The sequence below is a fragment of the Bombus flavifrons genome, chromosome 10, assembly GCF_040668555.2.
Source record: "Bombus flavifrons isolate JBK064 chromosome 10, iyBomFlav1_principal, whole genome shotgun sequence".
Lineage (NCBI taxonomy): Eukaryota > Metazoa > Arthropoda > Insecta > Hymenoptera > Apidae > Bombus > Bombus flavifrons.
In genome coordinates this window covers 6,400,789-6,538,744 of record NC_138451.1, presented here as the reverse complement: position 1 = coordinate 6,538,744, position 137,956 = coordinate 6,400,789, and the positions used below count along the sequence as shown (strand labels likewise).

Below are 137,956 nucleotides of genomic sequence, written 5' to 3'. Positions count from 1 at the left end.
GCCATTCATGCCGTTAAGCTATGAAATAAGCTACACCGTTAATGGTCCATTTACGTTCATGATGCGATAAACGTTGCTTGAAATAGTTTCACGCATTACCGTGAACGAAGATCTGATTTCTTGCGTGTTAGATGAGACACGGGGCTATTTAATAATATCATTTAATGAATCGTTTTGAATCTTCGTCGATGTCTTTTTGTTCTCAAGATTGGGTTCCAGGGCTATTAGGATAATGATAGTAATAACAGGTACATTCTTATCGTAACACGGTTATATTAGATCCTACAAAGACATCATTGTAACGTGATCGAAACCTAAGGCTACATATTATTACAACGATAATCTAGATTATCATCTTCTGTGAATTATTTCGCAGGTTAACATTTATTATGAAGAACTTTCTATTACTTTTACTTCAGATTCAGATTGCTAATTTTAATTTGAAATACTCCTTTCAATCCTTATAAATAATGTTTTCTAACAGATTTCATCCTGTTATTATCCACTACTTATACACATTAAGTACATACTTCATAAGGATTATGAAGTTATTATTGCAGTATAGGAGTCTATATAAAGAGAAAGTCAAACAGGCCGAGTAAATTGCAATAATAATTTATTAAATAAAGAGTATAGAGGAAAGGTGGAAGACAGGTATTTTACAAAAGTCGCGACAGTAAACAAGATGTACAGGTGAGTGTTTTACGATTGCGCGTGTCCAGAATACGCGAGGTTTTGCGCGAACGACGCCAATGGCTGTTCGTCGTCTTGGAAGGATCTATATTGAGCTTGGTACTCCCACGGTCCGTGAGCGGTCAATGGAGCTGCATGACCGTCAGCGGCAATTTTCTTGCACAGCTGGAAGATCGCCATACCGACGGAGACGATGAAGCTGAAGAATGAAAGTTGAAGAGCGTTCCAGGCTTTAAGACCAAGGACACCGATGGCTAGGGGGATGAGAGTCATGGCCTTGAGCAAGACGAACACCAGGATGGGGATGACAACCTTCTTCAACTTGGACTTGCGAGCCTCTTCGACGGCACGACCCTGGCCAAACTTGACGTTGAAGGTGAGCTGATCGTCGTCAATGTCCCTCGCGCTCACCTTCACAGACGAGTCCATAGGCAGCTTAAAGGTCACGTCGTGAGAGGTCAGGTAGGTCTGCACATTGTCCAGGAAAGAGCCCTCGCTGCGAGCGGATACTTCTTCGACGGGGTACGAGTTGCGAGTCACCTCCACGGTTTCAGAGACCTGCGACCGACAAAGAGGAAAGTGAATCTACTTTCGTGAGCATTGGGTTCAAACCGGGTTAAACGGAATCATGCAACGCCATTTCACTCTCTAAAACTACCAAACCGTAAAAGTGATTCGGTCACAACCACTGTGGTAACTGGTTGTGGATAAGGTGATAAAAGTAAAGCGAGAATGGAAAGATGGTTGCTTGCATAACCAGGTTGGAACGAGTTAGCAGACACTTGCCTTGAAGCTGTCTTTGCGGAAGATCTGGTCCAGGAGATTTAAGACCTTGAATTTCATGCAGGAAACCTCGTCGTTCTTTTGAGAGCACTCGATTTTCGTCTGATCAACCATCTGGTCTATACCACTACCCTTCCAGAGGTCGTTCTTCGCGGGTTGAGCGGCCGCCAGGGCCAACATGGCGCACAACACAAACAGCTTCATGATTTTCCTAATGTGGAGACGAGAACTCGTGGTACCCTGAAGAAGGTCTTGAGGACGATTGCACGACGACTGATGCCAATGGGTTGGGCATCAGGCTATTTATACGGAGCCCCCGTCGTCGAATCGTCGGACGTTCGTCGCGTAGCGGAGCATCCGACATACACGACGCCCCCACTTTCATCCGGCCACGAATTTTCTTTTCGTTCAGTATGGTGTTCGATTATCGAGGCCTCGACGTGATCGTGACGGGAATATGGGATTGTGCAAGATCAGCAAAGCCGAAAGAAAGCTTCGCCGCGACCGATATCTGTCAAGAGGGTCGCGTGCTACGTTAAAGACACGCGATTATGCTACACGATAACGGCAAGTGTTACGTTGATTCCCACCAGGAAGAATTTTGTTATCTATTAGCTGTACGTGTTCTGTGCACTATTTTGTAATCTACTCTCGATTGTGAGATCAAGTTTAATATTGATTTAGTATAAATTACATTTGGTATTTATATCTTAGGGTTAAAATGGAAAATAAGACATGAAAAAGGTAACTTTACCATATTGCGGTTTCGGTTAATAAGTATTGTATCTATGATTAGTTTTTAAAACTTCTGCTATTGACATAGAAGTTGTACAGTTGACATTACTCTATGTCAGAATTGAGGGTTCGCTTGACATTCATACCAAATTGATCAAAATATCTATCATTTCATTAACCTCGATCATGTATTCATAAAAAAATCCACTCACGCATTAAGCTGGGCGAAACTTTCGAATATTTGGCCTGCTATCATACAGCATCGTTTTAGCTAGCAAAGCGGAAGTGGCGTGCGCAAGCTAGTAAGAACAGAAGACCCTTCATCCTTGGCACCAATGCCACCGTAACATTGGCATTGAATCGATCGTTCATTCATACCACGAACACGGTACTTTCCACACGTCTGTTTCATCAACACTTGAGTGCTCCCCACCCCGTTTCGAATGACGACAAGATATCTACCCTTTGAATCAATCTTTGAAAATTAGGCATACCTGAACGATACAATTTTCATTTTATTACATATTAATCTTTATTTCATATAGAATAACCTTATAAAGTTTTCAATTTTATCACAATTTATAAAATCAACGAAATATCTTAAATATAATAAAAAATGGGATTTACGAATAATATTTATAGACGCAAATTTTCTTCGCTTCGTTTATTTTCTGAAACTAGCTTTTGAGAAGTATATTTATTTGATTTATTTGGATTATGATGTTTAATGAAGTTTAATGAAGCAATCTTCAATCTACCAATGTGCGTACATTTTACTCTTTAATGTCTCAATTAAACCACGTGTACTATCAGATTTGATAAAGGAGTTGTTCTAATCACATTAGAGATGCGCGTTGCGTGCGAGTTTCTCGTGCGAGAATGTGCGCGTGGGGTTGTGACAAGACACTTTTGTCCGCCTTGCCGACTTCCTTCTGCTCGTAACAATGAACCGGTAATTGGAATTTTGGGTCGAGTTTGCATAAGCATTCAGGACGTTGTAGTGCCATCGATGTCACCTTTCCGACTCTTCGACCACTCTAATTTTTCCTTCGTGAATTTCCACGCTCACGACCTGTATTTTCCCCGTTTACGACCTGTATTTTCCCCGTTTACGACCTGTATTTTCCCCGTTTACGTTCCCTTTTGGCTTCTTGTCCACGCAAAGCCGTGGTCGATATGGAATCATAGAACACGGGTTTATTGTAATGAAATGCACTCTGAAATTCGCGGAACTATTTAGAACGGAAATGAAGAATTAATTCTACTTAGCTTCATACATCGATTTTGGCAAGAACAATATCTACTTTTACTATGTCATGAACAATCTCAGACTTTGCTGTTCGAGTCGATCGATTTAATTACTCCCACGATACTCGATTTCCAGCGGATCTACCTGAACGACCACTGAATGCCAAAGTAACTTTTTCCACTTTCTCGGTCATTAAATACCCACTTTGATCGATTCTCATCGCGTAGGCAAATGATAAAAAGGAAAGTGATCAAATTCGCCCATTTCTTTTTTTCTTTGATGATTAGGGTGAGAATGACAGATGGAGACAAGATATGATGAGACCATGTAAGAAATTTTATTTATAAATAAGTCAGAGTCGCGCGTGAATAAATAATAAATAGAACGATTCTAGGGGGAGGAAATTGAGGTTCTTCGTCAGCCTATTTTCTGTACCCCCTGTAGGGACCATGAGCTGCCGTTTCCCAGTGTGGTGGGTGCTCTACTGGTGGGTGTCCATAGTGCACGACCTCGTAGGCGACCTTGGGTTTCGTCAGCTTGAAGATCATCATCGCTCCACTGAGCACCATCGAGAGGAGACCTAGGGTGAGAGCTTTCCAGGTCTTCAGAGCAATCAAGGCAAGAGCGAGCGGCACCAGAGCGGTAGCTTTGAACTTCAGACCCAGCAGGAACGGTATCATAACCTTCTTAACGAATCCACGGCCTATAAATATCATCCAGATAAGTGTATTAGATCAGTTGTATTTTATTTCTTCCTCTTTATAAAATAAATTTTGTTACCTTGACCGTTCGAGGAGTCAGACAAAGGAACAGTCAAGCTTCTGGGCATGGTATCCACTAAGGCTCTCGGTACAATATTGGAGCCAACGATAGCCTCAGGCAGCTTAGCCTCCAGCTGGTGACTCGACAGGTACGCGTCTAGTTTTTCCAACATCAAAGACCTAAGAAGTTCTTTCCTTGCAGGATCTACTGAGTCGTACTGCGGAGGGTAGTATTCTTCATTGCTTTCTTCGGCCATGTTTCGAGATTTAACTATTGCTAAGTCGTCCGTAATGGCTAGTCTGTCTTCTTTCACAGCTTGGCTAAGGTAGGCCAGAACTTTGGGTTTCACGCATGATAACATGGACTCGTTGTCGATGCATCTGCAAGATGAAATTAATTATTGATCGATAAAACCAGAGCATAATTTTATTATCTTTGTTACTTTTAAAATATATTGCAATAATTTCATTTTTTTAATGAATAAATGTTTTGTTTTCATCTTCGTGCTCACCTGTAATAAATGTTTTGAAGAGCGTCAGCTGTTGTTTCAGTCCTCTGCGCAGCGGTGAGGGCGGCCAGAAGGGCGACAGACGAGACGATCGTTGTGAACTTCATGACGGTACCCACCGATTTGCGAGTCTAAGCACCGAATGCCGGCTCGAACGAAGACAACGCGGTTTTATAGTCGATGGAAGCCACGTACGGCCGATGAATTTTGATCAGGGACGTGTGCCCGGCTGAAAAGAAAGAAGAAAGCCTCATTATCTAGGGTGCCGATGTTTTCACGGCACCGTATCCTTTCCCTATGGGACCATTTTGGTTTCGACATTCACTATTTCCGGCCCATTTTAGCTCTACATATGACCCGAAACTATATAGAGGAAATTTCTCGTTTCTAGCTGTCGTGGCGCTCGCGAAATAACACGATTATGGACGATTCGGGAAGACAGCGTGTAGAAAAGAAGGCAGAGCATGATAGCTACTTCGAGCAAAGGAAAACTAACGACGACGAAGTGAAATTGTACGAGGGTCGATCGTGAGAGGAGAATAGATGAAAGTAAAAACTGTTTATGTGTGAGGAGTAATGAGGGCTAGTGGAAACTGGTAGAAAGTAATTTTATACGAGGATTTGGCTCGCGCTTACGTAAGATTCGTGTGAATGGGTGGCGCACTGTTTGTTTTCTTAAATAAGATACGAATCACAAGCGTAAATTGATCTTACCGTAGTAGAACTTCAGCTCTGCACAGTGAAAGATAGATGACTGTCGATATATTAATTAAATGAATTTGTCATTTCATTCTTCTAATAATTACGATAGAAATGTGTTCGTTGAATGCTTTCAAATAATAAATTTATAACATCAAGGTTTCGATGAGCATTGCATTATATTATACTGGTTTTGGTAATATAAAGTATGATACAATAATAGTTGTTCTTTTTACATAGTTTATTACGAACGAAACAATAATATACGTTACAACTTCGAGGTAGTGTAATCGAAGTATTAGTTTATCTTTGTACAATACATAACTTACAGAGCATACATAACCTAGTTGTTAACGCGTACAATAAATAATAGTTGGGTATGGCACCCGAGAAGGTAATAATAAATAATCATATCTAAAAATAAATAAATCATTGGATGTAGTATTAAGATTCCCGTATTCGATCCATTCGCACGTATAATGTATCGACTTACATTTGAATTAAATTATTTATAAATTACACATACATAAATTACCACTTTCTCGTGACTACACAACGATATCGTACTGGGTAAAATGTCACAGAGAAAATATTTTTAATTGCATAAAATATGTGAGAAAATCTACTATTGAACAGTAGTACTTGGAGAAACGTGAAACTATCATAATCACGCAATCCAGTGCATGATCGAAGATTGTTATCTAAGAGTTACATTTCTGTTACTTTCCTGACAAAGTGTCAAAGGAACGAAGTTTGACATTTCATCAGAAAATTTCATTCTGCTTCAGATAGTACCGAAGATTGAACAAGTGCTTAAGAAACTCCTCGTAACAAAAACTCCAAAAAGATCTTGTATTTACATTCCTAATAGAAAGTATTTAATGAAATCGAATAGAAAGCTCGTTTCTTCTCGATTTAGTATTCGTCCCATCACAAATTCCACGTAACGCTATCATGAGTGCAAGCACTAAGCTTCACAAGGAACAATCGAAGTACTTTTACATATTACAAAAAGTGTCCCTATTATCATAAAATACTTTAATAAATTGGACGTAAAATTATCTGACATCTTCTACCCAAATAATCAATTCATGGCCTTGACACTAACTAATAGCCTACAGCCGTGTCCGTGGCCGCCTTGATAACGCCTAGCGGAACAGACCCACCAGTCGTACTCATGTCGGAGACTTCAACGCGTGGCGATGTGATGCCAGAAGTTGGTGACTTCAACATATGTTCTTGTCCCCACGACAATTCTTCATTACTTAGTAACAAAAATTCACACCGAGTTTATTCGGTATTTATGTGACATGGATACGTTCTCAAGCAATCTCCACCATCTTGACCCAATCTAGCCGCGTTGAAATATCTGTGGAACTTCTTGCTGGACGAGCTTTCGGTCCCCGTACGTTTCAACTCCTGTGGATCTCTGAAATAGAAAAGAAAAATTAAAATCAAGTTGTTAATGTACTCCTGACACCTTTTCACATCGAAATCAGTCGATAATCATGTTATAACATAAACCCTGACCCTGTTTTCCTTACCAACGCTTGCATCTAGTCGACACGCGTGATACTTTCGCCATTTAGCGGCTCTAAGTTCGCTAACAAGATAATTTCTCTTTAATAAACGAACTACGGAAGAATTTGCCAAGAGATTGCATTACTTCCTGCTGGAACTAATGATTCTTTTGTGAGCCGCGTTTATTGTTGTCAGAGAACAGTCAACGGAAAGAGCGTAAGAAGAAAAAGAGTCGAATCCGCATGGAACGTGATTCGACGTTCCGATTCGAGCGATTCGGAGCAGTGGCCACCTTTCTCTTTATGATTGACGCCCGAAGTGATCGAATTCGAACGTGGTACACAGGTGAATGAATAATTAATAGCACGATGATCGATACGACAACGATCGAATTTTTGCATAATTTATACATTAAAAGAAATTAGTTTTAGAAGAACTCCAACGTTAGTGGAAGCTATTCTTCGTATTTGTCTACCGGTAGACGAAACTACATAAATTCGTTCTCTTTTCCACGCTTTCCAATACGTTCATAAATTAAATCAACTTCCTCCAGATAATAATAACAAACGATGGATTTAGTTGACCGTACGATTCATCTTTTGCTCTTACCTGGACAGTTCGTTCGAAACGAGGTTGCTGTGCGGCGTATACACAGCCGGATTCTTGTACATACTGCACACTAGCCTCTCTTTGCAACTTTCTTCGACGAATCTAAGTTGCTTAAATATATCTTCAAGTCTGTTAATTATCGGTCCATAATATTCATCGTCGTATCCTGATCGTTGCGTAACCACTGTTGCTTTAGAATCTATCTGACTGCTCTTCGCTGAAACTTGTCTCGCATTTTGCTGTCCAAACGCAATGTACGAATTCTTTATATTTGTTGCAGTTGGCAACATCGTTGACGGCAGATTTGCAGGATTTAAAGGGACATTGACGACAGTTGGCGAAGCTGGTTGAACAACTGTTCTACGATTACTATCAACGTATGCTGAGTAGGCCAGATTATGAGCAGATGTCAGTGGACGTTTTTCTAAATACGGAGAAGCTATTGGCTGCGCGTTCGGCGCATACTGAGGAATACCATACGTTCCAGAGTAAGTGGGCGCTGGGAATGGCGCCGGCAGCACTCCTGGTGGAGGTCGAGCTGGCACCGTGCCAGCTCCTACAGGCTCGGTTTGAACTTCGTAAGGCTCTTCGTAAGGTTCGATGCCCCATTCCTTCAATTCCTCGATGTCTTTTCGATATTGAATATGAGGATGAGCATAATCGTAGCCATCGAATTCATCGTCGTGATGGTGGTGGTGATGGTTGTAGTAAGTTGGAACTGGTACTGGAACTGGTACGTGGTGATGGTGATGCGCTACCTGAAATAGTAATGGAATATTAATGGTAATATTCGAGAGATCAGCCCTTATTGACATCAAAGTGTCGTTAGAGTGATGTAATAATCACCTGATGATGATGGTGGTGGTACTTTGTACTGTGTGCAGAATAGTAGCTGGAGCATAGCTTAAAAACATGCGCAAATGCTGGGATAAAGAAAAGTAGCAATTTCAGGAAGAGCTTCTTCGCTGTGCCCACGCCGAACAGGAACGGTATCACGAACATGAACTTCAATTTGATTAGCTTGATGATGAGCAACAGGGCTAACAAGCTTGTCATCAGCTTGTTCTGTATAAATTTTCCTGAAATAGGAAGGGTCGATTAAATCCTTCAGAATGTTTAACTCGCTAGAAAGATATTGATATGTATTATCACAAATTAAATAATTATTCATCGTACTAATTTTCTTGAAGATTCTTCCTTGGCTTTCTAAGCCTTGCTGACCGAAGTCTACTCTAACCAGAGCGCCATTTTCATCAATCTCACGAGGACTTATTCGAATCGTGGCTCCTTCGAAGAAAAAATCGGGTAACTGAATCTGATAATCCCTGGTCGCGAGAAATTTTATCGCCCTCTTCCGCAGCGCGTTAGTCACTTCCTCCAAAGGTGACTGCTCCTCGCCGAACTGTCGACCTCTTTCCTCCCCCTTCTCCTCTTCACTTTCCTCTTCGTCGCAATTATCCTTACTGGACCTTTCTACCAGATTCTCATCCATGGAATCATCTTGATCACTCTTCGTGCGACACGTTCCATAATCCAAATTATTTTTCGTCATAGTCAAACCCTCAAACACCGTGATATTGTCTCTCTCCACGAAAACATTGTCTAGGTACGTGTAAGCATTTTTCTGTATGCAGGAGAACGTTACGGATCGATCACAGTCCCTGATCAATCCTTTCCACAACTCATTCTCAGTCTGGTTTAGCGACAAACCACCGAAGTTAAATATCTTTGCGTAATTCTTCAAATTCTTAACATCGAAGAACAGGCAGTTTGCATGCACCACGCACAAATATACGATCACGATCACGAATCTTAAATGCATCCTTGACGAAGACTAGATTTCACCGGATAAGTATTTCTCAAATATTTAAATAGAACTTCCCCTGTATCTGATTGAACAAGATTTAGCACAATCAAAGATATAGATAGTTGAAGCGTGTATAGACCAGAAATCAGAACGACGATTAATACACTTTTGATTTCGTCACATCGATATTACCCTATCCACGTGCACCTTTTATCACTTCCGTTGCCCCCTCCAATGATCACGACCTCGATATCAATCTGAATGGATCACACCTCCTTCAAACGTTTTAGGGATCGGCGATTCCTTCCTTCAATTTCAAGCAATCCAATCGCATCGTAAATTGTTTATCGATTCGTTCGACATGTCCGTGTCATCTAGCCGGCATGTCACATCATCTTCGCCCAACTTGTTCGCCTTCTCCGTTCCTTCTCGCGAGACGCGTTCCGTTCGATCTCCCGCTCAAAACTAACCACAAGCTTCTCGGTTCTCGGTTACAATTCACCTGAGCGTCAAGTGTGTCAAAGACCCTCCTACTCCGTCTACGGCCGCTCCGTGGAAGGTCATTATCGTCTCCTCTCCGACTGCAACCGGCCACGCGTCTAGCTACACGCGCGCGCGTGTTAAAAGGCGTTGACGAGGATTTCGGACTTTGTATGCACCGTCAATCCAAGCTCCTTGGCAATGCGCACGGTGAAAGCGGCTGGGAAACCTGTCAACTTCTCTTCGCAACGTTTTCAGTCGAGTTGAACCGTGTGAATCGCATTATGGTCACCGAGGCATTTTGGTCACGTGCGACGGCACTCGACGCTGATATGAAAATTACAAGTTATACCAAATATTGGAACCTCTTTGATTCAGTTTGTTACTGCTATTATGAATATTACGGGTATATAAACTCATTGAGCATTAACTTAAAGCTTACTTGCATTTAATGACAGGATTATGAATAGCGCTAGATATTATTAACTCGTTTTATTGTTGTATCTGAGAGGACTCGAGCCTAACAATTATTTTAGAAATTAAAAAGCTACTGCAACGGTATTAGATAAACAATCTTCTATGTAATATATTAAACCGTTAACAAGTATCCATTGTAACTGTCGTGACAGACAAAAAGAATTCGCAAACTTGCGACAAATGTCGTCGTTTCTCGTTAAACTTCTTCTATGGATTCAACAGAAACTGCAAATCGTTGGACCGTTGCAGATTGCTGTTTATGTGCCATCAGACCGGTCTGGTGCGAGTTCGCAAGTGATCCCGTTTCGATTATGTCTCGATTATAGCCGCGGGACGTCTAGGATTGCTTCTTGCGGTCGTCATCGGCTACCAAAGAATCACTGTATATTCGAATAAATGCAAAACACAACACAAAAGTAAAAAAGTGGAACGCGAGAGTGAAATTCAGAGCGTTCCGTGAAAAACGAAGCGCTAAATGAAGAAGTCCACTGTGTGGAATATTAAGTAATACTATCTGTTCGTTACTTTTCATATCGAGGTTAACTATCGTGGAAGATCGCAGCAAAATTAGAGATTTGACTCGGTTAGGAAGAGGAAGTAATTACTACACAGCAATCTGGAGCAAAATCCAAGATGATCGCCGGGTCTTTCCAATCAGTGTTTGTCGCTGTGTTCATATTTTTGTTTAAATAGCGTCGTCATGTACTTGGAGGATACTTTAATTGCATTGCGTTTCTCCTTTAATTAGTCGTGATTAGATTTTTAGTAAGCTTTTGCAAAGGAACAAGTGTTGTTAGTTGTTCTACTTGTTAGAATAAATTCGTTACATCATTCTGGAGTTATCTACAAACTTCATCTGCAAATAATAATTCTTTAGTTCTTGTTGATGAATGTAATAGCTTTATCATGGACATCACACTGTTACGAATTCTCGGCCAGGCTCCACACTGGAGTTTTCACTAATAGATTGTTGGTGAAGGTGTTCCCATTATCGGGATCGACGACTCCAGCGTCACTTCGACAACCTACATTCGAGAAGAACGGTCGATAAGCGTATCATCGCGTGGCTACAGGCACAATTTTCATCGATCAATGTTTTTGTCAAGGAAAAATGATTTCAGTGTCGTTTCTTCTCAGCTAGGAAAATGCGACCTTGAAACGGGAAACCGGAAACGTGGCAACAACATATTTCACAGCACGCTTGAAACACCTTCTAGATTACGGATAATTATAGAAGTAAGTGAGTTATGCATAGTTACAGAATGTGGCTATGAAAGAGGGCAATTTCACTGGTACTCTACTTCCTCCAATTCTTCTTTTAAATCTTATTCTTCTTACGTAAAATGTTCAATATCAATTAATTCACAGTGAAGAGAAAGAAACTTTAATACAAAATCAATCAACATTATAGAAACTGATGAGTACTACTATTACACCTCATTTACATCATTTATTACTTCCGCTTGAACTCAGAAAAATGTTGCATCCTGAGAACTATCTGAAGTATTATACCTTACACAATCTATACATCTTGCTACGAAACACATGACGTATCGAGTAACGTTATTGCACCTTGCTGAGTTATGTTGGGTTCCAAGATCGTAAAGAGGATCGGGTGGGTCAATACTGGCGAACGTGGTCCGGCCGAATGAATTTCATTGACCTACTATTGATCTGGCCGGTAGGTAGGTAGGTTGAGCGACGACCGGCTTGGTCGCTCAATGACCGCCGAAAAGCGATCTTGTAGAGCGTACACGGCATTCACGGAAACGAACGCTCGTACGCGCAACTTCTGCCTCTTTTTTTCCAGCGGCCCTCAATACTCATGGAGGAAGAACGGGTACGTTTCAACCAGCCTAGATATTAGTACCAATGCGTAGAATTCCTTAACAGTGGTTTCACATCGTACACACTCTACCATCTAATTAGTCAGGAGGATATTCATAACAGTGGATCGCTTTAACCCTCCAATCGCCATTGCTCAGATTACGAACTTGTTGATTTTATCAAATTTTGTTCATTTCTACCTCTATTGAAATATTGATACAAAACATCAGGCATAATAAAAAATGGACGAAATCAAACATAGTGCCAGCAGTATTATAAATTAATATATCAAATCCGATAGTAGACTAAAACGTAAACTAAAACACATTGGAAACTATCAAGTTATTTATGTTGTTGAATAAATGAAAACTGGTATCTGCAGGTATCTACGGAAATCGGAGAATGAAATCTTTTTTTACTACAATTCTTAGGGAGATACGAATCAACAGAACTCAATTAGATTGGAATTTTCTGGTTGCTTGTTTTATGTAAATTTCATTAACGATTTCATGAGATTCTAAAAACCGATAATGAATAGGGGTTAGACAGACATGGATGGACTTGAAAAACGACTAGATGTGGCGGGTAAACAAAAAAGAGAAACTCAAGTGTCGAAGTAGGCTGAAAGAACTGTGTCGCCATGTACTATAGGAAATTCCCCAAAACGCGCGAATCGCGCAAGCTGCTTCGAATCGTAAGCCTATGCGCGTTCTCAAGTGAGAAACGCAGGCCGCGTCGCGTCGGCCGGCTGAAAGTATTTGCACAGACATGGTGCATCGGAACTGGTTTGCATGTGCTTGAAGTGAACCAAGCAACTGGGACACGTTACATATATTGGGTGGACAGAAAAATTTCGTGCGTGCATGGCACTCCTGTTCGACGTCACGTACACAATCGAAAATTAAGATCGAGAGTTTAATACGTATTATTAATCATGTTCTGTGATAACTTCGAATATTTGAAATAACACGGGATGATTAATGTCGGAATGGAAAAAACGGTGGGAGGAATGTCGAAATGATGAATTTAAGAATTCAGAAACATGTATGCTGTCAAGAGTCCTAAATTTATGATTTATGTTTCTATATGTATAGGCAAGATTGACCTACGAAAGTCCAAAAATTGCCATCTGTATATTTGATTTATTAATTTTATGGAATAAAAAATAGCATGAAGCCATTTGATACTTTGTGTTTAACACCCCGTATACAGCAGCAAACGACTAAGTGGTCGGTGAACTATAATCGTTTCCATTGAAGCTTGCGTAACGTTAATAGCGTATTCAAAGTAATTAATAAAGGCCTTCACCGAAATAGAAGGTCAAGAAAGTTTGTGTACTGAGAAAAAATGAACGGGACATGACATACATTTGTAATACGGAAGAAGAGTAAAATATAAAACGAGGCTTTTACCAGGATTCATCGGAATCATCACCATGTGCGTTGAAAACATACAAACATCGTGTACATGTGAAAACAGATATAATTTCTGTACTCTTTAATTTATCATCCGCGATTTATGTCGTCATGGGAAATGACTAGATTACAATAAAATCGTTTCACATTTGTGTTCATTTTACTCTCAGGTTGCTTCTTCGTGCGGGTAATTTCTGTTACGTCAACGAAGGATCGGGCAAAGATTCATCGCAAGACACGTGCTGCGCGCGTAGGAAAGTGAACCGATCCGCGAACTCTTGGCGTGACACGTTCTACCTATTTCTGGCGTGGTAGCAGTCCCGTCTGGACTCCTACACTGTAACTTTCACCGATTTTCCAATTCTTTGGTTTCTGTTATTCTCTTGTCGATCGATGACTTAATACTCTTTCCATTAAATAATTAAACCCTTCACTTTACGTTTTTATCGTCTAAATCTCTCAATTGAGAGTTCAGTACTTTCTGTATTTACGTTACTGATTATGTGTGTTTGAATTATCGATTCTATGAAAGTTTTCAAACGTGTCGTAAATTTAATTTAAAATACTTCAAACTTAAGTGAAGATAGTTTGCATAATTAATGTAACTTAATAATTCGAAGTGATCTTTGTGGAGAACAACCTAACACTCCGATTAAATAAAAATTCATTTGAATTCGTAATAGTTTCGAGATATTTGAATCTTTCTACGAGAGAAGAACGTTTCTTTGAAGTTATTGACGACGAAGAAGCAGTTGAAATCGTCAAGCGTCGTAGCTGAAAAATCCGTTATACCTTTCAAATCAGATCGCGTTGTCTCCAAAAATGCTACGTGTTATGAGTATAAAGTGGCTAAACTCGTGGACCAATGTGGGTCAGTTATTGTGCAGGGTCGATTCTAAGACGAGCTCGTCAGCACATTCTTATGTACAGCATCGAGACACGCATTTCGATGTGCGGTTCAATTCCGCGACGTACAGTTATCGCTCAATTAATGTGTGTACGAGTCATTTCTATGCGTACCGGTTGTGTACATTATGGAATCATCGATCTGTTACGTTGCTCAAGGTACTCGTTCCATGTGGGTTACCTAGATGGTAGCTAATTCGAGATTCGCACGCTGCATACTACTATCATCTAATATAAAATATCTAATGTAAACATCAGACATGTAATATGAAATCGCGATTTGCATAGAATTTGATGCTATAAACTTACGATATTTCGATAGAGAAGGATTAAATAGAACAGAAAAAGAAAATTGAATAGATTAAATGGAGGGAGATTTTAAAAAGTTTCCTTGATAATTTTGCAATTTAAGATCGTTGAACGAGTAATCCAGATTTCGCGCTAAGAAAGATGCCTATAAATTATAAACAGACCTGATACTGGATCGTAAATTCCACTTCCTTATGATTACAAACCACTGGAGAAGGAAGAAAGGAACGTAGAAAAAAGTTTAATGAATATCAATTATACAGTCTTAGAAGACATCGCTGTATCGTCACAAATAAGTTAAAAGGTGTACGACTTTCTGAAGATAACTCGCACATTGTACGCATTTTGTAAACACAGCTATACTGTATATATTATTATTGTATACATATTATTTGAACTATTCTGAACTTCATAGTGGAAGTCGGCCGATGGCTTTGGACACCTAGTGATAGTGTTCTTCAACTTGTAACATCTTACTCAGTCGATACCGCGCTAACCTGTAGTCACAGACAAAAGATAAAATCTATTCAGAGATCAGCTGAGAACCATAGCACTTTTTTACCATATATGTAGGCAGATATCTTCTTGATTTCTTATTATCATATTTAGATATTTATGTAGGTAGGTGGTTTCCCTCAAAGCTTCTTCTCTTGTTCATTTCTTATAACAATCGAAAGATCAAACATTTTGCAAAACTTATTTAAAAATGTGAAATTTATGTGGAATTGGTAACGTTAGAAATTGTTCAATCATTAAAGTGCTAAAAGTGCTTTAGAGTGTTGAAACGTACATGGGACGGTAAGTCTATCTTGTACCTCGCCTGCATTTATGCTTCCTCTTTGCTTCAATGCTACGAGGAATACACCTAGCGAAAACAGGTAAAACTCTCACCTGTGAAGAGCCTTAGTCAATTGTTCGAAAGATTGCGCCACCGCCTTGCGACCAGTGATACCAAGTTTGAAATCACGGTCACTTACACATGAAATTATTTATTGGTTTCAAGCCACTTTCACAGACAAAATACTAAACTTTCAACATTAAATTTATTTCCAAACGATACATTTAATGTACATACATTTAAATACATTTAAATTGACAATTTCTCTAGGATTATATTACATTCACCATACAGAAGAATTTTCAATGTTCGAACTCTCACTTTCTCAAATTCTGCTCAAATTTGATGAGAACTTTTCCTACGTGGGTTGCCATTCGTCATTATATGCCGAATGCATTACACTCGTATCATGATTGCTCGCTACATGATTTGTCAAAATGACATGACCACTATTGTCCAAATAGTTCGGCTTCGAATCTGTCACATAGTCTCTCGAATCACCTATCGAATCATCAACCTGATACGTTTCAATGTCGTAATTATCGGATTCTGAGCGCGATGATGGTTCCATTTTATCGCTGTTTACCACATTAGCGACGTTGTTAGTCAAATATTGGTATTTCTGTGGTTCTACGGTATTGCTGGAGTTCCAGTTCAAGTATGTAATATTGGCAATGACAGAAGGATGTCCATAATCCTGATAGGCAATAGAGTCTGTCCTTGATACAAGTTGTTCTGTTTTAAGGGACGAATCTTTCGATTCTGTTGCATATCCTGTTTTCCCAAGATTGCTTGTTATAAACCGCCTTCCGAAGCTGCGGCCCCAACCACCATAACCACCACCACCACCGCCACCGCCACCGCCTGACGGTGCACCATAGCTCGAAGGCGGTGGAGCACCATAATCGCCTCCACCACCACCACCATAACCTCCTCCACCTCCACCACCGTAACCTCCGCCGCCTCCACCACCATAACCTCCTCCTCCTCCTCCTCCGCCTCCACTAGATTTTGTTAGAAGTACGATTTCTTTGTACTGACCTGAAAATATTAAAGTAATATCGCATTTAATTCATATCGTAATAAAGTTGGAAATTTACAGCAATTCATGATAATGTTCGTAATTTGTGGCATTACCTCCTCCTCCTCCTCCACCGCCATTGCCTCCTCCTTTCATATACTTTTGCATCAGCATTGCCATGGATATCATTAGGGACATCCCAGCCATCATCATGCCCTTCATCGTCGCTACTCCTGATATTTACAAATTTGATTAGGTATTTTAGAATGTCGTAAAGAAATAGAGAGCTACAATTTATGCGTTACCCATGAATTTCATTTTGAGCATCATAAGACCAGCCATCATCATTGTCTTACATTTGCCACCTTTGTCTTTGCCGCCTTTGCCTCCTCCTTTGCCTCGCCCTAAAGGAGAGCGTATGTTTTAATCCATTAAGAATCAATTAAGATAGCACTTATAATAATGTTAGAAGTACTAAAATTATTTTTGAATTTTGTAAAATTGTAAAATCTTGTGTAGAAGAAGCAGTGATGCAAAAATTATTAAACGAATCCTTCGTATTTCCTTCCATAGTTAATATAGCATTTAATTGTCACTCGTACATCAAGTATTTTGAAATGTTACAAACCCTCGGAAACAGGAGTTTCGTCAAACATAACATCTATCTGATTCTTTTCTCGGTTCCCATTCCACCTGGGTAGTGTAATTCTTAAAGCAAACGTATCGAAGAAGTCATTGATACTTCGTTCTATAGTGTTATTGCTATCATTCACGGATCTATGGTCGTTAATCACTCTGGTTTTCACCAGTTTAACATCTTGACCCATTAAATAAATCTCGTTTAAGTCCCTAATAGAGTCCAGGAATCGGCCGAGACGTTTCTTCGCGCAGATTAGCGAGAAATCGATGACACAGCGGCCTATGTCTGTCGTTGGGAAGTCTGGGAAGTCATCGTCTTTCGCAGAATCGTTTTTCAGTGACGGTACCACTCGAATATCCACTCTAAAGCCGTTCCTTCGGAAATCGAGCACTTGTCGACCAGCGCTACTAAAAATTTTAATACAAATATCAAAATTGAATTAACCATCATTTTATTTAATAATTCAACGAAGATTTTATTTCTTTGACTATCGTAGTTATTTCTTTAATTATTTCACTCATCAGAGACTATTGCACTCAAGTTGAATTAACCATCATTTTATTTAATAATTCAACGAAAATTTCATTTCCTCCACCGTTGTAGTTAATTCTTTAATTATTCCACTTAGCAAAAGCTACATAACACTCAATAATGAAATGGGAGCAACGATTACAAAATAAATTTCACAGTACTATTGACGTCCGCTGGTCCCAATAATGTACGGATCCACGATAACGTTGCCATCCGTGTGTGTTCCATTGTTTACTTGATTTCGAACTTGCTTTACGATCGAAAGCACTACAATCACGACGAATATGGATCTGTGTACTACGTAAATAATCTTCAGCGTTGACATCGCTCGAAATCCGATGATCGATCTCGTACTTTACCGTCAGCAAAGACTGAGTTCCGTCAGATCGTAATCGCTTAAATACAATAGGATTTATGTCATTCGTCAGATTTTTTCAATGCCTTGTCACGATTGCCATTTACTAGGCCGCTAGGAAAATAACATAATAATACGTCTGCCTCGTAGTTTGGTCTTACCGCGGTTCCTAACCTGCGAAACAAGATCCCGCCTTTCGAGATTTCAGTGGCAACTCGATGACTTCCTGCGTGAAGAATAACGAGGGCTCAAGATCTAGTCTATAGAACTGAAATATTTTTTTGTCGGCTATTCGAAAGTTGTTAGCGTCCGCTGAGTGATGGTTGAAAGAATCTAGAATGTTTAGAGGAAGTGGTATGTACGTTGCTGTTCAAAAGTTTTAGGATAATTTAATTCATTTTTTATAAAAATGTAGTGTATTTGATGCATATTATGAATTTTAAATTATATGTATTTTTTAATAGTATCGTTAATTGATTAGCTACTTTCTTTGTCGTATAAAGTATGTTGATTATAATTTTTAGTTCACTTTTTCTTTAGTTTCGAAATAAATAATAATTAAATCGTGAATGTTTGCACATATTTGAATCAAATTGGGATATCTGAAGAAAACCAAAAGAAATGAAAGATCTCTATCCTTCGAAACGAGGTGACTCACTTGTGTATGTTAAAAAATTCCTTTCTATTCCTTCTCAATAAGGAACGTTCGAATCCGATTACATTTGTTGGCTGCACCTGAGAAATTATGACCGTGCGCACCTCGATGACCAGAGAATGTCTAGATAGCCTAACGTACGCGCCTAGAAGCGGACGACCTTGTTTCGCATCAATTTAATTGAGTAACCATTCGTCTCGTAATTACGATGCGACACATATAATTTTCTTTGCAGCAGACCGAGCAAAGAGCTGTCTTTATTTTGCGCAAACTGCTACTTGATTCCAGCCACCTTTTCTTCCACTATAATCTATCATATAGTAAATCAAACAGAAAAAAGATTCGTCATAAATCTTCAGAAACCATAGTTGGTTCCTTTCGTAAAACGTAATACGATCTTATAAAAACGACAGGGCCAGGAAGCTTCTTAAAAACGTGATTTATTAAAACTTTACACTGCGCATAAATACATATAAATAACAAGAAGGAGAAATCATGTACATGATACAAAAATGGTCCATGTGCAACGACGACCAGCTCGAGCCGTGTGACCGTGGGGAGTAGAGGTACGTGGGAGCATGCTTGGCAAATAAATACCTACGAATCTACGAATATAAATTGGTGATGGTGGTGATGGTGATGGTGGAGAGACGGGGCGATGAAATGAGACCAGGCGATGTGACTGAAGTGACGGACAGAGGCGCGAGCAACAAGAAAGCGAAACGAAGTTAAAGATGGGAGAGACGTGAAGAAGGAGTAGGAGAAATATAGTTGATGGCAGTGGAGAGCGTGATGAAGAGGTGGAGGTGGAGTAGGAGCTAGATACAGATTGAAAGGAACCGTGAAGTGTGAAAAGAGGATAAACGGAAACAAAGTGGACTCGGTGAGGTAGAGACGTGCTACTAGATCTCTCGCGTGCCACCAGCTGCTCCTCGCTGGCGGCTCCTCCGATCACGAGTTCGTTAATTTTGCCGGAATAGCGATCGACGATCCCGCGCGTTGCCATATTTCAGAACGGCCTGCTGGACGCTGTCGTGGATCGTGTCCAAGGATCTCCCGTATCCGGAATGTCCATAGCCGTGGCCGTGGTGCTCCTCGGAGCTGTGAGTATGTGAACTCGAGTATACGGGTTTACTGACAATCTCGTAGGTAGTCTTCTTTTCGCCACCACCGGCCAAAGATTTCAAACCAACGATGGCTGATAACATAAGGGCCATTAAGCCGGTCATCAGAGCTTTTCCGGCGAGTAGGGCGAGGGCACCGAAACCGATAGCGCCGAGGGTACCCTTCATCATCATCAGACCAGCAAATAAACCATTCATACCGCCCTTCTCCTTCTTACGTCCTATATGATGACCAATGAAATCGTTATCATGTGTTTTCATTCACGATAATCTTAATCTCTCTCTAAGGAGAGTAATTCCTTACCAGTTCCGACACTTTGTCCACCGCCAAGGCCAAGTTGAGCCAACGTTTCCTCGTTAAAATTCCTAGCAGCCTCGAAGGTCCTGGGATCGAACAATTTGATGGATATCGAGTGGCTGTTCAGGTAGCTTCCGACCTTGTGAACCAGATACGCGTCCAGTCTCTTCTCCACATCGTTAGGGAAATCCCTAGCCAGATTGGCGACAACCTCGGAAGCTGGCATACTGGCAGAACTATTTTCTTTGATCACCGACACTCCCGGTAGGATATTGATGTCCTCCTGTTCAGATAATCTATCCAGGAAGGACACCACGTCTAATTTCAGGCAAGTGGCACTGTAGGACTTGCCACAATCCTTGCTCAGAGTAGAGGCTAGAGTCTCCGGGGATTCCTCGACCATTTGTTTCGAGGTACGTCTCTCAATTTCGCCGACAACAGAGCCGACGAGAAAAAGAGGAAGCAGCAGCAGCAACAGGGCCTGCTGACGATGGACCGACGACTGACCGAATACCGCAAATCCCTTCATCGTGCTGTGCGAATTATGCGACGTTTCTGAACCCGGACGCGACAAACTCTGATCTTAAAGAGATCCTGCTGGAGAAGGTCCGGCGGTTGGGATAAACGGCGTAAAACGGACTTGTTGCACGTGGTTAGGATTCGATCTGCTGACTGAAGCTGACGGACGAGACGCGTACCGTGCACTGGACATACCCTCGGATAGTTGCAGTATATATAGAGCGAGTCACCGGGTAGTCCTTTTTCCTTTTTGCCTTTCGGCCGTTCCATACATTCTCCTAAGTCGAGAGCAACGCGCCGGCGACGGCGTGCTCTCTTCTTTCACGGTGGTCCAAGAGAGGAGGCGAGGGGCTCTCTCGCGTCCACCACCGCCGCTGCCTTGTTCGTACGCGGCGAGAGGGAGCGTCAAATAGAGCGGAGAATTCGAATCTCTGTCGAATTTGCGGAAAAAAAAAGGATACCGGAGACGTTCTAATGAGAGCGAAGCCTCGTGATCTTGGACTTCCATTCAATTGTCGCCACGGAATCATTTCAGTGAATTCGCTCGGTGGTCGTTGTGGATGCTGCTCGGCCAAACTTTCTTCGATATCGATTCCGTTTGCTCTAGAAATCGTTACACTCGCAATCTGGATTCAGAAAGTACTCGTATCGCGCTTCGTACGCTGATCACAGGGAATTATAGACAGCTGTTAAAAGATGGAGTGGATTCTTCCTGCATCGATAATTCCGTCAATTTTAATTATATTTATGAAGTAAATCAACATCTGTATCACTAGTTGTTAAAGTTTAATTCATAGTTTTATTGGAGAAAAGTATCTCCTGTATCTATGGACATATTTCAGCTCATTTGATCGATTGAATATTGCTAGCAGTGATTTTTTTCGTACTCAAACGTACAGATCAATCGAATAAGCTAGGATCGCAGATCGTCTGTGGCCGATGGCGACAGTGACGACCCGACATGAACCACTTTCGATCTCGACGACGAAATCGAGGCGGTCGATGGTCGGACAAAATCGAGCCTCCGTATCCGGCTATGCGAAGAGCATCTGAATATTTAAGAAAACTACAAAGGGAGAGGGAAATCACGGAGTATTATTTCCCTCGACTGAGCGAAACGAGACGGAGCAGGCCTACTTTAAATTAGCCCAGTTAACTCGCGGGAGATCGGATTTTCGCGCGCCACGCTCGAACGACAGCGCAACAGACGGATCTGACGGCGAGAAAGTGCGCGGTCAATTTTCACAGGATCCACGCGCGAGAGATGCATCCAACGTTTACTACGCTTTGGAAATCGCGTAGCCACTTACGCGTTCGAGGAACTTGCATGACTTTAGACTCGATATAATCTGTTCGATTTTATCGAACTTTTGTGGGTCAATCGCGTGATGATGGTTAGGAATATTGGTTTCTTGAATGATTTCGAAGAAAAGAAATTGAAAATAACAAAAAAGATACAGTACGAAGAATACAATAAAATAACATAATATTTCTAATATTGCGCATTAATTTTTTTATGATCGATATAATCTTTTTTATGATCGATATAATCCTGAATATAATCTTGATTGAGTAAAGGTATCTCTTCCAAGTAATGGATAATTGAAGGAAGTAGAAGTTTGGATAAATCGATTTCTATTTTGAAAATAAAGAAGAATCATCGCTCCGAGCTACTGAAAATAAATTCCGATAAAAGTCAGAGATACGTATTTGATCAAGTTTCACCAAACATTGAGAGCTTCTCATCGTCGCATTCGAACTAAAGTGTTACATTTACGCGGCCACACGCGAACTCGAGAAAAATTCCAGGCTGCGCATTCCGTTGAAATTATTTATCGTCAATAGGGCGTGCAGTTTCGAGCGTGGTGAATTCGCGGCGTGAACACCGCGTAAGGCGTTCATGGACGTTTCGTACGGCCGAAACGATGCGCTCGCATGCTCGGCCAGCAGGTGTGTCGGAAAGGAGAGGATTAGCCTTCTTTTCCAGGTATCTATTTCGCTACTTGTTACTTCCTTTTACCGCAACGCCTTCCTTTCGTTAATAATCGCGCGATCTCCGGTGAGCTACTCTTGTTTCGATCCGGCGCAGAGTCGGCCAGTCGCTCTGTCCTTTGCGACCGTTGTCTATCGAATCGTATAAGTTCCCACAACATATCATATTCTTTCAAATTTACAGTAAAACTCTATTTTAGGCAGCTGGCTGAAAAGTGAAACTCCGTTTTAAACAGTTGAGACAATTGGCGCGAAATTTGTTTAAGAGCTTGCAAAAGTTTAAACGTATAATGCCGATATTGGTAGAATTAATGGAAAATGTCGTGTTACAATGTTACGGTTTGCCGATTAGATTTGATACTTGATTTTCATCGATCGATCCTGGTCATGCCTTTCCAATCACCGGCAAGTACCGAACGTACGCGAACTGTGCCGCAAGTGAAACGTGAATGGGCGCTCCTTCTGTTTCCCATAACTGTTCCTGATATACTGTTACTATCCTTTTAATACATTTAATACGTAACTCGAACGAGTATATCGAACATCGGCCGAATTTCCTCGACGGTGTCGATCGCGCATTATTAAATCTTTCTGTCCTCGACAACCTTCTGTTGGAGAGTCACGCTAAACAAAAAGTTATAACAAATAGAAACGGCATTTCCTACTCTACTTTCCAGAATCCGCGAAAGCGAAAATTAAAACCATTTGACGATTTTACGATCGATTTGCAATTTCATAAGCGTCCTTAATTCTCTGGCCAAGTTTCTACAACCATCATCCGAATGATATAACAGAATTTGCCAGCTTTCGACCGCTTGAATTATCGAAATATCGTTCGACAAGTGTGAAATAAGTTGGACGAATTAATCGATGGAAAACAACCGGAGTTAATAAGTGGAAAGTTTTCAACTTCGTAATAATTAACATGGAAATCAGAGAAAACAACTGGTTAAACCAATCGAGTTGTCCATTCAGTCGATAGCTGTTCGATTTTACTCCACTGTCCCTGTCAATGCCACAATTGGGACAGATCTTGTTTCTGATTTTTTCATACGATTCTGTTTTGTACGTGTTTAGTCGCTGGATTCGATTCAACGCGTTGTACATTGGAAACGGTGAACGTAATTGCATAGCATTTGCCGATTGATCGCGCTCGGTTAGCCCATTTTCGTTTCGAAAATCGAGATGGACGTTGAGAAAGTCGCTATTAGTCGCTAATGCACATGGACCACGAGAATTCCCGTAAGATCCACTGGAGATCCTCGAAGGAAACGGCCCGATCGTTTCCCGACCAGGATCGCCGGTGAACGGCGCGTTATTTGGAAAACCGTGTCGCTTGGAACGAAGAGCGACCGCGTGTCTGACCAAGACGGATCGCTTTATTGTTCCGCTCGGAATTGGGTAATTTGCGATTTGCATAGTCCTTATGGATTTGGAACTTTCAATCCTCTGCATGCAGGAGAACGTGCTGATAGTACTTTTTGTAATATCGCTTTTGTTGATATTTTTTGTTTTTTCCTTCGTTCCAAGCTTTTACTTGAGATACGAAACTTTCATAGAGACGTATTTGCAGTGTTGCAAATTTGTAATTTTCAAAACATACAGGAGCTCCGATTTATCTGAAAGCATTCGATGTTCGACATTTGTACGTTGAAGAGCAATTCAGGCTTGAAAACTGTTTACAGTATAAAAAGCCTGCAATATTTTGGACATTTCTAATTCCGAAAGCTTGCAATTGATCAAATTTGCTTCACCAGAATAACATTCCAAAGTAGAATATGGATTAGGTGAAACTATCCTTTAATCCACCTTTATTTTATATTAATATGCTCTCATTGTGATTTACACAAATATCGTGTAGTTTCTTTAAACCGTACACCTTCTCGGGCTGTTCATGCGCACGTGCATTCGGTTAGTTTAATGTTCTCAAGTTTGTTGAGCGCATTTGCGTTATCGAACCGTGGGTCAGACAGTACAAAAAAAGTCCGAGGTACATCGACAGCGACTGATGCCGGTTGCCGGCCGAGTGGCTGCGTAGACCTCATTAATTCGACACAGAGCACCCGTTATGCGCTCAAAATGCATCGTGCGCCATCATACTTTCGCATTTTTTCAAAGTCAATTTGTAAACGTTATGAGTTTCCCGTTTATATCTAGCCATTGTCCGAGCGATCGTTCTGGTACCTACATTTTAAATTTCAGCAATGAAAGCATTGAAAGATCGAGTTTATCGAAATCTCTTGAAGGTTATGAGGATTTAGCCTGAAACTATTTTTATGATAGTTCGTAGAATGATGCGAAGTGTGTTAATTGAAAGGACTTCGATATAGGATACTTTAAATCGTTTGCTCACTTTACTTATCAGAGAAAATCTTGCTTTTTTGAGAGGTATATACATGACTAGTGTGTTTTAAATACAACTTTTAACGAATTAAAAAATCACGGTTAATAAACTTTTTATCGTCTTCGGAAATCAACAAAGAGCATTCAGAAATATTTCAATCAACTTCTAAACTCGACAAAGGAAGAGAAGCAAACTCACTCTTGAACCAAGACATTTATAACAAAACCAATCTTCGATAAAAATGAAACAACAACTTCATTAAATTAACCCTTTCCTACTGAAGATAGAGAAGAGAAGATTTAAGAGAGAGGAGACTTTGTAAAATACTCCAAGTATGTATTCTTATCGATTTCCCGAAATACTCCCAAAAAACTTTAAAATGCCCGGTGGTAATCAAATTTATCAACAAAACCGTAACCCAGCATTCGACTCATTAACTTCTTTTCGCCTCGAGTTCTCCATTCTCTTGACAGTGCTGTCCTCTCGATCGGCTTGTATATACCCAAGGTTTCTGCCCTCTCCACGCAACCTAATCACAACTGATACCGTTACTCGCCATCTCTCCACTGAATGGGGGGAGGCAATGATCGCTCGACGAAGAGGGGAGAACGGAAGGTGGGAGTCCACGTGGAGGTAATGACCCAGTGCCCTTGATCCTGAGAATTCACCCGGGGGAAGCAGAAATGGCCAATCACCGGCTCGGCCACTTTTCCCACCTTTCCTGTCACAGTGACCCCGATTCCTTCCTGTTCCTACTCCCCTACCTCTTCCTTTCTCCCCACCTGTCGTTCTCTCTCCACCGAGCGCGTCGCACGACTCCTATTTGGGTCGTTAGCCTTCCCCTTCGCCGTGATAACCTGCTTTACCTCGGCGGTTATAGATTTCCAATTATTTATTTAATTATTTTAGCTGTCAATGGCTGCCCGCTCCAGCGGAGAGAGGAAAGTGCACCGATGTGTTCGATGGTTGACGTATTCGAACACTCGTGGAAAATTCGAGGAATGAGAATAGCGAAAAACACGAAAATTAGGAAGGGTGGAAATTAAAAGAAAGCGCAAGATCGTAGAAAAGAAAGGACGCGATGTCTTTATTTAACACAATGGGAGTAATAGAGAGGAGATAATAAATAAAATGAAGGGATGAGAAGATGAATCTTAACTTGAAGACCGAATTTAAGGGATGTCTTGGTAGGGATACTGCTCAGGCCCGAATTCCGGGGCCCACCCTCTGTACGGTTGATTCACTTCTTCCTGTGACCTGTGCCAATGTTCGTGGTGAACTTCAGGTTTTACTATTCCGTACGAGACCCTGGTGGGATAGGAGGGTGGTGGTGGTGTTAGTAGAGCCTTGAGAGCGACCGCCCCGGAAAGAAGAAGGGACAGTAGACCTGCACCGAGTCCCTTGATGCCTATCAGACCGATCAGAGTGATGGCAATAGGAAGGACGATCATGGCTTTGAGTTTGAGAGCCAGTAGTAACGGCAACACGATCTTCTTCAGCTTGGTTCGGGCTGGAACGAAAGCGAAACGATGCAAAATCTAAAATCTACGTAATCCTCGTACATTATTTTTATCGTAGATACTCCGTAGATCTTATATAGATCTTATATATTCTTATAATAAGAAGAAATTGAACAAAAAAGAACAAAAGTGTTCATTGATGCGTATCGACGAATTTGATGGATCCAATGAATCGTCAAGTGAAATTCATCAAGCTGATCAGACTGCGAATCTGGAAGGGGTATCTAGAAGCCTCTAATGGCCATTTATCGGCTATCTACTTTCTTCGACATGTGGCACTCTCGTTCAAGGTCCTCGTTCGTCGTGTTCTTCAGGCAGCTGTCCCAGAAACCCGGAATCCCATCGATGGCCCACTTTATCTCGATCCCTGCCACAGTAACGTTTTCGCGGATGCAGAGGAAGTGGGACGCGTCTTCGTGGCTTTCTATGTTCGACGCACTGCTACTTTCCTCCCTCCATTCTTCATCGCGTTCCAAGCGTTTATTCCTTGCGTGGGGAACGCAGGATGCATCCCGACGACTCAGTTCGGGGAGAAGAAAAAATTTGTGAAAACTTCGAGGCGCGTAAAAGAGGCCGAGAAAAAGAGCAGCAGGCAGAGGCGTTGGTTTGTCGACAAAGCCAATCGGAAACATCGTCATCTGAAGTCCCACTTTACGACCAATCGTTCCTCGTCTTCGTGGCTTACTTCCATCGTATTGGAGAGAGTTTAGAAAGGCGAGGTACTATAAGTTCGTGGCCGTGGTCCAGTCGATTCACAGCAGCGATTCGACGCGACGAAGATCCACTTGTCTTGACGTTGAAGTATAAAAGTGTCTCCTGGAATTTAGTTCCTCCTCGAGATCACTCTGGGAAATCATGAATATTTCCCCTTTCTTTCAGTGTTTTACGCTTTGGTAGTCGAGAGAGTGAGTCTCGAATGCTGAAGATGTTAATGTAGGCTAAAGGAGAGATCGAAGGAATACTTGTAATAGAAAGTTCCTTCGATCTTTCTCCGTGATAGATTCTTACTTCTGTTGTCTGTTTTTGATTGGTTCTTTTTCGAGCAAAAGCTTCGTACCTCTTACACGATTTAAGTGAATTTTCGTTTTCTTCTTGGGACATAGTCTCCCTTTCTCTATAGATTTTTCAATGATTAAAAGAGATTGAAAAAAAGCTGTAGAATTTAGCGCATCGTAAACAATCGATCGAAATGATCTAAATCTTTATGATCGAAATCTTTAAAATTACAATCAAGATTGATGTTCATCGCGACTGCAAAAGTTGATTACCAATATTCAAAGAGTTATATAATTAGAATTTCGCCTAGAAAGTAATCAAATACTTCTAATAACCTTTATACCAGTACTGAAAAAGTTTCATACAATCAAAATTATGCTTAAACCTCACCGTTTTGAAGCAAAATGACGTTTGGAAACGTTAAATTTCTTCAACCGACTTAAAAATCTTCTAACATATTTTCTAGAAAATTAATTTTACCTTCAGAAGCTCCTGTAGTCAGACCTCTAAGGCCAATCTCCATGTCCTTCTGTCCCATAGCTCTGCCAAACATGTCGGCAGAAGATCCATCGCTTGGTAGATGTACATGAATTTTCCTGTTCCTCAAGAACTGTTCGATCTTGCTCACTAGAGGGTCCTGACTAGCTCTTGCAGCCTCTTCATCTTCCACAATGTCTACCTTCTCCAAAGTGATCATATCACCGTAAATCTTGATGGTGTCCCTTTTATTCAGTTCGTCCATCGTCTTGGTTAGGCTGATCTCCACGCTTCTGGCGTCTTCAGCCGCGACGATGGCGATCGAAAACAACGCCAATGTCGCGATCAATGATTTCATCATGATGATCGATTGAACTGGACGGACACGAGGATTTTGACTGTTTGTCTCGAGGGCAATTTTTCTTTTATACTTCGACTTGTGATCGATGGTGGGGTCGGTTTGAACCATTTGGCAAGCGACGTGCAAGGGCTGTGGTGTCAAGAATTTTAATTTCGGCGTCTCACCGGCTAGCCAGTGCACAACGCGTACATTTTCGTGACGTATCGTCTATCGATAGAAATTAATTTTCCTTTTCAGCGAGATCACTTTCGAGCGATCTATCAACTTCGTCTATGATCTGTGTTTAAATTAGACTTTAATCAACTGAAAGTAAAAATCGATGGAATACTAATTTTATTACTTCTACGAGTGATACAAGTTTGACAGTTATTGTACTGAAGCCGTCGAATACCAATTTTATTAAATTTTAATAACCACTTTTTGCGTTTGAATTAAATTTTAATCGACTGATAAAGGAATCGATGAATTACAGATTTTACTACTTGTTGGAGTGGTAAAAATTCAACAACAGTACTGTTCATTTTTAAAGTGCAAGAAATATAAACGTGAAACACAGGTTTGTAGAAACCTTGAGGATAAATAGCTGTTAACTAGCATGGACTGTCTTTAGAATGATTGAAACCTGGAAAAAGTTGAAGGTTTGTCGAAGGTGCGACTGATTTGTTTTGGAGGAAAGTAGGAAGTTTTCTTTCAAGCATTTCATTTACCAAAGAGAAAAGTTGGAAATTACAAGCGTGATTTATTCGAGAAGTGGGACCAATCCGTGGAACTGTTGTTCCTCGTTCAAACTGTAAAACTCTCTCTAAATTCTGTCCACGAAGCGGTAAGGGACAGAAGACAGTATCGTACTTCAGCGTACAATGGAACGTCTCGTTCCTGGAGTTTGAAGAATAAAAGGGAGGCGCCGAAACGAGCGTTCCTTTGTCGAGCTGACACAATGGCGTGTTTCCACGACCAGAATCCGCTCTTTCAATCGTGGCTTCGACAATGACAGAGCCACTCCCGCGTGTTTCTCGCGGTACATCATATTCACGTGACAGTTGGTAATAAGTTCTTCGGTGAAAATTAGATTTCCGTGTCTGTTCGCGCGTGTGACACGGAACGGCATGCAGAACCGACCGTCGTGTCCCGAATCTGTTTTCGGTCGGAAGTGGGAGAAGGAGAGAGAAAGAAGGAGAGAAAGGAATGGAAGGATAAGCGAAGAAAGGGGAAAGAGAAGGCGCGAAAATAGGGTACAACCGCGGTGGGAGTGCAAACGAAATGGTATGTCCGATCGGAATCGCATATGAGCCAGACCGATTGTCGGCTCGATTCACGATCATGTCGATATTTCGCGCGCAGGGCAAACACTAATCACGTACATACCGTTTTCTATGCACCTTCTCGCCTTGCGTCGCTCGCACATGCATAAATAATCTCTTCAAATTAGAAATCGTCTCTCCTTTCGATCTAACACTCGATCCCAGCTGGTTAACGAGATGAAAACTGATAAACGAACCTCTCAGAAGACAAAATGACCAACACCACCTTTGTAAGTGTCACAGTTTGATTGTTCAGCTACACGATTAATCGTCGATTCTCAAGAAACGATTGACTTACTTTCGCTTGTTGTATTCTATTTAGCTATTCGCATATGACATAAATGATAGCAAATTCCAAGATGAATTTTCAAAAACGATGCTTGTAACGTTATTACTTTTCTCTACTTTCCAATTCTGAAATCGGTTATATCGAACTATTGAAATTTTGCAGCTTTCTCAGTGACTTTCAAGTGATTCAAATACACGACAAGTATGTGATAGACAATCTGCAATAGTACAAATAATTTATTAATACAAAGGATTATTAATAATTTACTCGGTCCATAAGTTATTCGCTTAAATATTAATCTAACAGTCGAGAACGAGTCTGGCGAGTATTACACGCACTAGATTCGAGAGATATGGCCCCCAGGTAGCCTGGAGTCTTTCGTTCCTCATAAACGTAGACTCAGGATCGTCGTTTCAGTTGGTTTCGTTCGTGATCGGCGCTTGCGCAGAGTATGCCATCGAATGGGCGTCTATTTTTCCATTTTCAGCGTCGAAACTTCTCTTGTAGTAGCCCTGAGGTTGAACACCTGCTGCAACATTGGCTGCCCAGCCTTGGTTGGCGTTGTCAAACCATCCAGTCGATGGTTGAGGGTTCTTGCTGAAGAAACTAGTAGCTCCAGAGTTGCTGTTGCCGAATAATCTCTGGAAAGCCAACACTCCAGCTAGCAGAAGGGCTATCTTGCCCACGAAAAGGGCTTTCATGACCAAGAGACCAAGACCTCCGAGGAGAATTGGGATTAGGGCAAACAATTTTATTCCTGCGGCTGCGATCAGAGGAAGTGCTATTTTCTTTATTTTGGCGCGACCTGGAAACAAGTGTTACGGAGTGAAAATTAATTTCGGTAGCGGAGATATCTCTAATTTAAAAGAAGTGAAATGGACATTTCGAAACTTTGCTTTAGTAAATAAATTTTAAGTTGAAACATCAAATTTAGAAAACAATGAATAATCGTAGAAAAGTAGATTTGGAAGTTTTATACTAAATTAGAATTATTTTAATGCGAAAATCTAAAAGAGAAAATTTTAAGCAATTTTATCTGAATAGAAAGATTGAAATGCGTATATTCTCAATGTAGGAGTTGCTAAACGATCTAAAAGTAATGATATCACCTTTCTTTAAAAAATTGCGAATATATTCCCTGTATATTTCATATGTTTTGCTTAAAAATCGAATACCACGGTACTAAAAATGAAACTTCACTTCCCCAAAATTTAATCTGTAAACGGAACATTGAAGAATAAGAAGACACGAAAGACAACATAACAAATGAAGCATATTTGCTCACGTCACTTAGCTACCCGATCCTAAGTGTCGCTAATTAATAGCCTGCGTGTTATCAAGCGCAGTGAGCCCCTTTTTTTCTCTCTCTGGAGGCGATGTATAATTTCAGAAGGAAAGCGAATGGAGGAGGTAGTGCGCGAGGAACGGGTTTATCCGGAACAGGTTACCGCGGCGCGTATAGATATCACGAAGGTGAAAGGCGCGGTGAACAGTTTATTCGTTCATACCGGTGACGCGTCGGGGCGTCATCAAGGTGGGAAAGATTACGTAATAGAAGCATCTCTATCATAGCGCAAGATAGAAAGTTACCTTCATCCAGAGCGCGGGATATCGAGCCCTCCTCGGGCATGCTCAGCTTCAAACTATGGGACTTCATAAACGACAGGGCTGATTCTACCAGCATAGTGGCGAGCTTGATGGCCCTGTCCGACATGTCTCTTGGTAATTCATTCATAATATCGACCTCCGTCTTCAAATCTTTTCCGCTGCGTTCCACTAAGAAGAAGAATGACGTATAAAACTTCAAGGAACTCAACGATGTTTGTTTGAATGTCAAAATTTGCAAATCGTAAAATAGATTAGATACGATTTATGTGACACTATCAAGGAATTAAACTTCCAAGAACCAAGTACCTACAAATTTAAACAACTCTGCGAAGGACTTAAAAAATGTTAGACAGAATTGAACTTAAACTTACTCGGTGTTTCCCTCACGAACTTCACACCATCGATGATCTCGATGTCGCTAGACCTGGCGGCTCTATCCAGCGCGCTGACGGTCTTGACGAACATGCAGCTAAACAGCGCGTTTTCTTGTTCGAAGCAATCGAGATTCCTGTTGAGCTCAATGTTGTTAAGTTCCGGCGTGGGCACAGCCACGGCGGATGTAGCGAAAAGACACAGTATCACTATTTTGTTCATCTTTTGTGTCTGATCCAACGTGTTAACCGATAATTGCAAAGAAAACGTATTGAAGAGGATCGAGCACGTCCCACGGAAAATTTTCGGAGCAAAGTGTGATCTGACCCTCCGTAGCTTCTATCTTTATAGGTCTTCACCAGCTGGGACCCTCCCCAATATCCCCACTCTAACCGATGACGCATGTGACGACGACAAACGACTAAGACACACAAGGCGTCATCGCTGGTACATGTCGTTGCCCACCTCTCCGTCAGAAGAAACTTTCTTCAACAATTTTTTAAACAAACGACCGACCACTTCCATGGATCAGCGGAGTAGTTGAAACTGGGCGGACCTTAGCATCGGCGATCCCTGATATTAGTGGCCCAACAAGATTCTAAGAATTGGGTTAGTAGGGGAGACGATGACGTTATAGACGAAGGGATTTCGATGGTCCATCGATGCACCTCGAAATGAATTATATTAATACCATGGTATAAACGAAGAGAAGCTGAATTCTTCGAGAGAAAATCATTGTTTTAATAATTATAGCAAAAATTAGGCAAAAATTAATAGTTTTAGTAATTATTGGAAAGATAATACAAGAGGTTCCTATTTTGTATATCCAAATAATTCTAACAACCTTTCTTGAACTTATCCACCTCTGAGAAATTAAGTTGCATCGGTATTACTCTTTAAATTTTGTGATATGTGTATATTGTATATTGTATATTATCAATATAAATTGCAAAGACGTCAGGCGGTTATAGTGTACCCATCGATAAGTTACCGTCTTTAACGTTGAGAACACGTTTAATCGAGGTTCTGCGCATATAATTCACCTTAATCTTCTCAGGCATTCAGTAAATTCTATTCTCTAAATATTCCTACAACTGGAAAATCTTCCATGATCGAGACCGATCTCTTCAAATATTTCCACGTGCAGCAAGCAGCTCGCCTTGACCCATAGACACGGCCATCGGTCATGCCAAGCTACAAATTGCATCGTGGACATATTTTCTGATATAAGACCCACTCTATACAGTTTCCCTCTTGTGAATACCGGTGTCATTCTCTGTGACTTCTGCGTATTTTATTCAGATAATCGTCTCCTCTCGGTGTAAACTGTTAAGTACAATGTTTACAAAGTATGTTTTCGTGGGGGATGGAATTTTTTGTGCTTTTAAGGTTGTACCATTCGCAGATCGTCGAAGAAAATTGTACTTTCTCCGACATTGTTTGCTCTGTCAATAGCCGGTATGCTAAAGTGTGGCTCAATGGGACAGAGTAAAAATTACGATAAGCGAATTTCTTGTCAGTGCTTCAACAGTTGCATTGGTAATTATTCTCGATATTCCTTTTCGATTGCTTTCTTAAATAGTGCATAATAACAATTATTAATTAGATATTATACCTAAGCACTTGGATAACTGTTCTCTTTTTAATAAGGATTTAACGCGAATTCCTGATTCGATAATGGGCGCGAAGTAGTCCAGCCGATGTCATTCGTACAGCAAACAATGTCCAGCAATGCGTACATCTCATCGGGACCGTTTCTTTTTTTCGAATGGCGCATGCCTCGGAATGGCAACTGCCTTATTCGCGGGCGCTGCTCCATTGTCTCGTTCCGGGTCTCTTTAAATATTTAACAGTCGCGCGGAACTTCGTCATCTTGGCGTTAACGGTATCCCTTCGATGGATTTTCACGATTAATTTTCTAGGTTACGTCCGTTCATGAAGTCGGTGACTTCCGATTGTTACAACGAACCATTGTGCTTTCCACCAATTCCATAGAACCTCATCACGTTCATTTGCATGGTTAACGCAATAGAATCATTTATAGTAGCGATCTTGCAATTATTTCTGGTAGCGTAAATTTTGTACAGTTATGGAGAACAGAAAAGAATACATCGAGAAAAGTAGAATGAAGATGCTGAATTGGTATATCGGATGTTAAACGGAGAAATTTCTTCGCGACTGCTCACTTTGCTTTCAACGATGATTCAATTTCTTCTGTTGCGTCTGAATGACTTTCTTCTGATCGTCGTCTCATCTGATTTCGACTTTCAACCAGCACGGTTTATCTAAACGTGTGATTAATAAGTATTTCGAGGTTTGAAAGGTATGTAATATTAGGAATCATTGGAAGGTAGTGAACAAAAGTTTGGCGAATCGGATTACCTTTCCTTAATTTTAAAGCACAGTGGAAGGTTGTAGGTTTTAAGGTCGACGACTTGTCCTATTTAACAGTAGCTCATTCCTTTCTTATCTTTATCATTTCCTGGGTTTCTTAGATGGTTGTGGTATCTTCCGTGGTTAATCTTTTTGTCTATTCTCAACAACGACGATTTCACAGTTTTATAAATAATAATCTCCAACTTAGAAAATATCTGTCAAAGTTCATACTTCTTCCTTCTTTAACCGTGCTACGGTCTTGAAACTTTTTATTTCTCGATACCGCTTTAGTTTCAACCAAGAAGACTTTTAATGTTTTAAAACGATCTTTATGATACAGTTGGAACAAAAAATTATGCGTATTACGATAAATGTTCTTTCATATTTCCTTCAAATTTAGCAATCTTTGTAACGATATTAACCTGAAGTGAATAAATTAAATGAAAAATACGATTCGGTCGAAAATGATCTAAAAGACGCAGGTTAATTATTCACAATTTAGTGAAAGAAGATTTACGAGTCATTTTTAAAATAAGGTATAAAATACTTAAAATAATTATGAAAATTTAACAATGGAAATGTCGATTTGTCGATAAGGTTTATCAGTCGCGATGCTTGCCACACGAGTTTATAATTCTGGCAATTCGAGATGAACTTTCACTTGGCGTACCAGCGGTGCAATTACGTAATCACAATCATGACAGGTTAGAGCAATTAATTATACGCATTGTATGGAATTATATGCACTGTATAGAATTATACGCATCGTTTCCAAGGAATCGAGCATCCCTTACTGCAAGCACGATTTGATTTGCAAGCGTAAAATGATGATTCGCTACCGTTCGAAAACACTTTCTATGGTTCACTTCGTTTTCCGTTTATTAACTTCTCGGCTTTTTCCTGTTGCATTACGGAATAATTAGCAAGTTTCGTTTGCGTCAGTTTGAACGAGGAAAGTTTTATCAGCTTTAAGCTTGTTTGACAGAACAGGCAATGGATTCTCTGCGTATAGTTAAGTCACGGAATAAAATTAATATTTGATTTTCTATCGACCGACGAATTATAAAATACATAGGGGTCGAGGGTGAAATGAACAAAACGTTTCAACATTTTCAATAATAATGAGTATTTACTTTTTCCTGTGGCGTTCCCTATAAAATTTGTAAGGTTCAGTGTCCATCGTGTCATCGCCCTCGAAAAAGTCCTGTCTCTTGTATTTATTCACGGGCATATTCACCACCTCGTAGCTTGTGGAGTGAGCTTGAGCGACCTTCTTCAATCCTACGATAGCTGCCAGAATTAGACTCATCAAACTTAGAACCACTGCCTTCCCACTTAATATAGCCAATGTTTTCAACGCTATAGGCAGAAGAATCGATTTGATTAATATAACTCCTACAATCAAGGGGAGGATGTATTTGTTCAGCTTGTGTCTCTTCTTCTTACGAGCTGTAACAAAATGAATGATATGTGTATTATAAACTAATTTCCGATTCTAGTGAAAAAGAAATATGATAATTGTAGTCAGAAAAAAATTCGAATTTAGATTTGATTATTTCATGATATTTGGTCATTTAATGCTTCATATATTATCGATCGCTATAAAATCGGGTACCGTTTCTATGTCATCGGAGATGCACCAGAAAACGCAGGTCATCGGAAGCAAAAAGGAAGCACTTCTTATTAGTCACGTTCATGAAATATACAAGGTAATAAGGTGAACTGGAGTGGAAAGCATTTATGGCTCTTGTGTTAACCGACCACGCACTATGAACAACCGAGCTTCACATTATGATACACATTAGACATCGCTAACTAGCTGGTGTGACGTTTCTTTGTTACATAGAACCAGTCGATTAACGCATCAACGTAATGCCCTCCAAGCTATCGATCACACGAATTTCTTACATTCACATTCTTAACTTCACGAAAAATACTCGATTTTTGACAACTAAATCCACTAAATCAGATTACAGTTGTTAGTACTAATGGATTATTATTAACTGAGAGTAGAAGCTCAATTAAATCAAATTACAATTATTAATAGTAACGAGTCACTAATAACTAGTAGTTAAGGATCCCTAGTATCTAATAGTAGAAAGATAAATAAAGGACCATTGAGAATCTATAGTCTAGTCCGTATACCTTCGAAAGAAGAACGTGTCACAGGAAGAACATCGTCCACAGTGTTCAGAATGCTATCACTGATCCAGTCCGCAGGAGTCGTCGAATTTTCCAATTGAGGCTTCCAACTCTCCTGCATCATCGTGGGCTGCGTGGTTTCGGTCGCCGTTAACAAAGGCAGAAGAAACAGCGGGTATACCATCAGCATTCTTCTGTCTCATCTGAGAATTTCCTTCACCAATAGTTAATATTCTACGGAGAATCGAGAAGCAGCGCGGCACACACTTCGTGAGAAATAAAAAGATTCAATTTATCTCACTAAAATTCACAAAAAGAATGGATGCCACCTGAAGGCTGTAGTAAACTATGATTCACGATCATCGAAAGATCTGACGATGAAAAAAGTATGACGGCACAAGATGATGACAGGCGAACTGTCCAGCTGGCAAATGAAATGTTAACTGACATTCGCCCTAGGCCGGACCATTAGTTTATATAGGTGAAACGTGAAAAGCCCAGAGAAGGAGACCGCCATCTAACTTGGTACTGACGCGTGACGAAGGATTCACTGTCCATTCACGTCCACCTCCGTCTCTGTTCTCTCTGATCATTGGACGACGTCGAAGACGATGGGTCTTCGTAACATTTTCAGCGGTGGAAGAATCTGTCGATCGTCGACGACGATGAGACGATGCGAGATTGTGTCCCGTTCTCGATCGTTAATCGAGGTTCGTTTCACACTCGAGTAATTGATCTGGATTGTTCAAGCGTGGTCTGTTTACAGGGCGGTGTCTTAGCAAAGTGGAAGCTGGCAATATAACTTATATGACGACGCGACGTAAAACGAAAACGATCACATCGCGAAAGGAAACTCGGATTTTGAGGAAAATTGTTGGTTAATTCGTATAATTGGATCTGGAAGAAGAAGTATTTTTGTGTTTATGCATGCTTTGTTAATTGCTTGATTAACGTGTATGAAATCATCTACTCGTTAATTACGCAGAATCACGTAAGAAGGATCGTCTATAAATTTTCACGGTGCATCATGCTAAATCGCCGAGTAATTGCAAGTAGAAGGATAAGCTTTCGTGATTCCGGATGTAAACACGATCTGTTTAACGTGTTGCGTGTGCACAACGGATCTCCCGATTTTCCTTAATTATAATATGCTTTACTATGGGATCAATTAAAATTTCTCGCGCTCTGAATCAGGTGATACGCACAATTACTTAATTACGATTGACCAAAGAAAGTATAAAACAAATCATCTTTCTGATTGAGTTCTCTGAAAAGATACCACGATCGTTCTGGTTATCGCGCCGTTTCCGATAGTTTTTGCACAGACATCTAGAATCGAGTTCGTGTTCTTCGCCATTTAATCGTCAACAACACTCGACCGTTATATTTCTTTGGAAATAAAGCGGCAATATCGATCATTATAACGACATGCAACGCTCGAAACAAAGAACAAAAGAGGACCGCAATGATGACTATGACTTTGCAGGTCTAGGCTTTTCGTCCTTCCTTTTCTTTCATCTGTTTCCCCTTCCTTTTGCTGTTTGTCCCGTTTCTCGCGCAATTATTCGCGTCACCGTATTCACGCAGGAAGCTACGAAATTGCCCTTCGCTTCCTCATGGAACGTTACAATGCTTTTTCAGCTGGCACATGAATAGAACTGCTCCGACAACGTTTCTGTTTTCCTCGATTTGTACACGACATGACTATTTCTGCTCCGGTGGCTCTTTTCTGGAAGACTCGTTTCAAACGAGACTTTTGTGTTAATCTTCACTCCATTTCTTCAATTGAACGTTCATTCTTAGTTGAACGTCCGACTTCTTAAAATTTCATTTTCACGAAAATCCAAGCTTTTGAGAAATTATCTTAATTGTGATCTCGAATAATCCTCCCCTATTATTATTAGCTTACTATTATTTTTAACGATAACATTGTCCATCTCTCTATTATCTCAAGCCATAGAAAAGAAGGTTTGGAAAGTGTGTTTATGGGCAATAATCGTAACATAATCTCCCAATTAACAATACGATGTCAATGCTTGTGATGTACAGTGCATTTATCCAGAGGAGAGCAACTTTCTACGATTATATCTGTACATACGCGATTAACACAAGGATTCTGTCTTCATGTTAGATCGTCGTAAACTGTATCGCGTGCTGTCCGCCGATTTCCCGTGGAATCGCGGTTCCTCAATTCCAGGAATTCCGCGCTACAAACCTCGTAACAAGCGGAACTGTTAAAACTGCAGACCTTTCATCCCTTCTACTTTTATCTTTTCAAAAATTCGCTGTCACTTTTTTTTATCTCAGCTTGCTGTCATTACTCTATCAAAATAGATTCAACTCTTCCTATCTCACACTAACACCGAAATACATTTTACCCATGTCAACTATGTTCTTTTACAATCTCGAAAATTGGGCATTTTTTCCTCTCTTCGTTATTATTGTTCGATGCAAACGATTTTCAACCCTCTTAATCTCGTACAGAGGCCAGAAACCGTTATATTTACCTTAAAAAATGCGTAAAAGTTGCTCCCAAACTTTCCTTTTGTAATTTCGGAAATTTATAGATATATTATTTTTCTCGTCTCGTTACTATTATTGGAAGGAAAAGGCTTCGGTTCTTGCCATTTTTCATCCCCAATTTTCTTTCCCCTTGTTCTTTTACAATATAAGTACCAGCATTCATACATGTTATTTTGACTGCACCACCCAGATTCAAAGACATTCAACTTCACTTTTCCATTTTTCGTTCTCAATCCCCTTCCTTTGTGCTTCCATTATATAAATACCAACGTTCATACATCGTACCGAGACTGCACCACCCAGATACAAAGCAGTCATCGATCAATCCCACTAGTCGGCTTGTCATCGGCCCGGTTAGCAGTGCAGCGTAACTAAAAAATCATCGTTTACATGGCACAATCTTTGGTACTATGTGATTACTCCCAATATCCGCGCGCGCACCACCTCCCCATTGTTCTTCCTTCTTCGTCGTGAACGTCAGGGTAATCCGCTGTACCGTTCGGCAATATAACCTGACACATATATTGCCGTCGACAATTTGGATCATAGCGCTTACCGCACGCATATATTGCCGCCTCGTCGCACGGTGCTCATTTTTCACGGACTGTCGATCCTGCTGGTAACTGAAGCGTGCCCGGCGTGGTACCCTGCCCAGCCCCCCAGGTCGCCGTCGAGGAATCAAGAGCGCATCAGTTAGTTTGCGGTCGCGGTTGCACGCTGTTGCTGTCCGCTACAAACCTGGCAACGACTATTTCGTCATTTGCATTCGAACGTGAGTGTTGTAATTTCCTATCGTGAACGTTTCTCAAAACAGAACAGATACAGGCGTTGATGGAATTCGAGGAACACACGAAGGAGCACTCGCACTGTGTTTTTGGAAGCTTCGTCGAATGATCGTCTCCGGAGATTGGATAGAATCGTAAGTTATATACTTCGATATGGCGAGTATTTGAGATACTTCTTCTCAATTTGAGCTTCTTCGATGGTGAATCAATCTTCCCTTTTCTAATTTTTAGATGAAATTAGTTCGTTGAGCAAATTTTAATATCTTTGTAATTTTGAAATATTATTTCGCAAGGCTATGAGTTTAGCTTAATAGTTATTCTTAAAGTTAGTCATTCTACTAGGACACCAAACTAAGTTACCATTTCACGCTTTCAGAAACATCGAAATAGACAATTAAGGAAAGCCATGGTTCGGGTAGTATTGGAAGAAACGGCTTTATCTTGATCACCGGAAGAACGAAACTTTTAACGGATCGAATGCGGTTGAGGATCGTCGTAGGTCGAGGAACTGATCGCGAATACATCGACGATGTAACTGAGAGTCGTGTTTGATCGTGAATAAAACTCACACGAGCTCGAGAAGATGAAATCGAAAGTGAATCTAGTTACGATTTTATTAACTCTGAGCTGCGTATTACGCGTGATGGAAGCTTTAAAGTCGGACAATCAGCATGCGAACCACAAGGAGTATCCTGTTGCGAAAAAAGTTATCAAGGAGGTTCACAATAAAGTTGCACCTAATAGTGCGGCTCTCCTACGTGGGGAGGATAAAACGAAAGTAGTGAAAACTTTAACCAGGAATACTGGTTTGAGTTTGTCGAAAGATTACTTACACGCACCAGGTAATATCGAATCCCCGTATTCATCCAACAGATTTTTCTTAATATTTCTGTATATAACAAGTACATAACGTTGAGATCTCTTTCATTGGAATTATCTAAATTTCGCACGTTTACAGAGCTTAAATATCTTTGAATATCCATTGGTAAAAATACGGGAATTAATCGATAGCGATTTTATGATCAAATAACAACAATTAATTATACAATTTTCAATGTCATTTATTAATTCTTTAACATCTACATTAAAACACACACAGAACTTCTCGAAAAGATACGTAGTCATTAGTTACGAACAAAAGGGAATTCATTCTTAAATAAATAATTTTCTAACATGTATAATAGACTGATCGATTGTAAAACAGCGGCAATCAACGAAGGACTATGACAATTACCTCTTCCAATCGGTTACAGACCGTCCTCGCCGAAGGAAGCGGAAGATGGATCGCACAATGATGGCGCTGCTAATGGCCTACAAGCTGAAATTCGTCGCTCTGATTCCAACCATGGTCGGAGGGTTAATCCTGTTAAAGGCCACTGCGTTACTCGCGGGCTTCTTCTTCGCGTTATTCGCCGCGGTTCTCGGTCTGAAAGTAAAGTGAGAACAACACTGCTGTCAAAGAACGAGATCGATACTGTTCCTTTCGGTAACAGAACGATCGTCACGATCGGTCGATGCATTTAGTTTCGAATTCTCGATCGCGTAAATCGCGAACACGTATCGTCTTGCCGCGAACCACATGATCCTATTATGTATCTCGTTTGTGTAGCGATAGAATAAGCGATAAAAATGATTAAATCGTTGTATCTTCCTTATTCACGTCGATTACGTGCCTGTTTATTCGATCTCAGTCTTGATCCATCGGCAAAGTCGATGTTACAAAAATCAATGGGTTAACATCAGTTATATCATAGTAATAAATATCATGGCGTTCAATAAATATTATATAATTCGTATCTTAGGTAATTAAATTATTTGAGAGGTGAAGCTCGGAATATTTGCGAAGAAACGATTACAAATCGGATTTAGAAGTTATTTTCGTTGTTTACAGGTCGTTTCGAACGCAAAAATGTCTCGACTCGGTTCCGTTAGAAGCTCGCGTGCGTGGAAACCATTCCGTAGCTATTATCGTGCCGAATGCTTTCCCGGTTGACGGGAAACGAAAATGAGTGACAGCTGGGGTATACGGTGTATCGGCCGTTGCGTGACGGCATCTGAAAATGTCGCTGACGTTCACAATATGCATTTATCTAACGATTATCACGCTTGTTTCCCGCATTGTGGTAAAATTTCGGCTACGTTCACTGCTACGTGTGCCGCCTAGATACTTTTCAAATTAATTTCTACAGGGTAAAATTTAGAAGAAAATAATTAACCAACTTTGAGAGTTAGATGATTCGCATGTTTCTTCATAAATAATTATACAATATACATCAAAACGCCAACGATTTCTTAAAGAGAGACTTGGTGTTTCTCGTGGAAGTTCTCACGGCTATAATATTCCCTTCCACGAAGAATCTATAAACGTCTAACACTCAACGAACATCTCTCTATGTAACAAAGAAAATCGCATCGTCGCTGTAGAATTGTTAGTCGAAATTTCTGTGCAGAGACGAGAAGATGTATATGTTACGTATAGATATAGAACTTTGTTATACGTGCCTATTTTTACGATTCCATTGAATCTATCAATTAGAAATTATCAACCAGATCCGCATTCTTTCGCTTACTTATCTTCTCATCTATGCACAGTAAATACGTCGGTTAGTCTAGAACGTAGAACGGCTACCATTGAGGTGCCATGCACGCCGAACGAAACCGGAAGGCCTGCTGTTCCCCTCGTTTGCTGCGATCAGTGCTGATGTCGCGCCGAGTAGGCCAGATTCTGCGCGTAGTTGCGGGTTAGTTCCGTCGTCGTCGACGACTCCGTGGAGCCGAAAACATTCTTGAGACTCCTGTCCCAACCTCCGCCACCCTGCTGCCAACCACCGTGATCGTGGCTCTGCTTCTGACTAAAGAGTTTCTTCAGTCCAATGATGAGAGACAAGACAAGAGCGATCTTGCTGATAATCAAAGCCTTTCCAGCTAACAAGAAGAGCACTCCAAGGGCAATGGGAATCAACGCCGCGAGTTTCATGGCCATTCCCATCATCATCATGCCCATCATCTTCTTCATTTTACCACGTCCCTCTTCCATGCCTTGTTTCAATTCACCAGGACTGGTTCTAGGCAATCGAATTTGAACATTGAAGCTGTTCAGTAGCGAAGCCACTCGGTCGAATAGAATCTCGTTCAGAATCTCGTCTTTGCTGGACATAGTTCTACCAAGGGTGGCTTCTAATTCGGACACAGAACTCTTCGACGTTTCGTCCGTGATCCTGATTAATTCAAAGTTCTCCGACAGGGGAAGAGTATGCATTCTGCCTAACCTCTCGAAGAACGCGATCGCCTTTTTCTTCAAGCAAGGCGAGACTGCTATGTTTCGATGCTGGCAGTCCTCGTATACCCTGTACATCGCTCTGAAGCTCCTGTCCACGAGACTGTCCTCCTCTTTAGCAATCGAAGACGCGTAGCAGACCACACAGCACGCCAACAAGACGAACACACACTTGGACAAATCGATCATCTTCATCATTCTTCTGGTAATAATCTTCCGCGAGTGTTTAATCCTCGGCGAAGGACACGGACGAGCGTTGTGTCACAAAAACGTGAATATTCACGAGATCACTGAGCGCACTTCCGCGGTCTTCAGGATCTAGACAGGGTACTGGCGGTAAGCAGCATGCGCCCGGACAAATATATACCATCCAGCGATCCGCAGTCCCTCGCGAACCGTGCTGAGTTGTCTCCCACGTAAGGAGCTGTGCCAACAGCCCGAAGACTGTACCACTGGTACACATGACAATGCCCCGCGCATCTTGAGGGTTCCCCTGGAACGGCCTCTAAACAACCAACCTTCTCTGTTGTTCTCTTTGTCGCTTCGTCTAGTCGCACTCGCTTTACTCTATCTATGTATCTCCTTCCTCGCGTACCACTCGTTCCCCGCGAAGATTCTCTCACACCGCGAGCATACGATTCGCTCTGACACACAGACCCACTCAAGCATCGAGATCAAGATAGAAGAAGGTGGAACGACCTGACATTAAGTTTCGCTGATGTCTAAAGGAATAAGAGAGGGGGATAAGATACAGAAGGATGTATCTTATAGAAGCGCCTGGCACCGTGACCTTGTTGACCTCTCATCACGATGGTTGGAAGTAGTTTTAGGTCGTGGACGAACCGTGGCCTTAACTCTCGCGCGTGTCCCTTCCACCTATCGTTTCTTCCTCTTCGTATCTTGCGAGATCCCGGTCCAGATTCGGTCTATAGTGAATCGAACGATATTAAAGCGATTTATGCGGCCGTTACACGAGAATTTCCTTGAATCGTTTGATTGAAATTATTGATCGGGTTTTCCTTGATAAATACGCGTATTTAATCTGTGAATCGCACGAAGCATATGAATTTGCATAAATGATCATTGTCTATTAATAAATTGATAATCCTGTTTGACGCGGTTTTCAGTAATATGCACAATACGCAATATGTTAGTATAACGTATGTAGTAATAGAGCGATGGAAATTATTTGGATCGTTTCACCGTGAATGATGAATTAGAGTTTCGTTAGACAGGTTGTAATTATGGAACAGGGTCTGGAAGATTGTTTTTCGGTGTGTAATCCTGAGATGTAGACAGTGCAACGAATCACGTAACAACGAGAGCAAATTACGGTCGTCTCGTCAAGAACGAGACCTCGCTTTGTACCTTTTTCGTCTGTTGCACTAGACTGCAATTCCTCACCTTCACTCAGTCTTCCTCTTTTCCACGGCCAGCTGGGCGTGTCCGCAGCGAGGAAAACAAACGTCTGTAGACGGTGGAGATTTATTGGAACCCAGTAAACTCACGATCTTCACTCTCTTATTCTAAACCGCTATCATACCTGAATACAATTTTCATTCCATTAATTCTCTATTTTGGACTTGCAAGTTTCCATAGAGGTTGACTCCAAATATTCATAAAAATCTGACTTAAATTTCCACCTAAAGAAATAAAGGACAATGTGGATTCTCTTGACAAAATCTGGTTCAACATGTTTTTTCCAAGTTTGCCGATTTAGAAGTTCGTTATTTGTAAAGCGTAAAAATTTGGAAAGAGCAGCGAAACGCTTAAATCGATAAGAAACGGTCACGATGCTTCAGACCAACCGACCGGACTGCACGTGAATGGGTTGAACTTGAAATTTTGAGAGGATTATGAAAAACAGTTCGATCGAACGGTATGAGTCACCGTACCGATCTCACGGCAATACTAGTGTACACCCGATCGAGGTTAACGCATCTCTAATGCGACAACGACGCATCCTCGATGCTCGCTTACCTACTTAGCGATTATCCCATAGCTAGGGTCGCGGCGAACCGAGACGAACAGTGTTAACGCGCGTGCCACATTCGCGGCACGCAGGTGAATTCACACAAACATCGCCGTGGACGAATTCTATGGCAAAGAATAGGACGAAAACTGAATCTCCACAGCGCGTAAAAGCACTAGCAAGATCGGACAACCGATGCTCTAAGGAATCATGGAAATTACATTGAAACGTGTGAAAGTACACGTGTCTGGCTATGATCTGATTTTACGGTGAGTTTGTGAGAAAGGTGTCAGTGGTGATTGGAAATGTTATCTTCCTATTTCAGATATATCGAGAATATGTACGTAAATTGGGCGTTTCGTTCGAATTAATGTAATAAAAACACTGCTCTTTTGATATTATGCTTTATAAGTTCTTGTTTTTCTACCTTAGAAATATTGCTAATATGTGAAAGAGAGTGTTCTATTTGAGAATTAGAAGGTTCGTGTAATAGAGTGGTCGCTCATTTTGGTACTCTGCTTTCTTTCTTTATTTCTTTTCCTTCTGTAATAATATCATTGTGCTACTTTTTCTTTTAATACCGTAGTTTATATGTCTTTCTTTTTTATTTCATAATTATGTTATGCTTATAGTCATAATAAAGTCATTATCATGATTTGATGTTTAGAAACTAAGAAATTCGGTTCATGTTTGCTAGGAAGACGCAGTCTACTTTGTTATAACACAATCAAGTAGTAAACGTGACACTGGTACGTTTCCTATTGTTGGGAAGGAAAGTTCTTGGTTTACTAGTAAACGGGGACGCGCGAAATTAATGACCGAATACGTTAGTGTCACAGCATGAATAGTTCCGCGTGTTTCTTTTCAAGTGGCTTTACAAACGCGAAGATTCACTTCCATTCACAGGATACAAAAGCTGCCTGAACGCGTTTAAAAGACGAAAACGTGTCCACGATTACAGATATCTCCTAAAACGTTATTAACAATTCTCATGACACAAAGAAATTCTTTAACTTGAAAGTGCTATACATTTCACATCATAAATATGATGGTACGTAACAACGTAATTGTTAATAATTATTTCCTATAGAAACTTGAATGTATGTATTTTTTAATCTAACTCTTACTCTAGTTTATAATTAATCTAACATTATGTTTTAGACAATTATTCTTTAAATCGTTCATTTTGAATTCCTCATTGTTTTATCGCACTGTCAAACAGTGTAGAAGCTCGTTTCCAAGAATCTCTTCGATCCTTTCTGTCTGTAATCTATTTTCCGCGAGTATTCACAAACGTTTACACGTGTGACACAAAATTTAATAACTTCGCAGAAGCTGGGTGAACATTTCAAAGTATAAGATGAGGAAACTAATCCAATACCGACGAGAAAATACTCTCCGGAAATAATTCTCGGCAAATAATCGACTCTTGTTAGATTCAGGTCAGCCATCCGCAACAGATGCTCGGAAGGTTTTAACCTGGCTCATTAACTCTATGAGAGAGCCACGAATTTATGCTCGTTGTTTAGCTACTGTTTGATTTCGCCTCGAGCTGGCTTTCTGCTATAGATTCTCGTGGCAATATACTTCTCGAGATATCATGCTCGGATCTCTATCATGAGATGAAAGTTCACTGATGCGCGAAATTGTTCATTGGTTGCGTTTAGCAGCATAAATTGAATGGCGAAGGTGAAGCAGCAAGCATAATCTTACGATGACCGATGTAATTTGTGCATTAAGTCATCCACCGGTTGTTGTGGAATTTTGTACTATTTATTTGTTTTACGTTGTAATCGTACTTAAATCGCGAGGTTCATGATCAAGGTTTATTAGATAATCTTTACTCGTTAATGAGTTAATGAGAATAAGTTCTTGTCTTCCATTTTATCGAACCCCTCGGGGATAAACAGTAAACACCTCCAATGTGAAATTTTCATAAGAAAAATAGAATATTTCGTGGAACAAGGTGTGGAGAAGTTTCGTTGTTTGCACAGTTTCAAGTTTCAAGTCGCGCGTAACCCGCGACCTTCGCAAGCTACGAGGATAATCCTGCATACCTCGAAGCAGTGAATCGAGGATGCTCGATCGGCCCAGTGGCACACAAAGCTACCGAAGAAAAAGGTGCTACCTTTTAAACCTTGTTTTCTACTTCCTGTCGTATAAACCACGCGGAAGGCGGAGCTAGGGAAGTTGTCTCAACTTCGATACAGTGTTTCATTCTATCTACGACCGCAACTTCCAACAATAACTTTGCAGTGGCTAATAGACGCGTTAAGTGTTACACGTTTGAAGTGTTCTCCACAATATGCTTTACAAAACCAATCTTTGATTCCTACTTTCAACATCAAGTACATGTTTCTCGTAATTCATCGTCAGTCGTGATTAATTTCTACTACTTGATGATATTTTCCATTCGAAAAAGTCGAAAAATTCAAAATATGGAAGATGGACCTTAGCTAAGCAGTAAAATGTAACAGATGTTAATTGGCACTTGGTGTTTGATGTTACGTTCAATATTCTGCTCAACATTAATTTTTTTGTACTAAAAAACGGTTTATCCCACAGAACAGTAACTCGACCATCATGTTCCTTCTAACAGTTACTCCGCGTATTACGCGCTTTTTCCAAACCTCGCGTAATTAGCCCAGATCCTTTTGATTTCAATGCATCAAGATATCGTTTTTTCACACTGGACGACCATGGTGCAATTAACAGGGAGTACAAAGCGTGGGTTGGATTTGCTAACGGACTAGGCATGTATCGTATCCGCGACGTAGGATCGAACGATACCGCAAAACAAGTTGCATAGAAAAACGTTCCGCAGCTAGATTCACGGTCTGTATGTCGTAATCGCTAATTATATCTGTTTCTATAAAAATGACCATTCGTTCGGCCGGTCAGTTCGCGTCGAACATGCTTCGGTGTACGATCTTCGTCGTACAGCTGTTTGGTCTTCTGGCCACATGCTGTTGCACCTTGCTATATAGAAACACGTATAACGAGGTGCCGACTCCGATCAATTGCAGTCAGGGTAAGAATTCTACCGAATGTATAACCAGGACTATGCAACATACTGAAGATAGAAGGAATGAAGTATCGGGTAGAGAATCCAGGATGATTGCGAAAGAGGAACTGGGGAACGCTAACTCTGGTGTCGAAGAGGGTGAGTCGTAGAATGTGATAAAAATAAGATAATTGAAGAATTGAAGTGTCCATTGATAGGAAGCATTCGGATGTTTCTATAGATACTTGGTTCTTATTAATTAAGTCGGATGTAAATCTAATTTAATACCTTCTCTTATCCGTATTCCTATATTTTCTATACTCTTTCTTATCTATGTGTTCGTTTATTTTATATTTTTATTTATTCTTTTACTATCATTCATAAAAGATCTTCATTGCGAAATTTACGTATGCGCGTGACATCTTGCTTTAAGGAAAATGAGAACGTTCCGGTCAGACACTGAGTAACTTCATAGTAGACATGTCGAACGATTCTTTTTGCGATATCTTGCTTCGTTTTGTTGTGTACACCTCGTAGAAATATGAAGTCCCGTTTCATGAAGATGATTTTAAGTAGTTACTTAATACATGGCAATCATTCAATTAACGCTACCGTTCCAGTGTTTCCTTTTAACGCTATCTTTACAAACAATCTTGTACATCGCGTGACAGGACAAGCTTTTTGTTATTCATGTTTTAGTTTCTGTTGTAGATAGATGTGCATCTGAATTTAGTATTGCGACAACCGTATTATTAACAATTAATATACAACTTCATTTTCTCAGTTACTGGACGAAGAAAAAAGAACAGAGGGTATGGACAGATGTTGCTGTATTTCTTAGGTGCGTCTAAGCTGACTATGCTTTACGTATTAATTAATGCTGTTGCTGCGATTGCTGGGAAAGCTCTAATTGTAGGCAAAGTTGCTCTAGTGATTGCAGCCGCGGTCGCATTAAAGAAAGCTTTTGGTGAGTGAAATCTATTAAAATATACAAAGAGGAATATTCCTTTATTCCTAGAGCATTAATAAATGTTCATTTTGCTTTCAGAACACAAAGAGAAAGTATCGTACGAGATAATCAAACATCCATATCATACTTACGAGCATAGTTTCAGCACAGACGTGGACTACGACCATCAGGGTGGAGTTGGGGAATATGGTTACAACTATCGGAAACGACGAAGAATTTTCTACTAAGAAATCGATTAATTAGAATTTAAAGTAGAAATATATAATCCGAAATATTTAATGTTATAAATAACTAACTATTTTGGATAATAAAAAGTACAAAATAAATTTGTCGATTATTATTTTATTATTGAATTAAAAAACAAGGAAAGTTCGAAGTTCAAAAAATATAGAACTACTTATATATAGAATTACTAGAAGATATATATTCAGTTAACATTGTTTATTCATGTCATGTTTATATAATATATGGGTGACGTATACACAAGATAAATTAAATAAATACAATATTATTAATTTTTGGTATAGAGTATTTCACCAGCTATTCTGAACAAATAGCAAGTTACTTAAGAATATCTAAATTAAAAAGTACACTTAAACTCTTAATAAATATTACGTAGTCGTATTTCACGTAATAATTTCTTCAATTAATATCACTCAGATACAACTATCGACAACGTCAAAATTTATTTTATATACAAACGAGAAACATCTCTGTCCGTTATACTAGCTTATCCTAAATAAAGTATCGTACATGAAATAAATTAAGTTTCACAGGGTTTAATCGATTCAAGTAGGAGAAACACCGTCGACGGACCTTTGCCAGCTACCCCCGTATCCTCCTCCGCCATAACCACCACCATGATGTTCGCCACCTGTGGCGTAGATCACTTCGTGACCTCCGCCTCCTTGACTGGACACCAGTTTCTTCAATCCAATAATTGCACTCAAAACTAACGCTATTTTAGCAGTAAGCAAGGCAGTGCCAGCGAGGAACGCGATTTTAGCGTAAGCTAACTGCGCCATCATAGCTAAAAATTAAGTTTTCACCAGTACTTGAACATGTGATACTTTTATATTATAATTTTTGTTGTATTTTTTATTAATTTGTAGTTTACCTCCCACTGCTAGAGCACCCATCATGAGAGCACCGTATCCTTTGTCCTTCTTCTTTCGACCTATAAGTAAAGAACTCAATTTTTTAATTCTCTTTAATTAAATTTAATTTTATTCGAAAGGAATTTATAATCTAAATAACTCGAATAATCTGCATACCTTGAAACGCATCTCCAGGAATAGTAAGCTTTACGTTCCTAGAAGTAATGTACTCGTAGAACTTGTTATCCAGCTTTTGATCCAGAGTAAGCTCCGTCCCATTTTCATCCTTGAACGACCTATCGCTCCTGGCAATCGCTGCAGGATCCCTTCCAATGGAGACGTAATCGTTCAACACGTACACGGTATCATCGTTGATCGCTGAATCCAGAATGTCCAAAGCTTTTCGTTTTAAACAGTCGAAGGCGTTCTTCTCTATGACGCATTTGTCGAATAACTTGGTATACTCGTTCTTACTCAGCGCCAGGTTAAACAGTAGCATCAAGTGAGTGATAAAAATGATGTAACGAGTCCTGTTTTTTCCCATCGTGTTTCAAAATACGCGATATTATAAAATGGAGAAACACCGAAGAGTTTAAATTTGGTCGCGTAACATTCCACGCCGATCAAGTTAACCGCTCGAAAAATATCGCGAACTAATTCGAATCGCTGCGTCGTCGCTCTTATATAAGGGTATTTCACGTTTCTCCTACCATCGGTCAAGTTGTCCTTACGACGTTAACTCACACCTGATCTACGCGCTGTTTAACGCCTCCTCCTCCAGGAGTAGGGACTCTTGAACCAAAACAATGTCGTACAGCCCCGTAAGTAAGTATCCCTCTGACCCTGTTGCCAAGTGAAGCAGAAACCCTCGTGGAATGGTTCTCAAATGGAAATTAAAGGCCGCTTCTAACAAGTATCGCGAATCCAGGCTAAAATAAAGTTCCTTGCATTTCACGCATTATTTTTTGCATATAATCACCGGTTTCTCTGTTTCTTAATAAATAATCTAAAGGATTTGGTATAAGAATTCTTTGGTATAGAAGTTCTTAATTTATTTACGGTTTAGGAGTTTTGGCGTGTAATCAGATATGATTTGAAGATCGCAAGTATCTTGTAATAGGATAAAAATTTATTATGTAACAAGAATTGAATAACGAAAGGAAACTAGAGAAATCAAGTTTCATATTCGAAATGTTTTTATTAGGCGGCGAAAGTTCGTGTTTGCATTCGTTAAAGATGAATGCTCGGTAAACGATGCATCGTACCAAACAGATGATTCTTTAATTATGCACGCCGATGAATTAGTCACCACGAATTAGTTAACGCGATTCGCCGAGATACTGTTAATCCGACACGGATTACAGACCATGACGTGCCACATCCGACAAATGACCGGGGCAATTATGCGCGCATGAAATTTTATATGAAAAATGTCCACTGTTCACGGCTGTTCGAGTTGTGGCCTGAAAAATCCAGGACACTCTTCTCAACATTTATCGTACCTCCTTGTCCGATGGTTCGTCATCTCTCCGTGCATCATCTCAGGTAGCAAACGCAATTACCCTACTTCGTACCAGAGGAAAGAAGAAACCTTAACAGCCTTATCACGGTGTCTGGCAAAAACCAAAATTCCGACGTGTCGTTGGAACCTCGACACAGATAACAACGAGTATTGTCTCAAAATTCAGGACGCCCTTCTTTCTACTCGTTATCTCGTCGATTTCGTCGTTTCTTGTTGTAGATGATGACCACAATTACCCCACTTCGGGCGAGGGAGAACAATTACCAAAGGAAATGGATTATCACCATTATTCGATCTTTTACGATGGAATGATTTTATAAAAGATTCCTGCGTTTAAACGCGGGGAAATTTAAGCATGATAACGAATTCCATAATGACGGAAAAGAATGAACCGTTACATCGCAACGAATCCCGTCGTCACGCACGTTCGACCAGGGCAGCCAAGTGCAGAAATAACTCAAACAGCGACGAAGAATAGTAGGAGCCACGGGCTGTGGCGGTGGCGGAAAACGACTAACTTTTACGGTCGACCGTCGATCGTCCTGGTAATGTATGCCGTGTTCATCGTCACACTTGACATAAGGAGCTCTGCAATCACGTGGTGAAGCTACGCGGGCGTTCACGGGACCATGAACGCTATTACCTTTACGAGCAAAAGCGTTTCCCGGACACGATACGTTCCTGCGAAGGAGGAAGTCGACGATACAGTTACACGCCACAACAGTGAACTGAGAGTGATGGATCTGCGGAGGAGTGAAACCCGTTCTTCCTTTAGGACGAACTCCGAAAGGCATACGAAAACGATAGTGAGAGATATGAAATGAACAGAGATCAATGAAAAGAGAGGATGTAAATGTGGAGAGGATTTTCGACTGAAGAGGGTTTATTGAGGTTTGGATTATTACTGAAGGATATTGAGTGTAATTTCAAAGTTTTTATTAATTCATCTTCTCGATTCCATCATAATTAATTATTCTCATCATCTGGAATTCAGACGCTGATGAAGTTAAGTGCGATTCGGTTGAAGATATTTAATTGTCAGGAGTATCCTTATTTGGAAAATGGGGAAGAAAAGCAATGATATTTATTAAGAAGGAAGGAAAATTCTGTGTAATCGGGACGAGCGCGTAAGAAACGGTTGCGCGCTGAATAGTTTTGTTCTTGAAGTTAAGCTTTATTCAGTGTTTCATTTTAAACATGTACGTTTCATGGAAAAGGTTGTAATATTGAATAAATACATCCTGTCAGTATCAACGGGTATATAATACTGTGCAATATCGTGCGAATTTAAAAGTTTCTTCATTTTCCAGACTACATTATGTAGAAGCATTTAAACGAAGTCAACTTTTTATGAGATATTACCCATATCGATCGCAGTAACAGAAAGCATAAATGGTCACATCAGCTACTTTTTACCCAGACGAAATTCTTGCCATTCCGTTTGTTCTTCCCCACTTCCTCCGTGTTATCGTAAACGTCGACGACCTCTCTAATCACATGCTGACTGTACGGTTCGAAGTCGTTGCCCTGAAATACCCTATACGGTCTATGATGAAAATTATAATGTTCGTAGTACGGAAATCCTCCGACTGGTATCTCGTGTCCATGAGTATGGAATCCTCCCCCTGGATAATTAGGCGGACCAGTAGACAACAAAGAGTTCCAACCCAACAAACCACTAATCACCAGTGCTACCTTCGTCAATAATAAAGCTTTCTTCGTGAGTATCAGCAAAAATCCAAATAGCAATGGAATAAGAGATGCCAAGTTGAATTTAAAGCCTAGGAGGAACGGTATCAGCAGGTGCCTCATCATTTGCCTTCCTGAAAAAGTTGTATGACAGGATTTAGGCATGCCGTATTCACATTCTTAACCTTGTTACCCAAAAATAGAAATATTCAAAGTGGTAGAAACTATTAATAGGCGGCAGACGTAGCGAAAATCAGATTCGTAATGTCATAGATATTTCAGTAATATGTTTTCTATGAATATTAAAATATTCTAGAATTATGAATGGCGCGTTAAGCTTCTTCAACGTGAATGGCCTTGACCGTGCTGCCTACTAGAGGTGCTTCCTGAAAGTAACACGTGGCGAACGCCGCCTCAGCGAGGATGCAAACCCTGGAGAACGCGGGTTCGTTTCCTCGCTTATTTCAAGGTTGAACGAATTACTTATCATAAAATCGAGATAATTTAAGTTTTTCTTAGCACTGATCAAATTTAGAACATCTAGAATTTGCCTAGACGATACAGATTCTACACGACGTCTAACAAATGTACAGACGATTAACAAATGATAAAGAACAGAAACTGAGAATATTTGATAAGAAAATAGTTCATAGAGTATCTAGGATTTACCTGGACCAGCTTGCCTATCACCAAAAGACGTTGCTCTTTCACTGATGACGAATTCCATAATCCCATTGCCATTTAACATCGGTCCAGCTCGCAACTGCAATCCTGGATACAGGTTATCTAAATTCCATTTAAGACTCCTACGTTCAATCAATTTAGTCGTCGCTTTCACGATGTTCCCAAAATCCTTTGGATCGTAATCCCAATCTAGAAGTTGTCTACTTTGACCGTCAGCCCTTTCCAAGTGCACGTTTCCAAAATCCAGATCATCCTTGTGATTAAGCAATTGAAGAGCACTTAGGGCACCACGATTGACACATTCGAAGGTCCCAAATTCTTTTCGAGCCAAACAGGCAGTGAAAGCTTCGTTGAAGCTGGTTGGATCTTCGCTAGCCAAGATTGATTCCTCGGTTGGCTCCACGATCGCTGTGATACCCGTGGAAATGAAGATTAAAAGACACGAGCTTCTCAATCCGTGCTTCATGACAACGATATAGGTTTCATAAACGAGAACAAAACTTTTAGAAGATCGTAGAGAAAGTTGATAAAGTTTTCGTATGGATTGTTCCGTGACGGAAGTTTCCTGCATGCGACTAAGCCGATCGTTCCATTCTGCGTAAAAGAGTTCGTGTTTCAGTAAATTTATCGAACGTACAATCGATCCATTTTCCCTCAAAGTAGTCGATTCTCACCGAACGAAACTATTCGTCGTCATTTTCGTTGTCGAAGGAAAGAAATCACGTGAAGATGGAAAATTTCTTTAGATAGGAACAAAGAACGAAGTGGAAGTAAGGCGACCGGGTTCCAAAACAATACTGTTGATCCAACACCCACGATCAGTCGACTATATAGGCGCCAAGGGGGCGTTCACACGCGACGGAACAATCGGTTTCACTCGGCGGATCTTACGAGCAGCGAAAGTACGTCTGGCTCTTTTCATTTCGTACGAGAGATCGAGGGTCCCTCGATACACCGGATGCACCCGAGCAGGTCAATTTCGAGAGTACGAGAGGCGAATCTCGTTAAACTGTCAGAACGTCGGTCGGGAAGCAACGAAGAGAAATTCTGCCACGAAGGACGAATAAAACTAATTGTAAGAATGACGATAGTCTATATTGACGTGGACCGATAGAGAGTGGATATGTTGGAAGAAAGCAGTGTTTGAATAAATATCGATTCGTGTTAACGTAATAATGGTTCGTTAGCACGTTCGAAGAATAAGGTTCAGAGCGTCACACGAGACACGTGAAACTCAATTTACAAGAAAAGGGGAAGGATTATAATATAATAACATAACAAGCGTTGCTTCCGTATAAAATTATATTTATTTATAAATAGTTCGATAAGTTACATGGCAACCCGAGAAGGGTGTGATATAAATAATCATTGGATGAAATCTGGTAGCCCTGTAAAGGTATTTACTACAAGTCCGAGCGCGTTCGACCCGAGATCTACGATCGAGGTCGCTTCGAAGCGTTAACTCTTAGAAAGATACCACAATTCGGGGGTGAGTCGGGGGTGACTCGAATACCACCGTCCACTGTTACTAGTAAAGTCTGTCTGACAGCTTGCTGCTTGTGTCACCGTAACGATCGTAATCCGGCAGTGAATTGTCCGGACACCACGTGTTAACAACATGTCTTTAACAGTCTGAGCTAACGTCGAACAGTCTGATCGATCGTCAATCGTCACAGTTCGTCACGTTTGGTCACTGGTCACGCGCAATGGAACGATAGCCTCTTAATAAAGTGTTTGCTAGTCGATTGAAACGTTCAATCAGATCGATTACACATGAGTTTCGAAGTCCTCGAAGGATCGAGTCGTGCAGTCCTCGGGTGATCGTCAGCGGCTGACCGATCACTTTGGTGAACGAAGGTAGTGAGTTGAAACGAAGAAACTATGGCGGCAAATAAACTATTTGGAGGGCTTGTACGCGTTGTACGCGAGATCAGAACCTGCTGATCTTGCCCATCCGTGGTGGTCGTGGTGTTCTTCGTGGCCGTATGAATGCACTGGGTGAGCCACTACCTCGTAACTTTGCTGTTTGTTGCCGAGTAGTTTCTGAAGACCGATGATACCGCTGACGATTAGAGCGATTTTGCCGATTGCGAGAGCTTTAAGGGCCAGGAGAGCCAAACCACCGAGAGCGATAGGGATGAGGGCTGCAGCCTTAAGCTTCAAGAGCAGTAAGATTGGCAGGAGAGATTTGACGATTTTCTTCTTCTTTCCTCGAGCTGCAGTAAAACGAAGAAGGTTAGAGCAACCAACTCGATAAGCAAATTTTTCTTATTAATATTTTCTTATTAATAATTTTACCTTCGTCGAAAGAGCGGGATACTTCTTCAGGAAGACTCAGTTCGACAGTGTGGGTGGAAAGGAACTTGGAAGTTCTGTCGAGGATGGCCTGGTCGATGGCGGCTTCTTTGGCTTCCGTTTCGGCTGGTAGAGTACTTTCGATGTCGTTCAAGGATCTGCCGTTGTCAGCGCGGCTGAAAAGTAAAACCCTTGCGTAAATTATTATGAAATTGCACGAATCGATCCAGAACTCCGACTTATCTTCATTCATTTTGAATCGTCTCTACGATCCATTCACTTTTTCACAGGCGAACCTTACCTATTCTTAGCTTCTTCGGTTTGCACGATCTTGAATCCATCCACAACATCGATATCCGCAGATCTGGCTACTCTGTCGACGAATCGCAACGCCTTCAGTTTCAAACACACTGATATGTCCTCTTCGCCGGAACAGGATGCGTACACGTCCAATGCTTCTTCGAGGATCGACGGCTGTTGGCCGTCATCTTGGCTCGCGGGGGCAGCTAACACCGAGGAGGCGACAAGTGCGGCGACTACCACGAACTTAAACATCTTCTACGATCGTATACTCCGGAGTCACTAGATGAAAAATCCAAAAAGAGATGTATATGTATATAGCTGTATACTGGTCCTTTCACAAGCGTGTACGGTTGGAATTATTGCAACGATCGTATCGACACTGACTGAAAGAATCACGATTGCTTGCCTTTTATCCTCCTCGCGAAAGGGGTCCGCGTACGTTTTTGAAATTTTGATGGCCCCCACCGACCTGGTCCCCGCCTGGGTTACAACCCATACGAGCTATTGGTTCTCCTCCAGGCGGTCGTCCCGTGTTTCCCTGTCGCGCGCGTCTCTCCCGTTGACGCGCCTCTGCGCGCTTGCTCGCTCGGTCCTTCTCGCTTCTCTCCTCTCTGGCTGTGGCAAGCTCGAACCAGCCCTGACGCTCTCTGCACACGCGCGCACTCGCCCATCAGATGATTGGTCATTTGGGAACCAGAGAGAGAGAGAGAAAGAGAGAGAGAGAGAGAGGACATTACTGGAAGAAGCGTGCTCACGTGTCGCAGCCCTTTCCGAGAAGATTCGGGCCTCTGGCCTCAGGGCTGCAATATGTTCTATGACTTTTTGATAAAGAATTCTTGGCATCATTAAATACCATTTTGTACTATCGACGAGGGTGAAATTGTGGTTTCGGTTACTTAGGAAGTAAACTGATTGATTACATCGGTTTGGTTGTCTTGAATTTGTTAATTAGTTGGGTATATTTTACTGCTGTGTTCCACGATGAATCTTTAGGTAAATCAGTGTTAAAACGTGATAATTATTTGTGTAAACGATAAAAGGTTCGTAGAATTCGGTTACTTTCTCGTTCTAGGGTACCGTATTTGTTTCTGGAGAGAGACGAGCAAGGTGTATTTAGAAATCGAATATTCAGGGTCAATGATATTCACGGGGGATCGCTGGTGCTGAGAACTCGGTTGTAATGGTTTCTCATAGCGCTGTCTCAAAATTTCTTCTACAAATATACCACACAATGGAGTTACTTTCTCACAGAATGTTACTATAAACCTGTCTGTATTTTAGAATAATCACCTACATTTTAAAATATTGAAACTTGGTTTTGAATATAATTACCACGTCCATATAGTAGTTCATAAAATAACTTTGCGAGAAGCTTGCCCGAGAAAATCATAAAATTTCACGACCCGTAATACTTTTTGAAAGTCAGGGTACAGGGAAGGATCGAGAAGACGGAGGATCGAGCGATAACCGCCGCGATTTCGCTTTCAACAAACCGTATAATACCTCGCATTATGTAGAAGATACTTCAATCTCACGCCTCCGCAACTTTCCTCGCAGCGACCTCCTATTCAACGAATCATACGCACCCAGTTCGCGAATTCTTTTCTCCTTCTTCCTTCTACCTATTTAAAATTCCGTTGTTCTATTCCGCTTCGGTGTACGAACGAATCTCGATGGATTTTTTCTCTATGCCCGTAAGTTATCATCAACTCTCGCATTCTTGGGTAGATTTTTCCACCTGTTCAGCATCTTATTCGTTAAAATCGAATATCAGTAGCGACGCGACAGGTTCAGGTAGACTGTTTGAAATTAATGTATTCCTGCGACAGTCGCGCGTAACGTTTAACGGTTTTTCATGGAATGTCCGTAGTGCGTGGACGAGTTGGGACTGCGCCAGACCTCGTCAAGGAGAACAACCGGCCGCGCCTCGACGTGACCCCGAAGACGCCTAGAAAAATGTACTGAGAAGGAAAAAGATGAGAGGGCAAAGGCGTCGTTTCCGATCGACACGAACACGAGATTGGATCGCCGCTACTTTCTCCGCGAACGGACTTCCTTGCTTCAAATTCCTTAATTCCACGCTGTCTTTATTTATGACTTAATTCTGCGAAGAGTTTTTTTTATCTTGCTTTTTAATAGAAAGTAATTTAAAGAAGATATTAGTATGGTAACGTGAATCTCATCTATTTTTTATTTTTTTTTTTGTTTTTTATTTTAGGTATATTGCCCGCCATGAATATTAAAACACCTACTCGTATTTAATACATATTAAATGCTCATTGCTTTTACTTTCTAGTTATTTTATAATGAATCTATCATTCCTTTCATTTGCATCACACACATGTATTTTATAACGAACAGTAGTATTTAAGATGAGATTTATTAGAATTTTGCAGTGAATATAACGAGTAAGTGTCTTATTGCCGATGAATGTTAATAATTTTTTATTAGACTGCGGATTTTTATGCAAAAAAAGTAGAACCTCTGCAGAAAAGTGTTTTATATGCCAAGTATTATAGGCAATACTATACTCTGGATATGCCATATATTTTTTCATATTGTATGCATTCTGTGCCACTTTGCGCTTTGAAATTTCCTATAATTGCATGAAAATCCGTAATTATAATAAAGAATTTTAAGATCATAAGATATAATGTAGAAAAACATCTACTGAAAAAATTCTTCGGTAATGATTGAGCAATTACAGATTCTAACGCAGCCATCATCCAACCACCTAGTCATTAGAAACGAGTTTCGCGATTTTCCATTCCATAAAGCGAAAGTGTGTGCAAACATCTCGCGTATCAATAGAACCAAACGACGAGAAAACTCAACAGGACCAAAATAAGACAAAATCGCCAACGTTACATTCTCCCAAGAAGAACTTTCACTTTATCTTCATGGCTGGCTACTAACGTCGCGTCGGTTAATTTCAATTCTCTCTTAAGGTAAAACTTTCTTATCATTGATAAATCGAACGATCGACTGATCGATGAAACGTATCGTGAATGAAAGTGCAACGCGCGTTATTTTGATGATTATTACGGATGGTTTGTGCGACTGTGCAGATATTCTCGATGACCAAAACGCTAATCGCGATGGCAGAACGAGGTGGCTCAGAACTGAGCGTGGCTGGTAATGGAACACTTTCCTCTCGACGACGCCGGCGAGAGTGAACTCGCCCGAGGATCGAGGTCAGGTCAAGGCCCTCACGAAGCGAGGCTTCGAGCTTCTCGTGCTTCTCTCTTTCTTCCTTGTGCTTTCTTCTTTATCGTACAACCCTGTGAATGCAGAAAATGTCCACCCCTACGTTATAGGAAATATGGTTCCTTATGTTTAAATCATGTCTAACCCTCTATAATAGAATTTCTCATTGAAACGATCAGTCACTTAATTCTAGAGAAATAAAGTTTCCAGTTGGATGAATTTAGTTCGTAAAGAAGTTTCAACGTGTACGATTATTGGTTGTATTATATTATGTGCTCGTTGACAAATTTGTTAACTGATCACTTTTGTACGGAGTGAATCTATCGTGATAACGCAGCTCCTTGATTACTTTGGAACTCGAAACAGACGATCTTCCAGCTTAAATTCGGTCTATGAATGAAACTACTCCGGAGAAGAAAAAGTAGCACACGGCGGAGAATCGGAGACGCGTCTGGCACGAATGAATGAACGCTATTTACGTATATCTGATCTGACAACTTTGATTCGCGCATTTTGTGCCCAGTTGCTATTAGCCGAAAAAAGAAAGCTTTCCATATACATATATGCACCTACGTGAATGAGTTCTCATTCTTCTCTTTCTACATTCGTGCTTCTGTAATCTATAGCATCATCATCCTATACAATCTTCAAATACATAATGGAGAGGAAAACAACTTCAATTGTTACTGATATTTGTTCCACTTTCCATCCCATTTTTAACGAATCATAATCCTACGATTAACTACTGTGATCTATTCTTCTGCAGTCTCATATTAACCCCCAAATATAATACGAACGCAATAAAGAAGAGAAAGAACTCAAATGGTAACGCATATTCGTTCTACTTTCAGTACTACTTCTAGCCGATCATAACTCTAATTACAAATACACAATGAACATAAAGAAGCTCGAACCATAACCCATATTCAGCACAAATAACTCAATAAATTCTAATAATATCATTCTAATAACCAATTAATACCATATAAATGATTCTAATTCAATCTTTTACATTACACTCCTACGTTAGCCTCTCACATTCGAATAAAACGAAAGAAAGAAAAGAAACTGTATTCGTTCCACTCTTGATACTACTTCGAACAGATCATAATTCTCATATTACGCACCAAACAGAAGAACCTAATCCACTCTTTTCCAGCAATCTTCCCATTAATGAAATCTCGTGCAACACGTGGAACAGACGAAAAGTCAATGCGGGAAAAGGAGGTAAATGATTCGTGGACTCTCGGGACGACTTTCGGAAGTGTCGAAAAGGGCCGAGGCATCTTCAGAACGGGACCACCTGACCCAAGATGTGTTTGAGGATCGATGAACCTCACATCGTCAAGAAGGTAGAGGGAGAGGATCGATCGACCGATGGGAAGGAGGGGATTGTGCCAACGCATGCTGGGAGAAAGAGAGACACAGCCTTTTCTTCGGAATGATAGAGAGTGTTAGACTCACGTTGAAAAGGCTCGGCGCGGATGCTGACTGGCCTGGTCGGCCTGCTCGGCCTGGTTTACTTCTCGATCGTGTGTCTGGCTCGACCGCGCGTGTGTGTGCTAGTACGCGAAGCTTCCAGGTCCGAGGCAAGTGCGTAAGGTGCTCGCGCGTTTCCAGTATGTAGGTAACGCGTCTCTACTCTCTTCGTCTCGTCTCTGGCTTGATCGCGACGCAAAAGAGGAAGAAGGCGGAAGTAGGGACGCTCTCGTGCCCTGTATCGAGCGACGCGAAAAACACGATATCGAATCTTCTGGTCGTGTCGCGGTTCGTTTCATTCAGCGTTACTTTCGATGAGCCTTGGAATTCGCGGATTGTAGAATCTCATACAGATCTGCCGTAGCTTTACTCCGTGGCATGGAATTGCTCGGAGTTCCTTCTTCGACATATGTCGCCACTTTATTGATGTTATTGTTCGATTAATTGAATTGGGAAATTGTTTGGGAATACGGGTGTACGAGCAAGGTAAAGAACAAGTTCGCCGATGGTACAAAGAATCTTAATATATTTCCATATCTATAAATATACATGGCTGCCTGGCAGCTCCGCGCAGAACAATAAATACTGTGAATGGGACGATCAAATGGTCGATAGCGATGATCATTTAGTAGATACGGAGAGGGGAAACATGATAAAGAGAGAAAGAAACGATAAAGAGGGAAAAGAAGAATGGAGCGGAACGAATAGAAAGAAGGAGTCGTAGAAAATGGGAAGATGAGAAAGGTGAACGGTCGAAGAGGAAAGCGACATCCGACAAACATCACACGGATGCCTCGTGAAAGCGAAGTCTAACGAGATTGAAAATACGTCTCGCTGTTGCCCCTTTGTTTTGCTAAGTAGACGATGGCTTGTAGGCGGAATAGGCGAGATCGTGACTCGATCTCGCCCATCCGCTGGATCCGTGGCCTCCGGCAACTTGAACGACTTCATGACCATGATCCCCGCCTCCTGACACTAGTTTCTTCAAACCGATGATGGAAGCCAATACTAGAGCCAGCTTGCTAACGATCAAAGCCTTGCCAGCTAAAAGAGCTAACGCTCCTAAGGCCAATGGTACCAAAGTTCCACCAATCAACAGAGGAATAGCTAGCAGACCGCCCATATTCTTCTTCTTCTTACGACCTGCAAAGAAAAATAATCGAAATTTAATTAAACGAATTTCATGGTTTATATTAGATTGCTGAAAAATTAATTTGTTACGAAAAAAAATGTTTGTTGTATGAAAGACTGCAGCGAGAAAAAGAGTGGGCCGTACGGTCTACTGGACCGGGAAATCAGAACTGGAAACTTTCTTTTTTCGGATGAATGCTCTAACGAGTTGACACGATAAGACCAGTTCTAATGTTGTACATCGACAATTGTATAAATTCTCACCTTCTTCCACCAAACTCCGTTGAAGTTCCTCTACATTGGGCAGCTTCAATTTCAACGTATGGCTTTGGAAAAATTTCATCACCTTGTCCAAGATCATGGTATTCAACGCATTTTCTTTGTCGTCTAAAGCCCTAGGTAGCCCGGCCTCGATCTCCTGAAGAGATTTCGGTGGTTCCTCCGCGTTAGAGATAGGCTCGTCCTGAACGAAGGTAACGCCGTCGGCAACGTTCAACTGCGTGCTCCTAGACACCCTGTCTACGGCCGACAGCAACCTCACTTTCAAACAAGAACTGATATCCTCGTCCGCGCATTCCTTGTAAATCTGGTACATCTGTCGAAGATCTCCAAACACGTTACTGTTTCCACTAGACCTTGCTGTCTCTTCGTTGATGGAATTGGTCGTGGGATTAGTCTCGGCTGATCTAGCGGAAGCCATGGCCAGTAAAAAGGCCAGGTACACGGAACAATAAGCAAAACCTCTCATTTTGTACAATCTAAAGAACCTGGAAACAAAAAAAATTTCTATATGTTCCAGAGAAAGATCTTTCGATGGGAAGTCCTAAACCCTCGCACCCACTAAGAGGGAAATTTAGCAAGGAAATGTGCGCGAGTAGAAACTAACAGAACCTACTTCTGTGGACTTCTGCGCGGTATTTTGGGAACAAGCGTCGAAGCTTGTTAGCCACCGGTACTCGAGTTGTTTGACACTTTGGGCCGCGAGATGCGTGCTTACACAGAGCACTGTAACTGGACTGTCCGTAGCGGAAGCCCTGCCCTAGCTCTATATATCTGGTCAGGTGTACCTCCGTGGCCGGTGATATTCTCCCCACCGTGGCGGTGCGGCGCGTACGAATACCACCATTGTGGGAGAATTTTCATTGCCAAGGATCATTTGAGAGCGGAGACCGCGTCTCGCTAACCACCTGGGGTCCACCACAGGTAGAGAGCAGAGTTGCTCTCCGGATCAGCTCGGAATTCGCATCCCTCCTCTCCTACCGTCCCAGCCCCACCAACTCGCCATCGATAAAACCAACGATTCCGGCGAATCGTTTCGCTACTCTCGACCGGATCGTCGTCCTCGCCCTTGTCGTTCGACTTCTTCCGCTCGACCGGTCTGACCAGATCAGATGTCAGCGTTTCTGATCGGAAGTTCGTGGCAACCAGGTGTGTACGTGTCTTCTACACGAATGTCCTTCTACTGTGATTTTCCCTCGTGTTATCGTCGTGTCTCGATAAGCCTGAAATCGAAAGCATCATGGGAGAGATGGTGGTTGATCGACCTGATCCGCTGGAAGTATCGGATTAACCAGATCATGATACGCTCGTATGTTGTAATCACAAATAACTAGGTTCTTTCTTTCTCTTTCTTCTTATACTATAGTAAAACGAAGGTATAACGATGCGCGTAATATATGTTTCGGGACGATACATTCTACATTTATGACACGAACAAAAATAGAAACGAAGCTGTGTTAATTAAAGATAACCGTTAGTCATTGCCAGCGTTTCAGCCGTCCTGGTTAGCGTTTCCAGCGGCTGTTTTCCCTCTTATCCTGTGGTACCACGCATCCTTGCCATCTTCGTCCTGGCTGATGGCGACCGGACTGGTTAACTGGGCCACACCAAGTGAAAACGCGTTACATGTGGTAAACACGCGTAGGCCACGGACCCTCGGAGGGGGTATCCTTCTCTTAATGTTCTGGTTCATGAGCGCAGTGAAGCATCGGAAAGCAGCAAGCCAGCAATGAAATTTCGGTGGGGAACTGGCCCTGATCCGCCTCGATTTCTTTTCGTTCTTTCTACCTCGTTCTTCTCCCACGCTTGGCTGCCGTTTTGATTCAATGAGTCGATCAATGATTTGACGATCGTTTCAATGACTCAACGAATTGTATAATTCGAATGCCAATGAATTTTCGCGAATCTAACGAGGTCGCTGATAGAGGAGAAACAAACGAAGAAATCTCCGATCAACTGAACTTAGTATGGTAAATTAATAAAATTAGTATATTATGTCTCGTCACGAGTTTCTCGATCGTGTTCGCGTCACGTACGTAAAAATGATGTGAGAAATGGCGAAAGCGAAATGTCGCGAGCGCCACCTTGACATCGGTAGGAACCATGATCTCCGGTTCGACAAGTTAAAAGCGTGTACACCGGCGACCCCATGATTTTCTGCATCGCCATGTTTATTAATGAAACCCCGTGTCACGCGTCACTTGCTCGCCAATGAGACCGTCGTGTTCACTCGCATTTGGCCTTGCTCCGATCAGTGAACACGAGCATGCACACACAATCCACGTGTGTCAGTTTGCCTCTCATTATACGGTCGGTATGCAGGTTACCGGTTGGAAGTTCGCGGTGCATCCGGTTTCACTGTACCATGAGTAATCTATGCAGTAGTAATGAGGGTGCTTGGCGAAAAAGAGGTAAACTTTACGAGCCATTAAACGACCGCTGGCCGGAGCTAGGTCAGTAGCGACACGGTCGAGCGAACACTCGCCATTATTTACTACAGAATGCCGTGAAATTGACATCGCAATGTGCCTGGATGTTACTAGACAGATGGAATGTCTCGTCGGTCGATGGTGTCAGAATAAGACGAATTACTACAGGGAAATTTCCGAACTTGTCCTTTTTTCTTTTTCCCCTTCTTTTCAAAAATAAATATAATTCGGTTGCATGAAAGTACTTTCTACTGGTTTATCCGAAATCCTCTATAGCGGTCGTACTTGCTAGCAGCTCATTAAATCGTATCTGGTTCGAGTATCAATGGATGCATCGACGCGTTCCTATACTACTTTCACTCGTTTTCATAAATATCAAACTCGCGAGAGTCCTGTCACGTGACGTATGTTTGCACGTAAAAGAAGATTTCTTGCCTAGATCGTTGGATCCGCGCAAAATTCCTCCAAGTGTAAGTATAAGGCATAAATAAAAGAGAATAAACGGACGTAACCGCAAACGATCCTGAAGAGGGTTTTACGTTTTCAGCATTCTCACACTCACGTATGTTGCGTTTTCCTTTGGACAAGACGCAGCGCGCCGTTCGCCATCTCTTTATTATAAAGAACAAATGCAGGCAATAACAAATAGCACACGTCAAATGAATAAAATTAAATAAATACTAAATCATATTAGGCGCAATGAATAAATAATAAAGGCTCGAGTTACGCTATACATGGAACGAGTATCTCGTGGAGGCACTGGTTCGTCGTAGAAACAGAAGAGAATGATTCTAAGGAATTTCTAGGGAATTAATTTCTAGGGAAAATTAGGAAAACAGGACAGAACGTATGAAATATTCAGGTAGCGACGAGGATAGGAATAATAAATATACATAAAACAGAGAGCGGTAGAGTCGTGAAGAAAGGAAACAAAGGAAAGAATAGAGGAAACGAAAGGGAAGAGATGTTGAGAGGACGAGGAAAAGAGGAAAGTGAGGAACGTCGAAGAACGAAAATTTTTTACGAGATTCTTCATGCTTGCGATTGAGGTTGATGAGCGCGATAAGCCAACTCGTGAGCATCTTGAGGTAAACTCCTGGCCCAGCCGTGGCCACTGCTTCCGGAATAACCACCGCCATAATCAGCGCCACCGCCACCGTAACCACCACCGTGGCCGTCATCGTGGCTGACAATGTGGCTACTGCTGTGATGAGGATGCGACACAACTTCGTATGTCACGTGCTTTCCTCCGCTAGAGCTGAGCAGCTTCTTCAACCCAATGATGGCGGAAATTACAAGGGCGATTTTGCCGACCAGAAGAGCTTTACCAGCAATGGCGGCGATCGCACCGAGAGCCAAGGGCAACAGGGCTGCTGCCTTCAGGGCCAGGGCCATCATTAACGGACCAAGGATCTTTTGTGCCTTCTCTGCAAAGGAATTCGACGATCGTTAAGTGAACGGTGATAACGGTAATGTTCGGTAGAATTTTGTGGGTTAATGACCGCTTGAAACAATCGAAAGAATTTTAAAGCGCTGTGCCAATGTGTATAACAATGAAGAAATTTCAATTTCTCGACCATCAAAAAATTTATGTTCTAAAAACTTAGAAGCATTCGATTTCTTCGTCGTTTGGGTAACACGTTAAAGTTGCAGAACCGAGATGCTCCTGGAGGTGGTGACCGTTTTATTGGTAATTTTCTGGTCAGCCGCGCGGAAACGACGCTTAACGTAGCGTGACTACAATTTCTCATCGATTACGAACATACAATGTACGGAAACCGAGTAAGTATTCTCATGAACACGAGAATACGACGTTTGAATACTCTGAATTTCTCACGAGGAGGCTGAAAACGTTTCTCGAAAGAACACGACCCGACCTTTCTCAGGACGATACGCACGGAGAGATCTCGAAGTAGAATAGGCGAAGGTCAAGGCGACGTACCCCGCGTACAAAGGAAAGTATGTCAAAAATCTCGCGCGGCGAGATCTCGAGAGGCCCATCTGTCTTTCTCTCTCTCTCTCTCTCTCTCTCTCTCTCTCTCTCTCTGCTCGCAGGTAATCGCATCTTCGTTGCTCGAGTCGCTTCAAGGGGAAGCGGAACCAGTTTCTCAGTGGGTCAACGTCTCGCGACCAGCTTCACCGGCTTCGTCGTCAGCGTTGTCATTGAATAGTGCCAACGACGAGGCTTGGGAGCTGGCACGGTGCTGTTAACTCTAACATCGAGTGAATCCCAATTACCCATGCACTTGTTGCGTTAAGTAGCGATCTGATTAGCCTATCGTGCGAACCCCGATCAAAATACTCGACGATGCCTGAGTTCTGATAATTAATAGATAGCCTCTTAAGGCCTATTAAGAAAATACTTTGAGTTCGCAATAGATAATTGAGTTAATGTCAAATGAAAGAAGTATATTGTAAAGGAATTTCGTAATTTTCTAAACTGAATAGATAGATTTAGCTGGAGTCGAAGCGAATGTTTTCAAGTGCCTTTTATCGCTAATCGATACGGTTGAGGGCTCGAGTTAGTTGAAGGATCAATTTATACTCACTCTTCTTGCCACGACTTTCAACAGCATTGTCGGTAAAGTCCTCAAGACTTCGACCGGCAGACTCAATGGCGCCAAGGATATCGGTTCCCTTGAGGTCGACTTTGACAGAGTGCGTCCTCAAGAACCTGCCCAGACGGTCGAATAAAAGGGTATCCAAATCGCTAGACTCGATTGATCTGCAAGAACACGTTAATCGATTAATGTCCATCAAAATTAATCAATATCGGTAAATTAATATAACGATAGAGACAACTTGGAATGTACCGAACAGACAGAAATATCCAAATCATATTTGAAAAGTATTCTACGAAACACAAAATTCCATTAAATCAAACTCGAGACTGATGTCCGCTTTTTAAATTTCGTGCAAGGTATATCTTTTGACGAATGAAAACCGACCTAGGTGCACCTTCCTCGGCGTTCGACGTCTTAACCACAGTGATGCCGTCCGTGAGCGTGATATCCTCCTTATCAACGAGCATCTTGTCCACATACGAAAATACTTTGTATTTGATGCAGTTGATCGATTCCTTCTTCAGACAGTCGCTGTAGATGGTCGCCATTAAGTCGTTTTCGTTTCCAGGTTTGTCATTGGCTGGCAGGGCCGCGACCAGCACCGGAAGTAGCCACAAAATGGTCACAAAGTACTTGCTCATGTTCCTCGAGTGTAGATCGAAACGTACAAGGTAATAAAGAAAAAAAAAAGAAAGAGAAAGAGAGAAAGAATCACCACCGTGCGTCTACGAAAAAGTTCGAATCGAAGAAGGCGAAAAAGTTGCTGTATTATCCTTGATACGATCGCGCGGTGATGTGTCGTAGCCGATTCACGGTTGGAGAGGACGCCAGGATGAGCGTCGATCGAACCTCGTGTGTTACATCCAAAAGAGGTTGCTTTGCTTTTATACCGAAGTATCGCACGAGGGGAGACCTCGTGGGCACAGGCCACCGAGAGTTCGCGTTCGCGTTCGCTTACTAAGAGCTGTCTCTCTCTTTCTTACTACTTGCAATCCCCCCTATGTCCTCTCTACTTGCGCCTCCTCGCTCCTCTCTCCTACCCCTCTCTTCGACTCGAATCCTCGCAGGCCTCTCTACGAGGCTCTCCTTCCCCTTTCGTCATCCCTCTCCTCGTTATTTCGGCGATGCAAAAGTTGTTCTCTAAACTCGAGGAGGAGCAGAGTAAAACACACAGGATCAGGATACCGGAAATAGCCGCAGGGGAATAGAAGAGGGAGGCACTTGCATTTTCTTCCTTGTCGTTTTCCATCGTCAATGGCCCCCATGACTTTGGTCTCCTTGTTTCCTTCGTCCTCTTCTTCTTCTTCCTGCCGCCTGCAGCAGACCTACTTCGGTCTCCATTAAGGTTTGATGGTAGAAGGGAGGCTCCCTCCTCGGTCGAATGGAGATTCAACGAGGGAAATCTACGCGGTGGAGGTCGTGGGGAACACGAGCATACACGGCAGCAGCTCCCTCGTGATTTCTCGCACGACTTGACGTGTCTCTCTTTACCGATTCCTTCGATCGTATCTATTATTATTAGCAAGAGAGCGCGATACCAGTGTTCGTCCACCGTACGTCCAGTCCCTTTTTGCATGCGACAGAAGAACTCGTAAATAAACGGTTGACAGCGAGAATCGAAATCATGACAAGGAGACTAGGACGTTTCTCCTTTAATCGTTCCTCGTGGTTATTTTCTCCGGATGTCATGGGATGCACGAAACTTCTTACCGACCTATTTTAACGAACGTTTATGGTTTAACGTTCTCGGTAAATTGGTAGCGTTATCGCACGGAGATTCGGAAATGTTACAGTCTTCCGGAATAGCATGGCACGGGCTTTGAATCGAAGTTACCTAGACCGGTATTGGGCCGTTTACAGTTACCCGAAATTTAATGTCGTTAAATTCTTTCCTTGAAACATATTTCTACGTTTGGGTGCTCTCTGTCCGTTATTCGTCGGCATAATTTACTTTAGGGATCCTAAGTTCTTTCTTAGCTTCGTAACATCAAATTACGAGTTAGACGTATCGCCTTACCGTTCCCATAGAAAACTACGTGTGAATTTCGTCACTGTTTGTCCGAATGCAAAAAGTATCGAAACGATTCTCATAGTAGGAGAATCGTTAACGACCACAGTTGACGTGGATGGAGCATCGAAAAATTCATCGGCGAATGATGGACGCGAGATATTATCTCGGGAACGGGGTCGCTCACCCATTTACAACTGGGTCGAGTGCCGGGCGTTCGTTTCGGCTGTCTCGTCTCTTTTTATCTCTCTCGTTCTTCCAACGCACCTGTCTTCATCTCACCTCGATCCATGTCTCTTCCCCTCTGGAAAGACGGTCTCCATTGGTCCAGCCGGTTTCGGGGATCAAGATCTGCCGATCCTCGAGAGCGAACGTCGCCCCGGGCGGAATCATCCACCTGACGCGGCGTTCACGACTCGCCGCGCTGACGAACGCGTGCTCGTGAAGAAAAGCGAAGGTACCTCGGCCGGTGGATGGCCACCCTGAATGAAAAAGTTGTGAACTGAACAGATATCGTGAAAACAGAGAAACCCGGTGGAATAGAGAACGGTTTCTAGTGGCGGAAGTCGCGGTATCGAGGACATTATGGTTAGAGAACTCAGGAATCAAAGGTTAAGAGCCCGTGTGAGAGAGTAGCTGAAGAGAGACAACACACTTTCATCCGATCAGAAAGCTGTCGTTGAGCCTCGAGACGTACCAAAGTTAGACGGTTATCGAAAGTCCGCCTATTCAGAGACTAGATGAGAGACGCGAACGAGACGAAGAGTGTAATTTGATACGCGGAAGAATCGTAGTGGTAATTAGATTTGGATGGAATGCAGACGAGCAGTCTGTAAGGCGACCTGGACGAGAGCGAACGGAACTGCGGGAAAGAGTAACGGATCGACTACCGATTGTTGTTTCGAAATTCACGGCGAAATTCAAGGTGTTGCGTGCCACGCCATTCGAAACGTCGATGGAACACACGCGCGATGGCGTGCATCGCACGACTTCCTCGGGAAATTGGAATTTTCGTTTTGCTTCTCTCGTTTCCGCGTAACATAACCTAAGAAAACACGGAGTACAAAATTACAGAGGATGTATAGATTCCCTTACTTATGCTGGTCCTCGTTTAGCATTGATTTCCTTGGTATAAAATTATTCCAAAGAAAAAACGGTATTCTCGACTACGAAACGATGAAGCAACGTTGTGGCTCAAGAACAGAGCCGAATACGTTATTTTCGATAGGTAACCTGGTTCAGAAGAGGCTTCTGAAAATCGAACATCGAAACTTTCCAATTTCCAATCGAGTTGTTGGAAACAGACTCCGAAGCAGCGTTCCACGATAGAATCCGTGTCGCGCGCTTTTACCAGATTTTTACAAGGGCCAGCGTGATTCGAATCACGGTGACCTGTCGATGTCGACGAACATCTGTCGGCGCACGGTGCGGGCCGGTATGCGGCTAATAAGGCACTAGGAAACCTACAGGCAACCAGAGAGAATCTAGTAACCCAGTGACGCATGAGAAACTGCCGGGGCTAATCGTGACGTGAGAACCGTACCGAGATTTAGATACGAGCAAAGCCGTTCGTTCGGCTCCACCACTTTACGACTCTCTAATAATGAGATAGAAGGCTCTCGCGTTACGAGCACAAGGTGAAATTCCACTTTTGTGACATCCAAAAGAAAGCCTCTATTCATCCGCTTGCAGATCCGTGACGCGCGCGGGGCGCAGCGCCAATTTTCATGGCTGCTTTTTCTTTCTTTCCTTCCTTCTTTTCTCTCTTTCGTTCTTTTCCTTTCTGTTTGCCCTGGCTGCGCCGCCCCTCTTTCTTAATGGACATCGCGTTCCGGTTTTTCTGCTCGCGTTTGCTCTCCACGTTCGAAAAAATTGGACGATTTACAGGATCGGCGGTCTTGGGTACACGTCGACGAATAAAAATATTACACTGCCGATGCGTTTTTACAATAAATGGACAGATTATTTTCGTTAATTCATCGATTCTAGAAGTTGGAACTAGTTCCGTATCTTTCGACGATGTTTCAACGATTGTGACAGGATAGCTTGCGTTCGCGGTGGTTAATGTACTTTGATCGTGGAAAGAGAGACAGCAGTCTAAATAAAGACGAGTTGCCTCAACACCGCGTCGCGATTAATGCACCGTGTCTCTCGCCGCGTGACTTAGCCACTAACGAAAGTCTCCTCTTCCTTTCAAAATAATTCCGTATCTTTTTTCCTTGGGATCTCTCGCGATCCTGTCGCGGTACGGGCAGACGTAACGAGCCGTGACACTCGTGTTCTTGCTATTCCGATTCGTTTCACCTTCGTTCTATCAAACGGTTCTATCCTTTGACATAACTCTTACTAATTATCTTAATCGTTAACTAATATTTTCCCCGATATGCAATTTATATTCAATACGAATATCGAATGAAAATTGCGAGCAGATCGTCGATTTTTATTTTAGAAGAATTCAAAAAGGAAACGTAGGTATAAGGGGCGAATTATACTTTTTCGTTTCTGCAAATATTGCGATTCTCGTCAAGTCTGAATGTTTAGTGGCAAAGCACTGGAGTCACGTCGAAGCTCGTGACATTAACAAACAATAAAACTCGAGCAATCCATCGTACGAATCGTGACTGTTTTACATTCGCGCCTGGTCGGCGGCTGCAACCACTAATCAGCCTGTGGGTCGCACGTCGAACGTTGGCCCAGAAAGCCTCGGCAAAAAGGATTTTTACTGGCGGGCCCCGGAGCGACTTGACCAGCGACGACGGAAGAAACGGCAATTTTGCGTCAACCTCCTTTCCAGCCGCTCATTTTCCTCCTCTATCTGGGACTTAAGGACATCGGTCGTGGAAGATTTAGTAGAATGTCCGTCCTCTCGACCCGATTAAGAATGACGAACGCGAGCCTCGGCCTCTCGACCTCCGCGTGTGTCTCGTGAGGAAGCTCTAGCGCGTCGTCGTGCGTCTCGTTTGACCGGATGTGCACCTTACCGGTGCACTTTCCCCTCGGCTGTGGTCCGCCGCGCACTGCTCGATCGCGATAACCATCTGGCATTTCCATCTCAGCGTTGCGTCGGCTCGATTTCGCGACGCGCGGAGCCGGTTTCGAGGCCGACAGCTCTGAAATTTCGCCGGCGAAACACGCGAAGAAAAGAGAAAGAAAAAACGAGTCAGTTTCGGAGGTTCTTGGAAGGTTGGAAAGTCGGTGAGTGATTTCTCTTTTCGGCGTGGATCCGGGAAGATTTTCGACGATGAGAAACTCGTTCGACAATTTGATAGATTGCTTTTTGTTTCGATCAACGATAATTGAACGATTTTTCCTTTCTTCTTTTCTTAAGGAACGGATGCATGATCTTTTTCTAAGGAAAAGATTCGCTGGGCGAGCGGAGAGAGGATAACCGAATGAAAATATCGTTGTATCATATAATTTTCTACAACTTCTATATTTGACGGCTGAACATCAGTATTACAATGATTCTCAAGTAGGAATAATTCAACGAAGTTCATCTAAATCGTATTGGACTAGATGTTGTTTTGTTCGGCTGCGATTGGGAAGAAAAAATGGTACCGAGCGACATTGGTCACGCCTGAACGAGCCCCGGATTGATGCGGAAGCGTCGCGACTAGCCTCTATGTTTGATTCCAAAGTCCTTTGTCTGTCCATTCCATTCATATACCCTTACAACGATAACATTATTTACACGTGGGACCACGAGATGGTGGTCGCTTAACTATTCAAAAATTGGATAAATAAACAATAAATAGCTTTAATCGATCCATTAATTATCGACACTTTCATCGATGCTTCCATAATTCTTGGATCGACGATGAGAAGGAAGGATGAAAGTAAAAGGGAAAGGAGAAAGATAACAGGAAATGAAGAGGAGGAAGAGAAAGAGGGAGAAACTGATAGTTTACACGAATAGATCTAATTTAAAATTAGTGATGATATCCGGAGTACGCTTGGCTCTGTCCGTAATTGTGGGAATCGTCCCAAGAGCCACCGGAAGACCATCCTCCGCTCGCAACTGGCGCGGACCATCCAGCATTGCCGCCGTTCCACCCATTGTAGGGGGTGACATCGGATTTCTTCGACCAAAGTGCCTTCAAGCCGATGAACGCAGAAATGGCAAGTGAAATGAGGGAGGCGAAGATGGCCTTCTTAGCTATGAGACCGATGGCAAGGTACGCCAGGGTAGCGAGGGCTCCGACTTTCACTTTCGCCGCGATCAGCAAAGGCAAGATCGATTTCAGCATCTTCTTCCTGCCCCGACCTACAAATAAAAATGAGGGAATAAAAGCGAAAGGTCTCGTGAAATTTTTTAATTGTACAGATTTTGTAATATAGATTTTGTTGGGAACTAAAAGTACATATATACGTGTATGTACCTTCAACGACTTCATTGACGACTTGGCGAATCTCTTCCGGCGCAGAGTCACTGATGGCACGGGCAGATTCTCCGATCTTTTCAAAAACGGGAGCGAAATTGATCTACGAATCGAATAAATATTATGTCAAATATATCGTATTGAATAAGATAAATACAAATAATCGCTTTGACGACCGTCTATTTACCCTAAGACTGCGACCAGTGAGGAACTGTCCAGCTTCCTCGCTGACAAAATTCTCGAGAGCACTCTGTCTGTCTGTGACACTGTTAGCCGCGTCGATTTCCTGCTCGTACATCAACTCTTTACTAGTCCTAGAGCTTCTTCCCTGACTGTCCGCGCTCTTCACCAAGCTAACACCACTGAACAGTTCGAAGCTGTCCTTGTCGAAGAACTCCTTCGCCTTCCGGTACAAGCTCTTCTGCACGCAAGATATGCTGTCGCTCTGCAGACAATCCTCCAAGCTTTGTCCGGCGGCCAGAACAACGGCTGATATTAGAACCACAACGGCGATTATCTTCATGATTCTCGTACGACGAAACGGAAAGTCCAAAACACGAAAACGAAATATAACGGTCGGTGTCACGGCGATTGGGATTATTTTCCTTTTTCGAAGCCCGTCCCGTCGGTAGTGAAATTTCGTGTGGTCCATCGTGCAATCTCTTTAGCTTATATTTGGCGGGCCCCTCCTCTGCGCCCCTACACGTCACCGCCCCACCTTGTCTCTTTTTTCTTCCTATTTGCCATACAGGAGTGTCGTCACGATGTTTCGACCGCATCGCCGTGTTCCGTTCGGGCCGTTTAGCCGGCCTAACCGACGAAAGTATTCGGACGGCGAACGCGGATAGGTGTTCCTCCACGCGTTACAGCCGCCCATCCATCCGCTACGACCTGCGACCTGCCCACGGCCAACGAATACGGGACGACCGTGGGACGCCCAAAAAGACCTTCTCTTCCGTTGTTCCCTTTCATCTTACGACCACGTACGTTACTTTACTCCTGTCGCCTTATGCTTCATCCATAGTTTGCTTGTAGTACTTAACACGGAAGGTTAACTTTCATGTGGAAATTCGTTGGGAAATTAAGGGCAGATGAAGGCAGATAGAGTAGATTGAGATAAGGGTGATCTACATTTAGAAATTGTCCTAAAATTACAGCTAGTGGTTCAATAGCATGTTGGTAATGGCTTGTGTTTGAAGGTTTAGGAAGAATCTTAAACTAAAAGATGACTAATTTAAACTACGTATCTGAAGCCCAAATTGATCTAAAGGTACAAAATCATATAGTTCGATACTTCGACATGCTAACACGGTTTCTCTTGAGAGAAGTGTTATGAAGCCAGGAGGAGCAATTAACAAGAATCCAACAATTAACCATAGCTAGTAGAGAGTGGTAAAACGTGTACATGAGCTAACAGCACTAACCGCAGCAGATAATTAAAAAAGGTATAAAAACGAAGAAACCATTGGCGTACACCACAGAGCTATACCAAGACAAAGGTCCTACTAAACGTACAAGTGACTCCATCCGATTCGAAGCAGTAAATTCATCGTATCGGTGCCTGGTGTACGTAAGTGAAGAGTCTCGTAGCTTGTCGATCGTAATTTCCGCAGGAAGAGGTCAGAAATTGGTGTGACTCTCTCCCTTCGTGACCATCGCGAAGCGCAATCGTCATGAATGAAAGAAAACTGGTATAGATCAGGTTCAAACATCCCGGATCCGACCTTCATCGCGAGACGAGGTATATACGCGGACACCACTTTCTACTCTGACCCCGCGCGACTCTCACGATCCCGTGTCGATAACACGTCTCTTGTCGTTTTCGTTTCGCTCCTTCCGACCTGAAGCGGTTACAAAGCGGTCGTGGAATTTCGGTTGCGAAATAGCGGCGCGTGTAGGTGCCATCGGTGGAATTTCGTGCCGGCCACCGGCCGCTAGGTCATTGAAATTCCGAACGCGTGCCACCGACACTCTCGTCGAACAAGTTGGATAAATCCGGGAAATCGATCGTAACAACGATCTTAGAAAGTAGTTACACGTTTGTGAAGTTTTGGTTTCGATTTCCATTTTTATTCTTCATCTTGTATTCTTATCTTTTCACGTTTATTGATGTTGTCCCTTTATGTTCTGCGTCTATTCTTTATGTGGTCAATTAACTACAGAAGCTTTCCGAATACGAAATCTGTACGACGCTCAGTTTAATTGTGGATGATTTGCATAAAAGAATTTGTCTGTTCGTATACAGGTGCTAGAAAGTCACGATTTTGCAAATTTATTTAGTAAAAATAATTATACAAAAATTTTAATCACCCATAACATCGGTATAGTAGTGTTATACGGTCTGACCGAATACCTTCTTAATCTCCTTCGCGATGAATAATACAGTAGGCTGTCCAATCGGGCACTTTCTTAATCTCCTGCTGGCAGATAATTTTTAATCCAGTCAAGTCTCCATAATTCTATATTCTATGTTTTATAGCTTGAATATATTAATTCCCCTATACTAATTACTCAAATTCGATAATTACCCAAATAAACAAAGGCGTCGCGTAACACAACGTGTCGCGTTGACATAATTGCTGAGCGCGACGGTCGTATTAATAAAACGAGACTTCTTCCACAATGACGGTGAAGGGATCGGATCGGAAAAGGAAATCCGGCTGATCTTACGTCAGTGCTCATTCATCCTTTCTCGAGCATCGCAATCCTTTCGTCGATCCTTCGTTCTCGTGAAGAAGGAGAGCCGTTCAAAAGTAAAATGAAGGTTTCTCCTCCGTGGCGTGCAACAGAAAGGAACAGACACGCCCAGCCGCAGGTAAAATCGCGTCTAGAGGAACGCTCGGATTATCTGAACGTAGATCGCGAAATTAGGTGTGCGCCTGATATCGCTCGTTAAATGGATTATGTAAACTTTCACCAAGCCTCCACGATTTCTTGCATCCTCTTTGTGCGTTTTCTCTTGAGTTTGCTCGTTGGAGGGGATACGAGCACCTTTGTCGCTATTGAATGATTATCGAAATTTGTTTCAGAAAATTATTTGTGGTGTAATTTGGAAGGAAAGATTTAAGGATATATTTTAAGGCTTGAGAGTGCTGGAAATAGTGTCAGTAGGGCAAGCAAGCTTCTCGTACACCAGATTGCAGCCACTTTCAGTTTTAGCAGTAACTCCAAGGGACTTGAAAATGCTGACACGCGATAGTTTGCTAGGTGTAATAATCGTAAGAAGAATTCCATACATAGAAATTGATTTGATGCAGAATTATTTGACGCATGAGCGAAGTGTCGCATCGTAATGGAATGTTTCGTGAATGGCTGATGCGACCTACAAAGTTTTTGGGTTTGACTATGTGGGAGAAGGATAGAAGAAATTCGTTTCCTTCATTTACAATTTTATTTCGTGTTTACCTCGACTTATCGCCATTCCAACGCTGTGGAGTTTCGTTTCTAATTTAGATAGCGATTCAAAATAACTTATCCATATTTACGTTTAAACGCCACGTTTTGTCGTCTAGATCGAAATATTCGAATTTTGTTGATTCCTTTCACGAATTCCTTTCGACGATTCGCAAAACGACATTCCAAAAAAACGAGAACTCGAAATAAGTGTCATAGCACATACACGTTAGCCTGGACGTTAACGTTTCTCTCTGGCTCGACTTGCCTGGCATACACGTTCGAAGTTTCACTTAAACCAGAGAAACGTCCGATGACACTCGTCTGCTAATGGCGGACCGCGTATTAACCCAGAACAGCACGCATCGTGCACGCAAGATTTCTTGCAAATTCCCTGTGATTTGTCTTGCACTTCGACGAACTTCTAAATTGCAAACTTCTCGTAAAAATAGACGAGAGCGAAGTCGGTCGGTAAGAAACAGGAAAATTGTACCAAGTAAAGTTTTTATATTCTTCATAGCCATTACTGCAAGAAGCGTTTGGAGGAAATGGAATTTCCATCTTGTAACAGTAAAATAGAAAATATTAAATGAGAATGGGGTCAAGGCTGGTCAAACGAAAGAGTCGAAGAATTTCGCATAATCCACTTTTTGGAATGAGTCACCGATTTTGAGAACTTGTCAATTCTGTAATTCTGTGACGTGCCTTTATTCTCATGACACAAATCCGAGGTGGATTGCCGACAAACGTGCATTAATCCACCTTCTTTTGTTCTCGCTAGTTAATGTCAGGTTTATGGACTAAGCTTTTGCACATTAAGATCCTTACGTCTTAATTAATTACTATCATCTGGTGACTTTTTAAGTTTCTTGTCGTTCGAAACTGAGTTCAAACAAGCAACTAGTGTCGCTATCGCCTTAGAAACTCCGTCAGAAATTCCTTAAGAAATTTTTAAATTCCACAACAGAAGAATTCAAAGAATTCGAGATTCCTATATCCTCCTCTATATATCAAATCGTTAATCCTCCCATTCGTCACTAGCGTAATTCACACGATCGCGCCACTTATAGAGCTACAAACATTTTTATTTTCAAATTAAGCAACTTCCATTCTATAATACCTTTAGCATGAACACTTCAACCAGGAATCTTAGATTATTCAGAGCAACGATAGGTCATCGTTGACACGCGCGCCTTCGTAAAATCGGTCGACGTCGTCGCATTTAAATTTTAAATTTTCTTTCGATCAATAACGAGCGTGGAATATAACGGACTACTGTTTCGTACCAAAGTATTTTCTTTATGTTCGGTCTTCTTGGATGTTGCAATATCGATGAAAACGTCGCGTAGAACTTTAAGAAGAGGAGACTTGCTGGATCCATTGACCTGACTCCGCTCCTTTCGCATTCGGAAACGAGAAGTGTCGCGGTTTTGCCGGTCCATTCACGAAAACGTTCTAACTTTCGTTTTCCCTTGGCGATGCAGCTGACGTCAGACGCGTCGCGCTCGAGTTTACGGCGCTACAAAACTTTAATCGCCGTGTCGCTACCTGTCCTCGGGCGGAGAAAGAAAACGAAAGCAAACCGAGAATTACGTGCCGATTTTGATAAAGCCAGATGCCAGACAGGGGTTTGTCGAATGCAAGAAAGGGAAGAAAATGAAAGCAGAGGAAGTTCCGAGTATAGTAAGTAAAGATAAAATTTCAAGAAGAGAAGAAATTTATTCCCGTTCGTGATCTATTGCAATTTATGGTAGTAGTCGAGTGAGTAAAAATGAGCGAAGAATTCAGTCGAAAGAATTTTCCATGTACATACAAAGTCGACAGCGAAGTACGTAACTTATTTCCTAATGAGAAAAAGAAAAATACCTAACCCATCGATGAATAGTGAGAAAGTTTATGGATGTCCACAGTAGCAGAAAAAAAAGGAAAAGAGTGAAATTATAAATTATACTCCATCTTTAAATAGACGAAGACATTCTCGAGAAATTTATGTAGCAATAAATTTCAATATTAATAGCAGAAGATTACATCGACGGGACGAAGAATGGCTGCATTTCCGCCATCGGTTCATCATCCGTGAGTTACGCAGCGATCACTGCGCGATCTGAGTCGATTACCAGCGCGTTTCCCCCGTTTTATGATATCTCAGACGTAAAAAAGGAAGCGTCCGGAATGTGTGCCAGTGGGTCTCGGCCCCCGAACACGCTTTTCCTCCCTCCAGACCTCGAGGAGAAGAACGCGGAGAACGAGCCTAGTTTGAAGAAAATCACGTCGAGTAGGGGAACAGGTTACCCCGAGTGGGGAGGAGAAGTTGCATAGAAAGAGGAGCTCTGTGAAACTGCGCCGATTCTCTCGATCGACCGCTGAGCGGTTTCGATCGTCGCTATTTCTCTTGCGAGGAAACAGTCCGTATCGAAACTTGCGTCACGAAGAGTTTTCCAAAGATAGGAACTGATCGTTCAAACCAATAATCGAGTCGATTTTCGTGGAAAATTTTTTAAAATGCCAGACAAGGAATAATCGTATTCGTATATACGATCGAATCGCAAGAACGATAAACGATATTCGCGGTTGTTTCGTTAAGTAGGTACGAACGATTAAATCGATACACGAATATCATTAATTAACATCTGGCTGATCTAATACCGACGCTTATGGTAATTTCGATCACACTACGGATTACACTGTTCTTAAAGGCTTCAGTTCCTCGAAGAACGTTTCACTTTGCACGATTTCTTACACAATCGCGTCGTGCTACTTGCGAGACACGCTTACCCACAACCGTCCCACCAACACGGACATCCGGATTACGAGCGGTCAGGAAGAATCCTTCGCACAAAGTTTATTTACCGCTTTATGCTCGTTAATCCGTTCGATTAGAAATAGACTAAACTAGAGAGTTTAATCGCGAGCTTCAAGCATCGTAAGCACGAGGCAGAAAGAAATATGCAACGCACGGTATGGTGACTCGTTGGCACACTTACTTCGATCGGCTCCGATTCCATTGCCCGAATTTCCTACACTTGATCAAATCCTACCGGCCGATAGATCCTCAACACATCTGGTCCATCGTTCTCGTTTACGAATTTTCTTCTAATAGATGGAATTTACGAAGATATTTTTTCTATCTCTCTTTTCTATCTTGACTGGGTGACTTGGTTGAATGGAACACACGCGCGAACTTTTGGTCAGGTAATTAGTTGGATACTTTTTATTCGATTGCGCAATAAATAAATAGTACAAAAGAGGCTGAATGGATGAGTGTGTAGAGAATGAAGAATAATAAATAAACATGCTTCGACAGGGTGTACTTTGGTTTTTTCAGCGTCCGTCCGTGTCGTCGATTTTCCGTCCCATAATCATCGTGGTCCACAACCGATCGTTACATTTTCATCACTATACTGTGTATACGCGTTTCACGTGCAAAACGAATCTTTAAAGCGTCACTTTCGAACATTCTGTCTGTCATGTCTGTCACTACTACCGTGTCGATGTCATTGTCACTGTTGAGAATGGCCGTCTTTGTCTCGTGTAGTATTTCGCGGCACGCTCGTAAAGTCTCTTCGAACGCGGTTTAATTATACTGTATCGGCTTGACTCTCGAAGAAGATCTACGACGAACGGCTCTGTGTACGTGTGTGGAAGATCGATTGGATCAGGACACCCGCGAATCACCGAACAGGTGCGCGTAGCCTCTATACGGAAGATCGTGGTCTTCCTCGCTGAGGGACCGTTTCTTCCGGTAGTGATGGTGGCCGACGTCCTGCGCGTAGACTACGTGATGTCCACCGCCGCTGTCGTGGCTGCTCGCCAACTTCTTCACGGCGACAATCAACGAGAGCATGAGCGCTAGTGCCGACACCATCAACGCCTTCATGGCTAGCAAACCGAGAGCACCGAATCCTAGCGCCGCCATCATCTTGCCTGGAAATCACGAGAATGCTATTAGATTGTCAGCTTTCGAGATCTGGGAAACTGGATAAGGCGTAATTTAAAATGTTTAGCGTTTGACTCTGAGATTTAGATCGTAATAGATATTTCTGTAGAGATTCGCGTTTGTATCCTGAAATCCAAAAGTAGATTGATAATCCTATGTGAATGTTGGTGTCTGGATTCTGAGATTCACGTATGGATAAATATCTCTGTGAATGTTGATGCCTAGATTCCAAAGTTTAAGTATGGATAGTTCTATAAACGTCGATGTTCGGACTCTGAAGATTAACTCTAAGCAGACATTTTTAACGATCCTGAGGAATAAGATTCCAGTTTGATGGAGTAAACTTCAAGCTTTTATTCGCGGGAAACTAGTATCAAATGGTACGATTAAAATCTAGAGATTTGTATCATTAATTAGGAGAATTTAATTCCAGTTTAAAAAGAAAAAGAAAAACTATTCTTAGCTATCAAAAAACTTACAGATTTCGAAACAGGAGACTGCGAGATACTACTCAAACAAGCAACAAGATACTCTTCCAAACGCTATAAATTTTCCGAGTTACAGAATAAAAAGGTATCCAAAGATTCATCTAAAATTGTAATATATTATATTTAGTGAATCATTTTACCCATCATCAACGCCAGTAGCATTATTCCGCCATTTCCGCCCTTCTTTCCGCCGCCGCCACCACCACCGCCGCCTCCGAATCCGCCGCCTCCGAATCCGCCACCACCACCTGCTCTGGCTGAAATTGAAATAAAATTTGTCAAATATCCGACTCCGTAAAACCACGATTATCGTCCCAAAAATGGAATCTGCAATCAACCTTGATCAGCCGGTAGACTCTCTTGGAGAGCACTCTCGATATTTTGCGGCAAGAAGCTTGGCAGCTTAATTCTGAGTTCTCTTCCTTCCAGAAACTGCATCAGGGTTCCCATATTTCCAAATCCTTTCATGAATCTTCCTTTACGAATGGGACCAGTTCCTGGTACCTCGACCAAACTAACGCCATCAAAGATCTCAATATTAGGCTCCTTGCTAGACTTCTCTAATAGCTGTTGCATGATCTTCCTGACTATCCTAACTCCATAGCAGGATACAGATACGTTTTTGGAGTCCGTTGTGGAGCAGTCGGTCGCAAATCCGCTGGAAGAATCCTTCGTATCGTTGGCGTCCGCGGAGTAGGCCTGTTTCGTGGTAGAAAGTAGACAAACGATCAGCAGACAGAGGGCCAAACAACGACGTTGCTGTCCGCGTATAGACGCGCTCCTGAACCAATCCATAGTGTCGACCGTAACCACGTCGATCCTCGATTCGAAGTTTCCAGTCCGCTAGTAAAACGTCCGTTAAAGTAACAAACTGTTGTGATATCGATCAAACTTCACGATTCGCGGACAGATACGTGCTAAGAGATTAGAGATGCTACGGAACCTACGGCGGAGGTCCGAGTGTTGCATCTCGTCGGTCTTCAAATCTCATTTATATAGTTGTACGTGCCGGTCGGTGATTGTATTATAAAAAAAGCAACGAGAGCATCGCCACTCGAGACCGGCCAGAGACCATTCTCTTATTCGTGTTGTTGGCCGTGTGCATTAGCCTGCAATTTTTCGTTCGCTCGGCCGATCCTCTCGTAGCTTGTGTTTTTTTAATTCTTGTTTTCGAAGCGTTTTAGAGCGTTACGCCGCGGTTGGCTGCGAGGCCGCTCCAGCGAAGGAGCGAGCAGGCGCGACTAGCTCGCACAACACGAGCTTACGCCTCCACTTCCTATCTCCGTTCATCATTCACTCGCCTCTCGATTTCCCTCCGTTGCCGGATCCCATGCCTCTCATCTTCGCGTCTCTTTTATTCTAGATCAGTAGATATCAGCGTCTTCTGATATCGTACCCTGCCCGCCCCACGTCTCCGGATACGACTTCCTTTCCCTCTTTCCGTGCTTTAGTGGAGCAGAAGAGAACGTGGCCGATTTCGAATCTCTCTATACGCGCGTGCCTGCTCGTTGTTCATCTTTCAATATGCAATTAACAGACAGAGCCACGCGAGTCTCTCGCGTCCGCGCCAGATATTAGCAACCATGAAGTCTGTTTTCCATCGCCCGGGAAACTCATCGTAACACCGTGAATGCAATAGGATAATCACGTGAGACTCTAAACGACGATTGTTTCTGGTTCCGACAGACGGAACCAGCGGGAGGAACGATCGGTCTGGCTCGATCGGCACCGGGCCAGATCGTCGAACAAAACTAGTTCATCTCTGCGCATACCTTTCTCTTCTGTTCCACTTCCCTTCGTGTGCTGCTCGAACGATACACGGTATACATATACGTAACGCCGGCTGGTAGGTATAACTAGGCCCGGTTCGAAATCATTCGTTCGTTCCTTGCCACGACGCCACGCCACACGGACGATCGTGTATCCTTGAAACCCGATCGACGATCGCATGGGACGATTCGCGATCGATTCGAGTCTTTTTCCTCTCTTCGTTTCTTTCTCTTCTTCGTTTCTTTTTTCAAATTGATTGACTACCGAGAGAATAGGGAGGGTGCGTGAATGTTTCTCGTACTTGGATTTCGCGGATCCTTCAAGGGCAAAGGCGAGCTTCCGCCGCTTGAAACTGGGAAACTAGGAGAAAACTTTTGCGATAGTTTGGAGGTGTATACCTTGGATTCTTGAATAATGGAAAGTTTATGAAATTATACTGGACTAGGTGGGAAACTATGGGTTTCCAAAAAATTCGTTCGAGATTTCCTTTGAAATTTTGTCACTTATGATCTCTGTCAGAGTAACTCTTCGTCTTCTCAATTTAAAGTTCCATACACCTAGAATTTTAATCATTAGAACTATTTTTCTCAATGACATAGCAATTTTTAATTAACGAGTAGTTCATTTTTATATCTTAGTTTGAAATGTTCATAGATTTCGTTGTAACGTCAGTTCTAAATATTACGGTTCTATAGCATATGAATTTATCTCGATAAAATTCACGCACACAAGTGTCCCCGTTTCTCTGATAAAAAAAGCTAACAGCATTTAATCGATTCCAAGTTTCTCCAGAAACTTCTGTAATCTACCGCAGTGGTAGGGAGGGTGTTAGAATTTATCGCAGAGACGTTTTCTCCTTTCGATAGGCGAAATGTGTGTCGACACAGGGCAATCGATCATTCACAGACTCGTCGACACCGTTAACGCTTCTTCGACATCCTCCTGCGTCGGCAATAAGAAGATCCGATCGATACATCTAGATACTTTCTCCTCTCCCGACGAATTTCTCCGAATCCGGCGAAAACACGCTTCCGAAAAGAAACCAGGCCACGAATTTTCGATCGAGGAACGTATCATAATTACGATCATACGGGATAATCAAAAACAGACTAAAATATTAACTTTTAACAAGCATTTGTAATTCCTTTAACGTGGAATATGTGACATTTCGTTTCGATTAAAAAATCATCAAAATTAACTCAAGACTGATTTAATTATCGAACTTTAATAATTAATAAATAATCAGGAAGTGTATATCGTGGTCGTTTGGAAGACGTATTTTCTATTTCGATTATATAACAGTTAGATCAAATCGTATAAACTTTGAATCTCCAATTTGAAAAATTAATTCATTTTTTATGATCATACGATACGATTGACCCATGTGTCGATTTTTTCCGACTTACGAGCATCGGTAACTGGGTCAACGATGACGGCCACCTCTCTCCCGTACCCGAAACCGAAAGTTGATGTCACAGTGAGAGAGGAAGGGATAGAGAGATTCTTTCTCCTGAGTGTCCCTTATCGAGCCTTCATCTCCTTTCCGATCCTTCCCAATCGAGGTGGAGAAAGCGGCTACCGCGAAACGAGGACAACTTATTCGAATGAGAGAGATACTTTGTACATCGCGGTCCTCCGGTAGTTTTCCCTTCGTTCCGGTCATCTTTGACATCTCCGAAAGTTGACATTCTTCAGGGTGGGGAACACCTCGAGGCGTCGAGAATTTGGGGTATGGGAGCCTGAGAACGTTTATGCTTTTGTGAACGATGGCGTTGAAAAGTAATTTTTAAACTTTTTCCAAAAACCCCTCACTTGAAAGTTATGGAAAGCCTGCATATTTTTATATCTTTCTAATACTAATTTTTATTTTTATTTTTTAGAGGTCTAGGAAATAGCAATTATTTGTTGTATAATCGAGAAGATATTTTCAGTGAATTGACAGATTTAGAAATTTGAAATGCTTCTAAAAAAAAGATGGTACTAAATCAAATTTCTAGGATAAGTCGACGCCGTCGTCACACTTGATGTTAAAGTCCCGCTAAGTTCCGCAAAGCGAAGCACGACGTGACGAATACCACGAGACATTCGACATATTTTTACAATCGAACAGCTAGAAATACGCCATCCAACTTTCATATAGTCGATGGTACGTCTAATCGTACATAAATAAATTCTACAACGGTTAAGTTTTCTCTGTGTACTTTATATACTGGAAATAAATGATGACGATTGTTTTCCATCCAAATGTTTTGAATGAACATTCCTACATTTTTAATTACACTCCACCGGTAAATTGTCAATTAGTGAAATCATAAAGATTCTCAAACGGATTCGATTTAGATTTCCAAACGGTAAACAGACCAAGGATAACGAACTATTTAGTTCGTTAATTTTTCATGATAGTATAAAATACCTCAAGAATGTGAACATGAAATACTTGCGTCGAATTGAATATCCTTTTTCGTTCTTAAGATCCCTAGAAAAAATGGCAATCTTGTTTAGCGAAGCTACTTAACGAGTTCCGTTGCCACGTTCTTATTCGGATTTAATCATAATTGCTGTGCATAATAGCTGTAATAAATAATGATAAAATGACACGTGTATCTAAACGTGTAATTTCTATCGCTACTCACAAGTACCGTAATTCAAGCTAATAGTCCACAATTAACAACTTACCTTTCCTTTCTGGTTGGGAAAAGAAATAATTGAATTGTGTGTCACTTGTCTCTCTCGCAATGATTTTTAAATTACGTGAAAATACGCGAAGAACGAAAACTCGTACGACTCGTTTACCAAGAAGCGATAATAGTAAATGAGATAAAGCATTTTTTCAGAATTCAATGACCTTTTTTATCTTTCTACATGCAGTACTATTTTGTTTATTATTATTTTAGTTATTTTCAAAAAAGAAGAGGAAAATAAATATCGGACTAATTTTTTACACAGGATTAACCAGACATACACGTTTTATAAAAAAACAATAAATATTTATTTATACAAGTAAAATATGACATGAACATAACATTATTGTACAATCTGCATCCAGTGATGATGGAACGGGCGAATAAGTTAATCATAAATTAATGGATAAATAAAGTATAGTTACAGAGGGAGTACGCAGCAGTCCGTTTTCGCGCGTCCGTAATTTTCCGTCTCTATGGGAGCGTCTCGTTCGTCCGTCGGTTATCTACGATCGTGATTCGACTTTCTAATAGCTCGTGAGTATGCGATTCATCGCTAGAAGTCAATAGAACGACAAATACACACGAATTATGCCATCGTGTCATTTTAAGCAGTCCATTAAATAGTCGAAATCTTTGTTTAAGTTCTTTTTGTCCAAAGTACACTGTGTCGCATGCCGTCTACGTCTATTGTCCGTCCACAGTCAAGAAAGGAAGATCACCGTTGAAAAAGGTAGAAGAATAGACCAAGTAGGAAGGTAAAGTTCAAGAGACGAGGAATAAAAAAAATGAAGAAAATAGAAAAAAGAGTGACAGAGAGGAATTAGATACTAAATCTAACGGCAAGAGAGTGTTGGCAAGAATCAGTGGATCTGACAAGGTCTAACAGATAGCAGACGGTATCATCAGGTACCACGAATTCGAATCCACGGGTCTAACACCTCGACTCACTTCGCGTGCGCCGAGTAAGCTAGATCGTGAGCGTCTGTCTGCCCGGAAATCGGACCTTGACCATGGAAACTTCTGGCCCAGCCGCTGGAATAGCTGTCCCCGTGTCCATGATCCAACGTGTGACTGGAAGTGTGATGAGGATGAGCGACCACCTCGTAGGTCACGTGCTTCTGTTGCGAGAACAGTTTCTTCAGACCGATTATACCGGCCAGTAAAAGAGCGATCTTGGAAAGGAGCAACGCTTTGCCGACAAGTAACGCGAGCGCCTTGAAGGCCAGACCACCGATCAGACCGATCTTCAGCACCGCCGCCGCGATCAACGGACCCATGTTATTGTTCTTCTTTCCGCGACCTGAAAGTTGGATGTTGGATGAGCCTGTGATGTCACTTTCCACGAGGAAGGCAAAACTCTTAAGACTTTCTATGGCAATAAAGTCTGGCGAGGCGTGACAAGATTGCTACATCGAAGGATTTGTATTTGAACGTAATCAGAAAACAGAGAGTAAAAGTCAAGATGAACGACGTAGGTGTCAAAGGTAAAAATCTCTTGTTCTGAGATGAAAAGGAAAAGTTTCGGATGAAAGAAACTCTTTAGATCTCACGAAGAAAAGTTCTCTATAAATGGATTCGTTAATCTTTTGGATGGTAAAGAAGATTATTTCGTTTCTACCACCACCTTAAATTTTACATCCTAAGTGTCTATTATCTATGAATAGCAAAAATATTATTACCATCCTGCACTGGAATATTGTCCGCCCTTTCGATGGACAAGCCAAGATTCAACGATCCGTTCTCATCCTCCGAGGCGGAAACAACTACGTCATCTTCCGGTAGAATTCTCCATTTGATACTTCTAGACTTGATGAACGCGTACACCTTGTTCGCGACAAGGTCGAGGACCTCAGACTCATCGTCGTTGCTTCTGCCAGCTTCGAACGTAATCACCTCCTCGGAGGCTTGGCTGGTTTTTCTGATCTCGATATCGTCTGTCAGCTCGATCGACGCCTTCTTCAGTAGCTTGTTCATGTAGGTAACCAACTTCAACATCACGCAGCTGCTCATGTCGTTTTGCGAGCACTTGGAGTTAAGCTTTCGAAGTAACTCCTCCTCGTACTTGGCCCGATCCGTTAGCGTCACAGACTGCTGCTCGAGCACGCTAATCTTGTCGAGCTTCTCCAATGGTGTCGCCAGGCACATAGCCAGCCACGAGATCGGCAACAATAGCAGAATAATCTTCATCTTGTCTTTCTGTAAAAACACGTATAATTTAGTTATAAATAGTAATTCGATTCTTCTTTGACAGTGGTAATTCTGTTTGTTGAGTTTGACAAGCAATGTATTCTAAATTTGACTCTAGAAGAATGTTTCTAAATTATTAATTAACTACATCATTGACCCGAAGTAAAGCGAACAACGTATCTCTATTCGCCGGAATATAGAATTCTCACGAAAGTTAAAAACAGAGAGATAAAAATCACAGAGGAATAAAACTAGTTGCTTCGTTAACGATAAGGAAACAAACAAAAAGGCGCAGATGACCGGAATGAAGGTACCCACCAATGTTTCGATCGTCCGATCAGGAAAACGGAAGTTGGGAGTCGAGGGCACGCTACCGAGAGACGGCACCTCTTGCCTGTCCCTTCCTGTTTGAGCTTATCGCTGGGCAGAGGTGTCCCTTGACGGCGTGGTGTCACCCGATGCGTGGATCGAGCGTAGCGAGTATTCTGAACCTGTCGTCTCGCCCCAACCACTTTATATACCTAGACGACAAGCCGAAGTTGCGTATGCGAAAACGTGCTACACAGGCACCACCTTCCTACGGGAGGCGCGGAAACCTACAACACACACGGGGGCGGGTGGTGCCCACTTTTGCCTTTGATACGAGCTGGCTGGCTGACTGGTCGACACGGTACCAGGTGGTGGGATCCATCGTGCACGAACTACCTCCTTCTACGCGACTCGATCTCGCTGAAAAGAGCACCGACCCGAGAGATCTCAAGGCGAGGGCTCGCTTATCCGCAAACTGGTTCCCCCTTTGCCGGACACCTTCGGATACGCCATCGACGGAGATCGACCGCCGTCAAGTCGTTTGTTGCCGTTTTACGTACACAAACGCGCAGATTCCTGGACGCGTAGGGACCAGCCACGACCCACCGCGAGAACCGTGTCACGGATGTGGAGCACGCACGCCAGCGGCCGAATGAGCAGCCGCTTGCGGGCGCAATAACTGCGGCACGATCCGTCGATGCTATCAGTAACGTCTCGATCACGATCTTTCGCGTCGAGCTATTGATGAGTTTGTCCAATATTGACAATAATGTTTATAGTGTATGATAGTTATTTGGAATCTTAGTTGTTGGTAGAGTATGTTAGGGCTGGGTTTGATCCATGATGTTCGAATGCTACTTGGGTGATACTTTGGATCACTTGAACGCTAACTTGGCTATGGTACTTGAACTGTTTTTTCAATATTAATTTATGGATCATAATTTATGGATTATATATTCATAGGTTTGAAGAAGTGTTAGTAGAAGATTCGAGGGATGAATATGACACGAGAAGATTCGGATGCTAACCGGGTGGTAATTTGAGTCGTTTGAACGTTAACTTGGGATTACTGTACGCCGCTTGAATATATTGTTCTTGAATATGAATTTATGGATCAGGATATATCGGAGGAAATCTGAAAACATAATCATTTTCCGGATGTAAATGGTATTCGGCTAACGATCATTATCGCTCATCATCTTTTCACCTACTGATTTTTCGGGCAGAGAGCGTAGAACACGCACGTAGGACGCGTAAACAACTGTTGAAATCGGAACTGGCGGGGAAAACACGATTTATCAATGCCATTTCACGGACTCTTTACTCGTATAATCCGTGGGCTCGACCTTTTTATTTCTCGTCAGATTTCCCGACTTTTCCTCTTGATTCGTTATACCGGCAATTAAAATGAATTCACGAACAAAAGAATGACGCGACACGTGCACGGAAGCGATTCCGTGACTACGGGCAAGCGAGAACTCGAATCGAGGTGAAAAACACGCTAGAAAGCAACGGGCCAGCGTTATATTACGCTCGTAAAGAAAGTAAATATCGCGGCACCGCGTGCCGTAACAAGAAACAATTACGCCAGGAAGAAGGCGTGTGTGACGAAGTGTGCCAAGTTCGAACCCCGTGTGCTCGTGAGACAGTCCAACTTTGTGCAGGTGACTTTGTTCACCTGATTTCCTAAGAAAGAAAAGCTTCGACTTAGAATGTTTTTAAAAAAGTCCTTGAAAAATTCAAGTCCTCGTCACATAGGTATAATTAATAATTAAAAAACTCGATTACCTAACTTTTGTGGAGCTAAAATAATACTTTCGAATATTAAATTTTAGATAGAAGATACATTTCTATTTATATAGAAATAGATAATAGAAATGAAAGATATTTGTCGCGTGTATTAAACATGTCTTCCTGGATATTAAAACATTTTTCTGACTCGAAAGAATTATGCTAGAAAGCTGGAGCTAGAACTTCTGCATGTCCGTCTCTAATGACGTATAGTTTTGTATAAGAACAGTTAGTCGTTTTTAACGTTATTGTCGAGATCAAACGATCGCTAAGCGATATCGCGAGTTCATCTTGGGTTTGTCTCGTCGAGATCGGATCGGCCAGAGAGAAGGGGAGGAAGCATGCGGAAAAACAACGATATCCGCTTTTCATTCTTGAACCGAGGACGGTTCCTAATACAAGTTGTTTTCGCGGACGGCAAACAAGTGGTCTATTCACGATCATTCATATCGAACAGTAGATCGATCGAAAATTACATCTGTATTTCAAATATCCAAATTTTTACGCTTTCACGTTTTCAAACATTAAACTGTTACAATGGTGAAGTACTTAAAATATCAATTACTCTAACTGTTGCAAACATTTGGACTTGAAACTTTCCAATATTCCGAACTTTCAAATATTCAAATTCGCTAAGATAATCGGTCAACCTCTCAATAAATCACATAGTGAAACTAAATCCCAGCGATAGAATTTTAATTCGATTGCCAAGCCAGCGATCAACCTACGAAATCTAAAACGAGCCACTGGAGTATCATTGGCTCTGCAATTTACATTACACACTTGAAATTGCGTTGGACTCGTCGTCAACTGGTCGTTCTATATTTCTTATCCATTTTTCAGCGCCCTGCCACCGAAAACTCGGACACCGTTTAGAAATGACGAAACCTAAACTAGCCGAAGGCCCGATCGACGAAACAACCGGTGTTAAAAAAACAACGAAAAGTATGCCGCCGTGGAATCGTATATGGTAACCGATTATTCGACGTCGACTCGATCTCACAGTCCCCGGAAGGTGTTTTGGTACGGACCGTTACATCGAATTCCAATCGGACGATTCGTCAGAACCGGGGACTGTCTTGCCATCCAGACGGCGTGGGTGACCGGTTTTCAAAGAAATCCACAAGTTCAATTTAGAGCCTCATATTATACTAATAGATATTTTTCGTTACTTGTATATTCGTGCATATTCGTATTTTTATCAAGATAGCTAACCCTAAGCGGTTTTCGTAAAAAGATATTTGTCCACACCTATTACATAGCATCACGAGTGCTATGTTTTAGATATTTTATATTCACCTACATCTTACGTGCATTCTGCGAATTCTTACATCTTAAAACTTCTCCGGTAATGACTATACTACGAATGTTTATGCGAATTTATATCTTTATAAGTAGAAATGAAGAAATAGAGCCTAGATTTGGATGTGTTTTATCTAGTGAGTGTTGTAACCAATATGGTGTATTTGATTTTATATACTTTTATAGATGACATAAATTTCTCCATACTGTTTCCATGTCACGGATTTCATCGTGATAAGAGACGTAAAACGAAAATCTCGGTACTAAAAGTAAAGAAAAGAGGAAGTACAATGTGATAAAATGCAGGCCGACACAGTTACACGTTGAAATGCCATCAGATATGCGGAGGAATATTTCATTTCCAGCATCGATTAATATCTCTACTAAGTCCATCCACGACAATCTAATAGAAAACCGTGTCCGGTACATCCGTCTTTCGGAAATGTCTATTACGCTAAAAGCCTCGCGTTCTACCTCGCGAAATTCGACTAACGAACCAGAATAACCAGAAGGTATATCAATTATAATCTACCAGGTAAAAGCAGGCACACTTTCGTGTCAAAGTCTCATTCATCTAACGCGTACGTAAATACATATACATGTCATACATATCACACTCTACATCTTCTATCTCAGATCTTAGTCCATCGACGAAGGACCGTTCTCCGGAACAGAGCTAGCTAGCTAGCTAGCTAGCTAATAGAAGAGGAATTTAATTCTTCGCCTGATCGAACAAAAAATCACGAACGATCACGTGCGATCCTTCGTCGATTTGCATTGCTCGAGCGCCTTTGATATCTACCTGTTTCGTTAACTTTCTCCCAGGTAACCTTGTTCCCCCATTTTTTTTTCCTTCGCACGTTACCGTTCGTATCGGCGATTTAGCGCGACTTGGTTCCGCGGCTCGGTCGACCGTGCCGTACGGGAAATTTCGCTTCCCTCCGCGCCACCCCTTCGAATCCATGCGTGTATCAAGGTCACGATAGCCACTGTTCGATCAGAAGACCATCAACGATCTTGATTTCAAGTCGTCAATATCAATCAAGGAGATTCTTATAGGCGACGTCGTCCTGTATCAATGGTCGGTAGTTTAAAAGTGAAACTAGGAGCATTTTCACGCGTTCAGATGGTTGACGCGCGACTTGGATCGTAATTCCGGATGAAAGGATCTATAACAACAGTAGAACGGATATGTCGTCTTTCAGGACTCGAGATTGCGGCCGCAGAAGCGGATCGGTAACGACGATCGCGACTTTTTTTCAAGATACTCGACAAAAGTGAATAGTAACGTGGGATTAATTGGAGATACAAATAAGTTTTAAAATTACTTCTCTGTAAAAAAAAAAAAAAAAGAAGAAGACATTTGAATGATTATAGAAACTGTATTCAGTCAAATCTACATTTAGTTTTGATTAATTCTCCACACTCGGGCTACTCTTCGACCACCCTGAAGAATCTAAGGAATCGAGTGTCGCACGTGTAACGGAAATGCGGGATTTCGTCGTTCGTACAAACTGGTTTGCAAAATCGGTTCTTTTTGCCAGGCAATACGCCATGACTTTCCGTGTTTTCCGTGTATTAGCTGGGGACGGCGGGCCGCTTCCGGTCTTCTGATCGAATGAGGTCACTTGGTCAACAGGTCCGTTCCATCCGATTCTCTGGATCGCGAGTGAGAATCGCATCGAACCGGTTGCCGCGTGCATGCTTGTTCCTCCTTTTCAAGCGTACGAAGGAAAGAAAAAGAGAAAAAATCAAGCGTGATCCTTGCGACAAGATTTTCACGCGATTCGAGTCGCTTGTCACGGGATTGTCGCGCGGAGAAAAGAGGGAAGGGACGCGTGAACCACGCTGAAACGTCCATCGACATGAAAGAGTCGAATGGAAGATCTTGCCGTTTGATCGGGACTATTATTACTGTAACTCCACTGCTTCTCCGTTGTCAATACATTGGAAATGTTAACGAGAGAAATTGTGTCTTAAGGAAGGGATGGTAATGTAAGCGACATCGTAGAAATTAATATTATCGATGGGACAATTAACATGAATTTCGATGACACACTATTTTCTGCTAACTCGAAGGATGAAACGTAGAGAAATTTTATTCGTAGAATAATTCATTGAGCTACGCTTTACAAAGCTTTCAATATCAGATTTTAATATAATGAATTTGATCTTTTAATTGGTCATCTAAAATTAGATAATTTATTGTAAAAGAAAAGAAATCGTAGGTGAAGTTTGAATTTTATATTTACATGATTAATTGAGATATACTTTGCTAAGTTTTTATAGTAGGCTTTAACGTCGTGAATTTAGATTTTTATTTAGCCATGCATTGAAGACTGGCTGTTAAATATTTATGAGTATAGCCCCGGATATTTCAAAAGAGAGGAGTAGCAATAAACTATGAGAAGTGCGTGCTTCTCTTCGTTTCTCGTATTTCCTCAATAACATCGTAATTCATATCAATGTGCGAAATCTATAAAATCAGAAACTGAATCTGATCTTCTTTACGATATTAGCAGTGTCGTGACCTTATTTTTCAGCGATTTCCGGCTCGAAAAACTTATGATGAACTGTAGAAATGAAGAAAAAGGGGTAACAAGGTAATGTGATATTTATGGAACGTTGTACAAGACCGCTCTCGAATGATTTTCCACTGAGAAATATATTCAATGCTCGATAGAACGATAACCATATCTTTGATTAAACTAACAAATTTTGATAATCTTATAATAAATGTAAACATTAATTGACATGAACGTAATACAAAAATAAAGAATTGAAAAATTAAATGAATCAGGTCGATGAATTTGTTCGCGTCCACCTACTATTCATTATTTTCGTTTCACTATACCTATTAGCTAAGAAAACTGCAATCGACAATGTTATTGCTCCACCTCTGGTCAAGATTTCATTTTTCATGTCCAATGACCCAATTTTATTGCAATTTCCGTTTCATTGGATTGTTATCGTAATGCAACACCAAAACAACTACAGACTAATAGAAAACCAAAAGCATCGTTATTATCAGAGAAATTGTTTTACATAAATGAAGACATGTAGATACTTTTGGCGAAATTAATGTTGAAATTTTATTAATGTTGACATTAATATCAAAATACGATTCAATATTCTATTTTATTGTCATATAGTTTTGTATTATAGATAATACTTATAAAATTATAAATAATAATATCAAATTATGAAATTCGTACGGAAAATGATTCAATTTATTAATAATAACTAATTATATTATAATGCTAGGCTTACAAACCTCTAAACGGCGTACACAATAAATAATAGTACACGTATAACACAAGAATAGTACTTTCCATTGATCATGCAAGTATCTACATTCGTACTTCAGTAATATATACAGAACTTAATAGATCAATTAAAAGTTTCGCCTATTATAACCAAAAACATGGCTGATCAGCTAGAGCTTGTACACCAGCTAGAGCTTGGCTGTTCAACAATGGCAACGCGTCCCAGCATAATATAATTTCTAATCTAGAAAGAGAGCTTGTGTCGTAAATTTTCATATCGAAAATTTACATATAAATTCTTACGAATTAGAGTTTCTCAAAAATTTCTTATCTCAAAGACTTTAACGCGATCATATAAAGATAGAAATGGTTATAATCAACGCAAATGTCATAATACTATCAGGTCCTTTAACATTAAGAAAGAGAGCGAAGAAAGGCAATGTAAAACAATTTTTTAAATTGAGTGTTTTTATGATTGGTATTGCCGATAGCCTCGATAAGCAAGATCCTGACCAAAAGATACGCTGCTATCTCTGTGATATCCACTTGCATACTCGAGACCATGGTGGTCATCCTGTTCAGGATAAAGATAACTATTGGAATTTTCCTTGTAATAAGGATAAGCTATACCGCTCTGACTATACACTGGTGGATGATAACTCTGCGTGAGTGGCTTGTACAACTTGAAAAATCCAATTAGACCAGGTATCACAATGGCTAAGAAACCGAGGAATTTCTTGAAAGACGCTAAACCCAGGATCAGAGGTAGAAACAGGAGTAACTTCAATTTGAAGAGCTTCAGTACGATGAGCATTGGGATAAGGAGTTTCTTCAATTGATGACGGGCTGTTAAGAGAAAAAATGGAATTAATGATATGCGTAATAATAGTGTTATAATGATATAATATTACATAAATAGAATAAAATTAATAATAGTTAGTAATAGTACTAATTAATATCGAAGCTGAAAAAGGGATACAATTTTTGTTGGAGATGGACTCACAGAAGAGAGTGTCTTTTTTATTCTCAAGAGTGTCAATTTCGTCGGCAATTTCATCTAAAAACCGTGGAGCGTACACTTCATTTTCTCCAGTTTCTTCGGAAGGGATGTGCAACTCTATAGCCACGGTTTTCACGAATTTTTCCGCCTTTCTAAGAACGAATTTCATCAGTTGGTCCCATTCAGAGTCGCTAGACCTGAGATGATAAAAGTATTAGTAAAGAGAAATTTTGCATCGTATCGATCTCAGAGGAAACTACGTAGACGTTCTTAGAATAAATTTCACCTTGATTCCCCAGAATATTCGTACGGCCGACGATTGACTTCCTGTACCACGTCCCTGGACATTCTAACGACCTTTACGTAATCATTCAGGTCGTAATGAGAGTGATCAAAGAAATCGGAGAAATAACTCAAAGCCTGAGATTTGAAACATTCCGCCAGGTCGCCGTTTAAGCAGCCTTGATTTATTTTCGCTATGTATGGATCTACATTTCGTCCTGTGCCTAGACCGATCCAGTCGAAAAGCCCTTTACCTTGTCGCGTTTTATTGAAAACGACCTGCTCTTGCGGCTCTGGCGGCTCTGGCACATGGTTCTCTGGAATTATAAATTCAAATATTATTATATAATAATTATAGCGTTGCTATTCTAATAAATAACTTGCTTTTGAACCTCATTTTACAGATATCTCAACATTGACGGTTCTTTAAACTTGTCACTCTTCTAGCAAACTGACAACAAATATTTCTCGCAATTATATCCATAAATTAACTTCTACTTTAATTTTAAAGTAAACACTATTTATTTCAAATATGAAATATCTTACCGCGCGCTTCCGAGCGCTCATAGGAAGTTCCATCCTCAAAGGTAACCGATAGACAGGGTACCAACAGCGTCAACAACAGCACCAGACCGTGTGTTACCAGCAATTGCACTAGTCGCATACTTCTCACCTGAATGTTGTACCTGCAGTCACGTTTCTTTATCGACACTAGTTTCACGTGAAACGCTACCAAACAATATCCCTCGATACGTCATTCACACAAAACAAAGAACCAAAACGAACAAACGAATTATTGACGGATACCGTAGCGCCATTCGCGTTCTGTCAAAATAGCTGCGCCTTGTTCGATTCACAATCAAAAACAAAAACAGAGAGCAGTGAATAATTTCGAATGAAAAATGGATAGCTATCTCTTACCAGACTCCATCAACCGACTGGATCCCGGCACGACATCGTTTCACGATTTAGTGGAAAAAAGAACGCTGGTCGTGATTCACGAACCGCACTCGAGTGTCTGGCAGAGACCAACTTCGATCGTAACCGCGCGGTAGATATCAAAGTGCCGTTACCTCAACGAACCAATCCCGAGTCCTGGTTCAAAGGAACCGGGTCCATAACCTTGTATTCCGGTCGCGCGTCCATAATATTTGTTACGCCGATCACGCACTCTCTTTGATCGAGCGCCAAATTTTCCAGCCACCAAACGTAATCATGATTAATTTTTTTTCGACTCTACAATACGTCGAACGATCTCGTGGAAACCTTTGTTGTTTTACAAATAATTGCGAAATACAAATACAGCGAACGATATGTTATTTCTTAATCATTAGGGATTAACCTTCGTTAGACCTTAATATTTCATGGGATTTTGCAAGAACTAACTTCGAAGACTTGATCCGTACATCGATATTACAACCCTTAATCTATGTAAACGTTACATCTTCTTATAATTCCAATTACATAATAATCTAACTCCATAAGCACTTTACGTGCGATCGTCAGACTATGGGATTTATACAAATTTATATTTTTATAAAAAGTCAAAAGAATAGAACATACGTAATGATACGTTTTTAAGTGCATAAAAGTCCGCAACCCAGTGACCACAAAATTCCACTGACGAAACAACTTTCAATAATTCATTCCATTATTTTAAACCAAACCACTTTTCGTTTACTAAACCGGTACTAAAACATTAACCTTATCACGAAGCTACCGCAATGACCATGCTTCAACCACAACAACAAAATTGCACTGTCAAATTAATATCATTCTGGAAGAGACTACGCAAATTACAGTCGCGAGCGCGACTCTCACCTTTTCGACGGAGATGCAGGATGGAACGAGATTACAGTTAATAACACCGGAGGATGAACTTAGAGCAATGCGATGCATCCGCTCGCGTCTGATCACTTCATTTATATGAACGTGCGTTCATACGGGGTACAGTGAAAGGGGAAGGATGTGGGTTGACGCGGGAGCAGAGTGAAAAAAAAGAGGTAAAAAAATCAAAAGTGAAAGTGGTCCCCGGATATAGGACCGGAACCGGGCGGTTTTGAACAAAGAGGGACGAGCAAGAGCGACGAACGAAACAGAGTCGTTGGACTTTCCTTCGTAATCCATGATCGAGCGTGCGTCATCGCTCTGCCCCTTTCGTTTTCTCTCGTGTCCAGCGCACGCGTACATAGTACGTGTATTTGTGTCTTCTGTTTGACGGTCATCCTTTCTTGGAACCATTCTACAGGTAACAGCCTCCTCGAACTTCTGCGGCAATTAAAATTTCACCAAGACACATAATTTTTTAGGTTATCAATTGCGCACGTAGAACGTTTAGTTTATGTAACTCTCTTGCTTATAGTAAATAGAACAATTTCTAGAAGAGAAAGAAAAGATCGTAGCGCATTCACAGCGTTTTATTCACGCACTGTACAAGAATTGATTGCGTTGACCCGCGTCGGATCGAGTCTCTTATCGAATAAATAAATAGACAGTAATGGTCCGTGAGCGTTCATACGCCTCGCACTATTAATTAATAAATTAAGAACCACGATTCCTCGTGGCTAATAAATAAATATCTAAGTCCGCGGAGCGTGGACCGACGCACATTGGAATTAAATAGGAATTAAAGAAACGTCGTGGTCTTAAGTTCCGCGTAGTACAATCATTCGATATGTTATTGAAATTAAACCGCTAAATCGCGAATGACTGCGTTTCATTGGTGGAAAATCGAGGCGTCGTCGACGTCGCGACACCACGATTTTCCATGATTACTCGACTAAATATAATCGAGCATCAATATATGGAAATTCGAACCTGGCAGTTCGAAACGTCGAATTCCACGAATACACGGTCATAAAATTCTTTCTTGGTAAATCGTGCGTGTCTCTAATCGCGTATTATTTGTCGGACCTACTTCTAACCATGGTAAGTCGACTATTACGTAAGAGCGTAACATTCGAATACCGGTAATGATATACAGCGATCCAGCTATCATGTACCGTTATCACGGTCGACCTAATGATTGCCATTTGTTTCCTTCGTTGTCAGCCTTCTGACCGATTAATTGCGTGAAATTGTTTCGTATTAAGCATCTTTGATCTTGTTTGGACTATTGAGTACGTAATTGCCCGAGTAACAATATATGTCGTCGTGTACAGAGATGAACAGGTACAGAGATAGCGATCTTTGAGCCTTGGTGAGTGATCTTTTGAATATTCTGAACAGCAAGGTACCTGAAAATATATGTAAGAAGGCCGTGTGTAATTAGACGCTACAGCGACCTCGTGGAGATCTCAACGTCCGCATAGGAAGCGCTCTCCAAACTACTCTTTTGTTAAGCCCATAAATATCAAAAGTTTCGATATTCAGATTCCATTTAAATTAATCGAAACCTTTTATAATTTAAAACTTTTAAAATTTAATATAATTTAATGAGTTATTAAATATCCAAATTACGTACTCGGTGGTCGTATGAATAAATGATCGAACCATGGAGCCAAATAATAAAAATTCATAGTTGAGGTAAATTCACCGATTTCCTAAATTACTATTATACCTACTATTCAGACTATTTTCAAGAACTGTACCCTGCAACTTATAATCGCCACAGAAACTCGCTCAAAGTGCTCGATACCTGTATACCAAAGTACAACCAACGACGATCAACAAATCACAGGTAACCGAATAAAAACACGATTTGGTTTCAATCGGCCATTCAGTCCCAGGATTGAATCCTCGCTGTTCTATCTTCTTTCTTATAACTTCCTCGCGTGGACGAGCTTGTCGATGTCCTGGTAGGTAGCCAACATCGCCTGATTTTGCCTGAGAGTTTGATCCTCTCGTGCAATTGCGCAACTCGCGTACGCATCCTCGCATTTCACGCCATCTTGTCCGTCTTTCGCGGCCTTCATGTACCGGAAGAACCTCAGGACATCGGGATTATCACTACTGGGTCTTCTTAATTCGTTCAGCTCTCTGGACAGCTGTGCTGAGACCAAATTCGAATACGGTGCGTACCTGGCGGGGCTTCGGTACATCGCACAAACGGCGTATTCTCTGCAACCCTCCGTCGTGTGGCCCAGACGAGAGAACACGGCATCCAGGCGAGATAACAGAGGTGAGTAGAATGGATCGTAGTTAGTTAGCAGCAGCGAACTCGTTGGAATTTCGTGGAACACCTGCTCATTTGTTACGAGAACTTTTGTGAGAATTTTGATACATGAAAATTGTATTTTCGTAGGACAATGTGAATAGACTGGATAAAATGTTGATTATTACCATATATCGTAAGTCGAAATTTGAAGATTTGAGATCTGAATGACGATTTGTGAAAATGAGATATGACGTTAACAATTAATTGAACTAGGAAATTTGTTGGAGAAATTTTGAATAAAATAGATAAAATATCGATAACTGTATGGGTACGAAAAAGGTTGAGAGATCTTGAAGAAAAATAATGAAATCGTCAGTGAATGTAATATTATAACAGTTGATGATTTATTGAATTAGAAAATTTGTTAGAAAAAGACATTACCTTAAAGTCTTGCTTCTTAGAAAGTCCATGAGCAGCAACGTGGCGAGTGTAATAACGATCAGCAACAGCATTGGCGTGGGTTATTCTAGGATCGACGAAGGAATATCTCGATGCGATTTCTGGACTCTTCTGAGACTGCATCATACTTTCATCGTACATTACAGAGGCTGGTAATGTTCCTACCGGCTGTCGCGTCAGGTAGTCATCGCTGTACAAATCGGAATTATCCTTGAACTCGAAATTTTCTTCTGGCTGCGCCGTGGTATGCGATGATTGCGCAAACGATGAAACTCCTACAAAACAAATTGGATCAATATCCGGATTTTTCTCAATTCGACCACGAAACAAGACAAACAGATAAACTAAATTTGTTATCGCACATTTCAGTTACCAATTTAAGATGATTACTATAAGTGAAACACTTTGGATATCTAGAATTTCAGAATCACATTGTCAATCAAAGTAAGTGGTACAAGTACGTACCTTTACCGACTATATTACCGATACTTCCGATGATACTGGGCAGGAAAAGCGCCAGTAGGACACTCTTAATGATCTGTACACCAAAGATCAGAGGTAGCAGCAGCTTCTTCAGGCCAAATGCTAGAAAACCAAGTCCGAATCCTGTTAAAAAGGTACTCTTTCCCTGAAAGATGGCTGAAAGCAAAAGTACCAGCAAATTAAAGCCTTGCGGTTAGTCCTGTAAGCCATGCTGCAGCCAGCATATATGTATGTATATATATATATATATATATATATATATATATATATATATATATATATATATATATATATATATATATATATATACATATATACATATATATATATATATATATATATATCTTTCTCACTCGCCTTCTCAGTTACTTCACACAGTGGCAGACATAAGATCTCTTTCTGAAAAATCATTCAACATACATGTAAGGTATTTCTCGAATTGCCACGATGATCTTAAATGAATACAATTACGCAACGTTGGTGATTGTTGTGAATGAAGCCGAATCTTTCGTTTTACCAATCAGCGGTGAACCAGCTAACCGTCTTTTTTAGCATGTTTTAGCGAAAAGCCAATCAGTGATGTGTGAAAAGCGTATCGTCGATGCTCGATGGCGGTGTTGTCCGTTCGTTTCGTTACGCGACTCTTCGCCCTATTGGCGCCAGGGCAGCGTGTATTTTCGTGTATTGCGTGTAACATTTCTCGAAAAGCGTGCTTGGGCCTTGATCGCAGTGTCATTTAGTCGAAACCAGTCTTTCGACTTTGGACAAAACCTGAATCGGCGGGTTGGAGATTCAGGCGTAAAAATAAATGAACCGAAAGCAAGTTTCTACCTTCTGACAAGTCAAACGTTTACTCTTCTCTTCCGCCGTTTCTTTCACTTCTCGTGATTCTTGTTTTGGGAAAGTCGACTTGAAAAACTACGCAAACATGCCTACTTTCTAGACGGTGTTGGCCATCCAGTCCATTTGTAAAGGAATTTTTCAACATGTCCACAAAGGAACACTATAGGCAGATACCGCATGATACGCCCACCTTTCATTTCATACAGATACGTAATATTGTATAGGAGAGAACGCGAGCAACTACAATCAAGACCCAGTTTTACCAGCTCGAACGCGTTGCACGACTCCTCAGCGAGCGGGAAATGCAGCGACAAGCAAACGAAATCGGTCCGCGGAAGAGGCAACAACGTTCATAGCAACATAAAACAATGATCCTGCGAAACCCGCGGATGCGCCGTTGGTGCGAGCGGAGATTACGAAAGCGTGACACGAACACGTTCCGTAGACTCACCGTTGAAGAAGGTTCTAGCTTTTCTACCAGGTATTAAGTCCTGGCTCAGACGTATCTTTACTACGTGTTCTCTTGCGAACCGGCGAACTTTATCGAGTAGGCTTGCGTCCGGCCGGTCGTTACCTTTTTCGTCTTTCCTGCCGATGACGTCCCGATTTCTTATGATCTGCACCGAGTCGGTCACGTTGTACGTGTCGATCCTGGACAACCTGTCGAACAGATCGGACAGATCCTTTCGCGCGCAAGGCGTCGTCTTGTTGTCCTGACAACCCGTCGATTCCAACGGAAACGCTGTAGCGTTCTCCATTCGCGTCGCCTCGATCTGATACTGTGACCTATCGTCCGTCTGTATCATCTGATTAATGTTCGTGTCGAGTTTCGAAGGTTTACCGGGCATCATGTGCGGATGCTGATCCAACTCGTCACTATTGAACGACACCTCGTTTTCGATAGAATCCGCTTGAACTGGATGGTCGGTCACGTTCAAGGCCGCCACGTGGTCCTCGACCCCGACCGTCAATCGGAGCCACGCGACCGCCAAGATAAGCAAGATCACGCCGTCTCTCGATCCACCCATGTTCCCCCAACTTGGAACCTGTCTCGCGCGATTCTCTCTTTCTCTATCTCTCTTTCTATCTCTCTCTCTCGCCAACTCTCTCTCTCTCTCTCTCTTTCTCTCTTGACTAGCTTCTCTTATTGCCGAAAGATAACTGCATCTCGGTCCGCGACGTTCGCTCGATGTCTCCTGAAATAATAAAAGCAATGCGATCTTGTACAACGGATCTCTGAACTGAGGTAGCGGAGACGTATGACAGATGGTATCTCAATCAAGTAAATGTCAATCGAGTAAGTAATAATTACCGTGAACGAGTTCTTCTCGGAAATCAAGGAGCTTAATTGGTAGTCGGGGATTCACGGTCCTCTGACTTCTTGGTTCCCAAAATGATCGTTCGTTTGAAGTGACACCAGATACACCAGACTGTCTATTCTCACTGTTATAACACGTAAATGACATGAAAGTGTGCAACCAACTTTGGAATCGTCTTGTAGAAATATCGAAGAATTCTTGGAGAACGTATGGGGTTAGATATTTTGTTTAGAATCGAACACTGTAAAGACCTTGGTGAATGGAACGATGAAGACGTCGGAATGGTGCGCGACCATCGACTCGATACTACTGCCGAGTCTCCGTAGCATCGCCTCGGCTGATCCGATCTGGGTTACCCGGCCATCCGTCTGTCCGTCCCTCTGTCCGTTCCTTTCTACCTTCCTCTCTTCCACGTTCGTTCATTCGTTGGTTGCGCTCCCGCCACAAACACTTCGTCTCTTTCCCTCTGGCACGTAGACGATCGTCGTTCTCCTCTGATTCAAATCCAATCGAATTCGACGCGGGTCTAACGACCGCCGGACCGATTTCACCGGTTGGAATTTCGGCTGATGACGCTCCATCTGAACCATTCTTTACTTTTTTTTTTCGATCTGGTCCAGAAATCGAAGTACGTATTAATTCTGATTTCAATTCAAATTTTTGACTCTAGTTTTGTAATGATGCGACATAATGTTGTAACCAAACTACGGATAGTTACGCTGTTTTTATGAAAATAACTAAAGAGTCTAGGGAAAAATGTGTTTTGCCTATTAAAAATTTAGCAAGCACTGTACTTTGTATATTTTATTATGTATTATCCTATATCCTTAAATATTATCACCCACAAATACATAGAAATCCGTAATATTATTATAGCGATAGCGTTTTATTACTTATTTTATGCAAATCATAATAGCGTCACAAATGGCTGAGTTTTACTTGTTAGCAAACATATTAATAGTGAAATGTCTATGCGTAAATTCGACTAATTGTATCGTGAAAAGTTTTATTCCTTTTTTTTTTCTTTTTTTGTTTCTGAAATATAGGGTTAAAAAATACTTTTCTTGTTCCTCGACGCACTGTAAAAATAGTATTAAAAACTAAGTTCAGTTAAATTTAGTTAAGGAGTTTCCCTATTTATCTGTTTATCACTGTGTAATAACAAGGATGAGAATACTTCACTTTTATCGTTATCATATCTGTCAGTTTGTAATCAATTCGTTCGTTCATTCTCGTGAACGGGTCACCGAACTATGACGAATAATTAAAAATATTTCGATAGATAAAAGGTGGTGCGATCAACACAAGAGTAACAATTATGCTTGTCAGAGACGCGACGTCAAATGCAAGGAGAAATCTAATCGGATTCGATAAACGCATGACACCAAAGCTCGCGCGGAAAGCTCGTCGTGGAAAATCACCGGTATTCAACTCGTGTGTCTCCAGTGTCGTTGCACCATCGACATAAATATTAACACGCGTATTTTCAGATAGAAGTAGGCCGCTAATCCGGTTTCGACTTTATTTTACTTCCTGTCGAAAAGATCGCGCAGAGAAAAACCGCAAACATCTTGCATCCAGAAGCCAACGTTTTCGCCACGCGCTCGTTTGAAGTAGTACTCGAGAGAGCGTTGTTCGATACGAACGTGGAAAAAATCATAAACGTTAATGACGTTAATCAGGAGAAAAGGGTGTCTCGTGTGTAAGCCCAAACAGCCTGGACACGAATACACCGAGCACACTTTTACGGACGATTTCACTGTGGCCGCGTCCCGAATTCACGGACGGTTCGGTTATTCCTCGAAATCGATGATCGTACTCGAGTGTTTCACTTCGAGCCAAGGAAAATTCGATTGGAAGCGTGGCAAGAATTTTAATCTCAGAAAATAGATCCGATCGTGTAGACTGTATCTAGAAAGCAAGATGCGTTTAGCATAATAGAACGGAGAGGTTTGGGTTAGATCGATATCGGAGTGTTTGAAGTCTTGGCGTGATAATTAGACAAGGGTATACAACAAAAGATATGTAAGAAACGAATGAAATATGGAAGTGTCGTTAACTCGTTAAGGGCCACTATTTACCTTACGACTATAATTCATTAACAAGGCTGGAGGCATCGGTTCGATTTCTTAATCATTATCGTGAGCTGGTCCGATGGCACAGGTACACCTAACCGGTAAAAATGTTTTCGTTCCAGAACAGGGTCACGATAAAATACATCGTTCCCTTTTTTTGTTTTCAAGAACTTCACGCCTACGGCTGTCATCCGGAGATTGTAATGGTTTGGGTCACATTTCTGATCGATTTAATCGTTTGAAGATATCAAGCGGAGAGAAAGGATCCACGCGACGGGACTACGTTTGTCTATATTTGTATTTTGTTGTAAGAGAAAGAGAACGATAGACTAAATCAATTAAATTTTGTTTAAACGCTTCTCGTTATTCAAAGTAATTTTTATTATCCATTTAAGTCTTAAATGCTATTCAAGATTAAATAAATTTCATAGATACTCGCGTCCGTGGAATTGGGAATTGAAACGGGTTATTAACCTTCTAGAAATCGTCTTAAGAAATTATTAATGAACTGCTTCGTAGTTTTGACAAGTCTTGATGAATAATTCAATATCTTTTGAAAGAAATGAAAGAGGTAGAACATCGACGTGTTAGCAAGTTCCAATTCGAAATAACTCAAGAGAAAATTATATTGTTGTTGTGACCATATTTTAGACTAATTGTACGTTACAAACGCGTGTCTGCTTATCGGACCTGCAGCGAACTCTACTAATCCAATTTTGTAAGAAAAAGTTCGAAAAATGTAAGTATTATAAAAGAGAAAAAGTCAGCCGGTTTTAGAAAGTGCTTCATCATTTGCTCTGTATCGATCAGATTCCTCCATGCAGCTTTTACATGTGTTCATCAATCTTCCATAATCGTTTCCTTAAAAACGAAACGAAAGACCTCTTGAACCGTTGCGTTAAGGTTAAATGCTTCTCAGATTCCTTAGATTCTTTTACAAATTCTTGAGAATTAATATCCAAGCAAACATGCACGTAACAGCAGACCCTGCTTATAAAATATCAAATTTACCTTATTTTTGTCTTAATCTTATTATTATATCTTATTATTTATCTTAAATATCAATTTTTTGCCGAGTTGTTCGATTTATTAGATACCGAAGTTAAGCGAATTTCTAGATAACCTGACATTCTCCGTTCGAAATAGAATTGAATATCTGTCGCAAACAGAGATTTCACTATCTTACTCTCTATACGTGAAATGAATACAGAATTCACCTCGACGCTTCTTATTTCACATTCTATCGTTCTTATCGATTCACTCGAATCTACGTTTACTTTTCATTCCAACTTCTAATTGCTTCAGACTCTGTTCCTCTTTCTTATTCGCCCCAAATTACGATTACTCCAAAACTCCGTTCGCTCTTGCTCTAGCTTCGATCTACATCAACAACAAACGCAACCCTCTCGATTATCGATTCGCGTATCGATAAATTCAACGCCATTCGAACCAACCCATGGTATATCGAACATCGGGAGTACACATAGCGCATGCCGTTATGTTAATACTCCGTTCCCTGTCGGTTGTAACGTAACGGTCGAGTTACAGCGAGTGCAGGCTGCGTGTCGGCTATATCTCGCACTGAACGCAGGCCCAACTGTTTCAATGTATTGACTGGATTATTGTTATTAAATGCAGCGAATGGTTAACTGCTATCGCGTGCAACGATCGGGGCGCGATACTCGCCCGCGGATTTGTCGAACGCGAGGACAGCCGCGCCACATTCGCCTCGAACTCGTATGTGGCCCTATAACAGTCTTCCCGATCGTGCATGCGTGCATGGGTCAACACGCGCGTGCGGAAGCACGCGTCACACGCCGGAGCGACCGTCCAAATCTGTCAGTAGGTCATTCGTACGGGGAACCGCCGCGCCTCCTTTAAGTTTCCAATGACCTTGACCATCGCCGTTCACCTGCACCGATTGATCGACCATCGCCCGACTCCATTTCGCACTAGAGGATTGGAAAAGGAAAATTTAGAAGCTTGTGAAACAATTGGATGTATTTTTGCTATTTCAATGAGTAATGACAACTACGTATGTATATTTCATACATACATTCTCCATCATTGGAGAACATTGGAAATGCACGAATGATTTTTAGCCTGCGTTAGATATTACATATGTAGCGATGATCGTAACGGAGAGAAGATTTCTAGAGAAGGTCGACGTCATTTTATGCTGGAAAGAAGCATCGCGCGAAATCAGTCTGCATCTGCGAATGTGAACTTCTTCTAGACGCTTACTGTTCCAGAATCAGAGGTCATTGTCAGACTGAGACATGCCCTTACAATTATGGTAACAAACAATGCACGGCCATTCCTGCATGAATAAGAAGTTCGTAACCTTCAGACAGATTTTTCCAAACCCGTATTATTACATGCTAAAGGAACAGTATAAAACATGAAGTCTATCTATCTTATCCTATCTTAAAGGAAATAATAAATCATTTCTTTATACGTATTATTTATTATATTATACGTATTATACGTATTATTTATACGTATTAGCCCGGAAGTGATCAGCGTTGACATCACGCGAGGCGTTGTTGTTCGCGAATTCGATTTTATTAGATTACGGTACCCAAATATTCACGGACGATGTTGGAGGCTCGCGTGCCACGCAACAATACTCGCGAACAGTTTCTGCAGTTTGCAGAAGAAAATCATCAGACGCGTGTTCGTGATTTCGACGTTTACGTACGGCGATGCTCATTACCAATTTTGTAACGGTAGCGAGCATGGCGTGTGAAAGTCATTTCGCGACGAGGAACGCACTCGATAATCATTGCTAAATATAACTCGTTTGTAGTTTGTCGCCTCATAATTAGGATGTTTAGGAATAAAGAAAGGGGATTAGCGAGTCGCGAGAAAAAAACCGCAAATGTGTAGAGAACACAGTCGAAAGTTGCTAAGAGAAGAAAGCGGAAGGTGCACAATTGTAGTTCGTCCGTTTGAATTTCGATGCAATGGCAAGTTGAAGTTGATCGGTGATGTTTTTCCGTGCTCCCTAACTTCATCCATAGGGGTTGCGATAACCCTGGTATCCCATGTAAGGAGAGTTTGCTGAGACAAAATCACTTCTGTGAGACCATGGCTCCTCTTGACCGTATGCTGAAGAAAATAACAAAAAAATTATATAGACACTGAGATATTTCGTAGTAATTTAAAATAATTTAAAATAATTTCCCTATATTTTATATACCTGGAGATACTTTGAAATATTGTATAATAATTCGAAATAATTTAAAGTAATTGTTGACTCTCCCCAATAAATAATTCGTTCAAATAGAAAATTTCGGAGCGATTGAAATTTCGTCCCGGTAGAAAAGTCCAAAGTGGCAATAACGCAACTATTGCTCGACAGTGCTTGTGGAAGAGCGATCGTCATACTCGAGTAGCACTCAAATTTTCCATATCCCAAGAAACACGTGCAATTATTGAAATTACTACTATCAATGAGCTATCGAAATGTATTCTATACAATTCCACGTTTAAGAATCATCGAGTGTTATATAACTGTAGTTGATTGACAAGGAGAGAAATATTGTGTCATCGAGCATTGGCTCAACGTATATTGACGATATTTCGACCGTCTCGGTTATTCTAGTCTCTTATAATCGCTTCTTACAACCGATGTAATTTTCATCGCTTTGAATTAAGGAAGCGTGACACAAAAAATATAATCGTGTTCATTTACCTGTTGGATAATCGACGGGTGTATCAGCGGCCGTACTCCACATGTGATAAGGGTAACCCTGGTAATGTGAATTCGCGAATTTACAAATCTTCAGACGCGCCAATAACGAGGGAACAATGATGGAAGCTAACACTAGTAGCTTCTTGATGAAATGTACACCGAGGAAAATGGGTAGAAGCAACAGTTTCACTTTCAATAGGTTTAATAGGATTAGAAGAGGAAGGATTATGGAGGTTTTCTTCTTCAGAAGTCTCCAGTTATCTAGATAAAACGATTAATATCATCGATATGAAAATTGATAAAGAATTTATTCGCGAGTCAGTATTTCAGAAATATTTCAGAGATTCACTAATGCAACTATCTAAAATGCTGATAAAACGTCGAAATACACGTTTCTTAAAAACACGGTTTACATTCGAGAGACTCAGTTATGAAAATTAAGAATATAATTACCAGCAGGGTATTTTCTGCTCTGCATTTGAATGAGTTCATCCTCGTCCATGATCATAGGCGCGCTACCAAAACTCCTGCCAATGGCAGAGTTGTCAACCGTGTAAACCAAAGCTCGTTTCGTCAGCAGATCCTCCAAGCAGTCCCTGACGAAGTTCAAGGCCTCGACCGCATCGGTTTTGAACACACGTGACTGTGGTAACTTTGGGAGTATCGGTTGTCCAGATATGGATGGGATTCTCACAATACGCAGGGAACCATAGCTGTATTCCTAATAAAAATGAAAATAATTAATTATAATTTTATTGGATTGTTTACAATTTTATTGTGGTTTTACGTCGTCTGATGTTACGAGATGCGAAAATCTATGTTTGGAATTAACTCTACATATAGGCCACGACTGTACGATTCGATTACCGACAGCGTTAATTAAAAAGTAAAAGTTGACGAAAGTAACGTGGGTACAACGTGTATGTAGATACTCTCGCTGTTGCACGAACACGAATGATAATAATGGTTTGCAGCGAAATCGTTACGGGTTTCAATCAGTTACACGCTACTTCCACTAATTTTCCTCAAAAAGTGTCTTTACCCGTACAACAAAGCACCTTGTGGAAAAGATTGTTTCATTTTTACGACAAGTTTCGAAATAACGAGTACAATGCGGCTTAACAGCGCGGACTTCTATTTGGAGCTATGTAGTGCATGACATTTCTTAGAAGCTAATCGTATGTTCAAATTTCTATCCATTTGTAATCTGGTAAAATTCTTAACAAAATAAAGATCGCTGTATCACTGTCATACCTTCTCCCTCACAATGTCATGAAGCCACCTGGCAACTTCGTATTTCCCGCAAGTGATTATATCTTTGCGCAGGCTGCAGTCTACTCGAGATCTCTCGACAAACGTATTAGTTGAATTATCAAACGCCAATACAGAGGCGTGCTTCGAAAAACAATAAAAAGTCACTAACAAAACGTAGCTAATTCTCTCGAACCAGCCCAACTTCCAATCGTTTCGTATACACTTCATGATTCTGCGAATGAAAATCCAAAAAAACAAAGATCGTCAACGCAACGATCCTCTCTATCCCGAACTTATACAGGAACTTTTTCGATGAACTTTTATTTCCATAATTATATTCACAAGATGAAGAAATAGATGAATGGAGGTACGTGAGCACCACGCCTTGTTTATGCAGACGAGACGACAAGATTAAGTCCACAAGCTCTCTGACGATAGTTACGAGGTGTCCTGACCATTTATATGTAGTACATTTAGGTCGGTGGGGGTACCGGTCCATGGCTTAGATAATCCTGCACAGAGACTTGATTCTTCGCGTTGTAATGTTTGAAAAGGCAATGGTGAATCCGGCGAACGGTGCCCATAATGAAATTAATTATCACAATAGGTCAAAAACGTAATTAAAACGTAGAGCAATTTCAGCAAACTCTGTGATAATTAGTCATTATAGTACCAGTAAACGACTTCGTTCGTAATTGCAGAGATATTCGCCAAAGTTTGAATCTTAAGCAAAGTTGCATCTACGAATCTTTGGCTGATACTGATCCGAACTAACTAATTAGCATTATATATAGCAATCATAGACATTTGCATCCCACGAGTTCTTCGACTTCTTCTCAATGTAACCTACTGCTTCGGTTTAACGCATCCATCATGTGACGAGAAAGGAGATACACTGTTGTACATGATTGGATGTTCCCGACCAGCCTCTTTCCGAGACCGGTTAGTACCCTTCGTTGTTGAAGTGGAGGTTTTGTTAAACGTTTTCAGTCGAATTACGATTGAGCACACGTATGTTTGAAAGACTGGGTTAATGAAGTGGAAAAATTGAAATAAGATATGCACAGAAACATTTAACATTAGACTTTGCGACTAAAAATATTGATTTTACCCGAAAAAAATAAGAATGAAATAATTTGAAAATGCAGAAATGCCTTTCATATATACTTCACAAAAAATAACTCAAATCAGCAAAGATACGTTGTTGCAAATCTACAAGCTTTCTATGACAAATGACAAGTTGAAAGACAAGAAAAAAAATTTACATTCGGTGGTAAAAAAGAATAAACTGCAACATTTATCACGATGTTTGACGATCTGCAAGGAGAGCAGGCAGAGGTTTTGCCTACTTTCTCATTGCTTTTTGATACTTACTTCTGATTATCTAACTGGTCGTAATGAGTGACATAGTTTTCTTAACTGTCAGTAACATTCTCGAAAACTCGTCTCAATTTTATGATGGTTGTCGAACGAATTGTCCAAACAAGAACTACGAGATCCAGTAAACAAAAAGAAAGCAAACAGGTAAAAATGGTGCTCGGAACTCTAGTTTTGATATCACAGTCAAATATCTTCACAACGTTATGTGTATATACAGAACTTATAAGGTAATTAGGTTCTTCCCTTTTACCTTTTATCAAAAGAGGTGTAACGTTTTCATTTACATATAATTTACATGTACTACTTTCCAAAATATTTCAAGTTTACATGTATCGTATGAATGTCACGTATGTTTTAATTGAACCAAGTTGATTTATTAATCAGACCAGATAATTACTTATATTTGTATTATATATTATCATTAATACGTGTAACTAATATTTCTTTCCTGATCAATCGTGCCTATTTACATAACTGATTTATAAGATTTCAAATGCAGAACATAACGGCCACTCATGGCATCATTTATCTTAGAAAATATTCTCCATCTACTTTTATCTAACTTTTAAATTTGGGGTTAGTTAAAATATGAAAGAATGTATATTGTTTCAATTTTATGATAAGATTTTTCTTAAACCCTTAGAGATGAATTCTTCTTTTAACGATGGACACAATAATATAATAATATACATTATAAAACATCCACATTTGAAAAAAATGTAAGTTAATCGTAAATAATTTTTAAAATGTCATATATACAATCATTCATAATACATATAATTCAATGCTCCGATAGGTCTTAATGACGTTGCAGAAATTATAGCAGCCCAACTATCTTGATAAAAATTATCCTGGAACGTATCACCCCCTGCCATAACCTCGTAAGGGTTGGAAGCATTAAAATGTTATTTGTTAAAACGAGACCAAAATCGAAGTATAAAAATTCAAGAACCATATCAGAATTAATTTATGTATTACACCTTGCGATCTCGGTTTATGGGGGACATAATTCTTCTTTTGACCTCGATGCAGCGCAATGAGTTACTCGTTGGTCTTATTTATGCATTAGGATGGCGACGTGACTTGTCCCAAGCAAAAGGAATATTCGCACGATTTTAACTTTTATTTGGATTTCTCTAAACACCATGAGCTTGCTTCTCTATTTTCGTGCATATCCAGTTTCTATCTTGGATAAGATCTCCGGCTGTTCCACTATCGAGAAGCTTAATTACGCGATATGTTAATAACATATAGTTGCGTAGTTTCATAGAGAAAAGGAAGTCCCCGATAGATTTTATACCGAATAAAATCTCGCGATTAACAAACTTTCATCGCTGTCAAGACGATGTTAATCATTCCTCAAAATAATTTACATACCATAATACTATTTACGTCGTAAATAGCTACGTAAAATACCGCGTACGTCGATATTGGTAATTTGTACCCGTATAGCGTAATAACAACTATAAATTGATATCTTGCTGACCTTAAAATTTTAATTATTTTAATGATCCTTGATCATGTTAATTAGGTGACGATTTCTCTACCGAAAATACCTTTAAAGTAAAAATTTCTCACCTTTTTTAGAACACCGTTTGAAGTCAATGATTAAGAATGTCTTAGCTCTAAAAAGTAATTTACTGATAAATCAAACATATTTTATCAATGATCATGTGCGCTTCGAAAAAAATGTATGTAAATTTGCTTGTAGGGACGACCAGGTTAAACTAAGATACCGATGCCTGGAGGGCGGATTCCTTAGACACGCCACATTCACGATGCAATTTGTTTAACTTGATCATTCGTTGACCCAGTTTCCGCAAATCATGTGATACGATATAAATCGATACTAGGAAACAGGAGAAATGAGCGAACATATAATAAAACAACTATTCGGCCGACGAGAAGATAGGTCATCGTCGATCGTTCGCAAATCGAACGTTCGATTCAATTCAGACTGGTCAAATCATAACAACGTGACAACAAATAAGAACATTGTAAGATCTTGATCGTGCATCGATTTTATTTTGACACCTGAAAAAGAAGAGGGAGGGCAGAATTGCTCATTAACATCGGTTATTTAAGGATTGCGGTGAATGTGTGGCTGAGGGAATTGTAGTTCACGGTTTCGAACTCGAGGCACGTTAATCACCGTCGAAAGTATTGAGTTGATTAATGCATTCTATTTCACGTCTATCACGAGCAATCGATGATGCAGAATTTTGCAGTTAACATCCTATGATGTCATGCATCTGGTTCAAGTAAAAAACGCAAATGAACACATAACAGACATATGTAAAAAGGAAACAAGTAGACAAGTGTAAAGGCAATAAAGAAATGTAAATAAATCAAATCTGTGAACAAGACAGAAGGCTAAAGAAGAAATGTAAGCAGAAAATGTAAATAAACAATAACTATTGTATAAACAATTTATAATGTGTTGAACGTGTTAAACGATTATCCGAATCCAGTAATACAAGTGAAGTAGGTGATAACTGCTTTATGTAATAATTGTGGGAGTTACTTATAGTGATCAAATATTAGCTAATATCTCAGCGCAAAAAAATATCGACAGCGATAGTAAACCGCTTCCTTGAAACGGTATCACTATAACAGCGGTCTTATTTTAACGCGTACCATTCATATGTGGGCAGCGAGTAGGAAACAGGATCTTTATCTTCTTATTATCTGTCAGAAGATAATATAAATATATACAGTGTATCTTAATCGTTAGACCAATATATGTGTGTGTGTGTGTGTGTGTGTGTGTGTGTGTGTATATACCACGCAAGCTCTTTATGAAGCAAAACGCGCACACATTAATAAAGATGCTTAATATGCTTCTTACCAATCTTTTTAAAGAAATAATGACGAAGGACAGAATTTCTTCGAAGCACCATAAAAATTGATGTCAAACCAACTGGGCTACATTTCACGGAACGAATAGAGGTTTGAATCAACAAACGGCCTCGCAGGAAAAATCGCAGTGGACAATAAAATTTCTAGACTCCCGACCGGAGTAATTTCCTGCTTTGCATAATTTGCGAATAATTTTATTGTTTCGGAAACTCGAGTGATCGCTAGAAATCGCGGCTAGAAATGGACGAGGGAAAAAGAAAGAAGATTCATCATGTCAGGCCGCGTTTACGGTTCGCTTATCGTCCACCTTTGGTAGCCTCTATTTTATACAAAGCCAAGGATACCTAGATTTACAGCAGTATGCAATTATTGCTCTCGAGATTCACTGGAACGCGATCGTGAACGAGCATCGTTGCCGGCAGATCTATTCCGGTGAAAGTACTGAACTCTATCATCAATAATTATTGATCTTCTGATAAAAAGAATAACAGCCTGGTCGACTTTGTTCTCACATCAATGATTCTCACGTCTCCGGCAATGGAATTATGCCACTAGGTGAAGTGTAAAACGTCTTCGCGAAAAAATGCTCATAAATACAGAGAAACTGATCTGTTTCTCTGTTGACGGAAACACGTGTAAAGGTGAGAAAAACTCTACGTCCTGAATATCTCTGTTTTTGAGAAAAATCCAGATCTGGATTGAGGAAAAACGAACGATCGGGATTCAATCGATTCGTAATTAAACTGGACAGTATGATTAAACAGGGAAAAGTCGTATCTCTTAAAGATCCGTATTATGCGATCGATATAAACGCGCGCACATAATCGCGCGTAACGGAATAAAGTTACCGCGTGCGCCTCATCATGCCTTTCGTTTTCGGTTTCAGTTGCATGCGCGAATACAGGCGACGAAGTAGGTTGCAGAGTGGACAACTAGCTCACGACAGGGAAATGGTGAATCAATGTCGATGCGTCTGAGGTTGATTAAATCAAACAAAACACTGGATTCGACGTTGCAAATGCGTATGCATAGCTGGGGCGATGCAACGTGTTGCTAACGACCTCGTTTCGAAATGTACAAAATGAAGTGCAACTAGAACGGTAAATATGCTTCTTTGGCTAGGTAATGAATGCAATAAATTCGATAAAACATTCCTTCGTGGATTGGTGGCCTAGAAATAGGCACCCCCTGAAACTATTAATTAGGAGCATTCATCTCATTAACTTTTTTTTTGTAACACGCGTCTCGTATGCAAAGAACGTGAGAAACGTGATGTCACACGACTATTAGTAAAGTGAACCGCAGCACGGATGTCTTTCTTATCCCGTCGATAAATCAAATATGTACAAACTAAACTAGTAATAGCGTAGGGATAGAAGATGAAAGAAGTTATTAATTGATAATCTAAAAAACTGAAAACAACAAAGAAGCTGGTATTCGAGGTCGATGGTTATATTGGCTGGCCACTACTCCTTTCATGGAATGTGTGAATTTTCAGTGGGCACTGTTATTGCTTTGAAAAGAATTGCTTTGCACAGTGGTCAGAAACCGTAAAAACCCGGTCTAAATTCATACGTCTGTTAATTATGTGTTATTATATACAAACAGAACAATTTTTTGGGGTTTCCGGAATCACAGAATCTAGTTCTGGTATTTTTCTGCTAGGATGAGAAACAACCCTTATAAAACCAGCCTTTAAAAGATGCCTCAGGCTAGAGAAACAAAATATTCGCCACTTGATGCAATAGAATTCGATTTCAAGCGAATAATTATAAAATAAATATACCCTCGGAACAACATATGTCTGTCGTTTCTTTCTATTAACTCGACTCTGTTTAAAGCAAATAAGATATGTAGCAATAAGATAATTTGTTTGATCGTGTCTTGGTCGTTAATAATACTGCTACTCGATCAGTGTTTTTATTGTCGTCAAGCGACGCGTAATCGTGAAGTAACACGAAATCACGTCTACTTGTTGAATAAGGCAGCGTCCAGATAGTGGGGAGTGTTATCTAAACGAAGTAAAGCATTCGTATTCTACGATGAACTTTAAACTTTCACGAACGCTTGATATTTAAAACTGCTCTTACGACAATAGAAAGCAAAGTGGCCCCATCTATTGGAGGGTTGAAGTCTTACTAAGAAGGGATGTGACTATCCTTTGGTATCTTTGCTCTTAAGTATTTACCAACTTTCCTATCCCAAATATTAAAATAATCTCCTAATCCTCCATTAAATTTATAAATTTACCAAAATACCTTTCGCTAAAATTTTAAGCCATCCAATTTAACCCAGTCCACTCTAAAATCAGAATTTCAACTCGCAAACTGAACATAGACACACCACCATCTCTTGGCGGAAGGAACAAGCGAGAAATGATGAACAGTGGTTGCGCACGCGTACACGTTATCGATAACGACGTCGAAGGGGTGAGAAGCAGAGGAGAGAGAAGTGTGTAGATCGAAAAGTCGAGCGAGACACGAGGTGCCGAGTATTCGATGGAACGACATCGCTGTGAACGGTGGAATCGTTCAGTCGTCGGCGCGAGATCCGCTACCGTTGACGTCTGAGCGTCCTCTCGCGAGGATCACGCCAAGAGGAATTCCCTTACTTCAGGAACGGACGAACAACACCCGACAGGAGCTGCTGACTTGCATAGAACCGGTACGACCGCGTGGTGGGGTGAGTGCCCGTGGAAGAGTAGGAAAGAAACTGGTGTATGTCGGTGGTGGGAGGAGGAACAAGTTTGAGAAGCAGAAAAGACTCGCAAAATGTCGAGTAACAAGGACGTCAGCGCGTTTGCTGACGAGCGAAAGATCGACATCGAGAAGCCATACTGGGATCAGAGCACGTACAAGGGTAGGGCGCTACACTTCCTCACGGTCACGAACCCATTGAATCTATTCCTCAGCGCCAAGGAGCTCGAGCACGCCCGAGACATCGTCACAAAGTACAGGTAGTTAATATGTACGATGTTGATAATACATCTGGCATCGTTATTATTTTACATCAGAATATATGTTAATGGAGGTTGTTTATGCTGTTGTTGGCTTAATGTTCGTACATAACGTTTGTATTAACATAGAAAAGGAGATAGCCTGGCACAATTAAAGGTGACGCAGGACGAGTTATGGAAATGCAAATACCGGTACGACAGCGCGTACCATCCAGACACGGGCGAGAAAATGTTGCTAATTGGACGCATGAGTGCCCAAGTTCCGATGAATATGATGATCACCGGCTGTATGTTGACGTTTTACAAGTACGTACTCATTGCTGACGTAAATTCTCGCGATATATACTACATAGTTTCGAGGAAAGGGGATCGAGTTTATCGAACGCGCCGATAAACGCCGTTTAGACCTTTCACCTTGCGTAATTCCAAATTACAAACACAGACATCCGACGACAGCGACCGACAGTCACGTTTTCGCGCGACCAGATAAAAGCGAAAGAGAAGAATCAATCAGTATGTCAGAAGAATTCAATTATCGTGTTGCAACTTTATCTCGAGACTCTTCGTTGCTCGACGTAACAGACACAGATGTCAAACGTATGTCAAGGACAGTAACGAAAGGATCCGTTTTGATGAATTTTATAACATATTCTCATAGCAAACCTTGTTAGAGTATTCCATTTATAATTTTTCAGAACGACAGCGCACGTCGTCATTTGGCAGTGGATAAACCAATCGTTCAACGCGATCGTCAATTACACAAACCGCAGTGGATCGAGTCCGATCCCCATGAACATGATTTTACAAAGTTACGCCATTGCAACTGGAGGGGCTGTGATGACAGCCCTCGGGTTAAATCGACTTTTACGGAATGCACCACCCTTGGTAGGTCGATTAGTGCCGTTCGCAGCAGTTGCCGCTGCCAACTGCGTAAACATTCCCTTCATGAGAATGCCGGAGCTTCAAAACGGGATCGAATTACAAACGGAAGAAGGTACGAAGGTCGGCAGCAGTAGACGAGCAGCAAGCAAAGCCATTGCCGCTGTTACTCTGTCTCGTATTCTTATGTCTGCACCAAGCATGAGTAAGTATTGAAATTGCTTTCATCTGTTATTCGATATGGAAGTCTGTCGTATGAATAGAGAATTAAAAAATGTTATATCTGTTTTAGTACTGTCGCCCATTCTAATGAATTTCATGGACCGACGACAAATGTTACGTAACGCGAAATGGGCAGTCGTCCCCATACAAGTTTTAATTTGCGGAGTCTGCCTGACGTTCGCCACTCCTCTTTGTTGTGCTCTGTTCGTACAACGAGTACCTATTTCGGTGGACGATTTAGAACCAGATGTACGAGATCAGGTGCTCTTCGCAAATCCTAATCTTCGAACAGTGTATTACAATAAAGGCCTTTGAACAAGTCGCAAGACTGAAATGCTATCGGGGAAAATATGTAAAATTAAAGAAACGTATCGCGAATTGGAGAGTTTAAATCGCGATATTTCTATGTATAAAAGTCACTGACGACTCAAAAGTGATTCTATTAGAATTGAAAAACATATAAACATATATATAAATATGCAAACATATCCCGAAGCGCTATTCGCTGATATCACGACTACTGCTCGTCGTAACTACCAAATACCGCCAAGAAAAAGTAACGGAGACAATAAAACGGTACAATAAAGTAACATTTATTGAATACAATTTATAAATTTACAATATTCAGTGATGTAATATTCAGTTCAAGCTTAGTTTTTATATTATCCTCTTGATCCATGCCGACCTTCCGTACAGGAGCCGGAGGTTTTATTTTTCGGCCCAATCGACCGGTCTTCCTCTGCCACAGACCACTTCTCGGTCGATTTCCAAGTTCCCTATTCTTCTGTGCGCTACCAATTGGCGTCGAACCATGTTCGACGTTCGACAGTCTACCCACAGTCGCCATACAGGTTTTGTAGATGCTGAACTCCTTCTTGCTTGGCATTTTAACGATCACGCGATCCTCTCCATCCTTCCTTAATATCGTGCCGTACGTTCCAGCGGCGTGAATGAGAAAACCTCCTTTATCAGGATATTTTTCCACGCAATTAACGATCGTCCCTTTGGGCAACGCTCCTAATGGATAAGCATCTCCTTCAAAGGCTCTGACATGATTTTCAGGAATGCCTTTATGAGTACGGATTATGTCTCCAACTTTCATATTCTCCGTCGCGAGAATGTACTGCAAATTAGGACCGCTTCCAACCAAAGCTACGAACGACGTTCTGCAACCGTCCTTGAATATTGCTAACACTTTGTCTTCTCTTGGGGGTTCATTAAGATCAGTAGGCCCATCTCTGATCCACTGGATCCAGTGATATTTGTGTTTGATCCCTCCACCGATACCTTTCGCCACCAATCTTCCTGTTGAGAATGAGAAAAAATGTAACATTGATTTCGATATACGCTAATCAAATTTCCCGCCGCAGTAGGAAATTCCTTTACCGACTGATGGCTGTACTGTCGAAAACAAGAAATCTATATGAGGGTTAGGGATATAAACTTTGAGAAAGTAATTTTTCGTCGAATTATGAAAGTGTCTTATCAAAAGAGAACAATATCGAAGCAAAACGAGTGAAATTTAAATATAACACGCACCTGTAACGGGATCTCTCCCTCCTAAATTCGTAACATTTAAAGGTTCAACCGTATACTTGTCTTTAAAGTGGACGATTCTTCGGTAACTTTTCCCATTCACTCCAGGTTTTGGGACTTTCACAAGATTCCACTGATTTCTTTTCGGCTGCACTTGAACCGACACTAAGGCAGGTTTGTAACAAATATTGGCGACATGTCTCGTGAAAACACGAGCTACCAACGACATGGCAGACATTTTGACTCAGGTCGATTACAGTGCCATCGTCTCATCTAAAGAACATGTTTGAATCCAGCGGTTACCGGTAGATGTCACTAGGAATGTTTCTAATGGGTCTTGATTCGTAATTGTTAGTTAGAACGCGTTAATGTTCCGCGTCGTATCAACTTAGAATTTTCCGTTTAAATTAACGCGATAGTGTTACTCAGAATGCTGCGAAAGTGCTAAGTAAAATGTAACAGATAACGTAATTATAGAGTTAAATCGGTATCGCTGATCGTCATACGTAGTTGAGAAAATGATCATTGAAAGATATAGGCTACTTAAGAACCTGAACGCTGCTAGCGAACGATCGGAAAATGAAGAGCTGAGAAGAAACACTGACAGATATGAAAAATAGGGCGTGCCGGATCAGGTAAGTTACCGTGGCCATTATATTTATACGAAAGATAAAACAGCGTTATATTGGAAATCAATAAATGATTTTCCGTGCTGACGAGCAATGCATCGTCGTTTCATGCTAAATTTTCACCGGTGCATAAATATAAAATGCATTATCGCCGGTGCACGTTAAATCTCTCCCGTACACGGGAAAAAGTGCGAGTGACGAGCCGTTAAATAACGATACGCGTATAAAACGCGGGAACAACGCGAGCGCGCCCTCGCGGTCCCCCTGCTCCGTGTACTCGGAAAACAACCGATCGTAATCTTTTTAACCTTTTGAATAAAAAAGGTCGGAACGACATTTTCGCGCACAATATCATTTCTACCTGAACTGAATCGAATCGGAAACTACGTACCGAGGTACGCGTAATCGTGTCTGAATAATTCTCTCGTGGCTTAATCGTACCCTGTTTGGCGGGCTTTTTGAAATAATAATCGCGTGTAAACGGTTGTGTAACGGCCGTACGAAATAGCTTGCGACTCCAAAGAAGGTCGCGTTGTTCAAAGGAGCAAGAACGCGCGAGTATACGCGAACCCTCGTGACAAGGGACAGAAAAGGGAAAAGGTGCGACGAAGATAGTGGCTAGGTATGGGATGGTAGGGACGAAGGGGCGAGAGAGGAGGAAACGCTTAATTGGCCTGGGGTAATTATTTTATTAAGTGAGAAGATGGCGGATGGAATGCTAAGAGAGAGCATGCTGGTGCGGTCTGGCGGGTAGGTTGTCGGTGGTGGGCCGAGGGTGGGGCGGGGGTGCAAGCGCGAAGGGTGGAGCGAGCAGTGGCGGCGGCAGGTGACGGTGTGGAGAGCGTTTAAAATACCTACGTACCACGAACGTGAATACCGCGGAGCCAGTTTCCCGTGTATATGCGAACGCGGCCGCAACTTTCCGCCGTGTACGTGTCTCTGTCCGCGTGCACGCGTGATTCTCCTCTCATCGTCGCGTATACGTTCATGCGCGCTTCCACCTAGCACGCGTCGAGTAAGAAAGGGATGGAAAAGCCGTGGGTAGGTTCCTTCCTCGTACAGAAAGAGACGGAGAAAGAGGAAACGTAGCTTGAGAGAAAAGAGAGGAAGGGAGAATGAGGCAAGGGGTGGAGGAAGGGAACGGTGCTTGCGCGCGCGTTCAACGTTTCTCTGTTGGTTGCGAAGGAGGAACATCTATTACCCGGTACATGGGCTAGAGGGGGAGGGGTGGAATCGTCGAGGGAGGGGTGCGGGCAAGAGTAGTCGAGCGGCAAATTGTCCGCCATCTTACCCACCTTATACCTTATCTCACACCCTCACCGTAACCACCCTTATCCCCCTTCCTCCGTGGTCTCCTCCTCCAGCCGGTTCTTCTCTCATCCTACACGCCGTTCACCCCCTCTTCCTCCCTCCGCAACTTCCATCTTCCTGTTCGCTTTCTCTCGATGTTCCCCGCCGCGCTGCCGCCTCGAAAGCTTTAGATTACCTACCCCTTATAAGCGCTCGTGTTGCCCATTTATTACCACGACTCTCGCGACTACTACGAGACCGAAACTACCACCTCCTTGCATCGTTCTTTTTTCCTTTCTTTCTCTTCCCTACCTACGGTTAGTTCGTTCCTTCGTCATTCGCGCCACCACCCACCCATTTCCCTTCCACCCTGTTGGTGTTCGTTTATTTCTTACCTTCTTACATGACGCCACGGTTCTCGTTACACTTAACACTGCTTACTGTCGGCGTTAGACACGTATACTGAGATGAAGTCGAATAACACGATTAGTCGAATTTGCGAGAAATGGCCTGCAGGTCGTCGCGATCCTCGCGACGCCTACTTTGGGATACGTGCCAAGGATATTTAAGTTTGAAATCTAGATTTCCCGGAGAACATGTTTCCTTTTTTTTTTTTTTTTGTATGTATATACATATATATATATATATATATATATATATATATATATATATATATATACGAAGAAGATCGAAAAACAGGTTCGAACTTTAGTACACGAACGTTACTTTTAAAGAGACACCCTCCCTTTTTTTAAAGGCGGACGAAAGTTTCCGTTTATCAGGCTGATTCGAGATAGCTGTCCTACTCCTGTACCGGCGGAGATACTTCTCAATATTAGTCACGCGAGGAAAGTTTCGGGGATGGTGAAAAAAAGCCCGGAGGAGAGCTGCGAAAAAACAAGGATGGATGGAAGGAGAACGATGGTCTCGGTCGATGAAACGTTTCCGCAGGGACGAGTTGCGGATGAACTGCGCGTCGAGTAAGAAAAAGGGCGGCCGAGGTAAATGACGGAGAGAGAAAGAAGCGTGGAAAAAATAAAACGAATAGAAGAAAGAAGCAAAGTAAAATGGTCGGGAGCGAAAAAAGACGAAGGAACGAGGTGGAACGAGAGAAAAGGGTGGGAGGGGTTGAGAGGCGCGACGCGGAGATGGCATTTCGCATCGTAAAGTTTTGCAAGCTACCGCGGAAGAGAGACGAGAAGACGGAAGAACGAAGAGACATGGAAGTAAACGAGAAGGTCTCGATAGCGATGCGACAAGATAAAGACAGAACCACCGTTGACGGTTAGTTGCCTCGGACTTGTTCTCGTTCGTTTCCTCTCAATTCGTCGAGCGGAGAAGAGTCGTCGCTTCGTAGGATCTAGAGACGAGAGCCAGCAGAAGAAAGAATCGAGTTTGATCGAAGGGGATGAGTAAAGAGAACGTGAACGAGAGAAGGAGAAAAGGGAATCAGAGGGTAGATCAGAGGGAAGGGGAGAGGATAGCGAGGACCGAGTTGGGAGCATCATAACGGTAGACGATGGTGGCACGAATTGGTGAAAGAAAGACAGAAAGAGGGAGAGGGAACAGCGGTAGGATGAGAGGATTGCCACGAGGAGGTGAGGAGTCAGGAGGATGCGGTCGAAGGAGGGTGCAAATAATAACAATAATCATATTTCCCGGCAACATGGCCGCTGAAAGAGGGTGGCCGCGCAGCCTGGGCTGCGTAGGAGGGAAACGAGGTAGGGGTGAGGCAGCCAGGCAGCCAGGGAGGGTTATCATAATATTACAAACCACCGCCGCAGGGATGTATCTATACAACCCCTCGCCCTCACTGTCGTTCACCGTCCCTCTTTCCCTTTCCATTTCCCTTCTATCTATCCTATTCTTGCTCGTGTATCTTACCCGATACTCATCCTCCCGGATCTGCTGTTCCACTCGGCCTCGCGGTGTGGATTCACGCACATATATCCACGGACTAGCTAAGTCCTTGTGCGCGCGATTCGCGCGGATCGTCGTATCCGACAATTGTCGCGTTATACACCCCCACACCCCTTTTGGCTGCACCAGCTCGTTCTCCACACCCCACATCTCTCGGGCTGCGTCGTTCTCTGAATACGATCCCGTAGAAAATGTACATCCGCGACATGATCAGGCTTTAGTTTCCACGCCCAGCGGTGGCTCTCGTTCGCCGGAGATATTCGCTTGACGAAACACGTCCACAACCCCCGTTCAAAACCTCCATCGCCGTCTCCACCACCTCCTCCGCCTCTGCGTCTCTCACCCTATGGGACGTCGAACGCGCGGACACGTTCGAGAAAAATAATTACCTATAAATCCACCGTGACGAATTCAATGCTTTTCACCGGTTCCACGCGTACCTTGCGCTTTTTATTCGCCGTGCCAGCCATTGTCCGCCATTGTCAGCGTAGCCTGCCAACGATGTCGATTGTCATCGATCGAAAAACCAAAGAAGATACTTTTTCCACGTCGACGGGAATAATTTGTACAACTTCTTCTTCCATTCACCGTCCTCGAATTCACACGTCTTTTACGAATATCCTCGCCTACGTTTACACTTTAGATTCTTTAAATCGCTCATCCGCGATCGGCGAACGGAAGATCTCCGGACGTAATGGGTCGCTTAATCCTCGATTCGGCGGTCTGTGGGTGAAACCAGGAGTCTCCTTGCTCCTGAAAAATATCACAGGAGGCGAGAAGCTGCGGCAGACAGTCTGTCTGCGGAAGAGCCGGTCGAGTTAATTTCATCCAGATGTCGAGGAGCCTTCGAACGGTTCGTTGACTTTTCCGCGCGAAGCATCGGCATCGTCGTCCCTTCTAATGGCTTCCTAGATGTCCTTGTCGACGAAGTTGAGGCGATACGCCGTGAACAGAACGCCCGACTCGTGCTCCGTGTTGGATTATTTTGTTCGTCGTTCGCTGCGTCAACCGGATGCGGCGGAACTTCCGAGCGGAAAACTAGGTGTTACGAAGTAATTTTGCTCCGCACGGCGGCGGGCGCCGGCACGATGCGAGCGCTCATTCAGCGATAATTATGTCATTTACCGACTACGCCGCCGCTCGACTGCGCCGCGTTACGGAAATTACGAGTCTCGCGTGTGGCAATATTATTCTAATTATGAAAGCTGCCGTTTCAAATTGCGAAAGTAACGCTCTATTTATACCGCTATCGCGCGACACGTCGCTCTGGAATGAGAATACGTAAATCGGCCAAATAGTTGCGGAAAATATCCTACAGAAACCATAGATTCGCAAATAGCGGCCAATTTACTTTCACAATACACATTCTCGATCGTTCGATTAATCGCATCAGCCGTCGAATCTTTTCCCAAAAATTTTGAAACATCGCCGTTTCGTGAATTCTTCCTCGTCACCTACAGGACGACGAGTTCGATTTCTGGATGACACGCGCTAACTATGGCCCGCCTTCTAATAGATAATTAATCTAGAAGAGCGTCGCTCTCGCGTTAGACGTCCATTCGAGCCTATCCGATTATCGTATGCATTAAAGTCGACGCATCTAGCTTCAGCGATGCTTAACTTCGCGTTAAGAAGATTAAGGGGGGAGCCTGCCTCCGATGGAAGGTGCTGGCGTTCAAACGCGGTGAAAGCCGAATCGGAGTCGTACACACGTAAAATTGCTGAAAGCCGTCTGGCTGGCTGCGAAGGATCTCGCGATCCATCGAAGACGACAAACGACGACGATGGAAAAAGAGGCGACGACATCGCATCTATAGAGAGATCCGGAGCCGGAGCCTGTAGCACCGCGAGCACGTCGGTCTTCTCCAAGAGGGGGTGGTGTCGAGAAAGGGGGTAGGTCGAGACCGAGGATCGGCCCCCCCGGGTAAGAGTGGCGAGATCGGCGGCAACGTGAAGGGGGAAAGGAAGCACTTAAAGAATTATCCGAACTCGCAGGAGGGATGGGATTCCTCGCAAGCACGTGCAGCCTTTCCCAGGCCAACACCTAATACCTACTAATACCGTGCCGTGTATCTATCTACCCTTTTACCGCTCTGACGCGAGTCCTACGAGGCCAGGACTACGGAAAGAGTAAGTAGGGTCGTGTTTATAAGTGGATACCTACGTAGTGGCGGGCTGCGGAGCACCCCCGACGACCGAAAGGTCGACCCGGATCTCCGATCCTGGACCGCTCGAGATGTGGAGTGGGGGGGGGGGGGAGGAAGAGGCACGATACACCTTCTCATGAGAGCATAGACTAGCGACCGATAAAAAATACCTTTCGATGCCTTTGGCTTTCTTTCTGTCTTAACCCCCGTGGTCAGTCCGTCGACCCTCTCTGATAGTCTTTTGTGTACTTTGTTTTAGATTGGTCCATCTGTAGGGTGGTTTCTTCTGACACATCGTTCTGTTAAACAGATTAAATCCCTGACTGTCTGTTTATTCGTTTGTATTTCCTCGAAGAGAACACGCTGCGTTGGTCTCTGTACATTGCGTTTTTCCCAGAATCTCCTAATTTTCCATTTTTTTCTTAATTGGACCACGAAGAAGGAGGGATGCAGATCGCTGACTTCAAGCTTCGGAGCACATGTCACCGAAGTCCTTCTGGAAATCCCTACGACTGCTCCTCCGCGGCAGACTGCTGGTCTAGGGCCCGTTGAAATTCGCCGGCCGGCTAATTGTCTGGCTTTTTCCCGGCCGCTAGGCTGCGCGCCGTCGAAATCTCGTCGAGAGTTTTTCGACGGACATTCGGTCTGTTCTGTTCCGAGAGGGACGAGCGAGAAGGAGAGAGACGCTCGTCGAGCGCCGCACGTGTTGCCAACGCATTCTCCGACAAATTGACTTCAGACCTCGACGCGGTCCGCGGTCGTCCCTCCCTCCCCTCCATGCTCTTCGCCTGTGACTCGACGACGTCGTAGCACCCTCTGAAAACGATCCTCTCTTCTGCCGACTCGACCCACACCGCTCCGGTCCGTGCTCACGACGACGCCTTTATTATTAGCCGCGGCGAAGCTAGTTAACCGAGTTAGTTAAGTGAGAATTATTATTTAGCTGTCCCGTCCCGACCCCTCAGCCTTCTGCCTCTCTCCATACCAGGCCCGCATCGTCGTCGTCGTCCTCTTGGGCTGAATGGAAGGCGAACCGAGTCGGAGAGCGGTGTCAAGCTGAATGCCGCGTAGTAGAAACGCGTACCACCAAACCGCGTCGTCCCACTCATCGCCGCGGTTGTCGTCGCCGCTTCGTCTTCTCCACTCGCCGTCTTATTTGTCCAGGAGGGCCGAGGTGTCGAGCAGTTTACGATTTCCGACTACTTTTCCATGCCGTTTCTTTCGTTCGTCGTAGCTCCCTCGAAGAATCAGATGCTCCTTTAGAGTAGTCGTAGCACGCGGCGAATATTTAGAGGTATTTAGAGCTAGAATCGTTGTGGGGATTTTTGGTGGAGGGAGGATAGGACGCTTGTTGGTTTTAGTAGGATGTTCAGGGATTAATGGCGTGGCAATGAACGTGCTTGAGCTTGCGAGGCGAATTTTAATTGCGTCGGTAAACCGAGAGACAACTGGGAAATATTGTACACATCTGTTCGTAAGTCAGTAGACACTTACTAGTTTTGGGATGAAATCAACGTCGTGAAGATTTTTGGACGGATGTGCGATATAAATAATTGGTATCTATCGACTACGACAAAACTCGTTTTAAATCACATTGTTTGTGAACTTTGCGTATGAAGTATTTAGAGTATCATTCGCAATTGACTTGTTCGCAAGCCATATCGCTTTTAATTTCTGGATTTGTCCAGAAATTAAAAAATATGGAAGAACGATGATATTAGAAAATCTGTTTTCTTTTTTCTCTTTTCAATATTTACTTAGAATTTACCACTTATTTTCGTCAACTTCGCGCAATCAATAAACTTAGGAAAGTAAATCATTTACGTATCGATTACTAATACGAATAATTCAGAGCGCCAGAGTATAACTTTGGAAGAAAACTCTGCCATAAATTGACTTCCACGATCACCAATTTCGATTGCATGTACCGTTTTACTTTTGCTTTATGTCACACCATCCACACACAATTAAGTGCCCCTTAAATCACGTGATCCCCCAGTGCATCTACTTACCAGATCAGCTGAGAGATTCTCACAGTTTACTAGCCTGCCATTTTATCCACGCTGTCCCCGATCTTTCCTCCATCGAAACTGCCTCGTCCGCAATGATCTTAACCACTGCTAGTCGATCGAACGATCCGAAAAATCTAAGTAAAAAATCAAATGGGAAAAAAAGCTGTAAAACCATCGGACCCCTAGCGATCGTTCGCCATACTCTAAACGCTGGGTCGCTCGTAACTCTTAAATCGGACGTAACACGCTTTCAATGACTCGAGCTCGCTCGTACTCTAACCTGAATCGCTAGAAACCTGACCAGTCACGGTTCATCGAGGATCACCCGCCACTTTAGAAGTATGCGCGGATAAATCGGCTCCGGGGAATCCAAGAGGATTCTATGCTTTCTAGAACCGATGGACCGGTCGAGGGAGTTGGAAGGGAAAGGGCAGGCAAGGGGGGCAGGGGAGAGGAAATCGAGGCGGAAGCAGTCGATGCTCTTATCTGTCTACGGTACGTCGTAACGATTACCCGATCTGTATAGGTAGACAAGAAGGAGGGCTGCTCCTTCTGCTCGAGTTCTCGATTCCATGGGGTCAGGATACGTTTGCCAGTTTAGGGATATTTTGTGCCAGGCGGTAGAATCGTTTCCCGACGGGATGGGTCTGCCTCTTAATTAGCTCTTAAGCGAAAGGCAATTTGTACGCGGATATAAGCCGAAGTACAAACTTCTCTGGTGGCGGTGTTTTAAACGTTTACGTAAAGTTTGAATCGCGCGACCGCAGCATGACTGGCGCAGGAAAGATCGTTACCGTAGCAGAGAATCCGTAACCTCTCGATCTAGTTACTCGGAGCTTGTTGTTCCACAAGCGGAGGAGCCTTCCTTTGTTCATCGGCGTTGTGTCTGAAAGAACGTCGTACGAAGCAAAGTCGCGAACCATCTGTAATCGAGGTCAGCTTTCCAAACAGGATTCGAAGGCAACAAGAGTCAGTTTAACAGAGAACTTTTGTCCTTCGAAAGGAAGGTAATATTTTCGAAGAAACGCGCTCGAACCGGAGGATTCCATGGCGATCGATTAAAAGAGAAAAAAATAGAAAATCCCCTGGCGGAAAATCCGTGAGATACAGCGGCGAATAAAATCGGACGAGCGAAAAGCGAACGGATAAATTACCGAGCGAGATTGCGTGGAACGAAAACAGGCAATAAAGATATCGGGCCCGGTGAAAAGGGGATGATACACTCGGACCAACGGGGGTTGCGTCGGGCTCGAATCGAGCGTCGCGGGGAAAGGAATTTTCGCATTCATACGAAACGTCGTTGTGATAAAAAAATTCGTGCTCTGGGTAGGTTCTCGCCTGGCGCGATGATGCGAATAGAGGCGAGCCCGTACAGCGAGCCTCATATCGTATTAATAGGCAATCCGGACAGCAGAGGGGTGTCATAAACTCAAACCCCTAATACTCGCCTAAACTACCTCGGTTAAATAATGGAATCCCTATTCCCACCCGCTCACCACCGCCTCCGCGCTTCCTCTACTTACTCTACGTTTCTCCCTCCTCACTCTCTCTCTCTCTCTCTCTCACTCACTCACTCACTCACTCACTCCTCCGTTATTCCCTCGTTTCTCACCTACTACAGAAACTAGCGGGAGCTTTGTACTTCTCATTGCGGCTTCCACCGCGGCGACGAGAATATCCGTGCACCACCGAGATATCGTGTAGCGTCGCGGCGATGATCGTCGCGCAAATTAGTTGCCAATGCTCGATTATTCGCGTCCGATTCCTCCGGATTCCAATTGGATTCCTCATTGTTCGTAAGAATTACTCGTTTACAGAATCATGCTTAAGATTGAGCCGAATATAATTGTGAATTTTCCGTTTATTCTTAAACGATTAATTCGCAGGCAACGGAAATATTTGCCGAACAGATATAATTGCAGTTTCTCAGTCGAGCGTACTAATAACCGTTGTAGGCGAGCGTGGAGCCGTTTAATCAAGCACAGATAGTGTACAGCACGGCGAGTTTGAATACCAGAAACATAACGGAAGCCATAGAGCCGGGAATACGCCCTAAATTTGGCAGGCAATGGGCCTCGAAATTCCGAAATGAGACCTAGACCGTGATAAATCATTACGTATATTTCTTCAAAGTTCCCTGACGGACGATCTTCGAGTACGTTCTGCTTATCCTTATAACAGAAATACACACACGGTTAAGCCACAATGGACAGCATGTTAACAAACGAGCCGGGAATTTATAACGTATTAGCGAGCAATTTCGAGCAGCGCATTAGGTCCCGCGCGCGTCCCCATCGACGAAACAACCCCCGCCGTGTTGTTCGGCTCCCTTCGGCGAGTCGATCGCCGATCGTTTTCTAATTTGCCGAGCAAACACTAGCGCCGAAACCGAATAGGTTAGCCGGGGCACAATCGCGGAGCCACGGAAGAGAGGCTCGCCACGACAGAAGGGGGTTGCGTCCACAGAGAACAGGGTGGAGGCGAAAAGGACGAAGCAACTAAAGTAAGTACCGGCAAACGAGTCTCTCCTTCTCTCTTCTCCCCCTTGGTCCAACGATGTCCCACTAGTTCTCCCTCATTTGTAAGCATCTGTGCGTGTAGAAGTCGTCAATCCGTGTACGACTACTACGCGCACGTGTGTGCGCGTGACGAATAAACGATCGTGGTACCACTCTGCGGGAAGATGATCGTGTGTGCCCTACGCTGCCGAGCACTTTCGTGCGCAACGTTAGTCCGCTGGAACAGGTCGACATCTTGGTCGTAGTCGTCGTCGTCGTAGCCATACTATCCGTCGTCGTTGACGTGGATGTGTACGCGTGTATGGGGCCCCACTGCACCCCGGGTAACAGAAGGCAGATCTCTCCCGGGAGACTCGACGCTTGTTTGCGCTGCTTATCATCAGTTCCCATTAATATTAAACCGCATTCAACGAACGAAGCCCGCCCCACGGCGGTCGGCCGATGTGTACATAGGTATAACCGACGCGTATATACATACGCGGCCGAGTTTACATATATTAAACGCGTGTGCACACCCCCGCTGCACCTTTCTCTCACCGACCAGCTCTCGCACACGAACGAACTGGTAACTGGTCTCGTAGCCTGTGTATTTGTGAAAGCGATCGCGCACACAGGCTGAGCTCCGTGTCCGTGAAAGTAAACGAGACGCGAGTGTAGGAACGATTACTCGTCCGTGAAGGTACGAGCACGCGAACACACGCCAATAGCGCAGCGCGATACTCGGAACCGCCGCTGTCCACGCCGGAAGCCGCGCGCGTTACGAGCGATCGAGCGACGAAATAGCCGAGGGTGGGTGTAGCCGATGCGCCGTTTCGAAGCGTGCACGATGCCGCCGCGGGGAGGACGCGGTGCTCAATTTTCACCCTTTGTTTAATCGCCGACCTAGGAGTCGACTACATTAATTTAATACCCACGCGTGCGCGCCGGCCCGTTTGTTCCCGAAAGGGGAGACTCCTTACTTGAATCGTAAAAGGGGACGAAACATTGGCTGGCAGCGTTTTTAAACGCGTGACCGATCACGAAGCACCTGCAACTTACCCCCTCGTGACTTTCGACGACTCTCTCTCTCTCTCTCTCTCTCTCTCTCTCTCTCTCTCTCTCTCTCTCTCTCTCTCTCTCGCAATCGACGTTGGCTGTGTAAAAAACGGAGGAGATTCGGAGCGGATTTTATCGAGGACGGAATTAAGTTTCGTCGAACGAGAGAGAAATTCTTGGACGGTTTTTAAAAATAACGCTCGAAGCAGAGCGTGAACGGGACACCTCGTGCGCAATTGTGGTCCGCGTGGGTGAAGGCAAGCGGAGGTCGATTCGACGTACGAGTCTTCTTGGAAAAGAAAACGATCTTAATTCGCGATCGATGTATCGCTCTAATCACCCAAATTCTTTCACTTCGTCTAACGTGCACAGAAGGTATTCATCGAACGGTGTTTCCCAATTTCAACTACGATTCCTCCGTTTCGTTCGATTCTCTTTCGATCGAAGTCGTTCGATTTAACGGAACCTCGTTTCACGCCAATTCCCGATACGGGAAATTAATTTTCCAACAATTATCGCCTGGGTCGAGGAATAGTCTAGGTTTCCGTGTAGAGAGAAAAATAGGGAGGAGAAGAAACAGTCTCGATGGCGTCCTAAAATAAGACGAGTCGTGGAATCTCCGGCTGGAAACGCGTAATAGAAGCCGAGAGGCCGGGAGAGTCGGACGTCTCACTCGTCGGCAACAGTGGGCGGAACTGTGATCGCTTAGAGGCCAAAGGACGATTCAATTAGAATCGACCAGAGCAATCCTGTACTCCAACTGGTCCCATTGACCGTCCTCTCTCTATTTCTCTACCCATGTGCCGTGTTACTCCATTTGATCGACCTCTCTTGGCCGCGATTAAAGCACTGCCAGAGATTTGCTACCGGTGAAAAAACCCTGGCTGGGGATAATGACGAAAATACGCGAAGCTTTGTAACGTTCTTGCTAACGTTCTTTCTCCGTCTTTCTCATATCTAATAGAAAAAAAAAGAAAAAACAACAGAAATAATTGTAAACTCGCCAATATTATAATACAATAACACGATACCGGCGAAGAACCAAAAAATACCGGAAGCTCGGTGAATATTTCACGGACGTTAATCGTATTTTCGTAACCGAACGCAAATCCATTGGTAGCCCCCTTTTGTTCGCCGTCGCTTCGGTAAATGTTTCACAACTATTTGACGATTTCATGCCCTTAAACGTTTCGGAGGCTGGCGTCGCGGTGCGTGCCGATTACCCCGTAAAAGCGCGTAAAATCGACGAATCCCCCCCCCCCACCCTCCAATGACCGAGCAGTAAAAATCCCCCTAACGTTTAACGAAACCGGGCCGCCGCGGCTCGTTGCCTCGTGAATAAAAACCAGCCGACGTAAAGGTTTCCAACGGTGGCCACGACACGGCCACCAGCCCCGTTTTTCTATCGCGCGATCGAAACGCTTATTTCCAGAACGTCTTAGGTCGCTGACAAAATCATGGCTTTCGTTTTATCGCTTCGAACGTATATTCGTTTGCGACCCGGCCCGCGACATGGGCGGTTTCCAGAGTGGAATGGTTTATTCGGTGCAAGGGACAGCAACCGAACAGTCATTAACGTTATTATGCGCCGTGCTGTTTGTTCAAGAAGCTTAAGCTTTATATAGACGTGCTAGACTTTGTATAATCTGGTATTAATCGTTTTTCTTCGTTCGAGAGAGTGACGTTTCATTTTTTATCCGAGACGTCTTTCCGTGTCTCGTGGTCGCTTAATCAGAAGTAACTCAAAAGTAATATTTCTTTGAAGTCGAGGCACTTAACACGTACGTTACTACGGCGAATTGAAGAACGGAGAGATAGAGAAATATTTCCTACGGTATAATTAATAATCTTTAATAACAATATTTTTATTCCAGCTATGAGATCTGTTTCTTTCATTTATCTCATCAGGCACTTCGGTTATATATTCATTCGCTTTGAAATTAAATCTACGCTACTCTTAAATCACATACGTGAAGCTGCTAGGAAATCTATTATTCAATTACAAGTGCTATTAATATCCCATTATGCAACTTTTATCACGTTAAACATCGTGCATTTTTACTCTTCGTTCGCTTACTGTTTCTATTCCGATGCTTGTTTACATTTCTAATTTGTTTGTTTATTTACGTTCCTAATTTGTTTGTTTACATTGCCAGCTAGTTTATTTACATTTATCATTTGTTTATTTGCATTTCTATAATCACATAGCAAGCCGAAACCCAATATTAGAAAATGAGTTCAATATTGTAACTGCTCGTATCGAAATATGTATCGTACCCGCTTGTACCAAACAGTTAATAATGTGTACTTTGTATAGAAGATTAATCACGTAGCACAGGTGATAGCGATAACCAAACTTGTTAAGGACAACAGAATTTAAGATGTATCGAAAATAACTCGATCGTCGTTTCTCACGATCGACGAAGCGGATGAAAAAGGGCGATGCCGCTCGATGCATCGGTCACTGTCAAAAAGTCACCACCACGATCGCGGAGAATCCCGTGGAAGAATCGCGTCCAGCAGAAAAAGTGGAAGAACGGACACGGTTGCCGAGAATTTCTGCTCGATCGGTTTCACCGTGGCCCGTCCGTCTCCTTACTGGCCGCGGCTGCACGCGTACGGATGGGGTGACATCTCATTAGGGAGACAAATTGCTTCACCTCTCGACTCTCTGTATACCAGCCCCACTTTCTCGCTCCCTTTCTCTCTTTCAGCTGCTATTCAACACAGAGAGAAGAGCTCGACGGTGCTCTCTCTATAAATAGATACTAACCACTTTCCCCTGGCCCCGGTGTGATGCGCGTGGAACGCGTTCAGAATGTGCAGAACGCGTGAGCTCTCACCGGCACTGTCCTATCGGAACCAGCCGATATCTGCTCGCTCCTCGAACGATCACACCGAACGTTCGATTCGTCGTTGCCTGGAAGCAGCGCGCAGTGTATCCAACGGATCAAACGTAAAACCGTACAGAAGGAAAAGGCAAAACAAGGATCGCAAGAAGAATCACAGAAGAGAGGCAGAGAAGAAAAGAGAAGAACTCGAAGGGGAGATAGAGGTGGCGAAGCGGCTGCGGTCGGTAGCCGGCGGCGGCGTAGAAATGTATTAGGGCTCGCATAGCTAAACTAATTGGTTAAATCTGTTGGGCCGCATAACTGGGAGGCTAATTGGGTGATTTCCTGACAAATTATATCCACCCCGACGACTACGCCTACTCGGTAGCGGGACCGTTTGTCACTTGACACTTTGAAGAGGCGAACGTCCAACGCAACGGGGAGGAGGGCCGAACGAACGCGTCGGGAAACGGGGGCGGGAAGGTAGGAAGAAGAGAAGGAGGTGGTGCGCGGCTAAGACAGAACTGTCCGGGTTTATTCGCACCAGGGCCGACTTGACGCGGACTTATAGACTCGTTCATTTACATTGCCAGCGCGTGTACAGCGTATTCGCGTTTTTGTCCCGTCCTTTCTCCACCGTTTTCCCTCGATCCGAGCGGCAACGGCGTGCGAAGATCGTCCAACGTCGTCCCGCCCCCGCCATCGCCCGCGCCGCTTTCTGATCTCCAGTGGCGCGAGGAACGGAATTATTTTTACTAACGAGCCGCGATGGGCCGCGGCCGTAAGTTTCGCGCGAAATTGCCACCGACCGCGTCGTTAATACGCGTACAGTCGTTAAGAATTCAGACGTCTCCGGCGTCGCGGCGTTCCGCGCGGCGTCACAGAGACGCGCGGACGAATTGGAAGTTACGAGACGCGTGTAGTGGCCTTTGTGGTGACTCCGCGGACCTTTTTCCATCACCGACTCCGTCGACTTTCTACGTACCTACGTACGTCCAGATTTTTATTCTCCTTTTTCGTGGATGAATTAAAATCGAGTCCGCGAGTCTCGAGATTTCACTAACTGACTGACTGACGTTTAAGAGAATCGGAAGTCGCCATAGATTTAAACAAACCCTCGGACGAGTACTATTCGTACTTGCATGATTATTACAGTCTATTCGTTTATCGAATGAGTAATCGTTGGAAGTTTAATGGATGGTCTAGTTTGTACAACATGTTGTACCGATGATCATAGCTTACGCCATTAAATAATTGCTCGTACCGTCTCGTTATAAACTCAGTATCATTTCCCGCATTCGAAACGCGCCAGGGACTATTTACAAAGGGGGCAACCGCAAAAATAGCTTACACTCCGGCAGACGAATACACTCGCTTATCCGAATACAGTTGCGTATTATATTCCCGCGAATTATCACCATCAAACGTTTTACCCTTTGTGTTCATCCTCTTGTCTCATTTAATAGCGTTTGTCGTACGTCTTTAAGAAGCGAAATGAACGGCCACGTTTGTTTGATGCGCTAGCGAGCGTTATTCACAATGTACGATCTCGTCGAGACGATCTAAGACGGATCAAGGTGTAATTCGCGGCAGATGGCACATCGCCCGGAAATTCATAGCTGTCGGCCTGTTTAACCACGCACTGTACCACTCCCGTGAAGATCGCGACAGTGTACGCCTCCGGTATCAAGCGGTTTCTCGAGCGAAACGTGCAAAGTGGTCGACTAATCGGGCGCCGTTCGAATTTTGGCGACGATTCGAGGCTAATCGGTCGCATTATCGAACCGATTCGTTACGCGGTCCGATATCTATGCTCGTGACACCTTATGAGCTGACAAAGATTTAACAGATTCATTGGAATGTCTCATAGCTGTCGATAAATCGCGGTAACGACCGACGTGGGAGATCTGGAAATATCGTCGTATCTCATAGACGATTGAACAGGAAAGGTTGCTGCCTCGATTCGAACAGCATTTGGATATAATTCAGTTTATAAAGATTCTTGCTCGATGTTCGAAATTTATGTTGTAGAATAATACAGAATGCTATAAAAATAATATCATTCTTTTCCAAAAGCCTATCTTTCTCGAGAAATTTGCAATTGCACGACTTCTCGGTCACTTTGCGCTCATCCAACGATCGCAGTAGCTATACTCTCATCCTAATCGAAGACGATTAAGAAATCCCATGCCATGGAATTAGAAAATTCTCTGGGCGAGTTTCACGCGGCTGCCGGTCCATTGGGCGCGAATTAAAGCTCAATCACGAGCGCAAGAACTTCCGCGGGCCGATCTGCGTCGAGCGTCAGCACGCAGATCGTAAAGACACGCTCCTCGTCCCGTTTAGTCGGGCAAGTGGATCAGATCGCAGTTAGGGAACGCAAAGGAGGGAATCTTTTAATTTGACGCACCATAAAGCACGCCTAGCCGGTTTCCATGGGATCCCCGGCCTTTCGCCGATGGTGTGACAGTTGGTACCTATATTGTATATGATATGGTGCGCGGCCCCCATGGGAGGTCACGGGTGACACCGTAGCGTGTCGTATCGCTGCAATAATAACGCGTAAGCGATACCCGAGCTCCGTTCCCCCGCGTCTAATGCGATATATTATATATGTACTGGCGACCCTTTTACCAGCCGTTCACCATTCGAGTACGAGGCATCGCGTAATCACCTCCTTTGGGCCCTATTCGACGCTTCGCACGCGCGTCCTTTGGAAATCGTCCTCCTCCTGCCTTGACATCGAATTATCCGGAAAGCTGTGTCGTCATTAGGTCCATTATGATCCCCGTTACGGGCATTGTTCCCGTTACGCCGGGTACGCGGCCGCTGGAATATCTTTGGCTAGTCCGAGACTCTGCGGGGAAGCGTAAATTGTCGCAACCTGTCCCGGATACGCTTAATCCCTCCGACTCGATCCGATTGGATTTGCCGAATGGACGTTGATACAGTTTAACGCTTTTGCGGATA

General features: G+C 42.2%; 21 protein-coding genes and 1 long non-coding RNA gene across 23 annotated transcripts in view; 3 read left to right on the top strand and 19 right to left on the bottom strand.

The window, feature by feature from the left end:
- LOC138184014 (uncharacterized) overlaps positions 1 to 5,703 on the top strand; it is an 8,878-nt gene extending 3,175 nt beyond the window's left edge. Inside the window, exons 1-3 of one of the 2 annotated variants that reach the window (XR_011174218.1) lie at positions 1 to 3,163; positions 3,905 to 4,370; positions 4,424 to 5,703. The exon at positions 1 to 3,163 is cut by the window's left edge and continues 391 nt beyond it. This is a non-coding gene — a long non-coding RNA (uncharacterized LOC138184014). The remainder of the gene's footprint in view (positions 3,164 to 3,904; positions 4,371 to 4,423) is intronic. The other variant, XR_011174219.1, reaches the window with a different exon arrangement.
- Osi19 (DUF1676 domain-containing protein Osi19) lies at positions 703 to 1,686 on the bottom strand. Its single transcript, XM_069121638.1, has 2 exons — positions 1,480 to 1,686; positions 703 to 1,251 (listed from the first exon to the last, which is right to left on the bottom strand). Exons 1-2 carry the CDS (start codon positions 1,678 to 1,680, stop codon positions 703 to 705), a joined length of 750 nt encoding a protein of 249 aa, XP_068977739.1. The 5' UTR covers positions 1,681 to 1,686.
- On the bottom strand, positions 3,883 to 4,837 carry Osi18 (DUF1676 domain-containing protein Osi18). Its single transcript, XM_069121639.1, has 3 exons — positions 4,734 to 4,837; positions 4,241 to 4,602; positions 3,883 to 4,163 (listed from the first exon to the last, which is right to left on the bottom strand). The coding sequence occupies exons 1-3, from the start codon at positions 4,835 to 4,837 to the stop codon at positions 3,883 to 3,885; spliced, it is 747 nt and encodes a 248-aa protein (XP_068977740.1).
- Positions 5,704 to 6,250: 547 nt separating the features above from the next.
- Positions 6,251 to 10,033, bottom strand: Osi17 (DUF1676 domain-containing protein Osi17). Its single transcript, XM_069121635.1, has 4 exons — positions 8,736 to 10,033; positions 8,406 to 8,638; positions 7,560 to 8,317; positions 6,251 to 6,858 (listed from the first exon to the last, which is right to left on the bottom strand). Exons 1-4 carry the CDS (start codon positions 9,379 to 9,381, stop codon positions 6,720 to 6,722), a joined length of 1,776 nt encoding a protein of 591 aa, XP_068977736.1. The 5' UTR covers positions 9,382 to 10,033; the 3' UTR covers positions 6,251 to 6,719.
- Positions 10,034 to 19,717: 9,684 nt separating this feature from the next.
- Osi16 (DUF1676 domain-containing protein Osi16) lies at positions 19,718 to 20,914 on the bottom strand. Its single transcript, XM_069122444.1, has 2 exons — positions 20,249 to 20,914; positions 19,718 to 20,165 (listed from the first exon to the last, which is right to left on the bottom strand). Exons 1-2 carry the CDS (start codon positions 20,769 to 20,771, stop codon positions 19,783 to 19,785), a joined length of 906 nt encoding a protein of 301 aa, XP_068978545.1. The 5' UTR covers positions 20,772 to 20,914; the 3' UTR covers positions 19,718 to 19,782.
- Positions 20,915 to 26,269: 5,355 nt separating this feature from the next.
- Positions 26,270 to 28,559, bottom strand: Osi15 (DUF1676 domain-containing protein Osi15). The gene is made up of 2 exons (XM_069122268.1): positions 28,094 to 28,559; positions 26,270 to 26,607 (listed from the first exon to the last, which is right to left on the bottom strand). The coding sequence occupies exons 1-2, from the start codon at positions 28,557 to 28,559 to the stop codon at positions 26,270 to 26,272; spliced, it is 804 nt and encodes a 267-aa protein (XP_068978369.1).
- Positions 28,560 to 30,127: 1,568 nt separating this feature from the next.
- Osi14 (DUF1676 domain-containing protein Osi14) lies at positions 30,128 to 32,324 on the bottom strand. Its single transcript, XM_069121962.1, has 3 exons — positions 32,021 to 32,324; positions 31,632 to 31,817; positions 30,128 to 30,846 (listed from the first exon to the last, which is right to left on the bottom strand). The coding sequence occupies exons 1-3, from the start codon at positions 32,241 to 32,243 to the stop codon at positions 30,455 to 30,457; spliced, it is 801 nt and encodes a 266-aa protein (XP_068978063.1). The 5' UTR covers positions 32,244 to 32,324; the 3' UTR covers positions 30,128 to 30,454.
- A 3,202-nt stretch (positions 32,325 to 35,526) lies between these two features.
- On the bottom strand, positions 35,527 to 37,094 carry LOC138184526 (uncharacterized). Its single transcript, XM_081833758.1, is given in 2 exon segments — positions 35,527 to 35,846; positions 36,513 to 37,094. Coding segments are annotated over 2 exon segments (537 nt in total). The 5' UTR covers positions 36,730 to 37,094.
- Positions 37,095 to 41,439: 4,345 nt separating this feature from the next.
- On the bottom strand, positions 41,440 to 43,971 carry Osi12 (DUF1676 domain-containing protein Osi12). Its single transcript, XM_069121791.1, has one exon. It carries the CDS (start codon positions 43,320 to 43,322, stop codon positions 42,540 to 42,542), a length of 783 nt encoding a protein of 260 aa, XP_068977892.1. The 5' UTR covers positions 43,323 to 43,971; the 3' UTR covers positions 41,440 to 42,539.
- Positions 43,972 to 47,813: 3,842 nt separating this feature from the next.
- LOC138184113 (uncharacterized) lies at positions 47,814 to 49,351 on the top strand. The gene is made up of 3 exons (XM_069121795.1): positions 47,814 to 48,259; positions 48,885 to 49,067; positions 49,149 to 49,351. The coding sequence occupies exons 1-3, from the start codon at positions 47,974 to 47,976 to the stop codon at positions 49,295 to 49,297; spliced, it is 618 nt and encodes a 205-aa protein (XP_068977896.1). The 5' UTR covers positions 47,814 to 47,973; the 3' UTR covers positions 49,298 to 49,351.
- Positions 49,352 to 49,530: 179 nt separating this feature from the next.
- LOC138184112 (uncharacterized) lies at positions 49,531 to 50,806 on the bottom strand. The gene is made up of 3 exons (XM_069121794.1): positions 50,345 to 50,806; positions 50,188 to 50,247; positions 49,531 to 50,100 (listed from the first exon to the last, which is right to left on the bottom strand). Exons 1-3 carry the CDS (start codon positions 50,709 to 50,711, stop codon positions 49,859 to 49,861), a joined length of 669 nt encoding a protein of 222 aa, XP_068977895.1. The 5' UTR covers positions 50,712 to 50,806; the 3' UTR covers positions 49,531 to 49,858.
- A 2,284-nt stretch (positions 50,807 to 53,090) lies between these two features.
- Osi10b (DUF1676 domain-containing protein Osi10b) lies at positions 53,091 to 54,528 on the bottom strand. The gene is made up of 2 exons (XM_069122267.1): positions 54,048 to 54,528; positions 53,091 to 53,512 (listed from the first exon to the last, which is right to left on the bottom strand). The coding sequence occupies exons 1-2, from the start codon at positions 54,526 to 54,528 to the stop codon at positions 53,091 to 53,093; spliced, it is 903 nt and encodes a 300-aa protein (XP_068978368.1).
- Positions 54,529 to 55,356: 828 nt separating this feature from the next.
- On the bottom strand, positions 55,357 to 57,250 carry Osi9 (DUF1676 domain-containing protein Osi9). Its single transcript, XM_069121793.1, has 3 exons — positions 56,659 to 57,250; positions 56,361 to 56,533; positions 55,357 to 56,278 (listed from the first exon to the last, which is right to left on the bottom strand). Exons 1-3 carry the CDS (start codon positions 56,910 to 56,912, stop codon positions 55,959 to 55,961), a joined length of 747 nt encoding a protein of 248 aa, XP_068977894.1. The 5' UTR covers positions 56,913 to 57,250; the 3' UTR covers positions 55,357 to 55,958.
- A 4,672-nt stretch (positions 57,251 to 61,922) lies between these two features.
- Positions 61,923 to 63,480, bottom strand: LOC138184110 (uncharacterized). Its single transcript, XM_069121792.1, has 3 exons — positions 63,373 to 63,480; positions 62,742 to 63,244; positions 61,923 to 62,489 (listed from the first exon to the last, which is right to left on the bottom strand). Exons 2-3 carry the CDS (start codon positions 63,223 to 63,225, stop codon positions 62,200 to 62,202), a joined length of 774 nt encoding a protein of 257 aa, XP_068977893.1. The 5' UTR covers positions 63,226 to 63,244; positions 63,373 to 63,480; the 3' UTR covers positions 61,923 to 62,199.
- Positions 63,481 to 66,198: 2,718 nt separating this feature from the next.
- Positions 66,199 to 68,651, bottom strand: LOC138184108 (uncharacterized). Its single transcript, XM_069121789.1, has 3 exons — positions 68,134 to 68,651; positions 67,735 to 67,910; positions 66,199 to 66,612 (listed from the first exon to the last, which is right to left on the bottom strand). Exons 1-3 carry the CDS (start codon positions 68,388 to 68,390, stop codon positions 66,218 to 66,220), a joined length of 828 nt encoding a protein of 275 aa, XP_068977890.1. The 5' UTR covers positions 68,391 to 68,651; the 3' UTR covers positions 66,199 to 66,217.
- A 4,659-nt stretch (positions 68,652 to 73,310) lies between these two features.
- Osi6 (DUF1676 domain-containing protein Osi6) lies at positions 73,311 to 74,737 on the bottom strand. The gene is made up of 3 exons (XM_069122290.1): positions 74,324 to 74,737; positions 74,137 to 74,239; positions 73,311 to 74,021 (listed from the first exon to the last, which is right to left on the bottom strand). Exons 1-3 carry the CDS (start codon positions 74,657 to 74,659, stop codon positions 73,687 to 73,689), a joined length of 774 nt encoding a protein of 257 aa, XP_068978391.1. The 5' UTR covers positions 74,660 to 74,737; the 3' UTR covers positions 73,311 to 73,686.
- A 6,447-nt stretch (positions 74,738 to 81,184) lies between these two features.
- Positions 81,185 to 88,595, bottom strand: LOC138184383 (uncharacterized). Its single transcript, XM_069122266.1, has 5 exons — positions 88,088 to 88,595; positions 87,357 to 87,708; positions 82,293 to 82,735; positions 82,095 to 82,211; positions 81,185 to 81,453 (listed from the first exon to the last, which is right to left on the bottom strand). The coding sequence occupies exons 1-5, from the start codon at positions 88,593 to 88,595 to the stop codon at positions 81,185 to 81,187; spliced, it is 1,689 nt and encodes a 562-aa protein (XP_068978367.1).
- A 7,075-nt stretch (positions 88,596 to 95,670) lies between these two features.
- Positions 95,671 to 97,550, bottom strand: Osi2 (DUF1676 domain-containing protein Osi2). Its single transcript, XM_069122101.1, has 5 exons — positions 97,467 to 97,550; positions 97,092 to 97,231; positions 96,550 to 96,862; positions 96,267 to 96,460; positions 95,671 to 96,109 (listed from the first exon to the last, which is right to left on the bottom strand). Exons 2-5 carry the CDS (start codon positions 97,207 to 97,209, stop codon positions 95,733 to 95,735), a joined length of 1,002 nt encoding a protein of 333 aa, XP_068978202.1. The 5' UTR covers positions 97,210 to 97,231; positions 97,467 to 97,550; the 3' UTR covers positions 95,671 to 95,732.
- A 1,403-nt stretch (positions 97,551 to 98,953) lies between these two features.
- Osi24 (Protein) lies at positions 98,954 to 104,062 on the bottom strand. The gene is made up of 5 exons (XM_069122074.1): positions 103,739 to 104,062; positions 102,878 to 103,622; positions 101,566 to 101,685; positions 101,083 to 101,375; positions 98,954 to 100,726 (listed from the first exon to the last, which is right to left on the bottom strand). Exons 2-5 carry the CDS (start codon positions 103,452 to 103,454, stop codon positions 100,304 to 100,306), a joined length of 1,413 nt encoding a protein of 470 aa, XP_068978175.1. The 5' UTR covers positions 103,455 to 103,622; positions 103,739 to 104,062; the 3' UTR covers positions 98,954 to 100,303.
- A 4,266-nt stretch (positions 104,063 to 108,328) lies between these two features.
- Positions 108,329 to 111,181, bottom strand: LOC138183890 (uncharacterized). The gene is made up of 4 exons (XM_069121368.1): positions 110,772 to 111,181; positions 109,971 to 110,238; positions 109,518 to 109,778; positions 108,329 to 108,931 (listed from the first exon to the last, which is right to left on the bottom strand). Exons 1-4 carry the CDS (start codon positions 110,997 to 110,999, stop codon positions 108,834 to 108,836), a joined length of 855 nt encoding a protein of 284 aa, XP_068977469.1. The 5' UTR covers positions 111,000 to 111,181; the 3' UTR covers positions 108,329 to 108,833.
- Positions 111,182 to 117,475: 6,294 nt separating this feature from the next.
- On the top strand, positions 117,476 to 119,673 carry Sfxn1-3 (Sideroflexin-1-3). The gene is made up of 4 exons (XM_069121353.1): positions 117,476 to 117,966; positions 118,096 to 118,272; positions 118,662 to 119,050; positions 119,138 to 119,673. Exons 1-4 carry the CDS (start codon positions 117,782 to 117,784, stop codon positions 119,380 to 119,382), a joined length of 996 nt encoding a protein of 331 aa, XP_068977454.1. The 5' UTR covers positions 117,476 to 117,781; the 3' UTR covers positions 119,383 to 119,673.
- mRpL2 (mitochondrial ribosomal protein L2) lies at positions 119,643 to 120,868 on the bottom strand. Its single transcript, XM_069121354.1, has 2 exons — positions 120,607 to 120,868; positions 119,643 to 120,372 (listed from the first exon to the last, which is right to left on the bottom strand). Exons 1-2 carry the CDS (start codon positions 120,839 to 120,841, stop codon positions 119,675 to 119,677), a joined length of 933 nt encoding a protein of 310 aa, XP_068977455.1. The 5' UTR covers positions 120,842 to 120,868; the 3' UTR covers positions 119,643 to 119,674.
- Between the last annotated feature and the right edge of the window lie 17,088 nt (positions 120,869 to 137,956).

Bases quoted from the DNA above. Each gene is read 5' to 3' on its own strand.
- Osi19 (XM_069121638.1), bottom strand. From the start codon at position 1,680: ATGAAGCTGTTTGTGTTGTGCGCCATGTTGGCCCTGGCGGCCGCTCAA. The intron at 1,252-1,479 runs GCAAGTGTCTGC...TGTCGGTCGCAG, and splicing joins TCCGCAAAGACAGCTTCAAG to GTCTCTGAAACCGTGGAGGT.
- Osi18 (XM_069121639.1), bottom strand. From the start codon at position 4,837: ATGAAGTTCACAACGATCGTCTCGTCTGTCGCCCTTCTGGCCGCCCTC. The intron at 4,603-4,733 runs GTGAGCACGAAG...TTCATCTTGCAG, and splicing joins CTTCAAAACATTTATTACAG to ATGCATCGACAACGAGTCCA. The intron at 4,164-4,240 runs GTAACAAAATTT...TGATATTTATAG, and splicing joins TGACTCCTCGAACGGTCAAG to GCCGTGGATTCGTTAAGAAG.
- Osi17 (XM_069121635.1), bottom strand. From the start codon at position 9,381: ATGCATTTAAGATTCGTGATCGTGATCGTATATTTGTGCGTGGTGCAT. The intron at 8,639-8,735 runs GTACGATGAATA...TTCCTATTTCAG, and splicing joins AAGAATCTTCAAGAAAATTA to GAAAATTTATACAGAACAAG. The intron at 8,318-8,405 runs GTGATTATTACA...TTACTATTTCAG, and splicing joins ACCACCACCATCATCATCAG to GTAGCGCATCACCATCACCA.
- Osi16 (XM_069122444.1), bottom strand. From the start codon at position 20,771: ATGAAGGGATTTGCGGTATTCGGTCAGTCGTCGGTCCATCGTCAGCAG. The intron at 20,166-20,248 runs GTAAGGAATTAC...GTCATCATATAG, and splicing joins TGGACAAAGTGTCGGAACTG to GACGTAAGAAGGAGAAGGGC.
- Osi15 (XM_069122268.1), bottom strand. From the start codon at position 28,559: ATGGTTCAAACCGACCCCACCATCGATCACAAGTCGAAGTATAAAAGA. The intron at 26,608-28,093 runs GTAAAATTAATT...CTTTCGTTCCAG, and splicing joins GACTACAGGAGCTTCTGAAG to CCCGAACCAAGCTGAAGAAG.
- Osi14 (XM_069121962.1), bottom strand. From the start codon at position 32,243: ATGAACAAAATAGTGATACTGTGTCTTTTCGCTACATCCGCCGTGGCT. The intron at 31,818-32,020 runs GTAAGTTTAAGT...TCTTCTTCTTAG, and splicing joins GTTCGTGAGGGAAACACCGA to TGGAACGCAGCGGAAAAGAT. The intron at 30,847-31,631 runs GTAACTTTCTAT...ACTTGTTTCCAG, and splicing joins ATCCCGCGCTCTGGATGAAG to GTCGCGCCAAAATAAAGAAA.
- Osi12 (XM_069121791.1), bottom strand. From the start codon at position 43,322: ATGATGAAGATGATCGATTTGTCCAAGTGTGTGTTCGTCTTGTTGGCG.
- LOC138184113 (XM_069121795.1), top strand. From the start codon at position 47,974: ATGACCATTCGTTCGGCCGGTCAGTTCGCGTCGAACATGCTTCGGTGT. The intron at 48,260-48,884 runs GTGAGTCGTAGA...TCATTTTCTCAG, and splicing joins TAACTCTGGTGTCGAAGAGG to TTACTGGACGAAGAAAAAAG. The intron at 49,068-49,148 runs GTGAGTGAAATC...TTTTGCTTTCAG, and splicing joins CGCATTAAAGAAAGCTTTTG to AACACAAAGAGAAAGTATCG.
- LOC138184112 (XM_069121794.1), bottom strand. From the start codon at position 50,711: ATGGGAAAAAACAGGACTCGTTACATCATTTTTATCACTCACTTGATG. The intron at 50,248-50,344 runs GTATGCAGATTA...CTTTACTTATAG, and splicing joins TCCTGGAGATGCGTTTCAAG to GTCGAAAGAAGAAGGACAAA. The intron at 50,101-50,187 runs GTAAACTACAAA...CTTAATTTTTAG, and splicing joins GGGTGCTCTAGCAGTGGGAG to CTATGATGGCGCAGTTAGCT.
- Osi10b (XM_069122267.1), bottom strand. From the start codon at position 54,528: ATGAAGCACGGATTGAGAAGCTCGTGTCTTTTAATCTTCATTTCCACG. The intron at 53,513-54,047 runs GTAAATCCTAGA...CAACTTTTTCAG, and splicing joins TGATAGGCAAGCTGGTCCAG to GAAGGCAAATGATGAGGCAC.
- Osi9 (XM_069121793.1), bottom strand. From the start codon at position 56,912: ATGTTTAAGTTCGTGGTAGTCGCCGCACTTGTCGCCTCCTCGGTGTTA. The intron at 56,534-56,658 runs GTAAGGTTCGCC...TTTACTTTTCAG, and splicing joins ACCGAAGAAGCTAAGAATAG to CCGCGCTGACAACGGCAGAT. The intron at 56,279-56,360 runs GTAAAATTATTA...GTTTTACTGCAG, and splicing joins ATCCCGCTCTTTCGACGAAG to CTCGAGGAAAGAAGAAGAAA.
- LOC138184110 (XM_069121792.1), bottom strand. From the start codon at position 63,225: ATGAGAGGTTTTGCTTATTGTTCCGTGTACCTGGCCTTTTTACTGGCC. The intron at 62,490-62,741 runs GTGAGAATTTAT...TTTTCTTTGCAG, and splicing joins ACGGAGTTTGGTGGAAGAAG to GTCGTAAGAAGAAGAAGAAT.
- LOC138184108 (XM_069121789.1), bottom strand. From the start codon at position 68,390: ATGAGCAAGTACTTTGTGACCATTTTGTGGCTACTTCCGGTGCTGGTC. The intron at 67,911-68,133 runs GTCGGTTTTCAT...GTGTTCTTGCAG, and splicing joins GCCGAGGAAGGTGCACCTAG to ATCAATCGAGTCTAGCGATT. The intron at 66,613-67,734 runs GTGAGTATAAAT...ATTCCTTTGCAG, and splicing joins TGAAAGTCGTGGCAAGAAGA to AGAAGGCACAAAAGATCCTT.
- Osi6 (XM_069122290.1), bottom strand. From the start codon at position 74,659: ATGAAGATAATCGCCGTTGTGGTTCTAATATCAGCCGTTGTTCTGGCC. The intron at 74,240-74,323 runs GTAAATAGACGG...TTCGATTCGTAG, and splicing joins TCACTGGTCGCAGTCTTAGG to ATCAATTTCGCTCCCGTTTT. The intron at 74,022-74,136 runs GTACATACACGT...TTTTATTTGTAG, and splicing joins CGTCAATGAAGTCGTTGAAG to GTCGGGGCAGGAAGAAGATG.
- LOC138184383 (XM_069122266.1), bottom strand. From the start codon at position 88,595: ATGAAGATTATTCTGCTATTGTTGCCGATCTCGTGGCTGGCTATGTGC. The intron at 82,212-82,292 runs GTTGATTGCAGA...TTTCAATTTCAG, and splicing joins GAGTCTACCGGCTGATCAAG to CCAGAGCAGGTGGTGGTGGC. The intron at 81,454-82,094 runs GTAAAATGATTC...CGTGATTTCCAG, and splicing joins GCTACTGGCGTTGATGATGG to GCAAGATGATGGCGGCGCTA.
- Osi2 (XM_069122101.1), bottom strand. From the start codon at position 97,209: ATGCGACTAGTGCAATTGCTGGTAACACACGGTCTGGTGCTGTTGTTG. The intron at 96,863-97,091 runs GTAAGATATTTC...TTATAATTCCAG, and splicing joins TGAGCGCTCGGAAGCGCGCG to AGAACCATGTGCCAGAGCCG. The intron at 96,110-96,266 runs GTGAGTCCATCT...TTCTCTTAACAG, and splicing joins TAAAAAAGACACTCTCTTCT to CCCGTCATCAATTGAAGAAA.
- Osi24 (XM_069122074.1), bottom strand. From the start codon at position 103,454: ATGGGTGGATCGAGAGACGGCGTGATCTTGCTTATCTTGGCGGTCGCG. The intron at 101,686-102,877 runs GTGAGTCTACGG...TTGGTTTTCTAG, and splicing joins AGCTAGAACCTTCTTCAACG to CATTTGGCCTGAAGAAGCTG. The intron at 101,376-101,565 runs GTACGTACTTGT...TTTGTTTTGTAG, and splicing joins CGGTAATATAGTCGGTAAAG to GAGTTTCATCGTTTGCGCAA.
- LOC138183890 (XM_069121368.1), bottom strand. From the start codon at position 110,999: ATGAAGTGTATACGAAACGATTGGAAGTTGGGCTGGTTCGAGAGAATT. The intron at 110,239-110,771 runs GTATGACAGTGA...CATTTTTATTAG, and splicing joins ATGACATTGTGAGGGAGAAG to GAATACAGCTATGGTTCCCT. The intron at 108,932-109,517 runs GTAAATGAACAC...TATTTTCTTCAG, and splicing joins ACCCGTCGATTATCCAACAG to CATACGGTCAAGAGGAGCCA.
- Sfxn1-3 (XM_069121353.1), top strand. From the start codon at position 117,782: ATGTCGAGTAACAAGGACGTCAGCGCGTTTGCTGACGAGCGAAAGATC. The intron at 118,273-118,661 runs GTACGTACTCAT...ATAATTTTTCAG, and splicing joins TGTATGTTGACGTTTTACAA to AACGACAGCGCACGTCGTCA. The intron at 119,051-119,137 runs GTAAGTATTGAA...TATCTGTTTTAG, and splicing joins TATGTCTGCACCAAGCATGA to TACTGTCGCCCATTCTAATG.
- mRpL2 (XM_069121354.1), bottom strand. From the start codon at position 120,841: ATGTCTGCCATGTCGTTGGTAGCTCGTGTTTTCACGAGACATGTCGCC. The intron at 120,373-120,606 runs GTGCGTGTTATA...CATTCTCAACAG, and splicing joins AGGGAGAGATCCCGTTACAG to GAAGATTGGTGGCGAAAGGT.